At 36.9% G+C, this 111,323-nt stretch overlaps 19 protein-coding genes across 19 annotated transcripts; 8 read left to right on the forward strand and 11 right to left on the reverse strand.

Moving 5' to 3' along the window:
- Positions 1 to 1,243: 1,243 nt before the first annotated feature.
- On the reverse strand, positions 1,244 to 10,183 carry MONOS_15761 (uncharacterized protein; the record flags this gene model as incomplete). The annotated part of the gene is made up of 2 exons (XM_067868656.1): positions 1,244 to 10,098; positions 10,159 to 10,183. 2 exons carry the CDS (start codon positions 10,181 to 10,183, stop codon positions 1,244 to 1,246), a joined length of 8,880 nt encoding a protein of 2,959 aa, XP_067733043.1.
- Positions 10,184 to 10,901: 718 nt separating this feature from the next.
- MONOS_15762 (uncharacterized protein) lies at positions 10,902 to 11,902 on the reverse strand (the record flags this gene model as incomplete). The annotated part of the gene is made up of 1 exon (XM_067868657.1): positions 10,902 to 11,902. The coding sequence occupies one exon, from the start codon at positions 11,900 to 11,902 to the stop codon at positions 10,916 to 10,918; it is 987 nt and encodes a 328-aa protein (XP_067733044.1). The 3' UTR covers positions 10,902 to 10,915.
- A 9,618-nt stretch (positions 11,903 to 21,520) lies between these two features.
- Positions 21,521 to 22,954, reverse strand: MONOS_15607 (uncharacterized protein; the record flags this gene model as incomplete). The annotated part of the gene is made up of 1 exon (XM_067868495.1): positions 21,521 to 22,954. One exon carries the CDS (start codon positions 22,952 to 22,954, stop codon positions 21,521 to 21,523), a length of 1,434 nt encoding a protein of 477 aa, XP_067733045.1.
- A 4,589-nt stretch (positions 22,955 to 27,543) lies between these two features.
- MONOS_17140 (uncharacterized protein) lies at positions 27,544 to 28,642 on the forward strand. The gene is made up of 2 exons (XM_067870032.1): positions 27,544 to 27,643; positions 28,142 to 28,642. Exons 1-2 carry the CDS (start codon positions 27,641 to 27,643, stop codon positions 28,382 to 28,384), a joined length of 246 nt encoding a protein of 81 aa, XP_067733046.1. The 5' UTR covers positions 27,544 to 27,640; the 3' UTR covers positions 28,385 to 28,642.
- Positions 28,643 to 29,442: 800 nt separating this feature from the next.
- Positions 29,443 to 31,231, forward strand: MONOS_15606 (uncharacterized protein; the record flags this gene model as incomplete). The annotated part of the gene is made up of 1 exon (XM_067868494.1): positions 29,443 to 31,231. One exon carries the CDS (start codon positions 29,443 to 29,445, stop codon positions 30,631 to 30,633), a length of 1,191 nt encoding a protein of 396 aa, XP_067733047.1. The 3' UTR covers positions 30,634 to 31,231.
- Positions 31,232 to 31,492: 261 nt separating this feature from the next.
- MONOS_15605 (uncharacterized protein) lies at positions 31,493 to 33,852 on the forward strand. Its single transcript, XM_067868493.1, has 2 exons — positions 31,493 to 31,568; positions 31,657 to 33,852. Exon 2 carries the CDS (start codon positions 31,895 to 31,897, stop codon positions 33,743 to 33,745), a length of 1,851 nt encoding a protein of 616 aa, XP_067733048.1. The 5' UTR covers positions 31,493 to 31,568; positions 31,657 to 31,894; the 3' UTR covers positions 33,746 to 33,852.
- A 7,444-nt stretch (positions 33,853 to 41,296) lies between these two features.
- On the reverse strand, positions 41,297 to 42,386 carry MONOS_17141 (uncharacterized protein). Its single transcript, XM_067870033.1, has 2 exons — positions 42,287 to 42,386; positions 41,297 to 41,791 (listed from the first exon to the last, which is right to left on the reverse strand). The coding sequence occupies exons 1-2, from the start codon at positions 42,287 to 42,289 to the stop codon at positions 41,549 to 41,551; spliced, it is 246 nt and encodes an 81-aa protein (XP_067733049.1). The 5' UTR covers positions 42,290 to 42,386; the 3' UTR covers positions 41,297 to 41,548.
- Positions 42,387 to 50,938: 8,552 nt separating this feature from the next.
- On the reverse strand, positions 50,939 to 52,399 carry MONOS_16489 (uncharacterized protein; the record flags this gene model as incomplete). The annotated part of the gene is made up of 1 exon (XM_067869397.1): positions 50,939 to 52,399. The coding sequence occupies one exon, from the start codon at positions 52,397 to 52,399 to the stop codon at positions 50,939 to 50,941; it is 1,461 nt and encodes a 486-aa protein (XP_067733050.1).
- A 1,371-nt stretch (positions 52,400 to 53,770) lies between these two features.
- MONOS_17142 (uncharacterized protein) lies at positions 53,771 to 54,196 on the reverse strand (the record flags this gene model as incomplete). Its single annotated transcript, XM_067870034.1, has 2 exons — positions 53,771 to 54,013; positions 54,095 to 54,196. The coding sequence occupies 2 exons, from the start codon at positions 54,194 to 54,196 to the stop codon at positions 53,771 to 53,773; spliced, it is 345 nt and encodes a 114-aa protein (XP_067733051.1).
- Positions 54,197 to 56,723: 2,527 nt separating this feature from the next.
- Positions 56,724 to 58,058, forward strand: MONOS_16173 (uncharacterized protein; the record flags this gene model as incomplete). The annotated part of the gene is made up of 1 exon (XM_067869088.1): positions 56,724 to 58,058. One exon carries the CDS (start codon positions 56,724 to 56,726, stop codon positions 58,056 to 58,058), a length of 1,335 nt encoding a protein of 444 aa, XP_067733052.1.
- A 7,378-nt stretch (positions 58,059 to 65,436) lies between these two features.
- MONOS_16107 (uncharacterized protein) lies at positions 65,437 to 67,104 on the reverse strand (the record flags this gene model as incomplete). Its single annotated transcript, XM_067869019.1, has 1 exon — positions 65,437 to 67,104. The coding sequence occupies one exon, from the start codon at positions 67,102 to 67,104 to the stop codon at positions 65,437 to 65,439; it is 1,668 nt and encodes a 555-aa protein (XP_067733053.1).
- An 843-nt stretch (positions 67,105 to 67,947) lies between these two features.
- MONOS_16106 (uncharacterized protein) lies at positions 67,948 to 69,543 on the reverse strand (the record flags this gene model as incomplete). Its single annotated transcript, XM_067869018.1, has 1 exon — positions 67,948 to 69,543. The coding sequence occupies one exon, from the start codon at positions 69,541 to 69,543 to the stop codon at positions 67,948 to 67,950; it is 1,596 nt and encodes a 531-aa protein (XP_067733054.1).
- Positions 69,544 to 73,007: 3,464 nt separating this feature from the next.
- Positions 73,008 to 75,197, forward strand: MONOS_15136 (uncharacterized protein; the record flags this gene model as incomplete). The annotated part of the gene is made up of 1 exon (XM_067867992.1): positions 73,008 to 75,197. The coding sequence occupies one exon, from the start codon at positions 73,008 to 73,010 to the stop codon at positions 75,195 to 75,197; it is 2,190 nt and encodes a 729-aa protein (XP_067733055.1).
- A 2,749-nt stretch (positions 75,198 to 77,946) lies between these two features.
- On the reverse strand, positions 77,947 to 78,615 carry MONOS_17143 (uncharacterized protein; the record flags this gene model as incomplete). The annotated part of the gene is made up of 1 exon (XM_067870035.1): positions 77,947 to 78,615. The coding sequence occupies one exon, from the start codon at positions 78,613 to 78,615 to the stop codon at positions 77,947 to 77,949; it is 669 nt and encodes a 222-aa protein (XP_067733056.1).
- A 3,824-nt stretch (positions 78,616 to 82,439) lies between these two features.
- On the forward strand, positions 82,440 to 82,972 carry MONOS_17144 (uncharacterized protein; the record flags this gene model as incomplete). The annotated part of the gene is made up of 3 exons (XM_067870036.1): positions 82,440 to 82,502; positions 82,587 to 82,763; positions 82,853 to 82,972. 3 exons carry the CDS (start codon positions 82,440 to 82,442, stop codon positions 82,970 to 82,972), a joined length of 360 nt encoding a protein of 119 aa, XP_067733057.1.
- Positions 82,973 to 86,083: 3,111 nt separating this feature from the next.
- MONOS_16745 (uncharacterized protein) lies at positions 86,084 to 88,108 on the forward strand (the record flags this gene model as incomplete). The annotated part of the gene is made up of 1 exon (XM_067869619.1): positions 86,084 to 88,108. The coding sequence occupies exon 1, from the start codon at positions 86,327 to 86,329 to the stop codon at positions 88,106 to 88,108; it is 1,782 nt and encodes a 593-aa protein (XP_067733058.1). The 5' UTR covers positions 86,084 to 86,326.
- Positions 88,109 to 91,193: 3,085 nt separating this feature from the next.
- On the reverse strand, positions 91,194 to 100,560 carry MONOS_14214fu14215 (uncharacterized protein; the record flags this gene model as incomplete). The annotated part of the gene is made up of 2 exons (XM_067866999.1): positions 91,194 to 98,192; positions 100,504 to 100,560. 2 exons carry the CDS (start codon positions 100,558 to 100,560, stop codon positions 91,194 to 91,196), a joined length of 7,056 nt encoding a protein of 2,351 aa, XP_067733059.1.
- An 87-nt stretch (positions 100,561 to 100,647) lies between these two features.
- MONOS_14213 (Homotypic fusion and vacuole protein sorting (HOPS) complex component Vps41D) lies at positions 100,648 to 107,578 on the forward strand (the record flags this gene model as incomplete). Its single annotated transcript, XM_067866998.1, has 1 exon — positions 100,648 to 107,578. One exon carries the CDS (start codon positions 100,648 to 100,650, stop codon positions 106,771 to 106,773), a length of 6,126 nt encoding a protein of 2,041 aa, XP_067733060.1. The 3' UTR covers positions 106,774 to 107,578.
- Positions 107,579 to 108,095: 517 nt separating this feature from the next.
- MONOS_17145 (uncharacterized protein) lies at positions 108,096 to 108,900 on the reverse strand (the record flags this gene model as incomplete). Its single annotated transcript, XM_067870037.1, has 3 exons — positions 108,096 to 108,285; positions 108,380 to 108,467; positions 108,723 to 108,900. 3 exons carry the CDS (start codon positions 108,898 to 108,900, stop codon positions 108,096 to 108,098), a joined length of 456 nt encoding a protein of 151 aa, XP_067733061.1.
- Between the last annotated feature and the right edge of the window lie 2,423 nt (positions 108,901 to 111,323).

A 111,323-nucleotide genomic window follows, 5' to 3' on the forward strand; every position in this document is an offset into this window, starting at 1 on the left:
CTTATAAATCAGAGCATTCCATTGATTACAATATAATAAAAAAAAGTCAGGGGGAAAAAAAATGATAAGCTCCATTTCAGAAATATCGAAAATAGAATAAATATTCACAGAAACAATTCTTTCTTGGATTTTCAAACAATTTGTTTGTTTATTGAAATTTTTGAGTGCGTGTTAATCGAAATATAATGGAAAAAATTCACAAAAATAAATTATTGATTCTGTTGACTCATTCTCTAAAAAAGAAAAAGAATAAAAATAAAATAAAAAATAAAAAAAAAAAAATAAAACCAAGGAGTTGAAAAGGACCGAATTTGCGAAGTGAAAGAAACCAATAAATAAACAAACAAATAAAAAAGAAAGCATTTGTCTTTCTGTATTATAGAATCATATGTTGAATAAATCAAATGGAAGGTTTCAGTTGGCTGGTGAAATGCTAAAAATTATTCAGTTAGGAACCCTCTCCCTCCCCCTCTTCTATTTTTTCCCCCTCCACAAATACCTGGCCTTTTTTGTCATCTCAGAAACAAACAGTTTCAATTGTGATTAAAATGTTTCTTGTTCCAACCAGACAAATCAAATGCACCAGATCGCCAATAATCCGAAATCTTGAAAAGAAACTTGATGCTCCAATAATAACTTTCGAAAAGGCTCGTTTTCAAAAAATATTGCCCAACTGGATCACCATTCATAATGTCAATGCAGCTGACCCTTTCTTCGTTCAAACTTTTCGATGATCCAAAATTTCATGTTTTGACAATCAAATAGAGAAGCGGTTGCCAGAAATAGCTCTGTCATTCATTTACACACTTGAAGATGGCGGGAGGGAAAAATAGATGGATAAAGAGAGAGAAAGAAAGAGAGAGAGAGAGATCAGGTTTGCTCCTTTGAGGATGTCTTGCCGAAGGACAAAGAAAAGAAAAGAAAGAAAAAATTCTTGCACCTGAAAATGAGCTGATGGTGCAAACTCAAATCACACTGAAATGATGCTCAAAGCGAATAGTGACTTCCATTCTGCACAGAATGGAAAAACGGGCAATGTCTCACACATGCAGGCAAATGAGTGCTGAACATTTCTCTTGGCTGTCTGACAAAATTCGTTTTTGAATGACTTTTCCGAATATGTGCGACTATTTCGCTCACTTGCCAGAAATCTTCCAAAAATGTATCAGCTGTAAACCAGAGCCTCGTTGTTGAATGCAAAAGAAATAGATCCTCAATTATTGTTCAATTATTCTCGCACTTTTTATGCAACTTCATCCCTCATAATTTCTTTCATCCGTTTTTTCACCTCTCCCAGCGTGGGCCTTCCCCTCGCATCATCCATCCACATCCTCTCCATCACCTCAATCAGCTCCTCTCCCTCAATCCCTTCCGTCAGCGGACGCACCCCATCCCTCATCATCTCCTGCGCTTCCTCTGCATCACACTCGCTCAACGGCTCTTCCCCTGTTGTCATTTCATGGAGAATCAGTCCAAGTGTGAAAACAACTGCTTTTCCAATTCCCTCATCTCCCACTTCCTCTTCATCATCTTCATTTTCGCTGTTAAGTTCAGGCGCCTTCCATCGCTTCATTTCTTCCTTCTGCTTTTCATCCTCCAATTCTTCATTCAATAGGTATATTTCATTTTCGTTCCCTTCTTCAACAAAGATTGTATATGGACACAATTGTTTCCCCATCATTTCCACCCTTTCGTCTTTAACTGATATCAAATGCTCAAATACCTCTGCAACTGCCATCACCACTTCCTTCCCATCAACAACATCCATTGCTCTTGTTCCCAGTGTGAAATCCCCTTCAACAGAATGAATCATCGAGTATAATGTTTTGATGTTCTTTTTCTCTTTCTCTCGAAATGGCTTCTTTGCTGATATCACATTGAGTGAATGAGATTTTGGTGCCCCAGCAGCAGAATCATTCTCGGAAAATGGCAATGAAGATTCCAAATCTGGAAGATCGTTTTCATTCAGTATTTCATCATTGTTCATTGACGGAGGCTCTGGAAGATCTTCTTCATCGTTGTCAATGAGAAGCGGAATTTGGCTTGTCATCCCTTCCAGCAATGTCGATGGCATTTCACTCATCTCAAAGCTTCTTCCATTGTTTTCCCTTCTTCTCCTCTCCATCTTCTGCATTATCTGCTCATTTTCCAAAATTTCTTTCTCAACTTTCTTTTCCACTTCTCTTAGTTTCCTTCGCAAAAGCACAACAACCACAACAAATAAACCAACAAAAATTAAAAGAGCAGCAATGCACCCAATAAAGGCAAATAAACTCCATTCAATCCCGCTCACTCCTTTACAATCTTTGCAGCCTCCTTCTGAAATTCTATCATCTCCAGTTGAAGGAGAAACAGTTTTATTTATCACAACCAATTTATTAGAGGATAATGAATTCCCTTTCCCAAACAGAATGCTCATGCTCACTTCTGTTTTCTTTCCCATCACTTCCACCTGCTCTGACGTGATAACCGAATGAATTTCGTTTTCTGAAACACACTCATTTTCTTCTATCTTTTGTGTTTGGATCAGTTCAACGTCCCCGTCTTTCATGCTTATCTTCAGCGACAAGTTGCACGGAAGAAGCAGCTTCCCCCGGATGCTCAAGTCCATGCCCCCACTCGCCTGTGTTGTGTTCTTCACTTCTTCCAGAACTGGGATGAAAAATGATGATGTTCTTTCACTCGCTATCCCTCCCAATTGACATCCTTCGTCCAAAATCCAAAGCGATGAGTTATCTTTCAGTCCGTCTCCACCTTTCACACTTGCAACATTCAGCTCGCTGTTCCCTGTGCAGATCACATTCCTTCGCGCTGACGGATATCCCTCAACAGATGGATTGTTGTTCTCAAACTTGCTGTTTTCTATCATCAAGCTGCCTCCACTCACCCACAGCCCTCCTTCTTTGCTCTTCATAACTGTTGTTTCCTTCATCTCCACATTGCTGTTTTCAATGTCAATCAACGAGCCGCTCCATTCGCATAATTTCTCTCCTCTTCCTTGTTCTTCATTCACTGTCTCTGCTTCTTTCTCCTCTTTTTCTCCATCAAACACACATATCTCAACCTTCACTTCCTTGGATCGCCTTATCTGCATCATGCTTCCCTTCTCCACCGAATTCGCGCTTTTTTCAAACGAGCAGTTCAGCACACTCACCTCCTGTTCTGCGTCTTCCATCGCAACAACACATCTTTCTGATGCTACACTCACATTCTCTATCCTCATGATCTTCATCACCACCTTCGCTTTTCCTCCAACACTCACAACATCTCCCTCACTTTTGATATTTGAAATGCTCGTTTCAAGCAGCGTCACATTCGATTCTCTGTTGAATAATAATATTGACCCTGTTGAGTGCAAATCTCTAAATGCTGAATCAAATATCCTCAGCTCTCCGCTTTCCACGCTCACAACCGAACTGCTCAGCTTCATGTCTTCTGCTGTTGCTGATGAGTAGAACTCGCATTTTTGGATCTCCATTGACCCGTTCTTCACTTTCATGATGTAGCTGTGAGAAGCCTCAAACGTATCTTCAAACTCGAATGAGCACCTCTCCACAGCGCTTTCATTTATAAACTCCATGATGCAATCCTTCTCTGCCGATTTCTCAATCTTAGATTTCAGCTTCACAATCGCCTGTGTCTTTTTGTATGAGTTCACATTCAGATCTCCAATCACACATTCCTTTGTCACAGTCCCTTCTCCGTCAATCAGAATCGCATTCATCACTCCTTGCTCAATGTGGTCAATCGCTTCGTTGATGCTGCTGCATGGGTTGCCCTGAGCTCCGCATCGTCTGCCATCATCCCCCGACCCATTCAAAAACACTTGAAGACCTTTGAAGAATGTGATCAGCGGAATAACATCCATGTCAGTTTTCCCCTCCGAATCACTCCCGCAGATGGAGTTGTTTGTGCCCAATGATTCCTGGTTGTAGTTCAGCGAGAACAGTGTTTCGTTGATCTGGTGCCCAATTGAATGGCATTTGATGAATATGTCTTTCCCCACAAATGCGTCGTTCAGCCTGAACAAGATATTCACAATCTTGAAATTCAGTGATGGAATCTGACTTTCATCATCAATGTTAACATTTCGTGGGTCTGCTCCATCGATATACAGCCCTCCACCGCGCCCTGATCCCGTCGAGCATCTGCATGTCGAAAATGAGCTGCCATTCACCTTCAAAACCGATTCTTCACTCATTAGCACCAATTTCATTCCTCCTCCTTCTGTGTTCGAATCGCTCCTGCACGTGGACATTGTGCAGTCTTCGATCGTGCATTTCATCGCATAATCAAACGATCCCAATTCAATCGCACTTGCTCTGCTTCCTTCGTTTATGATGTTTTCAAACGAACAGTACACAACTTTCAACACAGGCTTGTTGCCATTCAAACGAGTGTTTTCATTTCCATTCATCTGGTTTTCCTCTTCTATCATCGAAGTCAGGCTATTTTCTTTCAAAGTCGCTGATGAAATGTTCACATTCTGGATCGTCACCTGGCTCGCAGTTTGGCTGAATGCAATGAATCCTTTCAATTCGTTGATCTTATTCAAAGTGCAGCTCTGAACTGCTGCGCTCCCTCCGTTCACTTTTATCAGGCAACACTCAAAACTTTCAACATTCCCGCCAGCTGACCCAAATGAGCAGTCCGTAACTGACAAGACTGAATTCGTTCCTGATGATTCAATGAATACTGCATGATTGGTGGTTGTGCTGGGTTTGGTGAACGAGACATTCACAAACGACAGACTCACATTCGATGATATCATTGAATCTTTCAGATCATTCCCATCTTCATCAGATATTGTCACAGCTGTCCCTTTCTTTGTTCCTTTTATCACAACTGCTGGAGCCTCTGAATCTGGCAAAGTTGGCAACGAAGACAAGAATGATATCGAATGGCTCAGCAACCCTGAATCCCCAATGCTGATCTGGGATTCGCCTTTTCCAAGTGTCGAATATCTCAGTGATATCAGGTGATTGATCGATGAACACGGTGCTTCAGAAAAGCCACACCCACTGAAGTCTCCTCCTTTTTCATTCGATACAAACCCATCTTTGCTCCAGTTCCTCCACAAATACACAACCAATGGAATCACATATCCCTCATCTGTGCTTGCTCTCTCCCATCCACACAGCTCATCCAATGACTTCTCATCACTTGCACTCAACCCCCATTTCAGTTGTTCGTTTGACATAACATCGTCCAGCTCATTTCCCGATATGAACACTTTCTTCCCTTTCCAAGCATTGCACCTGCTGAATGTCACTCCTTCCATCTGAAATGATCCCATTGTATCTGCCAATTCAACAAACATCCCTCCTCCCATTCCTCTTCCTTTCTGCAAGTTGTCTTCTGCTGGCACCTGGCATCCTGTGAATGTTGCGCTTTTGATCTCCAAACTTCCTCCGTTCTCAGCTGAAATCATCATCCCTCCTCCTCTCATCCCACCTCCACCTGTGCATGTTGTTGAAATGCTGCAGTTATCCACAACTGCGCTTCCTCCTTCTTTTATCGCAGCACTGATGCAACCTCTTCCTTCTACGCTCCCACCTTCCACCGTCACTCCACTCACTCTGCTGTTCTTTATCTCCAGCTTCTCTCCATTGCTTATTGTTATTGGTGATTTGCCGTTCATCGTCAGTGTCGTTACACTTTCCATCATCAATCCATCCACAATCAGTTCTCCTCCCGCAACATTCAACACGTTGTATCCTATCTTTCCACCCGTAAATGCTCCACTTTCAAATGACACTGAACAGCTCGCCAGACGCAGTGTTGATGATGAATGGATGAGTGCTCTTCTTCTCGAACTCAACTGTCCTTTCACAACAAATGAAATACTGCTTATAGTCAGAGAATTCGAACATCCGACAAACCAATCTTGTGTGCTTGATCCTTCTTCAACCACATTCACTTTCACCCTTGTTATCTCTTCTCCTGCTGTCACTTTCCCCGAAACACTCACATCGAATGAAGGCCCGATGACTTCATCCTTTATTGATGATTCAGAAGAAACCTCAACTCTTTGGAAGCCTTTCGGAACTCGAGTGCTCATGCAATAATTGATTGTTTCACACCCAAACTTCTCAAATCCACAGTAGCTGTGATCCAATGCCCTCTCTCCGCTCCCATCGACAGTCAGCTTCGATTCGATGGTGAACAAATACACAAACAACGGAATCACTTTCTCTCCATTCCCATCCTCGCTCCCGCACAACTTCAGCACATCTGTTGGTATTTCGCTTGAATCAAAAAACTTAAATGTTGTTGCATCTATTTTTGAGTCCAACAGCACACCACTCCCACAGCTCACAAACACGTCTTTCCCATATTTTGCTTTGTTAAAAAATGAAGATGAAAATTTAACTTCTGATGCAATTTCCAACTTGCTCTTCGTGCTCAGCATCTCCAGCTGCAATCCTCCCCCTGTCCCTTCATTTGCTTCAAGCTTATTCGCCTCGCATCCATCGATTTTCGTCGATCCATTCACAACAACACTTCCTTCTCCCGTCACACTCACACACAACCCTCCTCCTCTTCCTTCTTTTCCGTCTTTTCCATGGCATTTGCAATTTTTAACTGTGCACGTGTCTATTTCAACTCTTCCATTTAGCCCAGCCCCTCTGTCCACACCAACTGTTCCAACAACCCATCCTCCGTTCCCATATTTCTTTTCCACGCTTGAGACTTTGCATTCTGAAAAGCGCACAAAGTTCACGCCCCCGACAAACTGAACCAACGAGCTGCTTTCAAACACCAATGTCCGATCAATCAACAATTTTTCCAATATCATATCTCCTCCAATCGCCTTGACAAAGACATATCCAATTGAGTGATCCCCATCGTCATTCGATGAACAGACAACTGAGCATTCTGAGAGCGTAAGGAGCGTGGAATTTGCTAAAATCAGCGATGGAGCACCTGACAGAACCGTCGGAATGCTGAAATCGATGCTGCTGATGGAACATTCGCTCTGCACATCAATCAAATATTGAAGTCCAGTAGTTTCTGGATCAACAACCTTCACACTCTTTTCATTTCCGGTGCAAAAGATCTCCCATTTGTAAGCATCGCTCATCGACACTACTTCTGCCAGCTCCAATCCTGAATCAAGCTCGATTTTTTTATTCACACCTGCATATCGCAACTGAGCAGCGTGGGTGATGGTGGCACACGGATAATAAGCAAATCCGCAGAATTGCGAGTCATATCCTCCCAATTGGTTCTTTGCCTTCCCCACATGTGCAGCAGCCGGAAATGTGTCCAGAAACACATTCAGTGGGAATTTCTTCATATCTTCATCACTCCGATCGAATCCCTCCAGCTCGTCGAATGCCGATGTGTTTCGCGGAACATTAAACTTTGAAGAGGAGATGCCCCATTTCACACAATTGCTCCCATTCACAAACAGAAATTTCCCCCCCAATGTTGCTGTACAGCCTGAAAAGTCAACAGCCATCATCGAGATATCGAAGGCAGAACTTTCCCCGATATTTTCCAGATACAGCATCATCCCTCCTCCATATTTGTTACACTTGCATCTGTTCAATTTTGTTTCCTCGTTTGCCGCGGCTGTTGAACTCCCCACCCGCAACTTGCTTGAAGATGATTCCAACTCGACCTTGATCCCACCACCACTTCCACCCTTGCACTCGCATTCTTCGATTGTCACATTCTTGACCACAAACGTTTCTCCTGCCTTCACACTCTTTGCCACAACCACCCCATCTCCTTCAGTCAACTTCACATTCGTCACCTTCACATTTGCCAGCACGCTGTCTCCTGATGCTGTGGCTGTCAGATACAGTGCAGATGACGACAATGACGACAATGAAGAAGAAGAAGGAGAAGAGAGATTCGGCTCAGAGAACAATGATTTTGAGACATTCATATTTATGATCTCCACATCGGTCATCAACAGCTGCGACAGCGGCACCACAAACACTGACGACGACATCACATAGTTTCCTGAAGAAACACTCGTGGTGATCACAACATCCTCCAATGAGAGTGACCCACCCCCATCAGACACCGCAACCACGCTCGGCGAAGAAGGATTTGCATTTGAGTTGCAATCAACCTTCATGTGCAATAAACCAAGGTTTCCTGTCGTCACACTGAACAGCGTTCCTACCGATGAAAGGGCTCCTGTTCCAATCGAACATTTCTCTTTGTCTTTCCCAATGACAGAAATCTTCTTTGTCCCAATCTCAATCGTTGTTGTCTCGCTCGTGTGACTCCCTTCCAGCAGCGTGACTGACAGACTCACTTGAATCACGCTCCGAATGACTGCAACACCAATGGTTCTGCATGCGCTTGACTCATCCAATCCACACAGATCATCTTCACCACCACCACTCACTGCCACAAATCGATTGAGAATCCCTCTTTTCAGCCATTCCTTCTTTTCCGTGTGCTGGACTGACCACACGTTTGCATTCGAGAAGTTGTATGCATAGCACACTCTTTTGTCATCTGTGTTTGTGGTGTAGCATTCATAGAAAGGATTATTAGAAGATAAAAAGACGCTGTAGTGATCATGATACATTACATCATGGCCGTAAGATGGGTTGTTAGAGCATTTGCACTCGTGGAAGAAAAGGAAATAACAATAGATTCCATCATCAGGTGCGGTTTGTCTGTATGGATACAATCTCATTCCTCCACCATATGCAGTTGCAGAGCAAGAAATAAACTGAATGCTCCTCATTTTGAATTGTTCAGGTGCACTTCTACAAAACATACCTCCGCCATAATTGTTCGTAAGTGAACATGAAGTGAAACTGCAGTCAAACACACACGCACTCTCCCCTCCTCCATTTTCTTCTCCAATGCATCCTGTTCCTGAAACCTGAAAATTATTAAGATGAAGACCTCCTCCATCGTGGTGTGCCTGACAATTCTGGAATTCACATCCGCTGATCCGAACACAAATTGTAATTGTTAAAATGCACATCCCTCCTCCAATCCATGTTCGAGCAGTGCATGAGTCGAATGTGTTATTTGTGATATCAACCGATTTGATGTTGTAGCAATGAATGCCTCCTCCCGAATAATACGCTTCACATCCACTGAACGAACAGTGCTTAATTGAAATTATAGCATTTGATTGACTGTACATGCAGATTGCACCACCACTTGACACTCCGTCTTCCCATTTATTTTCTGTTCCAGTCGTCCTCGATCCGTTCCACTCGCACAAAATAAATGAGTTTGCTCCATTATCCGTTGTATTTTGTCTCTCTGGGTGTTTCTTATTAGTTTCAGTTCCAGTGTATTCGACATTTCTTGTTCGACAACACCCAATGAATGATGTGTTCGAAACAGATAAGGAAGCCAAGGGGCTGTTCAGAGAAGGAACAATCCCGCCATCATATGCATCACAAACAGACGAAAAGGAGCAACTATTCATCAAACAAGTGGTTTGGGTTAACATTGTGGTTGAAGGTGAACATGCCTCATTTGCTGTTGAGATGTTGAAAAAAGTGAGTCTGGAGAGGGATACAAGGGGTATAGAAGGCGATGAAAGGAATGGGGCTGATGAGACACAAAAAGAAGTGAAGTGTGATTCACTCACCGAAATACTCCCTTCAATATCTTCTCCATATCCATCTCCTTCTCTTCCTCTTCCTCTTCCTCTTCCTCCCCCACCTTCTTTCTCACTCCCCGTCTGCCCCATCCTCCCCTCTCCTCCAAACAGTCTCCCACACACATTTCCTCCCCTTCCAACCCCTCTCAGCGTGATGTTCCAAAACACCCCTCTGCACCCGCCCAGCTCAAACACCCCCGCCTCCTTGCTTCTCCCCATCTCCACACCACATCCCTTCACCACAACCACACTCCCCCTCATTCCACACACCTTACTCCCACACTTGCCTCCCATCAGCTCAATCTCCTTCAACTCAATTGATGAATTAATCAACTTCATCTTTCCGATGATTTGGCTTTGCTCACTTATTCGTCCATAATCTTTGAAAGAAAAAAGAGAATTTGAATTTCTGTATTTGATTTGTTTGATGTGCTTCACTTCATCCAGATTCTCATTATTCTCTCCGTTTTTGAGCAATTCTTCATTGCCAAATGAACATGCATCTGAAAATGATAATTACAGGTTCACATCATAAAAATATTTAAATGGTAGAAATTGCATACTTTCTTTCGATGCGTACTCATTCATATCACTGTTTTTATCATTGAAAACAACATTCGAACCAGGCGAATGATCGACTGTCGCAAATTGGCTGCAATGATATAAATTAATAATGTAAATAAATGCACATATTGATGCAATCAAATAGCTCATGCAAAGTGTGAAATGCACAATCAAAAAATAGAATAATAAAATAATGGAAGCGATGAATAATTTTATTTTCTTTTCCACAAATTTGATGTTAATCTCTTTTAACTCTACTAATTTATTTCTTTGTATGTTTTATTTTTATTTTATTTTAAAGATCTGAATCATTCATTTAAAAAATATATTTAAGAAAAAAGTTTCTTAAAACTTCTAAAAATGAATATTAAACATTAAAAAGATAGACGAATTGAGTGAATTTGAAAAAAAATAAAAACAAAATGAGCCAATTCATATCTCAAGTGCCATTAAGAAAGAAATATCAAAGAATCCATTCATGCTTCTCATTCCAATCATCATCAATGTTGTTTGATATTCATTAAATATTGAAATTTATTCTTTTTCCCTTTCTTTTTTTTCCCCTTTTCTCTCAATCTGTTTTGCCAATCTTCTTCACTCCACTCTCATCTCTCCTCTTCCATTCGCCTTTCTTCCCTCAAATTTCTTTCTGGCTGATATTCCTCTTCCTCCTCTTCTGTCTCATTCACTCACCATTCTCTTTCTCTTACTTTCTTTTTTCTTTTCTTTTCTTTCTCCTCCTTTTTCATTGAATTTTCAATCAATTTCTTTTAGTTTCTCTTCTTCTTCTTCTTCTCCTTCTTTTACAATTTTCTCTCCTCTCTCTTTTTCTCTTTCTCTTTCTCTTTCTCTTTCTTTTCTAAATATTTCTTCTTCTTCTTCCTCTTCTTCTCTCTTATTGAACACAGACAACAGAGGAGGAAGAGAGAAAGGCGAAGTCACATCCAACAAGATCAATGATTTGTGCTTGAAACCAGCTGAAATGAGAGAAAGAGGAGGAAACGAAGAAGAAGATGATGAAGAAGATGAAGAAGAGGAAGAAAGAGAAGGAGAAGAAGAAGAAAGAGAAGGAGAAAATGATGAAAGAGAAGAAGTTAATGAAGAAGAAGAAGAAAGAGAAGAAGAAGATGATGAATTTATTGAAGAAGAAGAAGAAGAAGAAATTATTGAAGAACTAATATTATTTGGAGATTTTGAAGAGGGAGAAGAAGAAATTTTCGAATTTGAAGAAAGAGACAAAGCAAAAGGAGATATATGCATCCAAAACAGAGAAGCAGGAAGAGAATAATGTGAAGAAAGATTTATTTCTGATAGTTTTTCAACAGAAAATGAAGAAGAAGAAGAAGAAAAAGAAAAAGGAGAAGAAGAAAGATCAGAAGAAGAAGATGAAAGAGAAAGAGAAGAAGAATTTAATGAAGAGGAAGAAGAAGATGATGATGATAATGAAGAAAGAGAAAGAGAAGAAGATGAAGAAGAATTAGAAGAAAATGACGATGAATCAGAAGAAGAAGAAGAAAAAGAAAAAGGAGAAGCAGAAGAAAGATCAGAAGAAGAAGAAGAAGAAGACGAAAATGCAGAAGGTATTGAAGAAAGAGGAGAAGAAATTGAAGAAAATGAGAAAGAAGTTGAAGAAAATGAAGAAGATGTTGAAGAAGAAGGTGAAGTGGAAGAAGAAGAGGAAGAAGAAAAAAGTGTTGTGCGCAAAATATGTCTATTGGAGAAATTGAAGCTTTCGAATTGCATTTCTCCGAATGAGAATGTTCTAATGGGCTTATTTTGGAACTCATGTGAAGAAGAAGAAGATGATGATGATGGGCTGAAGAATAAAACAGCAAGGGAAAGGGGAAGAAGAAGAAGAAAGAGGAGGAGGAGGAGGAGGAGGAAAAGAAGAAAGAGAAGGAAGAGGAGAAGAAAAAGAAGAAAGAGAAGGAAGAGGAGAAAGGGAAGAAAAAGAAGAAGAGGAAGAAGTAATATTTGGTTGTTGTTCAATTTGTGTATCTATTTTGTTGTTTGATTGAGAAATTGTTTCCTTCGGAGAAATAGAAGAAGAATCCGGAGAAATACAAAGAGAAGAAGAGGAAGAAGAAGGTAAAAAAGAAGGTGAAGAGGAAGGTGAAAATGAAGGAAAAGAAGAAAAAGGAGGAGGAGAAGGAGGAGGAGGAGGAGGAGGAGGAGGAGGAGGAGGAGGAGAAGGAGTTGAAGAAGAAGGAATAAACGATGATGACGAACAAATCGGATAAGTTGATAGAAGGTTGAAAAATGTGAAGGAAAATGATAACAAATAAAAACAGAGAGTTTCGATGAAATTTCTATTTTTCATTTTTTTCTTCTTCTTCCTCTTTTAATTTTGCGTGTTCTTCTTCTTGCAAACAAAAACCCTCCAAATATTTTTTTCGCATTCATCTCAACCATCTTCCACATACACACACACACACACACACACACACACACACACACACACACACAACCCCATCGATGGTGCTGTCCTCCCCAACCTCAACAGCCCATCCACCTCTCTCTCTCTATCTCTCTCTCTGCCTTCAATGCCTCTTTTCTTCACCAAACACGCTCTTCACCAAATGCTGCTGTAAAATATAACGGATCCTAAACCCAAAGAGCGAAACCTGTAAGATTGTTTGATTTTGATGATAACAGCCACAAATTTGAGTGGTGCGAATGGAATGATTCAAATGGTGAATCATTGCCAGGAGGTGCTCTGAAAGTCAACTGCACAAACGCAAATCTCGACATCATTTCTTGTTCATTCATCAATTGCTCATGTAATTGGGATGGCGGAGCAACACGTTGCGATTACCTGTTGAAAATTGAAGCCACAAAATCGAAATTTCACAAGCTGTTCTTCATTACACGGAGGAGCAATTTGTGTAGATGAACAGCAATCATCTTCCGTTTGTTCATTTTCTGATAACAAAGCAGAAAATTGTTCATTCACAGGTAATGGATACAGTGGCGGGGCATTATCCTGTGATAGTTTGTTGAAAATCAACATGACAAAATCGAAATTTCACAAGTTGTTCGGCTGCTCATGGAGGAGCGGTCACTTCATGGCATCCACAATCAAATGCCGTTTGGACATTCCAAGATAACAGAGTGGAAAGTTGTTCAATCACAAACTGGTGCGGAACTGGTTGGTTTTTTGCTATTGGCACCTTATCTTCAAACGGTCAATTTTTGTTTTCTGAATGAAAGTGTATTTCAAATTCTGGTGGAGATTCTGCTGGTGCTCTAGCATTCAATGATCCTCCAAGCAACAAATCAAATCAATTTTTGGTCAATGATTTCCATTTTATAAACAAAAAAGTTGAAAATCCAACTACATATGGAGGTGCTGCGCTTTGCTGTGCAAGAACATATGATTGGATTAATGAAGAAAAATTCATCACTTTCTGTTTCTTCGATGGCAACACTGCCAAAAACGGAAGAGGAAACGATGTGTTCTTCAGTGGCAATGCAATCACCCAATCTCCGTTTGAGAATTGTGGATCAACAACCCCAACACAAAGAGTGTGGAATAAAAATAAAGCTGAAAACGCTGGTAAAAAATGACCGAGTCTAGCTTTTCTTTCCAAATTCTCCAAATACAATGCATTTCTTGTTTCCGTCTCTAATTTTTGCTTTCTTTATCATCGCCTCTCATCTCGTTCCTTCTTTTCTCTCTTTTTTGCCATAACTTTTGATTTCTCCTGTAATTCAACGTTTTGTCTTCTTTGTTGTTCCGCTTTTCAATTTTTCCCGCTTCTCAAGCATCCTCCTTTTCTTATCCAAATAATCTCTTTTGTGCTGTTCAACCTTCCTTCTCTTCTCAAATTTAATTTCCAACTCATATTTGAAATTCATTCATCTTCTTCCTTTCATTCAAAAAATATCTTACATTATCTCTATTCTATTTCCTTTCCAGTTCTCCTCTCAAAACACGCTCTTCATTCTCTTTCTCTTTCTCTTTCTCCTCTTCTTTCATTCTTCTTCTTCTCATTTTAATTTATATAATTTCCTTCATCTGCAAATTTTCTTCTTACTCTTTATTTCTCTCTTAATCTCTGATGATGAAACAGATCATGAAGAAATTCATTCTGTTGAAGTGAATGAAAAAGAAAAAGAAGAAAAAGAAGAAGAAGAAGAAGAAGAAGAAGAAGAAGAAGAAGAAGAATTAAATGATAAAGAAGAAAAATTAACAGAAGAAGAAGGAGGAGGAGAAAGAGAAGAAGAAGCTGTGTGAAATGTTGTTGATATATTTGAAGAAGAAGAAGAAGAAGAAGATGGTAATGATGAATGGATTGAATGAGATTATTAATTGTTGAAAATTGAGAAGATGAGAGACAATGAATATCAACGGAGAAATTCATTGAAACTCTTTTCTTCAGGATTTTGTCTTCTGGCAAATAATATCCTTTGAATTCATAACAATTTCAATTTGATTCTTCCTCTCTCTCCAACAAAAAATATGAAATATTGAGCGATCCCTTTTTCATTCCATCTCTTCTTCTTTCACTTCCCCTTTTTTCACAAAAAAATCTTCTTTCCTCAAAAATAATCTTTGCCAAAGCCCAACTCCAGGCATCTTCGAAATTTCTTGAATTTCATCTGTCTGTCCTATTTTTCCTTCAGTGGTTTTCTCTTTCTTCTTCAAAGCCATCCAATCCTTCGCTCCTTCAACATCCTGAATGAAAAATTAATAATCACTTCAAAAAAATAACAACAAACCTTCAGAACCTGTGTTCAAGCCAATGTCCATATTTTATCCTATTGGCAACTGTTTTCTTCAATTCAATTTCATTATTCCTTCCTTTTTTCAAATATTTCAGCCTGATTCTCCATTTATTTTTTTCCAATAGTCGTATTTCCCTCGAATGTTTCGATTTCTGCACCTTCTGATAAATGTGAGATTCGTGTTGTTTGTTCATTAAATTATTCATATTTCTTCGCTTTGGAAAGGATACAGATGGAAATATCTTCACAACAAATAGAACAACAAAAAGTACATGCACAATGTCTTTTGTGTCATTAATAAAACTGTTGAATTTCGCCGGTTAATCAATCTCCAAAAATCATGTGGTAAAATTTCAAAACCGATGCATTACCATCATTGTCTGGCTCTTCCACAAGAATTAATATTCCAAGTTCAATAGGTAATGTTCATTCACGGATTTCTCAATCGGTGCATGAATATTTTCGATTCTTGAATGATAAATGATCAAAAAATCCATAACATACAATTTTATTGATCGGTTTAATTGGAATTTTGTAGAACTTTGACAAAATCTTTTTCTTTTACTGTATGATGTCTATGCAAATATATTGAAACTTTTTTGAGCTTTTTTTGTTTTTCATGCATTTCTTCTGACAAAATAATTGCTTGTCAAATATGAACATTCAAACGCCATTTTTTTGAATTCAATACTATTTTTTTAAGATGCAGAGAAAAATCATTTACAGCAAATTTGATGGTTTGCAGATATTGTTGAACTTGAATTCTTGTTTATAAAAAATTTTTTATATGAAATTTAGAATTATTATCTGAACTTGAGAAATGCAATGAAGAAGAACAGAAAAAGAAAATCGAAGAGATGAATGAAATAATTGATAGAATGGAGAAAGAAGAATTTATATTTGTTTTTTCAGAAAAACTGTTCAACAAAATCAACAAAATGATTGAAATAAAGAAACTATCAATAGAAAATGCAATTTTGTTGCTAAAGATAGCATTGATGAAGCAATTTCCTATGAGCTTCGTTTTGGGAGTGGCATTCCAAAAGAATTGGAAGATTTGATTGAAAAAACAAAAAAAATTCAAAAAATTGAAAAAATTGAGAATCAGAAACAAAAAGGAAAAAAATGAAGAATCGAAACAGAAGAAGAAGAGCTTCTGTTTGCAAGATGGTTTGATTCAATGAATTGAATTTCATTTTCGGAGGAATATGAAATTGAACAATGTGTTGGAGTTATTAGCAGATTTGCAAGGCTGTTTCGAGAAGCAAATGAAAATTTCAGAGAAATTTATTATCAGTGTATAAATCTATTAGGAAAAATAGCAGGAAAATATTATGTGACGTTTGATAGAATACTGAAAGGGAAGGCATTTGAAACTGTTTTTGAGGACATTCAGCAACCAACATTTGAAAATAGAGTCGCATTTGATTGCTTGCATTTTTTTAGATTTTTTGCATGGTGAATGAAAAGAAAGGATAAAAACGAAGGGAAAATGAATAGTGTCAGCTTTTTAATGGGACTTTTTTTTTTATTGGCACTTTTTTTATTTTCGACAACAAAAAGCTGAAAAGTGTAAAGTGACTTTCAGCATTTGGATAACCGATTTTAACAAAGTTTATTCAATTTATTACCGGTTTGTTTTTTAATTTTTGTTTATTATTTAACGAGATATTACGTTTTTTTGATAAATTTGAATTGGTTTTTCCCACTCAACCAAGCATTTCCAGAAAATGAAAAACACTGTTTTCAAAAGCACTAACTTTTATCTAACTGTTTTTTAATTCTTTTTTTTGGCAAACAATTTTTTCTTGATTTTTTCACATTTCAAATTTTCATCAACATGCTAACATAAAACTGATTATTTCTTTATTAATATAATGAAATGAAAAAAATAAAAATATGATATGAAAAACAAACACTTTCATACAGATATCGCACAAAATACCGGACATCGCACAAAATACCGGACAAGATCGATATCTCAATAACTGCAAGAGGAAGAATTCTGACAATTTTCCTCAAAATATATCTCTTCAATACAAACTCAATTGATAAATGTGACTTTCTAAACAGCTTCATTTGTGCTCAGAAAAATTAATTATTCAAATCTTGAGAAACTCAAAATCCAGTTTCTCCGAAATTTCTTCAAAATAATTTTTATGAGCACAAATGAAGCTGTTTAGAAAGTCACATTTATCAATTGAGTTTGTATTGAAGAGATATATTTTGAGGAAAATTGTCAGAATTCTTCCTCTTGCAGTTATTGAGATATCGATCTTGTCCGGTATTTTGTGCGATGTCCGGTATTTTGTGCGATATCTGTATGAAAGTGTTTGTTTTTCATATCATATTTTTATTTTTTTCATTTCATTATATTAATAAAGAAATAATCAGTTTTATGTTAGCATGTTGATGAAAATTTGAAATGTGAAAAAATCAAGAAAAAAGTGTTTGTGAAAAAAAGATTTTAAAGATTAATAGTTCGAAGCAAATGCTATATAAAACATGTCCCCAATTTCTTGAGCGATTCCCAGCTGGCTAGAAAAAGTCCTTTGAAATTAAACAAAAAACGAAATCTCTCGATGTGTTATAAGTTAAAATATAAAAACAAACTGCAAATAAATAGAACAAAACTTGTTAAAAAGGATTTTTCAAATGCTGAAAACTACTTCTCATTTCTCAGAATTTTGCAAGCAAAAACAAAAAAAGTTCCAATTACGGAAAAAGTCCCATTAAAAAGCTGACCCTAAAACTAATTGGTCGGAGAATGACCGCTTCGAAATGGAAAAACCAAAAAGAACAGAATTGAAAAGAAAAATAATTGAAAAAATGGAAGAAGAAGGATACGAAGATATCGTTCCAAGCTTTCATGAACTTATTGATTTTTTGAACGGAGATTTCCATCCTTTTTTTGTCGTTGGATATTTCAGATTATTTTGTTTATGTTTTGTGAAATGAAACTCTTTGAATATTTTTTGAACTCAAAAATGATTTCTTTCTTTCTTTCTTTCTTCATTTCACATTTCAACAAACAATTATGTTATTTTGAAAATGATTATTTATCAAAACTTCGAAATGGAGCAAAACAATTTTAAAAAAAGGAAAAAGAAGAACAAAATCACACAAAAAAGGATAAACATTTTTGAATCAAAAAATAATCAACAGGCAATTTCAATCAGATTTTCCAAATATTTAGAGAAGAAGAAGAAATAAAGTTGCTGTTGAAGATGGCCTCATATTCCAAAAAATGCTGCAATCAAATAGAACCAATGAAGGCAGGGGAAGGATGTTCATCATTGATTGAATGGCAAATGACAGTCTCGTTGTCTTTTCATATCGTTTCTTTGGTAGAGTTTCTCCACTGAGGCTGAAATAGGTGGTTGAGCAATGAATGTGGTGAAGAAACATGTAGAATTTCTTTGTAGAAGGACAATAATATGCTTGGAAGAAAATCATGTTCTGAGGCTCCAACAACGCTTCTTTGGAGAGAACGGAGAATTATTCAAAAGGATCAGTGAAAAATCATCAAGACTCAATCTGCAAAAAGGCTTGCGAAAAGCTTCATCAGCTCAATCCATGATACGAATTGTTGCATTTTGCTCATTTTTGGAGACAAACAAATCGCTCTGTTCAAGTCAATGGAGAAATTGTGACAAGCAACCAAAAAATCGTCATCGGCTCAAGTCGGCAAAGGCATTGAAGAGAAAATATCCGATATATGCGAGGCCGTGTAACAATGCTCCGAGTATTCTCACTCCACGTGGTTTGTGAGAGATTCGGTTCCGCATTGTTTTGTAAAAAAAAAATAATAAATTCAAATTCAGCATCGGTTGTCGTCCAAAAAAAATAGTGCATGAATTCCATGTGGCAGGATTCATGTTTGGCAACATGCAACCGGTATTTCGAGCAATCGCACTCAATCTTGAATGTTCATGAAAACATCTCGTTTCTTGTCGTTTCCCCTCCTTTCACACAAAATACAAATTGGAAAGATTCCGTGAAGCTGCTCATGCGCCAGACTCTGTTGGCGGACGCCCAGTAACTGCGAGTGTCTTTTTGTGGAACAACTGCGGAAACAATGAGAATGAGGAAAGTTGGTGATTTAGATGCAAAACTGTTCATTGTTCGTGCCAAAAAAGACATGTCATTTTCGGTAATGAAGCACCTGGCGAGCCTCTCCATTCTGCTCGCGATGTCACATCGTTGCTCAAGAAGTATTCGGTGTTTCTGGAGAAAAAAAATAAGTTTTGTTCTCACCAAATCACATTCCAACTTATATTTCGATCAATAAATTCGAAAAAAATGATTCATTCCACTTGAGTTGAACAAAAAAATAAAGATAATAAATTATTTTTTTTTGTGATTGTTGTTGATTGTTGTTTGGTTGCAAAAAGCGAGATTTGAATTGGTTTCTTTTGGGGAAAAAAATATGTTTGAAAAATACGAAATATTTATCATTTCAAGGAATTTGGACAAGAAAACAGTGCATCCACGAACAATGATATCAAAAACTCTTTGTCTGACTATTTTGTTGATTTGAACAAAAAAAATCATATTTTTCATTTTTTGATTTGAAAGTATAACAGTGATTCAGAAAATAAAACATTCTTCAAAAAGAAGAATAAAATGATTTGAATTAAAAAGGCAAAATCTATTTGATTTGAATGATTCATTGAACCGAGAACATATTTCCTGATAAAAATCCATTAGAAATTGAAATTTTGTACTCCGCCGAGTTCAGTCGAATTATCTCTTCAAGGTTGAAGCACTTTTTCATTTCAGTCAATGATATGGAGAATGAATGTCTGCCATAAATGGGGGAAAAGTGTGAAACTTCAATCGATTGCAATAAAAAAATACGAATTGTGAATGAATTTTTTGTTTTCAATAAAAATACACTTAAAATAAAAATTGTTTGAAAAACACATATTTCTTGTTTCCAAACAATATTTTATCACAGTTCATGTATTTAATAACAAACATGAAAAAGAAATTTATTCATAATTTCCAGCCAGAATGTTGAATTTATTTGGAGAAAAGAAGTTATGATGAATTGTGCAGAAAATGTTTGAAAAACGAAAATTTTCCTGTATTCGGATATTTGTTTTGCACCTGAACTGATGACTGGAAATATTGGTGATTTCAACAAAAATGATTGTTTCACAGAAAATGAAGATTTCCTTTGAAGGACTCAACACACATTCACCCATTTGTTATTCAAAAGAAAAAGTCAAACCAAACAGATTAATTCTTTTCATAATTTGGAGTGTGGGTGATTCTTTTTGATTTCATATTTTTCCTATCAAAATTTTCGAATTAACAATTTGTCGCAAACACTTAGAAATCTATCATATGTTTATATTGAAATCTTCAATGTGCTTCTCTATCTTTCTGTGATCACATGCATTTGGAAGATAATAATTTGAAAACATATTACGCTTTTTTGAAAATTCTTTTGCAAATAACTGCGAATCAGAAAATTACACATACTCCAAAAAATGTCATGATTTTAAAAATAATCATCCATATTCTCATTTGAATGCTTTCCTCAATTTCATCGTTTATGTTTTAATTGAACCCTTGTGTTTCAGTTGAGCATTCGAAAAGCAGTGAAAAAAAGCAAAAACACTCAATACATAAAAATAATCTCAAACAAATCACAGAAAACATTTTCAACTCAATGAAAGATTCAGCCAGGTTTTTTGGGTGATTATTTTTGAAATCATGATTCTCATCCTGGATTGTCATTCAACAAAAATAACTCAATTCGAATGAATCCTCATCATTTCTTTTTGCTGAATGTTTTTATTAAAAGTTATTCTATTATGGACATAACTCAATAGATGATTTGAAAAAAAAAAAGAAAAAAAACGTTGGAAATATTTATTTTTCAAAAACAAAGTGATGAAATCTCATGAAGTCTGTAACAATAATTTTTATTCTGAAAATGTTTCAATATTTCATTCTGTAGTTTTATCTTTTGTTATTTTTTTTCGTCCTTCTTTGAATTTACGTGTTTAAAAAATTTAAGAAACAAGAAACAAGTTTATAACTTTATTTTTTCCCATTGAAAACAGGAATAATTCATTGAAATATCTCTTCTTTGATAAAAAAAGGAATGAAAGATCACATTTGAAAATTCAATAAAACAAAAGAATAAAAAGAATAAAAAGGATAATGATTTAAACAAAAATACAAGAAATGAGATTATTCTGTTGAAGATGAACAAGATTATTTGACAAAGAATTCCAATCACATGCCTATGTGTAATATTCACAAGATGATGAACATTTCATGAAAAAGAATAACTTGGGATATTTCTTTTTCAACAATCTTCTCTCTTTTCTTGAACTCAAAAAAAAGACATTGAAGAGGTTTTTCTTCTTTCCTTCCTTTTTCATTTATTCTTAAAAATAACAAATATTTGAATTTTTGAAAAATTATTTCTTTTTTCTATCAAACAGAAAAATCCATAAAAATTATAATGAAATGAAAACAATATGCATCTGAAAACAAAACTCCAAATATTTAAATAAAAGAAATGTGCAAATCAAATCTTTTTTGTAATAAATATGTGTATTTTTTATTTAATATTTTACTCCATTTCTCATTTGACTAATTTGCTTCTAAACTCTATGAAAATATTACACTTCCATCAGATACCACAACCACATTCGGCGAAGGACTTAAATTTGAGTTGCAATCAATTTTCATGTGCAATAAACCAAGGTGACCTGTTGAAACACTGAATAGCGTTCCTACCGATGAAAGTGCTCCTGTTCCAATTGAACTCTTATCTTTGCCTCTCCCAATGACTGAAATCTTCTTCTCTCCAATATCAACTGTTGTTGTCTCGCTTGTGTGATTCCCTTCCATCAGCGTGACTGATGAGCTCAGCTCTTCCAAGCCCGTCTCCACTGCATGTCCCACCGTCTGGCATGGAGCCGATTCGCCCATTCCACACAGCCCACTCGAGTCGCTTCCATTTACCCCCACAAACAGAACCTTTGTCCAACCCTTCAGCCACACCTTTTTTGATGTTTGGTTATATGACCAAGCTTTTGCACTTGCATAATTGTATGCATAGCACACTCTCTGGTCATCTGTGTTTGTTGTGTAACACTCTTTGAACGGATTTCCTGTGCTCAAAAAAACATTGTTATAATCTGCAAATTCTAAATCATGCCCATATGGATTGGATGCATCCCTGCATTTGCATTCATGAAAGAAAAGGAAAAAACAATAAATCTTATCATCTGGTGCATTTTGTCTATCTGGATTAAAATGAAACCCTCCTCCATATCTCATTGCAGAGCATGAGATAAATTGAACGCTCCTCATTTTGAACTGGGGAACAATATTGAAACAGCACATGCCCCCACCGCAATCACCAGAAATTGTACAAGAAGAAAAGCTACAGTCAAACACACACGCGCTCTCTCCACCTCCATTCTCATCTCTAACACATCCTGTTCCTGAAACCTGAAAATTATCCAATCTCAACCCCCCTCCTTCTCTGTTTGCTTTACAATTCTGGAAGTCACATCTGCTGATCCGAACACATGTTGAAATTCCATATGCATACATTCCTCCTCCATATTGATTTTGTGCTGTACAGGCATTGAACACATTATTTTCGATACGCACAGATTTGATTGTATGACACATAATCCCACCGCCTCTACAATATGCATAACAGTCGTTGAACGCGCAATGAGAAACTGTTAGTTCTCCATTTCCCTTGTTGTACATGTAAATAGCTCCTCCACTTGACACTCCATCAGTATACGAGTCACTTTCTCCTGTTGTCCTCGATCCGTTCCATTCACACCAAGTGAATGTGTTTGCTCCATTGAATGTTTCATTCTGTCTGTCTGGTTTCAATGGAATCTCTGTTGTTCCTTCACATTTAACATTTCTTGTCCGATAACATCCCACAAACGAGGTGTTCGAGACAGTCAAAGAGGCAAAGGGGTTGTTGAGGGAAGGGACAATCCCGCCATCATATGCATCGCAGACCGATGAAAATGAGCAACTGTTCATAAAACATGTGATTTGTGTTGACATTGTGGTTGAAGGTGAGCATGCATCATTTGCTATTGAGATGTTGAAAAATATTAGTTTGAAGAAGGATATAAGGGGAATGGAAGGTGAAGAAAGGAATGGGGCAGAAGATGAGATGAGAGATTTGCATATTGAAACGCTTCCTTCTCTTTTAATTTTTTTATCATGCACCTGTTTTGCATCTCCGCGCCATGTAACAGAATATTTCCAAAAGTCAGATCCTTTCACTATCTCTTCTGCTGCCTCTGAAAACCATGTTGTTAAAAATGGAAAAGCATCTTTTTTCTTCAACTCCGCTGAACGGAAACAACATTCCAACATTCTTCCTCCTCTATTTCTTTGATAATCTCTTTTTCTCCCATTTCCATCTTCTGCCTTCTTTCCATATTCCATTCGCATTCATTGCTATCAAAGACTTCTGAAAAGACTCTAGCATCAACAGAAAAATAGAAGAGAATAAATGAAAAGGATATTATTGAAATATCAAAAACAAAATAACTTCAACAAATTAAAAAAAAAATACAATAAAATACAATAAAATACAATGTGGCAATAATTAGAATCTTTTCATAATTAACAATCTTCACACACCTCTTCATCTTTCGCTTTTCAAGATATTGTTCCTTTCTGTGAACGCACCCGCTGCCACATCTCCATCTTCCATCATTCAATCAACAACATTGCTTCTCTTTTGCTCCAAAAATTGCTGCTTATTTCCAATCTCAGCTTCGCTTGCACTCCAACAACTCACACAAAAAAAATCTTAAAAAAAATTGACGAGTATGATGAAGAAAGCGAAGAAGACGAAGAAGACGAAAATTGTTGAATAAAGGGAAAACAGCTCCTGTTCCAATCGAACTCTCCGTCCTCCCTTTCCCAATGACCGAAATCTCCTTTGTCCCAATCGCAATCGTTGTTGCCTCGCTTTTGTGATTCCCTTCCATCAGTGTGATTGTCAAGCTTATCTGCACCTCACACATCTCAAGCGCCTTCTTCACCGTTTTGCACGGATTTGACTCATTTGACCCGCATAGCTCATTCAGGTCATTCCCATTCACAGAAACATAGATCGTCTTGTCTTTCAGCCAATCCTTTTTCATTGTTTGATCATATGTCCAAACACTTGCATTCGAGTAGTTGTATGCAAAGCAGATCCTCTTATCATCTGCATTCGTTGTGTAACATTCATAGAATGGATTTCCTGAATCCAAATACAGATTGTATGTATCTGCAAATTCAGCATCATGCCCACGTGGATTGGCTGCATCTCTGCAACTGCATTCATGAAAAAATAAGAAGAAGCAATATAATTTATTATCAGGTGCTGTTGCTCGATTTGGATGCAAACATAATCCCCCTCCCTCTTGCCGTGCTGAACATGAAATAAATTGGACGCTCCTCATTTTGAATTGTGTGGCAGGAATATTAACACAATACATGCCTCCACCAACAGTATTTGTGACTGAGCATGAAGTGAAACTGCAGTCAAACACACACGCACTCTCCCCTTCTCCACTTTCTGTTGGAATGCATCCTGTTTCTGAAACCTGAAAATCATCCAGTCTCAAACCTCCTCCCCAGCCATTTGCAGAACATTTTTGAAATTCACATCCGCTGATCTGAACACATGATGAAATCGAATAAGCATGAATTCCGCCACCTGTATTTGCTTGTGCTGTGCAGCTGCTGAATGTGCTGTTCTCACACACAATTGTCTTGATCGCATGGCAAAATACACCTCCCCCATATGCGTCGGAATAGCAGTTGTTGAACTTGCAAAATAAAATAGATAACATTCCTTCTCCCAAATTGAACATGCATATCGCTCCCCCGCTCGATGTGCCATCTGCCCATGAATCGCCTTTTCCCGCTGTTTTCGACTCATCCCATTCGCACCAAGAGAATGTATTCGGTCCATTCTCTGTTATATTCTGTCTTCCTGGTTGTTTCTTATTTCCTGAAGTTCCAATATATTCAACATTCCTTGTCCGACAACATCCCACAAACGAGGTGTTTGAGACAGTCAGAGAAACCAAGGGGTTGTTGAGGGAATGAACAATCCCGCCATCATATGCATTGCAAACCGATGAAAATGAGCAACTATTCATCAAACAAGTGGTTTGTGTTGACGTAGAGGTTGAAGGTGAGCATGCATCATTTGCTGTTGAGATGTTGAAAAATGATAATTTGGAGAGGGATATTAGGGGTATAGAAGGTGATGAAAGAAATGCTGTTGAAGATGAGATAAGAGATTCGCATGTCGAAACACTTCCATCTTCGCCTCCTTCTCTTTCCCTTGCCTCTTGGTGAAATTTCACAAAATACCTCAATATGGCCGTATCCCTTTTCCCATCTCTTTTGCCCCTTCTTCATCGTCTGCTTTCCCCATATCCCTTTTTCTTCTGTTGCAATCTTCTGCTTGTTTTCAAAAATCCTTTTTCTTTCATCGATTTTGAATGTTCGCGCAAAAGCTCCTGCTATCATTTAAAAAATATATTTAATAAAACAAAAAAATTCAATATAAAATTAGAAATTAAACACAAAAGAAAAATATCAAAAATATGAAAAAACTAAAAATATATAAAATGAATTATGAAAAATCAGTATCATATTCTTTTCTCAATCTTTCGCTTCAACATCCGCTTTTGTGTCTTTTTCTTTTCGAATTTTTGTCAAATTTCTCCTTCAACCATTTCTTCAATTTCTCACATTCTCTCTTTTATCGCTTCCCCTCCTTCTTTTCAAAATACCTTTTCCATTTCGCAAATCCCATCTTTTCCATTCATTTCATATATTTTCTTTGATTAATTCCTCCGCACGCCCTAAAATTGTTTCAACTGTGTTTCCAAAAGTGCTCAAAAAGCCATCTTTTCTCAACCCTTGCGCTTTTATCCAATGAAGATATTCTTCCAAAAAGATCCTAAGCAATATTAAAGAAAATATATTGTAAAATTTTTGAAAAAATGTTATTTCTTTTATATGAAAAAAACATATATTCATGCCTTTAACAATCTCCATTCTTCACTGTTTCTGTCTTTCTGTCTTTCTTCTTTCTTCTTTCTCCTTCTCCAGATTATTTTTCCTTTCTGCAAAAGCACCCATTTCCCCCATCTCATTCTTCCGTCATTCAATCAACAGCTTTGCTTCTCTTCTGCTCCTCCAAAAATTCATCCCATTTCCGTCCTCCTGTTCTGCTTCCACTCAAATTGCTCCTTCAACTTGTGTTTTCAAAAATAGGCGAGGACGACTGAGAAGAGGAAGAAGTTGAGAAGAATAATGAGACGATGATGGCCAAGAAGGGCAAATCGAAGGAAAAAATGAAATTGTCAAATTAAGAGGGGTAGATAATGGCGAAGATGGCGAAGAAGAATGATAGAAGAAGAAGAAGAGGAATAAGGCGAAGAAGGCGAAGAAGGCTTGGAGGAAAATGAAGAAGAATATTAGGAAGAAGAAGAGGAAGACAAATATGATAATGGATAAGTAGGATAAAATTATATTAAATTTTAATTGTTGAGGAGATGCATTTGAAAATAATGACGAAGAAGAATTCGATGAAGGAAATGAAGGGGATGAAGATGAAGATGGAGATGGAGATGAAGAAGAAGATGATGACAGCAATGATGGCAATGACAAAGAAGAAGATGATAAAGATGGTGAATGCGATGTTATTGTCAAGTTTGAATACTATATATTTTCTGTCAGAAGATATTCTCAGCATCACAGTCTCGTTCTCTGCTCTTGTGAATAACGTTTCAATGATAGAAGGCTGAAGACAAAGGTCAAATGACTCAAAGTCCATTTTGCCTGTAATCCACTCCAAGCTTCTTGTATAACGCCAAACTTTCTGATTTTCTCGTATATTTGGTTCAAAAGCCAAGTAATCAAATCCAGTTCCATCGCTCCCCCCGGTCCATAAAAGCAATGTCTTGCCCTTCTTATTCCAAGAAATGCGCCTTGTTCTGCTCCAACTGCCTCCAATATCCTGTTTCAGTTATTTGCCCCAATCTCCCCAACAAAATTTTTCTGAAAATATCCCCGCCATCTTCAAAAAGGTTCCCTATTCGGGCAAATCTTTCAGATTTCCTTTATAGCTTTGAACATTTTCCAATACCGTTGATTTCTGCTCCATTAAAATTCATTTTTCATCAAATTTCTATCCAGAGCATGTTGAGTCCATAATAAGAAGCATAAACATTCGTAACAAAACACATCTAGGCTCTAGTAATATATTTGTAAGATAACATTTGGCTCCCTTCCTCTCTGTCTTGCTCTGCATGGAATAAATTGTCCATTTTTTATAAATCGTCTGAATCACGACTTTGGAGAGGTTACGGATGGAAATATCTTCACAACATATAGAACAATATAAAATACATACATTGAAAATTCTTCATTTCCATCGAAAATATTGTTGCTCCACAGCATTCCATCAATAAATATGAACAATTTCATCTTCCATCAAGCGGATATTCTTTGTAATACCCAACCCTTTCACTAAAAATATTTCACTTAGTCAACCTGTCTTTGTTTTAGCTTCTGAATCTGACCCCGTTGGCAGTTTCTGAGCATTTGGCATTTCTTGATCATGTTCCATAACGAATTAGAGCCACAAAAGAAAAGAAAGTCCTACTCGATGTGCCGTGGCTGAACGGGCATATGAAGACAATGCGATTGTAAAAGGATGGATTTATGGTGTGGAGTGATGGGGTTGAGTTTTTGGAGGAGACAAGGTTTTGAGAGGGAAAGGAGCGATAAAAGAATGTTTTTTGTGGAAAAGAGGTGTTTTTGGGAGGTTTAAGAGGCAAAATGGATGCGTGGGAGATGGATAGGGATGGAGTTTGGGAGGGGTTATTTTTTCGATTTTTGTGAGTTGGAAGGTGTGGAAGTTGCGTTTATTATTTGAAAAATGGAATTTGTTGTGTTGAAGGTGGGGCGAGGAGGGAATAGAGGGGGAAAAGATGGGTGGAGTGAATGGAATATATTTTTTGGAGGTGAGGATTTGAGATGGAGAAGAAATGGGGAGGAGATGTGATTTTTTTCAAATGCAGGGAGAGAGAAGAGGGCTCATATGAGGCGGAGCAAGAGGGAGAGTATTTGCGAGTGAGTGTTTGATAAGAAGGAAAAGTGGGGTTGAAGAAGAAAAAAAAAAGAAAGAATATTTTTTTATCATTTTTTATTTTTTATTGAAAGGACCGTTTGGACGCTCCTCTCATTTGCGGGGCAAGTGTTGGAGGCGGAGGCAGAGGAAGACAGGAAGAAGGAACATCAGCGCTGGCGCTTTGCATTGGAGGTGTGGAGGCAGAGGAAGATGAGGAGCTGATTATGGGAGGTGTTTTGCAATGGAAAGAGACAGAAAAAGGATGGAGATATTTATATTTTTTTGGTTGGAAGAAGGGGAATGGGAGCTGGGGGGACAGGGATTGTGATATTTAGTGGGATAGTATTGCTGTTGTTTTGAGGGGAAATGGAGAGAAGAAGAAGAAGATTTGGGAAAGAGATGGGAAAGGATTCTTCAGATGGAATCTTCTTCATTGCTTGCATTTTTATGGAATGGAGTTTGTGGAGGTAATTCGAGAGGAAGCAGAACAGAGGATTGAGCTTTTGTTAATATTTAGGAGAAGTGGAAAAGAAACGTAGCCGGGATAAATGAATTTTGCTGACAGAAAGGAACGATATTTTGGGGAAAAAAAAGGAAATGAAGAAGAAAGGACGAATTAGAAAAAGTGTGTGAAGAAAATTCATTATAAAATAGTTTGTTATTATTTGTTTTGTTTTGTTTTTTAAAAATATCTTTCACATTTTTTTTTTACAAATTTGTATATTTTCTTAAATAAAAATTTCATGATATTTTTTATTTGATACATATTTTTATTCAGAATATTGAGTGAATTGCCGAAAGATGCGCGGAAAGCCATCATATGTTGCCTGAGGGATGTCGATGGAGCGCAGACTGTTTATTCTTTTAATCCTTGCTTGAAGAATGAGCAGAAGATGGGAAGAAGAGATATTCTATATTTTTTTTTGGTTGAGGGCTGGATGGAGGAAGAAGGGAAGAGAAGAATGGTGAAAGTGAGGTTGAATGGGCAATGGAAGAGAGTGTGAAAACAACATATTATTTTTTTTTTTGGAATTGGATTTGAAAAGCGAAGGCGTGGTGTGGTGTGGTGCTTGGAGTGGATGATGTTGGGGTGAGAGTTAATTGGAGAGAGGCAAACAGGGGATGAGGGGAGTGAAGGGAAATGAAGATTTGTGGAGGTATTTTATTCTTGTTTGTTCATTTTCTTCATGTTCCATTTTTTATTTTTATTTGTATTTTTTTTGATTTGATTGATGTGTGATGCGATCAGGTGTTGCCAGAAGCGCTGGGGGAGCATGAAACATGGGATGTGGAAACACTGCTTTTTTTTCTGGGCATTCCTGGAAGAAATTGGGAGAAAACAGCAGCAGAAGAGTGTTTGGCAGAATGAGCCAGGCGGAAAAAACTGAAGAGAATGGGAAAAGATATTTTTGTGGAATTTTTTATTTACAAAAATTTTTTTTGGAAGCAGCAGCAGATGAGGCAGGAAAATGGATACAGCTGCATTGGGATATTTTACGATATGGCACAAAGGATCATGTGGCAAATAAGTGAAGGGAAAGGAAGAACTTCTGTGAATGAATTTCATTTCTCTTCTTTTTGCCAATTTTTCTCATCACCTTCTATTCCCCTTATATCCCTCTCCAAATTATCATTTTTCAACATCTCAACAGCAAATGATGCATGTTCACCTCAATCCGCTACGTCAACTCAAACCTCATGTTTGATGAGCAGCTGTTCATTCTCATCAGTTTGCGATGCATATGATGGCGGGATTGTTCCTTCTCTGAACAACCCCTTGGCTTCCTTAACAGCCTCAAACACCTCATTTATTGGGTGTTGTCGAACAAGGAATGTTGTATGTGAAGGAAATGCAGATGGAAAGTTGACTCCAGGGAGACAAAATACAACGGATAATGGAGCAAACTCATTCATTTGGTGCGAATGGAGCGGATCGAAGACGACAGGAGAAAGTGACTCGTGGGCTGATGGAGTGTCAAGCGGAGGGGCAATCTGCATGTACAATCAGTCATCTGCCACTGTTTCAGTTTCGCATTGTGTGTTTTGTGAGTGCGTTGCGCATTGGTGCGGTGGAGGTATTAATTGCTACAACATTAAATCAGTTGAGATTGTGAATAACACATTTGATTCATGTAATGCGCAAAATCGATATGGAGGGGGGATGTTCATTTATTTGATTTCATCGTGTGTTCGGATCAGCGGATGTGAATTCCAGAATTGCAAAGCAAATAGCTATGGAGGAGGACTTTATCTAAATGATTTCAAGGTTTCAGTACAAGGATGCATTGAAGCAGAAAGTGGAGGAGGGGAGAGTGCGTGTGTGTTTGACTGCATTTTCACTTCATGCTCGGTCACAAGCACTGACGGAGGGGGCATGCGTTGTGTTAATATTCCTGCCACACAATTCAAAATGAGGAGCGTCCAATTTATTTCATGCTCAGCAGCGGCGTATGGCGGAGGGTTGGAGCTGTATCCAAATCGAGCAACAGCGCCAAATGATGGATTTTATTGTTTCTTCTTATTTTTCATGAATGCAAATGCAGAACAACCTCCAATCCATATGGGCATGATGCCTATTTTGTAGATGCATATAATTTGTATTTATCATCAATTAACCCGTTCTATGAATGCTACACGACAAATACAGATGATAAGAGAGTGTGCTATGCGTATAATCCATCAGGGACCTGGATATATGACCAAACATCAAAAAGGGATTGGCTGAAGGACAAGACGATCTATGTGTCAGCGAATGGAAATGATAATTTTGAGTTGTGTGGGGCAAATACAACATTTCCGTGTCAGACAGTGAAGAAGGCGTTTGAGATGTGTGAGATACAGATTAGCTTGACAATAACGCTGATGAACGGGAATCACACAAGCGAGGTGACAACAATTGAGATTGGGACAAAGAAGATTTCAGTTATTGGAATGGGCAAAGAGAAGAAGAAAATCTGATTGGAGGTGGATTTGTGTTGTTCATCCTTCTTCATCTTCTTCATCTTCTTCATCTTCTTCATCTTCTTCATCTTCTTCATCTTCGCATTTTTTGTTATCTTTGTTTTTTTCTTTTTCTCTTCCTATTTTTTTTATTAACGAGACACATCTTCATCGAATTCTTCGCCTTTGACTTCTTCTTTGCCATATTCTATTTCATTATCATCTAATTCTTCTTCGCTTTTAAAAAGAAATCCATTGATTCTTTTCGTCATCTTTCTCTTTCTCTTTGCCATCATTAGCCTCTTATTTTTTTTTTTGTTTTGTTTTATTCAGGTTTTCGTTCCCCTTCTTTTTCATCTTCTTTTTCATCTAATTCAGAGATTTGGGATTTTGGAGTTCTTGGAGAAGAAGGAAATGTGAGGATTGGAAAGAGAAAATGTTTCAGGAGAAAAGGAAAGGAATGAGATTGACAATGAGATTGGAATCAAAGGCGAAGAAGATGGATGAGGTGGAAGAAAGAATCAATATTAGAAGAAGAAGAAGAAAGAAAAAGTCAGTGAAGAGGAGCGAATGAAAAAGGCATGAGTTTTTATTTATCATAATAATAGCATCTTATCTTGTAATTTCTTTTCTTTCTTTTTTTTGTATATATATATTTATTTAAAAGAGATTAGGATTTTAGAAAAGGAGGGGAAGCGACAGAAGAAAGAGCGAAAAGCTGATGAGATGACAAAAGAGGGAGTCTGAAAAGAATTTGAGAAAAAGAAGGTATGAATTAGAAAACAGATTGAAAAGGAATGAATGGCGAGGAAATGGAGGAAAAAGGAATTTGAAGAGAGAATGTTTTGAGGAGCATTTGAAGAAGAGTGAGAAAAGGGGAAGAAGATGAAAAGTTTGTTGTGGGGATGGGGAGGGACAATGAGGCAGGGGCATTTGATGTGAGTGGGAGCATTGGGGTGTTGACAAACATCACATTGAAAGGGTGGAGAAGAGGGGGAGAGATATACTCGGGAAGGCTGTTTGGAGGGAAGGGATATGGAGGGGAGAAGGGTGGAGGTGAAGAAAAAGAAGAAGGAGGAAGAGAAAGAGAAAGAGATGGAGATGGAGAAGGCATTGAAGGGAGTATTTCGGTGAGCGAATCACACTTCTCTTCTTTTTGTGTCTCATCAGCCCCATTCCTCTCATCCCCTTCAATACCCCTTGTATCCCTCTCCAAATTATCATTTTTCAACATCTCAACAGCAAATGATGCATGCTCACCTCCAACCACTGCGTCAGCCCAAACCTCGTGTTTGATGAGCAGTTGCTCATTCACTTCTGTTTGTGATGCATATGATGGAGGGATTGTCCCTTCCCTCAACAATCCCTTGGCTTCCTTATCTGTTTCAAATACATCATTCGTTGGATGTTGCAGGACAAGAAATGTTAAATGTGAAGGAAATGCAGGTCATACGCTGACTCCAGACAGACAGAACGAAACAGAAAATGGAGCAAATTCATTCACTTGGTGCGAATGGAGTGGATCGAGGACAACAGGAGAAGCTGATTCCACCACAGACGGGATATCGAGTGGAGGGGCCATTTTCATGTACAACAAGGGAAATGGAGAACTTTCAGTTTCGAATTGTCTGTTTAATAATTGCTTTGCATACAGCCGTGGAGGTGGAATTATGTGCTTGACAGTTATGTCTGTGCGTATCGAAAATAATGTGTTCAATGCGTGTACAGCACAAAATCAATATGGAGGAGGAATGTATGCTCATACCATTTCATCATGTGCCCGAATCAGCGGTTGTGAATTCCAGAATTGTAAAGCAGTTAATTACGGAGGAGGACTTCTTCTTGAAAATTTTCAGGTTTCAGAAACAGGATGTATTGAAACAGAAAGTGGAGGAGGGGAGAGTGCATGCGTGTTTGACTGCAGTTTCACTTCATGTTCACTTACAAGCACAGGCGGCGGAGGCATGTTTTGTAAAACTGTTCCCAATCAATTTAAAATGAGGAGCATTCAGTTTATTTCATGTTCAGCAACTGCATATGGAGGAGGGCTTCATTTGGAGCCAGCAAAACAAGCTGTTTCGGATGAAACGGTTTATTGTTATTTCCTCTTCTTCCACGGATGCAAATGTTCAGCCAATCCCCCACTTGGCCACGATATGGTATATCTGGATTATTACAATGTCTTTTTGAATTCAGACAATCCATTTTATGAATGCTACACCACAAACACAGACGAGAAGAGAGTGTGTTATGGACATGATTATTCGAGTTCAACGGGTTGGACATTTCAGCACACAGAAAAGAAGGATTGGCTGAAGAGAGGGATTCTCAATCGATTTGTGGCTGTGAGTGGAGGAAACGCAGAAGAGTTGTGCGGAGTGAATGAATCATATGCATGCAGAACCATTGGTGTTGCAGTTGAAAAGAGCGTGATTCAAGTGAGTCTGTCAGTCACACTGATGGGCGGGGATCACACAAGCGAGACAACAACAGTTGAGATTGGGACAAAGAAGATTTCGGTCATTGGGAAAGGGAGGACGGAGAGTTTGATCGGAACAGGAGCACTTTTATCAACAAGAGAGCTATTCAGCGTGTCAACAGGTCATCTTGGAATGAGCCACTTGAAGGTTGACTGCAACTCAAATTCAAGTCCTTCTTCACAGAGTGTGGTTGTTGTATCTGATGGGAATGGGTCACTCTCGTCGGAGGAAGTTATTATGTATTTATTATCATTTTTTATTTTTTTTCATGTTTGATAATGAAAATAAAGCAAAAAATAAATGTGGTGGTTTTTATTAGTCAGGACATTTTTTTAGTAAGCATAGGAAAACAAAAACAAGTTAAAAATGAACAAAACAAATTGTGACAAGTTTTAATATATTTATTTGAATTCGTATTTAAAAAATAATATGCTCTGATTTTATTTTTGTTTTGTTTCGAATAAAGATCTCGAGAGTTTGTGTTTGTTTAATTTTCAAATTATTTATTTATTCATTTTTTTTTTTCATATTTCCCCTTTCCGCTTGTCTTTAACAATTTGTCTCAGTAATGCAAGAAATCGTCTGTTATTGTTATTATTTAAAACATCATTTTTTATTCAATTTGTTTGAACGAAAAGTGTGAAAAGTTCCAATTTCTGATTTATTATTTTCTAAAAAAAAAAAAAAAAGACTGAATGAATGTTAAATATTGACATTAAAGAAGTTCACTAATTTTATCAAAATTCAATGCAAAAAGAAGTTTTGTGAAAAAATCAATAAATGTTTCATTTTGCAAAAGCATGAATATTTTTCGATTTTAATCATGTGGACTTTCTTGGAAGTCACATTGTTCTTATCATTTCATCTGGTCAGTTATTAACAGGTGCCCTCTTTTCATTTATCCAAACATAAATGTTTTTCAAACCAAACATCATTCTTTTTCAAAAACAAAAATTGTGTTTTGAAATCTGAGTTATATTTTAGAATTATTGTGTCTGAGATTATTTCATTTTTTTTATTATGATTTTTATTTTTGATCAAAGACTTGTTCGTGGGATAAGAGCACTTGAGTGTTGAAGGTTATGATATGGGTGATTGTTTTTGAAATCATAACTTTCATACAGGGGTGTGGCCATTGACATTTCATCCTTTGACATGAACATTGCCACTGAAACCAAGTTGATCGAAACATAGAATTTCCGACTTTGGTGAACAATCAAAAGCCAAAAAATGACAATCAACTTCATGTGGATTTCTGCTCACCTTTGTTATCAAACAAACTCGAACAATCAAAATCAATTTTCACTGAGACTTCCTGAATGAAAAACAATAATTTTGAAAAGGATAAAACATCCAAAGAAGTTCAAATTTTGTTTCAATGATCAAAAATTTTGAAGAGAACTCACAAATTATTGATTATGTTTTTTATTCTATTGATTTTTTTTTTTCAATAACAATAGAGCATTCAAAAAAAAATTTTCTTCATCGTTCATCACTCGTATTTTTGAAGCATGTTGAATTAATATTTATTATATGGTTTAATTTATTTCTGTTGAAATCATAAAATAATTTGAAATCAAAAAATTATTTCATCAATAATTTGAAAGTTCTCTTCAAAATTTTTGATCATTGAAACAAAATTTGAACTTCTTTGGATGTTTTATCCTTTTCAAAATTATTGTTTTTCATTCAGGAAGTCTCAGTGAAAATTGATTTTGATTGTTCGAGTTTGTTTGATAACAAAGGTGAGCAGAAATCCACATGAAGTTGATTGTCATTTTTTGGCTTTTGATTGTTCACCGAAGATGGAAATTCTATGTTTCGATCAACTTGGTTTCAGTGGCAATGTTCATGTCAAAGGATGAAATGTCAATGGCCACACCCCTGTATGAAAGTTATGATTTCAAAAACAATCACCCATATCATAACCTTCAACACTCAAGTGCTCTTATCCCACGAACAAGTCTTTGATCAAAAATAAAAATCATAATAAAAAAAATGAAATAATCTCAGACACAATAATTCTAAAATATAACTCAGATTTCAAAACACAATTTTTGTTTTTGAAAAAGAATGATGTTTGGTTTGAAAAACATTTATGTTTGGATAAATGAAAAGAGGGCACCTGTTAATAACTGACCAGATGAAATGATAAGAACAATGTGACTTCCAAGAAAGTCCACATGATTAAAATCGAAAAATATTCATGCTTTTGCAAAATGAAACATTTATTGATTTTTTCACAAAACTTCTTTTTGCATTGAATTTTGATAAAATTAGTGAACTTCTTTAATGTCAATATTTAACATTCATTCAGTCTTTTTTTTTTTTCTTTTTTAGAAAATAATAAATCAGAAATTGGAACTTTTCACACTTTTCGTTCAAACAAATTGAATAAAAAATGATGTTTTAAATAATAACAATAACAGACGATTTCTTGCATTACTGAGACAAATTGTTAAAGACAAGCGGAAAGGGGAAATATGAAAAAAAAAAATGAATAAATAAATAATTTGAAAATTAAACAAACACAAACTCTCGAGATCTTTATTCGAAACAAAACAAAAATAAAATCAGAGCATATTATTTTTTAAATACGAATTCAAATAAATATATTAAAACTTGTCACAATTTGTTTTGTTCATTTTTAACTTGTTTTTGTTTTCCTATGCTTACTAAAAAAATGTCCTGACTAATAAAAACCACCACATTTATTTTTTGCTTTATTTTCATTATCAAACATGAAAAAAAATAAAAAATGATAATAAATACATAATAACTTCCTCCGACGAGAGTGACCCATTCCCATCAGATACAACAACCACACTCTGTGAAGAAGGACTTGAATTTGAGTTGCAGTCAACCTTCAAGTGGCTCATTCCAAGATGACCTGTTGACACGCTGAATAGCTCTCTTGTTGATAAAAGTGCTCCTGTTCCGATCAAACTCTCCGTCCTCCCTTTCCCAATGACCGAAATCTTCTTTGTCCCAATCTCAACTGTTGTTGTCTCGCTTGTGTGATCCCCGCCCATCAGTGTGACTGACAGACTCACTTGAATCACGCTCTTTTCAACTGCAACACCAATGGTTCTGCATGCATATGATTCATTCACTCCGCACAACTCTTCTGCGTTTCCTCCACTCACAGCCACAAATCGATTGAGAATCCCTCTCTTCAGCCAATCCTTCTTTTCTGTGTGCTGAAATGTCCAACCCGTTGAACTCGAATAATCATGTCCATAACACACTCTCTTCTCGTCTGTGTTTGTGGTGTAGCATTCATAAAATGGATTGTCTGAATTCAAAAAGACATTGTAATAATCCAGATATACCATATCGTGGCCAAGTGGGGGATTGGCTGAACATTTGCATCCGTGGAAGAAGAGGAAATAACAATAAACCGTTTCATCCGAAACAGCTTGTTTTGCTGGCTCCAAATGAAGCCCTCCTCCACATGCAGTTGCTGAACATGAAATAAACTGAATGCTCCTCATTTTAAATTGATTGGGAACAGTTTTACAAAACATGCCTCCGCCGCCTGTGCTTGTAAGTGAACATGAAGTGAAACTGCAGTCAAACACGCATGCACTCTCCCCTCCTCCACTTTCTGTTTCAATACATCCTGTTTCTGAAACCTGAAAATTTTCAAGAAGAAGTCCTCCTCCGTAATTAACTGCTTTACAATTCTGGAATTCACAACCGCTGATTCGGGCACATGATGAAATGGTATGAGCATACATTCCTCCTCCATATTGATTTTGTGCTGTACACGCATTGAACACATTATTTTCGATACGCACAGACATAACTGTCAAGCACATAATTCCACCTCCACGGCTGTATGCAAAGCAATTATTAAACAGACAATTCGAAACTGAAAGTTCTCCATTTCCCTTGTTGTACATGAAAATGGCCCCTCCACTCGATATCCCGTCTGTGGTGGAATCAGCTTCTCCTGTTGTCCTCGATCCACTCCATTCGCACCAAGTGAATGAATTTGCTCCATTTTCTGTTTCGTTCTGTCTGTCTGGAGTCAGCGTATGACCTGCATTTCCTTCACATTTAACATTTCTTGTCCTGCAACATCCAACGAATGATGTATTTGAAACAGATAAGGAAGCCAAGGGATTGTTGAGGGAAGGGACAATCCCTCCATCATATGCATCACAAACAGAAGTGAATGAGCAACTGCTCATCAAACACGAGGTTTGGGCTGACGCAGTGGTTGGAGGTGAGCATGCATCATTTGCTGTTGAGATGTTGAAAAATGATAATTTGGAGAGGGATACAAGGGGTATTGAAGGGGATGAGAGGAATGGGGCTGATGAGACACAAAAAGAAGAGAAGTGTGATTCGCTCACCGAAATACTCCCTTCAATGCCTTCTCCATCTCCATCTCTTTCTCTTTCTCTTCCTCCTTCTTCTTTTTCTTCACCTCCACCCTTCTCCCCTCCATATCCCTTCCCTCCAAACAGCCTTCCCGAGTATATCTCTCCCCCTCTTCTCCACCCTTTCAATGTGATGTTTGTCAACACCCCAATGCTCCCACTCACATCAAATGCCCCTGCCTCATTGTCCCTCCCCATCCCCACAACAAACTTTTCATCTTCTTCCCCTTTTCTCACTCTTCTTCAAATGCTCCTCAAAACATTCTCTCTTCAAATTCCTTTTTCCTCCATTTCCTCGCCATTCATTCCTTTTCAATCTGTTTTCTAATTCATACCTTCTTTTTCTCAAATTCTTTTCAGACTCCCTCTTTTGTCATCTCATCAGCTTTTCGCTCTTTCTTCTGTCGCTTCCCCTCCTTTTCTAAAAATCCTAATCTCTTTTAAATAAATATATATATACAAAAAAAAGAAAGAAAAGAAATTACAAGATAAGATGCTATTATTATGATAAATAAAAACTCATGCCTTTTTCATTCGCTCCTCTTCACTGACTTTTTCTTTCTTCTTCTTCTTCTAATATTGATTCTTTCTTCCACCTCATCCATCTTCTTCGCCTTTGATTCCAATCTCATTGTCAATCTCATTCCTTTCCTTTTCTCCTGAAACATTTTCTCTTTCCAATCCTCACATTTCCTTCTTCTCCAAGAACTCCAAAATCCCAAATCTCTGAATTAGATGAAAAAGAAGATGAAAAAGAAGGGGAACGAAAACCTGAATAAAACAAAACAAAAAAAAAAATAAAAGGCTAATGATGGCAAAGAGAAAGAGAAAGATGACGAAAAGAATCAATGGATTTCTTTTTAAAAGCGAAGAAGAATTAGATGATAATGAAATAGAATATGGCAAAGAAGAAGTCAAAGGCGAAGAATTCGATGAAGATGTGTCTCGTTAATAAAAAAAATAGGAAGAGAAAAAGAAAAAAACAAAGATAACAAAAAATGCGAAGATGAAGAAGATGAAGAAGATGAAGAAGATGAAGAAGGATGAACAACACAAATCCACCTCCAATCAGATTTTCTTCTTCTCTTTGCCCATTCCAATAACTGAAATCTTCTTTGTCCCAATCTCAATTGTTGTCACCTCGCTTGTGTGATTCCCGTTCATCAGCGTTATTGTCAAGCTAATCTGTATCTCACACATCTCAAACGCCTTCTTCACTGTCTGACACGGAAATGTTGTATTTGCCCCACACAACTCAAAATTATCATTTCCATTCGCTGACACATAGATCGTCTTGTCCTTCAGCCAATCCCTTTTTGATGTTTGGTCATATATCCAGGTCCCTGATGGATTATACGCATAGCACACTCTCTTATCATCTGTATTTGTCGTGTAGCATTCATAGAACGGGTTAATTGATGATAAATACAAATTATATGCATCTACAAAATAGGCATCATGCCCATATGGATTGGAGGTTGTTCTGCATTTGCATTCATGAAAAAATAAGAAGAAACAATAAAATCCATCATTTGGCGCTGTTGCTCGATTTGGATACAGCTCCAACCCTCCGCCATACGCCGCTGCTGAGCATGAAATAAATTGGACGCTCCTCATTTTGAATTGTGTGGCAGGAATATTAACACAACGCATGCCCCCTCCGTCAGTGCTTGTGACCGAGCATGAAGTGAAAATGCAGTCAAACACACACGCACTCTCCCCTCCTCCACTTTCTGCTTCAATGCATCCTTGTACTGAAACCTTGAAATCATTTAGATAAAGTCCTCCTCCATAGCTATTTGCTTTGCAATTCTGGAATTCACATCCGCTGATCCGAACACACGATGAAATCAAATAAATGAACATCCCCCCTCCATATCGATTTTGCGCATTACATGAATCAAATGTGTTATTCACAATCTCAACTGATTTAATGTTGTAGCAATTAATACCTCCACCGCACCAATGCGCAACGCACTCACAAAACACACAATGCGAAACTGAAACAGTGGCAGATGACTGATTGTACATGCAGATTGCCCCTCCGCTTGACACTCCATCAGCCCACGAGTCACTTTCTCCTGTCGTCTTCGATCCGCTCCATTCGCACCAAATGAATGAGTTTGCTCCATTATCCGTTGTATTTTGTCTCCCTGGAGTCAACTTTCCATCTGCATTTCCTTCACATACAACATTCCTTGTTCGACAACACCCAATAAATGAGGTGTTTGAGGCTGTTAAGGAAGCCAAGGGGTTGTTCAGAGAAGGAACAATCCCGCCATCATATGCATCGCAAACTGATGAGAATGAACAGCTGCTCATCAAACATGAGGTTTGAGTTGACGTAGCGGATTGAGGTGAACATGCATCATTTGCTGTTGAGATGTTGAAAAATGATAATTTGGAGAGGGATATAAGGGGAATAGAAGGTGATGAGAAAAATTGGCAAAAGAAGAGAAATGAAATTCATTCACAGAAGTTCTTCCTTTCCCTTCACTTATTTGCCACATGATCCTTTGTGCCATATCGTAAAATATCCCAATGCAGCTGTATCCATTTTCCTGCCTCATCTGCTGCTGCTTCCAAAAAAAATTTTTGTAAATAAAAAATTCCACAAAAATATCTTTTCCCATTCTCTTCAGTTTTTTCCGCCTGGCTCATTCTGCCAAACACTCTTCTGCTGCTGTTTTCTCCCAATTTCTTCCAGGAATGCCCAGAAAAAAAAGCAGTGTTTCCACATCCCATGTTTCATGCTCCCCCAGCGCTTCTGGCAACACCTGATCGCATCACACATCAATCAAATCAAAAAAAATACAAATAAAAATAAAAAATGGAACATGAAGAAAATGAACAAACAAGAATAAAATACCTCCACAAATCTTCATTTCCCTTCACTCCCCTCATCCCCTGTTTGCCTCTCTCCAATTAACTCTCACCCCAACATCATCCACTCCAAGCACCACACCACACCACGCCTTCGCTTTTCAAATCCAATTCCAAAAAAAAAAATAATATGTTGTTTTCACACTCTCTTCCATTGCCCATTCAACCTCACTTTCACCATTCTTCTCTTCCCTTCTTCCTCCATCCAGCCCTCAACCAAAAAAAAATATAGAATATCTCTTCTTCCCATCTTCTGCTCATTCTTCAAGCAAGGATTAAAAGAATAAACAGTCTGCGCTCCATCGACATCCCTCAGGCAACATATGATGGCTTTCCGCGCATCTTTCGGCAATTCACTCAATATTCTGAATAAAAATATGTATCAAATAAAAAATATCATGAAATTTTTATTTAAGAAAATATACAAATTTGTAAAAAAAAAATGTGAAAGATATTTTTAAAAAACAAAACAAAACAAATAATAACAAACTATTTTATAATGAATTTTCTTCACACACTTTTTCTAATTCGTCCTTTCTTCTTCATTTCCTTTTTTTTCCCCAAAATATCGTTCCTTTCTGTCAGCAAAATTCATTTATCCCGGCTACGTTTCTTTTCCACTTCTCCTAAATATTAACAAAAGCTCAATCCTCTGTTCTGCTTCCTCTCGAATTACCTCCACAAACTCCATTCCATAAAAATGCAAGCAATGAAGAAGATTCCATCTGAAGAATCCTTTCCCATCTCTTTCCCAAATCTTCTTCTTCTTCTCTCCATTTCCCCTCAAAACAACAGCAATACTATCCCACTAAATATCACAATCCCTGTCCCCCCAGCTCCCATTCCCCTTCTTCCAACCAAAAAAATATAAATATCTCCATCCTTTTTCTGTCTCTTTCCATTGCAAAACACCTCCCATAATCAGCTCCTCATCTTCCTCTGCCTCCACACCTCCAATGCAAAGCGCCAGCGCTGATGTTCCTTCTTCCTGTCTTCCTCCGCACCCACCTCCATCACTTGCCCTGCAATCGCCTGGCGCGGCCAAACGGTCCTTTCAATAAAAAATAAAAAAAGATAAAAAAATATCTCTTTCTTTTTTTTTCTTCAACCCCACTTCTCTTTCTTATCAAACATACATCAGCAAAAATTCTCCCTCTTGCTCCGCCTCATATGAGCCCTCTTCTCTCTCCCTGCATTTGAAAAAAATCACATCTCCTCCCCATTTCTTCTCCATCTCAAATCCTCACCTCCAAAAAATATATTCCATTCACTCCACCCATCTTTTCCCCCTCTATTCCCTCCTCGCCCCACCTTCAACACAACAAATTCCATTTTTCAAATAATAAACGCAACTTCCACACCTTCCAACTCACAAAAATCGAAAAAATAACCCCTCCCAAACTCCATCCCTATCCATCTCCCACGCATCCATTTTGCCTCTTAAACCTCCCAAAAACACCTCTTTTCCACAAAAAACATTCTTTTATCGCTCCTTTCCCTCTCAAAACCTTGTCTCCTCCAAAAACTCAACCCCATCACTCCACACCATAAATCCATCCTTTTACAATCGCATTGTCTTCATATGCCCGTTCAGCCACGGCACATCGAGTAGGACTTTCTTTTCTTTTGTGGCTCTAATTCGTTATGGAACATGATCAAGAAATGCCAAATGCTCAGAAACTGCCAACGGGGTCAGATTCAGAAGCTAAAACAAAGACAGGTTGACTAAGTGAAATATTTTTAGTGAAAGGGTTGGGTATTACAAAGAATATCCGCTTGATGGAAGATGAAATTGTTCATATTTATTGATGGAATGCTGTGGAGCAACAATATTTTCGATGGAAATGAAGAATTTTCAATGTATGTATTTTATATTGTTCTATATGTTGTGAAGATATTTCCATCCGTAACCTCTCCAAAGTCGTGATTCAGACGATTTATAAAAAATGGACAATTTATTCCATGCAGAGCAAGACAGAGAGGAAGGGAGCCAAATGTTATCTTACAAATATATTACTAGAGCCTAGATGTGTTTTGTTACGAATGTTTATGCTTCTTATTATGGACTCAACATGCTCTGGATAGAAATTTGATGAAAAATGAATTTTAATGGAGCAGAAATCAACGGTATTGGAAAATGTTCAAAGCTATAAAGGAAATCTGAAAGATTTGCCCGAATAGGGAACCTTTTTGAAGATGGCGGGGATATTTTCAGAAAAATTTTGTTGGGGAGATTGGGGCAAATAACTGAAACAGGATATTGGAGGCAGTTGGAGCAGAACAAGGCGCATTTCTTGGAATAAGAAGGGCAAGACATTGCTTTTATGGACCGGGGGGAGCGATGGAACTGGATTTGATTACTTGGCTTTTGAACCAAATATACGAGAAAATCAGAAAGTTTGGCGTTATACAAGAAGCTTGGAGTGGATTACAGGCAAAATGGACTTTGAGTCATTTGACCTTTGTCTTCAGCCTTCTATCATTGAAACGTTATTCACAAGAGCAGAGAACGAGACTGTGATGCTGAGAATATCTTCTGACAGAAAATATATAGTATTCAAACTTGACAATAACATCGCATTCACCATCTTTATCATCTTCTTCTTTGTCATTGCCATCATTGCTGTCATCATCTTCTTCTTCATCTCCATCTCCATCTTCATCTTCATCCCCTTCATTTCCTTCATCGAATTCTTCTTCGTCATTATTTTCAAATGCATCTCCTCAACAATTAAAATTTAATATAATTTTATCCTACTTATCCATTATCATATTTGTCTTCCTCTTCTTCTTCCTAATATTCTTCTTCATTTTCCTCCAAGCCTTCTTCGCCTTCTTCGCCTTATTCCTCTTCTTCTTCTTCTATCATTCTTCTTCGCCATCTTCGCCATTATCTACCCCTCTTAATTTGACAATTTCATTTTTTCCTTCGATTTGCCCTTCTTGGCCATCATCGTCTCATTATTCTTCTCAACTTCTTCCTCTTCTCAGTCGTCCTCGCCTATTTTTGAAAACACAAGTTGAAGGAGCAATTTGAGTGGAAGCAGAACAGGAGGACGGAAATGGGATGAATTTTTGGAGGAGCAGAAGAGAAGCAAAGCTGTTGATTGAATGACGGAAGAATGAGATGGGGGAAATGGGTGCTTTTGCAGAAAGGAAAAATAATCTGGAGAAGGAGAAAGAAGAAAGAAGAAAGACAGAAAGACAGAAACAGTGAAGAATGGAGATTGTTAAAGGCATGAATATATGTTTTTTTCATATAAAAGAAATAACATTTTTTCAAAAATTTTACAATATATTTTCTTTAATATTGCTTAGGATCTTTTTGGAAGAATATCTTCATTGGATAAAAGCGCAAGGGTTGAGAAAAGATGGCTTTTTGAGCACTTTTGGAAACACAGTTGAAACAATTTTAGGGCGTGCGGAGGAATTAATCAAAGAAAATATATGAAATGAATGGAAAAGATGGGATTTGCGAAATGGAAAAGGTATTTTGAAAAGAAGGAGGGGAAGCGATAAAAGAGAGAATGTGAGAAATTGAAGAAATGGTTGAAGGAGAAATTTGACAAAAATTCGAAAAGAAAAAAGACACAAAAGCGGATGTTGAAGCGAAAGATTGAGAAAAGAATATGATACTGATTTTTCATAATTCATTTTATATATTTTTAGTTTTTTCATATTTTTGATATTTTTCTTTTGTGTTTAATTTCTAATTTTATATTGAATTTTTTGTTTTATTAAATATATTTTTTAAATGATAGCAGGAGCTTTTGCGCGAACATTCAAAATCGATGAAAGAAAAAGGATTTTTGAAAACAAGCAGAAGATTGCAACAGAAGAAAAAGGGATATGGGGAAAGCAGACGATGAAGAAGGGGCAAAAGAGATGGGAAAAGGGATACGGCCATATTGAGGTATTTTGTGAAATTTCACCAAGAGGCAAGGGAAAGAGAAGGAGGCGAAGATGGAAGTGTTTCGACATGCGAATCTCTTATCTCATCTTCAACAGCATTTCTTTCATCACCTTCTATACCCCTAATATCCCTCTCCAAATTATCATTTTTCAACATCTCAACAGCAAATGATGCATGCTCACCTTCAACCTCTACGTCAACACAAACCACTTGTTTGATGAATAGTTGCTCATTTTCATCGGTTTGCAATGCATATGATGGCGGGATTGTTCATTCCCTCAACAACCCCTTGGTTTCTCTGACTGTCTCAAACACCTCGTTTGTGGGATGTTGTCGGACAAGGAATGTTGAATATATTGGAACTTCAGGAAATAAGAAACAACCAGGAAGACAGAATATAACAGAGAATGGAACGAATACATTCACTTGGTGCGAATGGGATGGGTCGAAAACAGCGGGAAAAGGCGATTCATGGGATGATGGTATATCGAGCGGGGGAGCGATATGCATGTTCAATTTAGGAGAAGGAGTATTGTCTATTTTGTTTTGCAAGTTCAACAACTGCTATTCCGACGCATATGGGGGAGGTGTATTTTGCCATGCGATCAAGACAATTGTGTGTGAGAACAGCACATTCAGCAGCTGCACAGCACAAGCAAATACAGGTGGCGGAATTCATGCTTATTCGATTTCATCATGTGTTCAGATCAGCGGATGTGAATTTCAAAAATGTTCTGCAAATGGCTGGGGAGGAGGTTTGAGACTGGATGATTTTCAGGTTTCAGAAACAGGATGCATTCCAACAGAAAGCGGAGAAGGGGAGAGTGCGTGTGTGTTTGACTGCAGTTTCACTTCATGCTCAGTCACAAATTCATATGGTGGAGGCATGTATTGCACTAACATTCCAGCTGCATTCAAGATCAAGAATATTAGATTTCTTTTTTGCTCTGCTGTTTCATATGGCGGAGGGTTGCGATTATATACAGATAAAACAACAATGCCAATTGATTTGCATTATTGTTATTTTCTTTTTTTCCACGAATGCAAATGCTCAGCCAATCCTCCACGCGGACATGATATTGCATATGCAGATTATTACAACTTCTTCTTGAACTCAGGAAATCCATTCTTTGAATGTTACACCACAAATACGGATGAAAAGAGAATTTGCTATGCATTCAACTATTCGAATGCAAACACCTGGTATTTTCAGCACACAGAAAAGTGGGATTGGCTGAAGGATAAGACGATATACGTTTCAGTGAAAGGGAATGATTCATCTCCACTTTGTGGTGCAAATGAAACATTTCCTTGTCTGGCAGTGAAGAAGGCGCTTGAGATGTGTGAAATACAGATTAGTTTGACAATCACACTGCTGGAAGGGAATCACAAAAGCGAGACAGCAACAATTGATATTGGATCAAAGAAGATTTCGGTCATTGGGAAAGGGAGGACGGAGAGTTTGATCGGAACAGGAGCACTTTTATCAACAAGAGAGCTATTCAGCGTGTCAACAGGTCATCTTGGAATGAGCCACTTGAAGGTTGACTGCAACTCAAATTCAAGTCCTTCTTCACAGAGTGTGGTTGTTGTATCTGATGGGAATGGGTCACTCTCGTCGGAGGAAGTTATTATGTATTTATTATCATTTTTTATTTTTTTTCATGTTTGATAATGAAAATAAAGCAAAAAATAAATGTGGTGGTTTTTATTAGTCAGGACATTTTTTTAGTAAGCATAGGAAAACAAAAACAAGTTAAAAATGAACAAAACAAATTGTGACAAGTTTTAATATATTTATTTGAATTCGTATTTAAAAAATAATATGCTCTGATTTTATTTTTGTTTTGTTTCGAATAAAGATCTCGAGAGTTTGTGTTTGTTTAATTTTCAAATTATTTATTTATTCATTTTTTTTTTTCATATTTCCCCTTTCCGCTTGTCTTTAACAATTTGTCTCAGTAATGCAAGAAATCGTCTGTTATTGTTATTATTTAAAACATCATTTTTTATTCAATTTGTTTGAACGAAAAGTGTGAAAAGTTCCAATTTCTGATTTATTATTTTCTAAAAAAGAAAAAAAAAAAAAGACTGAATGAATGTTAAATATTGACATTAAAGAAGTTCACTAATTTTATCAAAATTCAATGCAAAAAGAAGTTTTGTGAAAAAATCAATAAATATTTCATTTTGCAAAAGCACGAATATTTTTCGATTTTAATCATGTGGACTTTCTTGAAAGTCACATTGTTCTTATCATCTCATCTGTTCAGTTATTAACAGGTGCCCCCTTTTCTTTTATCCAAACATAAATGTTTTTCAAACCAAACATCATTCTTTTACAAAAATAAAAATTGTATTTAGAAATCCAAGTTATATTTTTTTGAATTATTGTGTCTGAGATTATTTCATTTTTTTTATTATGATTTTTATTTTTGATCAAAGACTTGTTCGTGGGATAAGAGCACTTGAGTGTTGAAGGTTATGATATGGGTGATTGTTTTTGAAATCATAACTTTCATACAGGGGTGTGGCCATTGACATTTCATCCTTTGACATGAACATTGCCACTGAAACCAAGTTGATCGAAACATAGAATTTCCGACTTTGGTGAACAATCAAAAGCCAAAAAATGACAATCAACTTCATGTGGATTTCTGCTCACCTTTGTTATCAAACAAACTCGAACAATCAAAATCAATTTTCACTGAGACTTCCTGAATGAAAAACAATAATTTTGAAAAGGATAAAACATCCAAAGAAGTTCAAATTTTGTTTCAATGATCAAAAATTTTGAAGAGAACTCACAAATTATTGATTATGTTTTTTATTCTATTGATTTTTTTTTTTCAATAACAATAGAGCATTCAAAAAAAAATTTTCTTCATCGTTCATCACTCGTATTTTTGAAGCATGTTGAATTAATATTTATTATATGGTTTAATTTATTTCTGTTGAAATCATAAAATAATTTGAAATCAAAAAATTATTTCATCAATAATTTGTGAGTTCTCTTCAAAATTTTTGATCATTGAAACAAAATTTGAACTTCTTTGGATGTTTTATCCTTTTCAAAATTATTGTTTTTCATTCAGGAAGTCTCAGTGAAAATTGATTTTGATTGTTCGAGTTTGTTTGATAACAAAGGTGAGCAGAAATCCACATGAAGTTGATTGTCATTTTTTGGCTTTTGATTGTTCACCAAAGTCGGAAATTCTATGTTTCGATCAACTTGGTTTCAGTGGCAATGTTCATGTCAAAGGATGAAATGTCAATGGCCACACCCCTGTATGAAAGTTATGATTTCAAAAACAATCACCCATATCATAACCTTCAACACTCAAGTGCTCTTATCCCACGAACAAGTCTTTGATCAAAAATAAAAATCATAATAAAAAAAATGAAATAATCTCAGACACAATAATTCTAAAATATAACTCAGATTTCAAAACACAATTTTTGTTTTTGAAAAAGAATGATGTTTGGTTTGAAAAACATTTATGTTTGGATAAATGAAAAGAGGGCACCTGTTAATAACTGACCAGATGAAATGATAAGAACAATGTGACTTCCAAGAAAGTCCACATGATTAAAATCGAAAAATATTCATGCTTTTGCAAAATGAAACATTTATTGATTTTTTCACAAAACTTCTTTTTGCATTGAATTTTGATAAAATTAGTGAACTTCTTTAATGTCAATATTTAACATTCATTCAGTCTTTTTTTTTTTTCTTTTTTAGAAAATAATAAATCAGAAATTGGAACTTTTCACACTTTTCGTTCAAACAAATTGAATAAAAAATGATGTTTTAAATAATAACAATAACAGACGATTTCTTGCATTACTGAGACAAATTGTTAAAGACAAGCGGAAAGGGGAAATATGAAAAAAAAAAATGAATAAATAAATAATTTGAAAATTAAACAAACACAAACTCTCGAGATCTTTATTCGAAACAAAACAAAATTAAAATCAGAAAGAATTTTAAAAGAATGAACTCAAAAAATATATTAAAACTTGTCACAATTTGTTTTGTTCATTTTTGACCCGTATTTGTTTTCCTATGATTATTTAAAAAAATGTCCTGACTAATAAAAGCCACCACATTTATTTTTTGCTTTATTTTCATTATCAAACATGAAAAAAAAAATGATAATAAACACATAATAACTTCCTCCGACGAGAGTGACCCATTCCCATCAGACACCACAACCACACTCGGCGAAGAAGGATTTGCATTTGAGTTGCAATCAACTTTCATGTGCAATAAACCAAGTTGGCCTGCTGTCACACTGAACAGCGTTCCTACAGATGAAAGTGCTCCTGTTCCAATCGCGCTCTTCTCTTTGCACGTCCCAATGACCGAAATCTTCTTCTCTCCAATATCAACTGTTGTTGTCTCGCTTGTGTGATTCCCTTCCATCAGTGTGACTGACAGACTCACTTGAATCACGCTCTTTTCAACTGCAACACCAATGGTTCTGCATGCACTTGACTCATCCAATCCACACAACTCTTCTTCACCACCACCACTCACAGCTACAAATCGATTGAGAATCCCTCTCTTCAGCCAATCCTTCTTTTCTGTGTGATAGTACGACCAACTACTTCCCGTATAATCATATCCATAACACACTCTCTTGTCATCTGTATTTGTTGTGTAGCATTCATAGAAAGGATTGTTTGAAGACTTAAAAACATTATATAGATCAAAATACATCACATCATGCCCATATGGAGTGGCTGCAGAGCATTTGCATTCATGGAAAAATATGAAGAAACAATAAATTTTATCATTTGGTGCTGTTGCTCGATTTGGATGCAAACACAATCCTCCCCCAGTTGACGTTGCTGAACATGAAATAAACTGAACACTCCTCATTTTGAATTGTGTGATTGGAATGTTAGCACAACACATACCCCCACCTCCATTGTTTGTTATCGAGCATGAAGTGAAACTGCAGTCAAACACACACGCACTTTTCCCTCCTCCATTTTCTGTCTCAATGCATCCTGACCCTGAAACCTGAAAATTATCAAGATTAAGCCCTCCTCCATAGCCAATTGCTTTACAATTTTGAAATTCACATCCGCTGATCCGAACACATGTTGAAATCGTTACAACGTATAACCCTCCTCCAACATTATTTTGAACCGAGCACGAATTAAACAAATTATTTTCGATATACACAGATTTGATTGTATGACACATGATTCCGCCTCCACGACTGAATGCAAAGCAATTATTAAACCGACAATGTGAAACAGAAAGTTCTCCAGAATTGAGATTATACATGCAGATGGCCCCTCCGCTTGATACTCCATCAGTCCACGAGTCACTTTCTCCTGTTGTCCTCGATCCGTTCCATTCACACCAAGTGAATGTGTTTGCTCCATTGAATGTTTCATTCTGTCTGTCTGGTTTCAATGGAATCTCTGTTGTTCCTTCACATTTAACATTTCTTGTCCGATAACATCCCACAAACGAGGTGTTTGAGGCAGTTAAAGAAGCCAAGGGATTGTTGAGGGAAGGGACAATCCCGCCATCATATGCATTGCAAACCGATGAAAATGAGCAACTATTCATCAAACTTGATGCGTGGAATGAGGAAGTGGTTGAAGGTGAGCATTCATCATTTGCTGTTGAAATGTTGAAAAATATCAGATGCGAGAAGGATATAAAAGGGATGGAAGGTGAAGAAAGGAATGGGGCAGAAGATGAGATGAGAGATTTGCATATTGAAACGCTTCCTTCTCTTTTAATTTTTTTATCATGCACCTGTTTTGCATCTCCGCGCCATGTAACAGAATATTTCCAAAAGTCAGATCCTTTCACTATCTCTTCTGCTGCCTCTGAAAACCATGTTGTTAAAAATGGAAAAGCATCTTTTTTCTTCAACTCCGCTGAACGGAAACAACATTCCAACATTCTTCCTCCTCTATTTCTTTGATAATCTCTTTTTCTCCCATTTCCATCTTCTGCCTTCTTTCCATATTCCATTCGCATTCATTGCTATCAAAGACTTCTGAAAAGACTCTAGCATCAACAGAAAAATAGAAGAGAATAAATGAAAAGGATATTATTGAAATATCAAAAACAAAATAACTTCAACAAATTAAAAAAAAATACAATAAAATACAATAAAATACAATAAAATACAATAAAATACAATGTGGCAATAATTAGAATCCTTTTTATAATTAACAATCTTCACACACCTCTTCATCTTTCGCTTTTCAAAATATTGTTCCTTTCTGCCTGCAAAATCCATCTGCTCTGTCTCAGCTGCCAATGTCACAGACAATAGCATTGCTTCTCTTCTGCTCCAAAAATTGCTGCTTAATTCCAATCTCAGCTTCGCTTGCACTCCAACAACTCATACAAAAAATTCTTAAAAAAAATTGACGAGTATGATGAAGAAAGCGAAGAAGACGAAGAAGACGAAAATTGTTGAATAAAGGGAAAACAGCTTCTGTTCCAATCGAACTCTCCGTCCTCCCTTTCCCAATGACAGAAATCTCCTTTGTCCCAATCTCAATCGTTGTTGCCTCGCTCGTGTGATTCCCTTCCATCAGCGTGACTGATGAGCTCAGCTCTTCCAAGCCCGTCTCCACTGCGTGTCCCACCGTCTGGCATGGAGCCGACTCGCCCATTCCACACAGCCCACTCGAGTCGCTTCCATTTACCCCCACAAACAGAACCTTTGTCCAACCCTTCAGCCACTTCTTCTTTTCTGTGTGCTGATATGACCAGCTGCTCCCAGTATAATCATATGCATAACACATTCTCTTCTCATCTGTATTCGTTGTGTAACATTCTTTGAACGGACAATCTGAGTTCAAATAGAGGCTGTAATAATCTTCATAGTACAGGTCAGCTCCATACGACGGATCAGAATCACTCGAGCAACTGCAGTTGTGAAAGAGAAGGAAAAAGCAATACAGTTTGTCACTTGGCAACACATCTCGCCACGGAGCAAAACACAATCCCCCTCCCTTGATCAATGCAGAGCACGAAAAAAACCGAATGCTCCTCATTTTAAATTTTGTCTCAGGCACATTTTTGCAAAACATGCCTCCACCAAGTGAATTTGTTATGGAACATGAAGTGAAACTGCAGTCAAACACACACGCACTTTCCCCTCCTCCTTTTTCTTCTCCAATGCATCCTGACCCTGAAACCTGAAAATTTTCGAGAAAAAGTCCTCCTCCTTGAATACTTGCTTTGCAATTCTGGAATTCACATCCGCTGATCCGAACACATGTTGAAATCGAATATACATACAACCCTCCTCCATAGAAATTTTGAGCTGTGCATGTATTGAATATATTGTCTTCAGCAATAAATGTTTTGATTTGCCGGCATATTACTCCCCCACCTCCATAATGCGCATAACAGTTGTTGAACGTGCAATGCCGAATAGAAATTGAGGCAGATGCCAAATTGTTCATGTTGATTGCTCCGCCATTCGAAGTACGATCAGTATGATCGTCAACTTCTCCTGTTGTTTTCGATCCATTCCACTCACACCAAGTGAACGTATTCGCTATATTTTCTGTAATGCTTTGTCTCTCTGGGTGTTTCTTATTGTCTTCGGTTCCGGTACATTCAACATTTCTTGTCCGACAGCATCCAAAAAACGATGTATTTGAGGCTGTTAAGGAAGCCAAGGGGTTGTTCAGAGAAGGAACAATCCCGCCATCATATGCATCGCAAACTGATGAGAATGAACAGCTGCTCATCAAACATGAGGTTTGAGTTGACGTAGCGGATTGAGGTGAACATGCATCATTTGCTGTTGAGATGTTGAAAAATGATAATTTGGAGAGGGATACAAGGGAAATAGAAGGTGAAGCGAAATATTGGCAAAAAGATGAGAAATTAAATTCATTCACAGAAGTTCTTCCTTTTCCTTCTCTTCCCCACGCATCTTGGCAAAGCGTCGCAAAATATCATTATGTGGCTGTATCCCTTTTTCTGCCTCTTCTGCTGCTGCTTCCGAAAAGATTTTTGTTAAAAAAAAATCCCACAAAAATTTCTTCCCCATTCTCTTCAGTTTTTTCCGCCTGGCTCATTCTGCCAAACACTCTTCTGGATGCTGAATTCTCCCAATTTCTTCCAGGAATGTTCATGAAAAAAAAGCAGTGTTTCCATATCCCATGTTTCATGCTCCCCCAGCGTTTCTCATAACACCTGATCGCATCACACATCAATCAAATTAAAATATGCAAAAGTATATAAAATAAAAAATGGAACATGAAGAAAATGAACAAACAAGAATAAAATACCTCCACAAATCTTCATTTCTCTTCGCTCCCCTCGTCCCCTGTTTGCCTCTCTCCAAATAACTCTCACCCCAACATCATCCACTCCAAGCACCACACCACACCACGCCTTCGCCTTTCATGTCCAATTCCAAATAAAGAAAAAATAATATGTTGTTTTCACACTCTCTTCCATTGCCCATTCAACCTCACTTTCACCATTCTTCTCTTCCCTTCTTCCTCCATCCAGCCCTCAACCAAAAAAAAATATAGAATATCTCTTCTTCCCATCTTCTGCTCATTCTTCAAGCAAGGATTAAAAGAATAAACAGTCTGCGCTCCATCGACATCCCTCAGGCAACATATGATGGCTTTCCGCGCATCTTTCGGCAATTCACTCAATATTCTGAATAAAAATATGTATCAAATAAAAAATATCATGAAATTTTTATTTAAGAAAATATACAAATTTGTAAAAAAAAAATGTGAAAGATATTTTTAAAAAACAAAACAAAACAAATAATAACAAACTATTTTATAATGAATTTTCTTCACACACTTTTTCTAATTCGTCCTTTCTTCTTCATTTCCTTTTTTTTCCCCAAAATATCGTTCCTTTCTGTCAGCAAAATTCATTTATCCCGGCTACGTTTCTTTTCCACTTCTCCTAAATATTAACAAAAGCTCAATCCTCTGTTCTGCTTCCTCTCGAATTACCTCCACAAACTCCATTCCATAAAAATGCAAGCAATGAAGAAGATTCCATCTGAAGAATCCTTTCCCATCTCTTTCCCAAATCTTCTTCTTCTTCTCTCCATTTCCCCTCAAAACAACAGCAATACTATCCCACTAAATATCACAATCCCTGTCCCCCCAGCTCCCATTCCCCTTCTTCCAACCAAAAAAATATAAATATCTCCATCCTTTTTCTGTCTCTTTCCATTGCAAAACACCTCCCATAATCAGCTCCTCATCTTCCTCTGCCTCCACACCTCCAATGCAAAGCGCCAGCGCTGATGTTCCTTCTTCCTGTCTTCCTCCGCACCCACCTCCATCACTTGCCCTGCAATCGCCTGGCGCGGCCAAACGGTCCTTTCAATAAAAAATAAAAAAAGATAAAAAAAATATCTCTTTCTTTTTTTTCTTCAACCCCACTTCTCTTTCTTATCAAACATACATCAGCAAAAATTCTCCCTCTTGCTCCGCCTCATATGAGCCCTCTTCTCTCTCCCTGCATTTGAAAAAAATCACATCTCCTCCCCATTTCTTCTCCATCTCAAATCCTCACCTCCAAAAAATATATTCCATTCACTCCACCCATCTTTTCCCCCTCTATTCCCTCCTCGCCCCACCTTCAACACAACAAATTCCATTTTTCAAATAATAAACGCAACTTCCACACCTTCCAACTCACAAAAATCGAAAAAATAACCCCTCCCAAACTCCATCCCTATCCATCTCCCACGCATCCATTTTGCCTCTTAAACCTCCCAAAAACACCTCTTTTCCACAAAAAACATTCTTTTATCGCTCCTTTCCCTCTCAAAACCTTGTCTCCTCCAAAAACTCAACCCCATCACTCCACACCATAAATCCATCCTTTTACAATCGCATTGTCTTCATATGCCCGTTCAGCCACGGCACATCGAGTAGGACTTTCTTTTCTTTTGTGGCTCTAATTCGTTATGGAACATGATCAAGAAATGCCAAATGCTCAGAAACTGCCAACGGGGTCAGATTCAGAAGCTAAAACAAAGACAGGTTGACTAAGTGAAATATTTTTAGTGAAAGGGTTGGGTATTACAAAGAATATCCGCTTGATGGAAGATGAAATTGTTCATATTTATTGATGGAATGCTGTGGAGCAACAATATTTTCGATGGAAATGAAGAATTTTCAATGTATGTATTTTATATTGTTCTATATGTTGTGAAGATATTTCCATCCGTAACCTCTCCAAAGTCGTGATTCAGACGATTTATAAAAAATGGACAATTTATTCCATGCAGAGCAAGACAGAGAGGAAGGGAGCCAAATGTTATCTTACAAATATATTACTAGAGCCTAGATGTGTTTTGTTACGAATGTTTATGCTTCTTATTATGGACTCAACATGCACTGGATAGAAATTTGATGAAAAATGAATTTTAATGGAGCAGAAATCAACGGGGTTGGAAGATATCCAAGGCTAAAAGGAAGAATGATCAATACATATGAATAGAAAGTGTTTTTTTTAAAGGAGGAAGAGGACATTTTCAAAAAAAAATTTTGTTGGAAAGATTGGAGCAAATGACTGAAACAGGAGATTGAAGGCGCTGGAGCAGGACAGGGAGCATTTCTTGGAATAAGAAGGGCAAGACATTGCTTTTATGGACCGGGGGGAGGGATGGAACTGCTTTTCTTTGCTTGGCTTTTGAACCAAATATACGAGAAATACAGACAGTTTGGCGTGATACAGGCAGCTGGAGGCAAATGATAGGCAAAATGGATTTGAGTCATTTGACCTTTGTCTTCAGCCTTCTATCGTTGAAGGGTTATCCATTGAAGCAGAGAGCGAGGCAGTGATGCTGAAGATATCTTCTGACAGAAGATACATAGTATTCAAACTTGACAATAACATCGCATTCACCATCTTTATCATCTTCATCATCTTCATTTCTATCATCGCCTTCATCACCTTCATCATCATATTCTTCTTCACCAAATCATTTTAATGGATTTTTATTATTTGTGTGTTATTTGAGTGGAATCAGCGCCAAGAATTGGAAAAAAGCAAATTTTTTGAAGCAGAACAGAATCGATTTCATTGATGTTGAGATTGGCAGCGGAGACAGAAAAGGCGAGTTTTGTTGGCAGAAAAGAACAATAATTTGAGAGGCTTTTGAAGAAGAAGAAAGTGTGTGAAGATTGGCAATAAATATTTTTAGAGTGTGTTTTGTATTATTTTTTTTCTCTATTTTTTCACATATTTTATTTTATTTTATTTTATTTTATTTTATTTTTTGAGGGATTAAGATTTATGGAAGGACATTTTCAGGCAATGAATGAACATGGGGAAAAGAGCACATTGGATGCTTTTGAGAAATCAGGCAATGACAAAAAATTTGAGAATATCGAAGAATGAGCCAGGGGTATTAAATGAAATGAATGGAAGAGGAGGGATTTGAAGATTTATGTTGAATTTTGAAAAAGAAGGAGGGGAAGCAACAGAAAAGAATAATTGGAAAATTGAAGAAATGGCTGAAGAAGAAATCTGACAAAAATTCGAGAAGAATATGAAGAAGAAGAAGAAAAGGAAGAAGATTGCAAAAAGAAAATGGTACTGGTTTGTGATATTTTTAATATCAATTTTATGTATTTTTTATATTTTTTCTTTATTTTTTTATATAATTCGTTTTATTTTTTTTATTTTTTTTTAATTGTTAAATCATAACAGGGACTTTTGCGCGAACATTCAAAATCGATGAAAGAAAAAGGATTTTTGAAAACAAGCAGAAGATTGCAACAGAAGAAAAAGGGATATGGGGAAAGCAGACGATGAAGAAGGGGCAAAAGAGATGGGAAAAGGGATACGGCCATATTGAGGTATTTTGTGAAATTTCACCAAGAGGCAAGGGAAAGAGAAGGAGGCGAAGATGGAAGTGTTTCGACATGCGAATCTCTTATCTCATCTTCAACAGCATTTCTTTCATCACCTTCTATACCCCTAATATCCCTCTCCAAATTATCATTTTTCAACATCTCAACAGCAAATGATGCATGCTCACCTTCAACCTCTACGTCAACACAAACCACTTGTTTGATGAATAGTTGCTCATTTTCATCGGTTTGCAATGCATATGATGGCGGGATTGTCCCTTCCCTCAACAATCCCTTGGCTTCTTTAACTGCCTCAAACACCTCGTTTGTGGGATGTTATCGGACAAGAAATGTTAAATGTGAAGGAACAACAGAGATTCCATTGAAACCAGACAGACAGAATGAAACATTCAATGGAGCAAACACATTCACTTGGTGTGAATGGAACGGATCGAGGACGACCGGAACAGAAAATACATGGGAAGACATTGCTTCAAATGGAGGGGCTATTTGCATGCACAGTCAATCAAACGCATCAGTTTCTATTAAGCACTGCTCATTCAATGATTGCAATGCTTATTGGGATGGAGGGGGAGTTATGTGTGCAAAAATCAAATCTGTTGAAATTGAAAACAACTCATTCAGCTCATGCTTGGTTCAAAACAATGCCGGAGGAGGATTGTATGTGAATACCATTTCAACATGTGTTCGGATCAGCGGATGTGAATTCCAGAATTGCAAAGCAATTGGCTATGGAGGAGGGCTTCATCTCGAAAATTTTCAGGTTTCTGGAATAGGATGTGTTGGAAATGAAAGTGGAGAAGGGGAGAGTGCGTGTGTGTTTGACTGCTGTTTCACTTCATGCTCAGTTACAAATTCGCAAGGTGGGGGTATGCGTTGCGTTATTGTTCCCAATCAGTTCAAAATGAGGAGCATTCAGTTTATTTCATGCAATGCATCGTCATATGGAGGAGGGATGAGTGTGGACCCACGTATGACAACAGCACCAAAAGATGAGCATTATTTTTATTTCTTATTCTTCCATGAATGCAAATGCAGAACAACCTCCAATCCATATGGGCATGATGTGATGTATTATGATTATTATAATGCCATTTCGACTTCAGACAATCCATTTCATGAATGTTACACAACAAACACAGATGATCAGAGAGTGTGTTATGGATATAATTACTCGAATGCAGGTGCCTGGAAATATGATCAGACATCAAAAAAGGATTGGTTGAAAGACAAGACGATTTTTGTTTCGGTGAATGGAAATGATAATTTTGAGTTGTGCGGGGCAAATGAATCAAATCCGTGTCTGACAGTGAAGAAGGCGTTTGAGATGTGTGAGGTGCAGATTAGCTTGGCAATCACACTGATGGAAGGGGATCACACAAGCGAGATAGCAACTATTGAGATTGGAACAAAAAAGATTTCAGTAATTGGGAGAGGCAAAGATAAGAGTTCGATTGGAACAAAAACGAATTTAAACCGTTCATTCTCCTCCTCTCCATCTGGTTGCTATTTCTTCTTCCTTCAAATTTTCCTCTAAAAATTGTTCACTGCCAATTCGGTTCATTTCATAGCAATTTTAAATCTACAAGAATCTTATTTTCAATATCCCTTCTCTTGTTATTTTTTCCGATCAGATATTTGAGATAACGAAGAAGGAGGAGCAGAAAGACAGAATCAGAGATTTGTTGTTCTTGCTAATTGTGAAGGATATGCTTAATATTCATTTATCCTTTTCAACTTTTTCATCAATAATTTTTTTTTTGTACAAAAAAAGCTTCTTATCCCTCTTTTTATTCCTCATTTTCTTCTTCATCCTCATCTCAATTTGTTATTCTTTCCTTTCCTTTTCTTTCATTTTATTTCCTTGTGTTATCTTTTTTTTCTTATGTTTCATCAACTTCAACTGAATAACAATGATGTTTTTTTTAACTTTTTCTTTATTGGATGAAAATTGATTGGAACAACACGTGTCGATTGAATGACATATTGTGTGAAAAAAAACAAAAAATCAAAACAAAGGAGAAAACAAAAGAAAATAATGTTGAATGCCATGGAGAAACTGGATTGTCCATTTTTAAGGAAAGCTTTTCAGCTCCAAATGGCTATTCGATGCAGCGGCTGGCTAAACACATGAATGTCTGTGCCAATAAAATTCAATCTGTTGATCAAATAATGTTGGTGAACACAAAGAACAAAAATCTGTTTGACAAAAATGAAAAAAGAAGAAAAATAATTCGAAAATAATAAAAGAAAAAAAGAATAAAAAGAATAAGAATATTTAAATACCATCGAAATTGATGAAGCAAATGATGATATCCTCGTCCTCAGAAGATTAATTTGTCATTCTTTCGCAAATGCTTCTTGCACATCAGCACCAACACCAACAGACAGCACAACAGCGGAGTCTCATCTCCTCCAATTGGCCACTTCGCAAAATGATATATTTCTTTCTCTCTCTCTCTTTCAAGCTCATGTCAAGCATTGTCGGGTTATGCAGCATGCATAACAGATGGCAGAAGTCACGAATGTTATTGTTGAATGCAATCCAAACAAGAATAATCTCAAAACTTCTGTATCTTTTGAAAAAGGATAAAACGGCTTCTCTCTCTTTGCGGTATTCCTGTTCAAAACCAATCTGTATTCATTCAAAGAACATCTTAAAAGAAAAATGAACAAAACAAAAAAAGTCAAACCATTCTTTTGGTCTTGAAATATTTTCCCATCTCCAAGGGATTGGTAATTATCTGTCAAACTGGTTTTCTTGTTCTTAGAATCCATTGTGAAGCTGGTCGTGATATCTGATGAAAACACATATTCTCCAAATTAACTCCTTTTCAAAACCCAATTCAACGACAAGTCTTTGCTGATAGCATACCAGCATGCTTAGTGCAAAATGCAAATGAGATTGTTGTTGAGGCCTGCTGAGTGTTTCGCTCAACTCGTTTCCTCCATTGTCCAACCCCCAATTCCCTATCCTTTTCCACAAAACCAACCTTCCCCCCAAAAACCATGTTAAACAAATCCTGCTCAAATGATATGCCAAGTACACTGCACTTCCCTGAAATGACATAGCGGTTCAATTCAATCTTTCTAGCATTTTAATCGCTTTTTTTGTATCTTGCTTTATTCATTTTTCATTCAAAATATAGCATTTGACGATATGTCACACATTTTGCAATTTTTCATCATGTTCAAATTTCATGCAACTTCCCACACTTATTCACTTTTCGCAAGCAATCGATGCAAACAGCCACTCTCTCCTCCATCTGCAAGAAAAGTACCTGTTCTTCTGCAATGCTATAACTCGCATGGTTGCATCCGTGGAAGTTAACCTAAGCAGCTCAAACAAACTTTTATCTCAACATATCATCAATCAAAAATCTTCACTTATAAAATTATGGGTTGTGAACCCTTATTAATTGTTCGATTTGGAGATCTGTTTTTCTTCTTTATGATTTGCTTGTTTTGAAGCAAAAATCATGATGGCAAAAGAGGTTTGGAATCCTGTTTTATTAGATATTTGACGGTGTTTTTAATTCTTTTGATTCAACTGCGCTACAAATATTTCGAAAAAGAACGTTGATTAATCGCTTTGAAATCATTTAACCATTGCACAGCCTTTTTCAACAAAACATGTATTCCTTGGTATGTCAATATTTTGAGAAAACGATTGCTCGGATGATTAATTGTTTTATTTTCCAATTTTTCAGAAAAACTGCTGCAATTGGAAAAATGCACTGACGCTGAGCAGAAACAGAAAATCGAAGAAATGAGCAATACATTTGAAGAAATGGAGGAAGAAGAGGATGAAAATGTTTTCAGCAAAGAACTGTTCGATGAAATTCACAAGATGATTGAAGAAAAGAAACTGACTTTGGAGAATGCCATTATATTGTTGAAATACGTTGGATGTTGGAAAGAAATGAAAAGAATATGGAATCTGCACTTTGATGAATCTGCATTGAACAGAAGATTTGAGAAGATGATTATTAATGAAGAACAAAAAAAGAGGGAAAAGTCGAAAAGCATCTTTACGTTCTTTGCGAATGCTACGCTTCTTTGAGCTTCTTTTTCCCTCAAAATTAATTTCAGTCTGTGTGCCTTGCCTTCTGAAAGTTGCATTGAGGAAAGAAGAGAACAGGGAAATGCAAAAAGAAGTGGAAATGGATTTGTTGGCGTTGAGGAACATTAAACAATGGGACGTGTGTTTTTTTATATATTGATTGTTTTTTTTTTTTCTTATCTTTTATTAGGAAGTGAGAAATGAACTTTTCTTGGATGAAATCAAAGAGATTGTCAAACATCATCAGGAACATCACAATCTGACACAACTTGCCTATCAATCAGCTTGGCAATTTTTAATGAACCGATTTTTCAAAGACGAAGACTTGGAAATAGTTATTGTGAGTGAACTACATTTTGTGAGAGAAGCAAAAAGAGAAGTGGAAGATCTATCAAAGTGTGATGACTGGAAGACAAAAGAAAATAAAGAAGGAGAGAAAAGAAGAGGAAAAGTGAAAGAAGAAGAAGAAGAAGAAGAAGAAGTGAATGAAGCAAATGAAGTGAATGAAGTGAATGAAGCATCTGTTATTAGGAGATGGCTCGATGTGAATTCTTGTTTCTTGTCCTGGTGCAAATTGGGGAGTGAGGAATAAGTTGAGCTAATAGGCAGCATTGTTCACATGTTTCGAGCATCAAGGGATAATTCCGAAGAAATTCCCAAGCAATGCATTTACCCACTTTCAGAAGCAGCAGATAACAGAGCTGTCAAAGTTGATGAGTTGTTGAAAGGAAAGGCAAGTGACGCTGTTTTGGAGGAGGTTCATTGGCCAACGCTGAATGACGGAATAACAAATGGATGCTTGAGGTTTATCATGAATATTTCGAGGCGATTGAAAGAAGAAGAAGATGACGAAAACGAAGAAACAGAACGAAAAAAATTGAAAAGGAAAGTGTTTGAAAAGCTGGAGGAGGAAGGATACGAAGATATCATTCCAAGCTTTCATGAACTTATTGATTTTCTGAACGGAGATTTCCATCCTTTTTTGTCGTTGGATATTTCAGATTATTTTGTTTATGTTTTATGAAATGAAACTCTTTGAATATTTTTTGACCTCAAAAATGATTTCTTTCTTTCTTTCTTTCTTCATTTCACATTTCAACAAACAATTATGTTATTTTGAAAATGATTATTTATCAAAACTTCGAAATGGAGCAAAACAATTTTAAAAAAAGGAAAAAGAAGAACAAATTCACAAATAGAAGGATAAACATTTTTGAATCAAAAAATAATCAACATTCAATTTCAATCAGATTTTCCAAATATTTAGAGAAGAAGAAGAAATAAAGTTGCTGTTGAAGATGGCCTCATATTCCAAAAAATGCTGCAATCAAATAGAACCAATGAAGGCAGGGGAAGGATATTTATCATTGATTGAATGGAAAATAAAAGTCTCTTTGTCTTTTCATATCGTTTCTTTGGTTGAGTTTCTAAACTGCAGATGAAATAGGTGGTTGAGCAATAAATATATCGGAGAAATATGCAGAATTTCTTTGGAGGAGGACAATAATGTCCTTGGAAGAAAATCATGCTCTGAGGCTCCAACAACGCTTCTTTGGAGGGAACGGAGAATAACTCAAAAGGATCAGTGAAAAATCATCAAGACTCAATCTGCAAAAATGCTTGCGAAAAGCTTCATCAGCTCAATCCATGATACGAATTGTTGCATTTTGCTCATTTTTGGAGACAAACAAATCGCTCTGTTCAAGTCAATGGAGAAATTGTGACAAGCAACCAAAAAATCGTCATCGGCTCAAGTCGGCAAAGGCATTGAAGAGAAAATATCCGATATATGCGAGGCCGTGTAACAATGCTCCGAGTATTCTCACTCCACGTGGTTTGTGAGAGATTCGGTTCCGCATTGTTTTGTAAAAAAAAAATAATAAATTCAAATTCAGCATCGGTTGTCGTCCAAAAAAAATAGTGCATGAATTCCATGTGGCAGGATTCATGTTTGGCAACATGCAACCGGTATTTCGAGCAATCGCACTCAATCTTGAATGTTCATGAAAACATCTCGTTTCTTGTCGTTTCCCCTCCTTTCACACAAAATACAAATTGGAAAGATTCCGTGAAGCTGCTCATGCGCCAGACTCTGTTGGCGGACGCCCAGTAACTGCGAGTGTCTTTTTGTGGAACAACTGCGGAAACAATGAGAATGAGGAAAGTTGGTGATTTAGATGCAAAACTGTTCATTGTTCGTGCCAAAAAAGACATGTCATTTTCGGTAATGAAGCACCTGGCGAGCCTCTCCATTCTGCTCGCGATGTCACATCGTTGCTCAAGAAGTATTCGGTGTTTCTGGAGAAAAAAAATAAGTTTTGTTCTCACCAAATCACATTCCAACTTATATTTCGATCAATAAATTCGAAAAAAATGATTCATTCCACTTGAGTTGAACAAAAAAATAAAGATAATAAATTATTTTTTTTTTTGTGATTGTTGTTGATTGTTGTTTGGTTGCAAAAAGCGAGATTTGTTTGGTTTCTTTTTTGTAAATTAAAAAATTTTTGTGAAATACTAAAAATATATCATTTCTTTTCATTTGGACAAGATAACAGTGCATCCGCAAACGATGGTATCAAAAACACTTTGTCTGACCATTTTGTTGATTTGAACAAAAAATTTATATTTTTCTTTTATTATTAATAAGAATAACAGTGATTCAGAAAATAAAACATTCTTCAACAAGAACAAAAAATTTAATAAACTGAATTTTAATTTTGAAAAAATGAAATATTTGATTTGAATGATTTATTGAACTGAGAACATATTTCCTGATAAAAATCCATTAGAAATTGAAATTTTGTACTCCGCCGAGTTCAGTCGAATTGTCTTTTCCAAGTTGAAACATATTTTCATTTCAGTCAATGAGATGGAGAATGAATGACAGAAAGAAATATGAGATAAAGGATGGAACTTCAATCACTTTTTATGAAAAATATGCACTTTGAATGAATTTATAGTTTTCAATAAAATACACTTAAAATAAAAATTGTTTGAAAAACACATATTTCTTGTTTCCAAACAATATTTTATCACAGTTCTTGTATTTCATAACAAACATGAAAAAGAAATTCATTCATGATTTCCAGACAGAATATTGAATTTATTTGGAGAAAAGAACTTTTGATGTATTATGCAAAAAATAAGCTTGAAAATCAATATTTTTCTGAATTAGGATATTTGTTTTGCACATGAATTAATGATTGAAAATATTGGTGATTTCAACAAAAATGATTATTTAATAGAAAATAAAGATTTCTTTTGATAAAATAAAAATACATTTCCCATTGATTTCAAAAAAGAAAAATTCATTCCAAACAGTTTTGTTTTTTTCTTTATTTGGAGGATGAGTGATTCTTTTTGATTTCATATTTTTCCTATCAAAATTTTGGTATCAACATTTTGTCGCAAACATTGAGAAATCTATCATATGTTTATATTGAAATCTTCAATGTGCTTCTCTGTCTTTCAATGACAATGTGTGTTTGGAAAACAATAATTTGAAAACATGTGACACTTTTGTTAAAATTCTTTTGCAAATAACTGCGAATCAGAAAATTACACATACTCCAAAAAATGTCATGATTTTAAAAATAATCATCCATATTCTCATTTGAATGTTTTCCTCTATTTAATCGTTTATGTTTTGATTGAACCCTTGTGTTTCAGTTGAGTGTTCGAAAAGCAGTGAAAAAAAGCAAAAACACTCAATACATAAAAATAATCTCAAACAAATCACAGAAAACATTTTCAACTCAATGAAAGATTCAGCCAGATTTTTTGGGTGATTATTTTTGAAATCACAATTCTCATCCAAGATTGTTATTCAACAAAAACAGCTTCATTCAAATGAATCCGCATCATTTCTATTTTTTGATTGTTTTTAGAAAAAGTTATTCAGTCATGAGCACAATTCAATTGATGTTTGAAAAAAAGAAAAGAAAAAGAAAACTCGTAATATGCGAATATTTTTTTTTAAACAAAACAATAATGCGTCACAAAGTCTGAAATAATAATTCAAATTCTGATAACATTGAAAATTTTCGTTCTGTCTTTAAATTCATTCGTTATTTTTTTCATCCTTCTTTGAATTCACATGTTGAAAAAATATAAGAAACAAGAATCAATCCGATTCATTTATTTTTTCCCATTGAAAATAGAAATAATGTTTTCAAATATCTCTTCTTTGATAAAAAAAGGAATGAAAGAAAACATATGAAAATTCTGAAAAACAAAAAAACAAAGAGAATATTAAAGATAACGATTTAAACAAAAATTCAAGAAATGAGATTATTCTGTTGAAGATGAACAAGATTATTTGACAAAGAATTCCAATCACATGCCTATGTGTAATATTCACAAGATGATGAACATTTCATGAAAAAGAATAACTAGGAATATTTCTTTTTCAACAATCTTTTCTCTTTTCTTGAACTCAAAAAAAAGACATTGAAGAGGTTTTTCTTCTTTTCTTCTTTTTCATTTATTCTTAAAAATAATAAATATTTGAATTTTTGAAAAATTATTTCTTTTTTCTATCAAACAGAAAAATCCATAAAAATTATAATGAAATGAAAACAATATGCATCTGAAAACAAAACTCCAAATATTTAAATAAAAGAAATGTGCAAATCAAATCTTTTTTGTAATAAATACGTATATTTCTTATTTAATATATTACTCCATTTCTCATTTGCCCAACTCGCTTCTTGACACAAGTGAGATTGATCCGCTTCAATAAGACACCACAACCACATTCGGCGAAGGATTTGCACTTGAGTTGCAGTCAACCTCCATGTGCAATAAACCAAGTTGGCCTGTTGTCACACTGAACAGCACTCCTGTTGATTTAAAATGCTCCTGTTCCAATCGAACTCTCCGTCCTCCCTTTCCCAATGACAAAAATCTTCTTTTCTCCAATATCGATTGTTGCTGTCTCGCTGATGTGATTCCCTTCCATCAGCATGACTGATGAGCTCAGCTCTTCCAAGCCCGTCTCCACTGCGTGTCCTACCGTCTTGCAAGGTGCCGACTCGCCCATTCCACACATCCCACTCGAGTCCTTACCATTCACCCCCACAAACAGAACCTTCGACCATTCGTTCAGCCACACCTTTTTTGATGTTTGGTTATATGACCAAGCTTTTGCACTTGCATAATTGTATGCATAGCACACTCTCTGGTCATCTGTGTTTGTTGTGTAACATTCTTTGAACGGATTTCCTGTGCTCAAAAAAACATTGTTATAATCTGCAAATTCTAAATCATGCCCATATGGATTGGATGCATCCCTGCATTTGCATTCATGAAAGAAAAGGAAAAAACAATAAATCTTATCATCTGGTGCATTTTGTCTATCTGGATTAAAATGAAACCCTCCTCCATATCTCATTGCAGAGCATGAGATAAATTGAACGCTCCTCATTTTGAACTGGGGAACAATATTGAAACAGCACATGCCCCCACCGCAATCACCAGAAATTGTACAAGAAGAAAAGCTACAGTCAAACACACACGCACTTTTCCCTCCTCCATTTTCTGTCTCAATGCATTCTTGCCCCGAAACATTAAAATTATCAAGATAAAGTCCTCCTCCAGCATTATTTGCTTTACAATTCTGGAATTCACATCCACTGGTCCGAGCACACGTCGAAATCAAATAAACGAATACCCCTCCTCCATATCGATTTTGCGCATTACATGAATTGAACGTGTTATTCACAATTTCAACCGATTTAATATTATAGCAATGAACGCCTCCGCCACACCAATGCGCGACACATTCATTGAATGCACAATGCGAAACTGAAACAGTGGCCAACGATTGACCACACATGAATATCGCTCCCCCGCTCGATATACCATCATCCCATGAATCGCCTTTTCCCGCTGTTTTCGACCCATCCCATTCGCACCAAGTGAATGTATTCGTTCCATTGAATGTTTCATTTTGTCTCTCTGGGTGTTTCTTATTACCTGAAGTTCCAATATATTCAACATTTCTTGTTCTGCAACACCCGATGAATGATGTATTTGAGGCTGTCAAGGAAGCCAAGGGGTTGTTGAGGGAATGAATAATCCCGCCATCATATGCATCGCAAACAGAAGAAAATGAGCAGCTGTTCATAAAACAAGAGGTTTGGGTTGACATTGTGGTTGAAGGCGAGCATGTCGAAGTTGCTGTTGAAATGTTGAAAAATGATAATTTGGAGAGGGATACAAGGGGTATTGAAGGGGATGAGAGGAATGGGGCTGATGAGACGCAAAAAGAAGAGAAGTGTGATTCGCTCACCGAAATACTCCCTTCAATGCCTTCTCCTTCTCTTCCTCTTCCCATTTCTCCTCCTTCTCCTCCTTTTTCTTCACCTCCACCCTTCTCCCCTCCATATCCCTTCCCTCCAAACAGCCTGCCTGAATAGATCTCTCCCCCTCTTCCCCACCCCTTCAATGTGATATTTGTCAACACCCCAATGCTCCCACTCACATCAAATGCCTCTGCCTCATCTTCCCTCCCCATCCCCACAACAAACTTTTCATCCCCTTCCCTTTTTCCCACTCTTCTGCAAATGCTCCTCAAAACATTCTATCTTCAAATTCTTTTTTCCTCCATTTCCTCGCCATTCATTCCTTTTCAATCTGTTTTCTTAGTAATACCTTTTTTTTCTCAAATTCTTGCCAGACTCCTTCTTTTGTCATCTCATCAGCTTTTCGCTCTTTCTTCTGTCGCTTCCCCTCCTTTTCTAAAATCCTATTCTCTTTTAAATAAATATATATATACAAAAAAAAGAAAGAAAAGAAATTACAAGATAAGATGCTATTATTATGATAAATAAAAACTCATGCCTTTTTCATTCGCTCCTCTTCACTGGCTTTTTCTTTCTTCTTCTTCTTCTAATATTGATTCTTTCTTCCACTTCATCCATCTTCTTCGCCTTTGATTCCAATCTCATTGTCAATCTCATTCCTTTCCTTTTCTCCTGATATATTTTCTCTTTCCAATCCTCACATTTCCTTCTTCTCCAAGAACTCCAAAATCCCAAATCTCTGAATAAGATTTCGAAGGAGAGGAAAAAGAAAGGGAACGAAAACCTGAATAAAACAAAACAAAAAAAAAAAAATATGAGGCTAATGATGGCAAAGAGAAAGAGGAAAAGGATGAAAAAAATCAATGGATTTCTTTTTAAAAGCGAAGAAGAATTAGATGATAATGAAATAGAATATGGCAAAGAAGTCAATGAAAATGTGTCTTGCTAATAAAAAGAATAGGAAGAGAAAAAGAAAAAAACAAAGACAACAAAGAATGCGAAGATGAAGAAGATGAAGAAGATGAGAAGGATGAACAACACAAATCCACCTCCAATCAGATTTTCTTCTTCTCTTTGCCCATTCCAATAACTGAAATCTTCTTTGTCCCAATCTCAATCGTTGTTGTCTCGCTTGTGTGATTCCCTTCCATCAGCGTGATTGCCAAGCTAATTTGTATCTTACACATCTCGAATGCCTTCTTCACCGTCAGACACGGATATGTTTCATTCATCCCACACAACTCAATATTATCATCTCCACCAACAGAAACATATATCGTTTTGTCCTTCAGCCAATCCCACTTTTCTGTGTGCTTGTGGATCCAATTAGTACCATCATAGTATTCATAAAATAATCTCCTATCATCAGCATTTGTAGCATAGCACTCGAAAAACGGATTTCCAGAATCCAAAAAATGTTTGTAATAATCTGCATATGCAATATCATGTCCGCGTGGAGGATTGGCTGAGCATTTGCATTCGTGGAAAAAAAGAAAATAACAATAATGCAAATCAATTGGCATTGTTGTTTTATCTGTATATAATCGCAACCCTCCGCCATATGAAACAGCAGAGCAAAAAAGAAATCTAATATTCTTGATCTTGAATGCAGCTGGAATGTTAGTGCAATACATGCCTCCACCATATGAATTTGTGACTGAGCATGAAGTGAAACTGCAGTCAAACACACACGCACTCTCCCCTTCTCCACTTTCTGTTGGAATGCATCCTGTTTCTGAAACCTGAAAATCATCCAGTCTCAAACCTCCTCCCCAGCCATTTGCAGAACATTTTTGAAATTCACATCCGCTGATCTGAACACATGATGAAATCGAATAAGCATGAATTCCGCCACCTGTATTTGCTTGTGCTGTGCAGCTGCTGAATGTGCTGTTCTCACACACAATTGTCTTGATCGCATGGCAAAATACACCTCCCCCATATGCGTCGGAATAGCAGTTGTTGAACTTGCAAAACAAAATAGACAATACTCCTTCTCCTAAATTGAACATGCATATCGCTCCCCCGCTCGATATACCATCATCCCATGAATCGCCTTTTCCCGCTGTTTTCGACCCATCCCATTCGCACCAAGTGAATGTATTCGTTCCATTGAATGTTTCATTTTGTCTCTCTGGGTGTTTCTTATTACCTGAAGTTCCAATATATTCAACATTTCTTGTTCTGCAACACCCAATGAATGATGTATTTGAGGCTGTCAAGGAAGCCAAGGGATTGTTGAGGGAAGGGACAATCCCGCCATCATATGCATCACAAACTGATGAAAAGGAGCAGCTGTATATCATACATGTGGTTTGGGTTGACATTGTGGTTGGAGGTGAACATGCATCATTTGCTGTTGAGATGTTGAAAAATGTGAGTTGTGAGAAGGAAACAAAGAGCATTGAGGATGATGAAAAAAATGATGTTGAAGATGAGAAATGCGATTCTCTCACAGAAGTTCTTCCTTTTTCCTTTTCCCATTTGCAATGTGCTTGTCTTGAATGCACGCACAATGAAGCAGCATTCTCGGAAAAGTCCAAGTCTCTTTTCCAATCTCTTCTACGGCTTCTGACTTGCATGCTGAACTCATATCCATTTTCGGTTGTTGTTAACTTCTGTCTTTTTTTCCATATTCCATTCACATCCATTCCTTTTGAATGTTCGCGCAAAAGTCTCTGTTATCTTTTTGAATAAAATATATTTAATAATGCAAAAATTATAATAATGCAAAAAACGTAATAAATAAAAAAAATTAAGAAATTAAAAAAAAAATTCCAAAAAATAATTGATATTAAAAATATGAAAAGCCCCGTACCATTTTCTTTTCACCATCTTCCACTTCTTCTTCTCGACTTTTTGCCAAATTTCTTCTTCTGCTATATCATCATTTTTCCATTCCCTCCTTTAACTTTTATTAAGATTCATCGTATATGCCTTCCAAAACCTTCAAAAAAATATATCTTCTTCTCTTTTCCTTGATATTTCATCCGGCTCATTCCTCGATGCTCCCCTTCATTTATTATCTCCAGATTTCTTTATATGCATCCAATATCCCCTCAAATCATATTCCTTGTTCGTTCATTGCCATTGAGCAGTCCTGTGAAAAAACCTAATTTCATAATAAAAAATAAAAACATTTGATAAAAAATATTAATAAAAAAATGCAAACCTACATCTTTCGCAATGACCGCCTTTCGCTGACTTTTTTCTTTCTTCTTCTTCTTCTTTTTAAAATATTAACAAAAGCTCAATCTTCTGTTCCGCTTCCACTCAAATAACCTCCACAAACTCCATTCTATAAAAATACAAGCAATGAAGAAGATTCCATCTGAAGAATCTCTTCCCATCTCTTGCCAAAATCTTCTTCTTCTTCTCTCCATTTCCCCCCAAAACAACAGCAATACCATCCCACCAAATATCACAATCCCTGTCTCCCCAGCTCCCATTCCCCTTCTTCCAACCAATAAAAATAAATATCTCCATTTCTTTGTATGTCTCTGGCGCAAAACATCTTCTCGTGGTCAGCCCCTCACCTCGCTCCATCTCTGTCGCGAATCCATCCCCACACCTCCAATGCAAAGCGCCAGCGCTGATGTTCCTTCTTCCCGTCTTCCTCCGCCTCCACCTCCAACACTTGTCCTGCAAATGAGAGGCGCGGCCAAACGGTCCTTTCAATAAAAAATTAAAAAAGATTAAAAAAATATCTCTCACTTTTTTTCCCCCTTCAACCCCGCTTCCCTCTCTAATTATACACTCACTCACAAATGCTCTCCCTCTTGTTCCGCCTCATATGCCTCCTTCTCTCTGCATTTGAAATAAAAGCATCTTCCCCCCATATCTCTCCATTTCCTGTCCTCCCCTCCAGTGAATATATTCCATTCACCCCACTCATCTTCTGCCCTTCTTGTTTTCCCTCTTATCCCACCTCCTCCACATCGAATTCCTTTTCTCCAACAATAAACACGGCCTAAACACCTTCCCAATGATAAAAATCTCAAAAACTACCCCTCCCAACCTCATCCCAATCCATCCTCCGCACATCCGTTTTGCATCTGAAATATCACCAAAACCACCTCTTTCTCCCCCCAAAAAAACATTCTTTTATCGTTCCATTCCCTCTCTAAACCCTGCCTCCTTCAAGTACTCAACTCCATCACCCCATTCCATAAATCCATTCTTTTACAATCGCATTGTCTTCATATGCCCATTCAGCCACGACACATCGAGTTGTGCCCCTTTTCTTTTGTGGCTCTAATTCGTTATGGAACATGATCAAGAAATGCTTAATGCTCAGAAACTGCCAACGGAGTGAGATTCCGAAGCTAAAACAAGCACAGGTTGACTAAGTGAAATATTTCCAGTGAAAATGTGGGGTATTACAAAAGAATATTTATTCGATGGAAGATGAAATTATTCATTTTGATTGATGAATGGCTGTGAAGCAACAATATTTTCGATGGAAAAGAAGAATTTTCGATGTATGCAATTTTTATTGCTCTATTGATTGTGAAGATGTTATCATCCGTATCCTCTCCAAAGTCGTGATTCAGACAACTTATAAAAAATGGACAATCTATTCTTTGCAGAGCAGAACAGCGAGGAAGGGAGCCAAATGATACCTTACAAATATATTAGAGCCTGAATGTATTTTGTTACAAATATTTATGTGACTTATTTTGGACTCAACATGCGCGATGGATAGAAATGCGATGAAAAATGAATTTTAATGGAGCAGAAATGAACGGGGTTGGAAGACATTCAAAGCTAAAAGGAAGAATAACAAAATTCAATGAAAAGTGAGCGTTTTTTAATGAGGGTGGGATATTTTCAGAAAATTTTTGTTGGGGAGATTGGGGCAAATAACTGAAACAGGAGATTGAAATTGGTTGGGACAGAACAAGGCGCATTTCTTGGGGTGGGAATGGCAAGACATTGCTTTTACGCGCTGGGGGGAGCGATGGAACTGGATTTGATTACTTGGCTTTTGAACCAAATATACGAGAAAATCAGAAAGTTTGGCGTTATACAAGAAGCTTGGAGTGGATTACAGGCAAAATGGACTTTGAGTCATTTGACCTTTGTCTTCAGCCTTCTATCATTGAAACGTTATTCACAAGAGCAGAGAACGAGGTTGCGATGCTGAGAATATCTTCTGACAGAAGATACATAGTATTCAAACTTGACAATAACATCGCGTTCACCATCTTCATCATCTTCATCTCTGTCATTGCCATCATCGCTGTCATCATCATCCTCATCTTCATTAAAAATTTTATTGAAGGATTTTTATTATCTATGTGTTATTTGAGTGGGATCTGTGCCAAGAATTGGAAATAAGCAAGTTTTTGGAAGCAGAACAGAATCACTTTCATTGATGTTGAGATTGGCAGCAGAAGCAAAAAAGGCGAATTTTGCTGGCAGAAAAGAACAACATTTTGAGAGGCTCAAGAAGAAGAAGAAAGTGTGTGAAGATTGGCAATAAATATATTTTTAGAGTTTGCTTTGTATTATTTTTTTTTCTCAAATTTTTCACATATTTATTTTTTTTATTTTTTTGAGGGATTAAGATTTATGGAAGGACATTTTCAGGCAATGAATGAACATGGGGGAAAGAGCATATTGGATGCTTTTGAGAAATCAGGCAATAACAAAAATTTGAGAATATCGAAGAATGAGCTGGAGGAAATCAATGAAATGAATGGAAGAGGAGACCTTTGAAGATTTGTGCGGCGATTTGAAAAAGAAGAAGGGGAAGCGACGGAAAAGAGTAATCGGAAAATTGAGGAAATGGCTGAAGAAGAAATGTGACAGGAAGTCAAGATGGAAATGAAGATGAAGAAAAGGAAGAAGATTGCAAAAAGAAAAAGGTACTGGTTTGTGATATTTTTAATATCAATTTTATGTATTTTTTATATTTTTTCTTTATATTTTTAATTGATAATAGGGACTTTTGCATGAATATTCAAAAGCGATGAATGCGAATGGAATATGGAAAGAAGGAAGAAAACGGAAACAGAAGGAAAAAAAAGAGATGTGTGGAAGCCATGATGATCAGAAGGGGAAGAAGAAGCAGAAAAAATGATACAATCATATTGAGATATTTTGCAGCGTTATGCTAAAGGCGTTGAGAAGAGAAGGTTGCGTTGAAGAAAGAATTTCAGTGAATGAATCGCGTTTCTCATCTTCTTCCCCATTCTTCTTTTCACCTTCCATTCCCTTTATATCCCTCTTTCATTTGACATTTTTCAATATTTCAACAGCATCTTCAGATTGCCCATCTCCAACAATTACGTCAACCCAAACATCAAGTTTTATGAATAGTTGCTCATTCTTGTCTGTTAATGATGCATATGATGGCGGAATTGTTCCCTCCCTTAATAACCACTTGGCTTTCTTGACTGCCTCAAACACATCGTTTGTCAGATGTTGTCGGACAAGGAATGTTGTTTGCGAAGGAACTGCAGAGGTACCATTGAAACCAGACAGACAGAATGAAACATTCAATGGAGCTAATTCATTCACTTGGTGTGAATGGAATGGATCGAGAACAACAGGAAAAGGCGAGGTATATTCCGATGGCACTTCGAACGGTGGTGCGATATTCATGTGTGGTCAATCGTTGGCCGCTGTTTCAGTTTCGCATTGTGCATTCAATGAATGTGTCGCGCATTGGTGCGGTGGAGGTATTAGTTGCTATAATATTAAATCGGTTGAGATTGTGAATAACACGTTCAATTCATGTAATGCGCAAAATCGATATGGAGGAGGGGTATTCGTTTATTTGATTTCGACGTGTGCTCGGACCAGTGGATGTGAATTCCAGAATTGTAAAGCAAATAATGCTGGAGGAGGACTTTATCTTGATAATTTTAATGTTTCGGGGCAAGAATGCATTGAGACAGAAAATGGAGGAGGGAAAAGTGCGTGTGTGTTTGACTGCAGTTTCACTTCATGCTCGATAACAAACAATGGAGGTGGGGGTATGTGTTGTGCTAACATTCCAATCACACAATTCAAAATGAGGAGCATTCGGTTTATTTCATGTTCAGCATTAAGAGAAGGCGGAGGATTGGAGTTATATCCATACAGACAAGCATCACAAAATGATGTGATTTATTGTTATTTCCTGTTCTTTCACGAATGCAAATGCTCTGCAGCCACTCCATATGGTCATGATATGGTATATTATGATCGATATAATGTTTTTAAGTCTTCAAACAATCCTTTCTATGAATGCTACACAACAAATACAGATGACAAGAGAGTGTGTTATGGATATGATTATACGGGAAGTAGTTGGTCGTACTATCACACAGAAAAAAAGGATTGGTTGAAGGACAAGACAGTATACGTGTCAGAGAGCGGGAATGATGAACATGTGCTGTGCGGGTCAAATGAATCAAATCCGTGTCTGACGGTGAAGAAGGCGTTTGAGATGTGCGAGGTGCAGATTAGCTTGACAATCACGCTGCTGGACGGGAATCACACAAGCGAGGCAACAACAGTTGATATTGGAGAAAAGAAGATTTCAGTTATTGGGAAAGGCAAAGATAAGAGTTCGATTGGAACAGGAGCCCTTTCATCAACTGGAGCGCTGTTCAGTGTGACAACAGGCCAACTTGGTTTATTGCACATGAAGGTTGATTGCAACTCAAATGCAAATCCTTCTTCGCCGAGTGTAGTTGCGGTGTCTGATGGAGGTGGGTCACTCTCGTTGGAGGATGTTGTGATCACCACGAGTAAAACAGGAGACTATGTGATGTCGTCGTCAGTGTTTGTGGTGCCGCTGTCGCAGCTGTCGATGGTTGATGTGGAGATCATAAATATGAATGTCTCAAAATCATTGTTCTCTGAGCCGGATCTCTCTTCTCCTTCTTCTTCTTCTTCATTGTTGTCATTGTCGTCAACTGCACTGTATCTGACAGCCACAGCATCAGGAGATAGCGTGCTGGCGAATGTGAAGGTGACGAATGTGAAGTTGACTGAAGGAGATGGGGTGGTTGTGGCAAAGAGTGTGAAGGCAGGAGAGACGTTCGGGATGATGAGCACGAGAACAGAAGGGGAGCAGAGTGGTTGTATATTTGGGAAGGGCGATTCTGAGATGAATTTTTGGTCGCATGTGAAATTGGAGGGAGGAATAAAAAATCATAGGTGCGTTGCGAATTTGTTTCTGTTTTGCTGCAACCCGTGCAACCCACATAAAATAAGCACCATCACTGCTGCAAAACTCGAAATCTCCTGTTTTATCGAGGAGAAGAAAATCGGGTTTATTTGTGAAAAGGAAAGGAAGAAAGGTGAGTAATTTGATGGAACATCAACGATTTATTTTTTCTTTGAAAAAAAAGAGTATTTATGTTAATTCATAAATTTCGATGTTTTGCAGAAACAAAAAGTGGACAAGTTTCTTTGTTGAATCCTTCTTTTTTTTTTTCAATGAAAAAATTCATATGATTTTTATTTTTTCATTCATTAGCCAACTGCTTTTGAATGATTTTTTAGACTACAATAGTTATTAAAAATATATATCGATCTTTTCTTTTTCATTCTTTTTTTTTCAAATGTGATTTTCACAACAACATTTTTTTATAACAAAATGAAAAAATCAAATAGTTCCCTTGTTTGAAAGGATATATGAAATTTCGGAACAAACTGTTGAAGAACTTCAAAAATGATATGTTGATGAACAAACAAACAAATGGATAAATGAATGGATGAAAAACATCAAACAAGAGTATTTTCACAGCAACTGATGAATGAAAAAGGAAAACGATAACTTTTTTTTGTATTTTTGTCAAGTAATATCAAACTCTTCTGATTTGTCAATCATTCATTTTCATTTTGACAGGGGAAAATAAAAATGAAAACAATTATTCATTGAGAAATCAGATGAATTAGAAAATGGGCTTTATCATGATTCAAATGAGAAACATTTATCAAAATGAAAAATATGAATCAAAAAATGATCAAATCTTTTTTATTAGAAATGATTATTTTTCATTGACGTTTAACTCTATATCCTTTTTTATATCAACCACAAGGCACTCAATGGCTTTCAAAATCATGATTTCAAAATTAATCACCCATATTAATTCTTTTGAATTGAATGTTTCTTTTTAGTTTGTTTAGCTGTCTATTATTTCAGAACTAATATATCTTTCCCAAAACTTTGATGAGACGATAATTATACAATCACTTTATGTTCATTTCTCTTTTATGATTTTTGAAATCACATTTTAACTTCAAAATAAGTTTTAATGCACCAATTTATCAAACATATTTGGAACAATGAAAAATTACCAACAAATTGTGATTTGCATTTCTGTCAAATTTGACAAATCGATTGTCCTCATTCAAGGAAAATCCCAAATGTCATTGAATATGGAGATTTTTTACATGTGCGATTTTTCAAAAAAAGTGAAACATTTTTATTTGATATTTTTATTCTATTTTAATAATTTAAGAGATGCTCAAATTAATTATTCTAACTTTTTATTGCGTGAAATTAAATATAAATATATATATAGTTAGTGTTAATAATGGTGGATACTTTCAATAACTGTGGACAGTTGCATTATCTCAACAATCGTTGACAGTTGCTTTTTGACAATTAACCCAATTATTCCCTCATTGAATATGAACTTATATATCTTTCAAAAATGAATCTTTCTTAATTCCTGGGAGCAAGTTGTAACATTACAGTACGTCTCATAAGTTCATATTCAATGAGGGAATAATTGTGTTAATTGTCAAAAAGCAACTGTCAACGATTGTTGAGATAATGCAACTGTCCACAGTTATTGAAAGTATCCACCATTATTAACACTAACTATATATATATTTATATTTAATTTCACGCAATAAAAAGTTAGAATAATTAATTTGAGCATCTCTTAAATTATTAAAATAGAATAAAAATATCAAATAAAAATGTTTCACTTTTTTTGAAAAATCGCACATGTAAAAAATCTCCATATTCAATGACATTTGGGATTTTCCTTGAATGAGGACAATCGATTTGTCAAATTTGACAGAAATGCAAATCACAATTTGTTGGTAATTTTTCATTGTTCCAAATATGTTTGATAAATTGGTGCATTAAAACTTATTTTGAAGTTAAAATGTGATTTCAAAAATCATAAAAGAGAAATGAACATAAAGTGATTGTATAATTATCGTCTCATCAAAGTTTTGGGAAAGATATATTAGTTCTGAAATAATAGACAGCTAAACAAACTAAAAAGAAACATTCAATTCAAAAGAATTAATATGGGTGATTAATTTTGAAATCATGATTTTGAAAGCCATTGAGTGCCTTGTGGTTGATATAAAAAAGGATATAGAGTTAAACGTCAATGAAAAATAATCATTTCTAATAAAAAAAGATTTGATCATTTTTTGATTCATATTTTTCATTTTGATAAATGTTTCTCATTTGAATCATGATAAAGCCCATTTTCTAATTCATCTGATTTCTCAATGAATAATTGTTTTCATTTTTATTTTCCCCTGTCAAAATGAAAATGAATGATTGACAAATCAGAAGAGTTTGATATTACTTGACAAAAATACAAAAAAAAGTTATCGTTTTCCTTTTTCATTCATCAGTTGCTGTGAAAATACTCTTGTTTGATGTTTTTCATCCATTCATTTATCCATTTGTTTGTTTGTTCATCAACATATCATTTTTGAAGTTCTTCAACAGTTTGTTCCGAAATTTCATATATCCTTTCAAACAAGGGAACTATTTGATTTTTTCATTTTGTTATAAAAAAATGTTGTTGTGAAAATCACATTTGAAAAAAAAAAAGAATGAAAAAGAAAAGATCGATATATATTTTTAATAACTATTGTAGTCTAAAAAATCATTCAAAAGCAGTTGGCTAATGAATGAAAAAATAAAAATCATATGAATTTTTTCATTGAAAAAAAAAAAGAAGGATTCAACAAAGAAACTTGTCCACTTTTTGTTTCTGCAAAACATCGAAATTTATGAATTAACATAAATACTCTTTTTTTTCAAAGAAAAAATAAATCGTTGATGTTCCATCAAATTACTCACCTTTCTTCCTTTCCTTTTCACAAATAAACCCGATTTTCTTCTCCTCGATAAAACAGGAGATTTCGAGTTTTGCAGCAGTGATGGTGCTTATTTTATGTGGGTTGCACGGGTTGCAGCAAAACAGAAACAAATTCGCAACGCACCTATGATTTTTTATTCCTCCCTCCAATTTCACATGCGACCAAAAATTCATCTCAGAATCGCCCTTCCCAAATATACAACCACTCTGCTCCCCTTCTGTTCTCGTGCTCATCATCCCGAACGTCTCTCCTGCCTTCACACTCTTTGCCACAACCACCCCATCTCCTTCAGTCAACTTCACATTCGTCACCTTCACATTCGCCAGCACGCTATCTCCTGATGCTGTGGCTGTCAGATACAGTGCAGTTGACGACAATGACAACAATGAAGAAGAAGAAGAAGGAGAAGAGAGATCCGGCTCAGAGAACAATGATTTTGAGACATTCATATTTATGATCTCCACATCAACCATCGACAGCTGCGACAGCGGCACCACAAACACTGACGACGACATCACATAGTCTCCTGTTTTACTCGTGGTGATCACAACATCCTCCAACGAGAGTGACCCACCTCCATCAGACACCGCAACTACACTCGGCGAAGAAGGATTTGCATTTGAGTTGCAATCAACCTTCATGTGCAATAAACCAAGTTGGCCTGTTGTCACACTGAACAGCGCTCCAGTTGATGAAAGGGCTCCTGTTCCAATCGAACTCTTATCTTTGCCTTTCCCAATAACTGAAATCTTCTTTTCTCCAATATCAACTGTTGTTGCCTCGCTTGTGTGATTCCCGTCCAGCAGCGTGATTGTCAAGCTAATCTGCACCTCGCACATCTCAAACGCCTTCTTCACCGTCAGACACGGATTTGATTCATTTGACCCGCACAGCACATGTTCATCATTCCCGCTCTCTGACACGTATACTGTCTTGTCCTTCAACCAATCCTTTTTTTCTGTGTGATAGTACGACCAACTACTTCCCGTATAATCATATCCATAACACACTCTCTTGTCATCTGTATTTGTTGTGTAGCATTCATAGAAAGGATTGTTTGAAGACTTAAAAACATTATATCGATCATAATATACCATATCATGACCATATGGAGTGGCTGCAGAGCATTTGCATTCGTGAAAGAACAGGAAATAACAATAAATCACATCATTTTGTGATGCTTGTCTGTATGGATATAACTCCAATCCTCCGCCTTCTCTTAATGCTGAACATGAAATAAACCGAATGCTCCTCATTTTGAATTGTGTGATTGGAATGTTAGCACAACACATACCCCCACCTCCATTGTTTGTTATCGAGCATGAAGTGAAACTGCAGTCAAACACACACGCACTTTTCCCTCCTCCATTTTCTGTCTCAATGCATTCTTGCCCCGAAACATTAAAATTATCAAGATAAAGTCCTCCTCCAGCATTATTTGCTTTACAATTCTGGAATTCACATCCACTGGTCCGAGCACACGTCGAAATCAAATAAACGAATACCCCTCCTCCATATCGATTTTGCGCATTACATGAATTGAACGTGTTATTCACAATCTCAACCGATTTAATATTATAGCAACTAATACCTCCACCGCACCAATGCGCGACACATTCATTGAATGCACAATGCGAAACTGAAACAGCGGCCAACGATTGACCACACATGAATATCGCACCACCGTTCGAAGTGCCATCGGAATATACCTCGCCTTTTCCTGTTGTTCTCGATCCATTCCATTCACACCAAGTGAATGAATTAGCTCCATTGAATGTTTCATTCTGTCTGTCTGGTTTCAATGGTACCTCTGCAGTTCCTTCGCAAACAACATTCCTTGTCCGACAACATCTGACAAACGATGTGTTTGAGGCAGTCAAGAAAGCCAAGTGGTTATTAAGGGAGGGAACAATTCCGCCATCATATGCATCATTAACAGACAAGAATGAGCAACTATTCATAAAACTTGATGTTTGGGTTGACGTAATTGTTGGAGATGGGCAATCTGAAGATGCTGTTGAAATATTGAAAAATGTCAAATGAAAGAGGGATATAAAGGGAATGGAAGGTGAAAAGAAGAATGGGGAAGAAGATGAGAAACGCGATTCATTCACTGAAATTCTTTCTTCAACGCAACCTTCTCTTCTCAACGCCTTTAGCATAACGCTGCAAAATATCTCAATATGATTGTATCATTTTTTCTGCTTCTTCTTCCCCTTCTGATCATCATGGCTTCCACACATCTCTTTTTTTCCTTCTGTTTCCGTTTTCTTCCTTCTTTCCATATTCCATTCGCATTCATCGCTTTTGAATATTCATGCAAAAGTCCCTATTATCAATTAAAAATATAAAGAAAAAATATAAAAAATACATAAAATTGATATTAAAAATATCACAAACCAGTACCTTTTTCTTTTTGCAATCTTCTTCCTTTTCTTCATCTTCATTTCCATCTTGACTTCCTGTCACATTTCTTCTTCAGCCATTTCCTCAATTTTCCGATTACTCTTTTCCGTCGCTTCCCCTTCTTCTTTTTCAAATCGCCGCACAAATCTTCAAAGGTCTCCTCTTCCATTCATTTCATTGATTTCCTCCAGCTCATTCTTCGATATTCTCAAATTTTTGTTATTGCCTGATTTCTCAAAAGCATCCAATATGCTCTTTCCCCCATGTTCATTCATTGCCTGAAAATGTCCTTCCATAAATCTTAATCCCTCAAAAAAATAAAAAAAATAAATATGTGAAAAATTTGAGAAAAAAAAATAATACAAAACACACTCTAAAAATATATTTATCGCCAATCTTCACACACTTTCTTCTTCTTCTTCGAGTGCCTCTCAAAATATTGTTCTTTTCTGCCAACAAAACTCGCCTTTTCTGTCTCCGCTGCCAATCTCAACATCAATGAAAGTGATTCTGTTCTGCTTCCAAAAACTTGCTTATTTCCAATTCTCGGCACTGATTCCGCTCGAATAACACACAAACAATAAAAATCCTTCAATAAAATTTTTAATGAAGATGAGGATGATGATGACAGCGATGATGGCAATGACAGAGATGAAGATGATGAAGATGGTGAACGCGATGTTATTGTCAAGTTTGAATACTATGTATCTTCTGTCAGAAGATATTCTCAGCATCGCAACCTCGTTCTCTGCTCTTGTGAATAACGTTTCAATGATAGAAGGCTGAAGACAAAGGTCAAATGACTCAAAGTCCATTTTGCCTGTAATCCACTCCAAGCTTCTTGTATAACGCCAAACTTTCTGATTTTCTCGTATATTTGGTTCAAAAGCCAAGTAATCAAATCCAGTTCCATCGCTCCCCCCAGCGCGTAAAAGCAATGTCTTGCCATTCCCACCCCAAGAAATGCGCCTTGTTCTGTCCCAACCAATTTCAATCTCCTGTTTCAGTTATTTGCCCCAATCTCCCCAACAAAAATTTTCTGAAAATATCCCACCCTCATTAAAAAACGCTCACTTTTCATTGAATTTTGTTATTCTTCCTTTTAGCTTTGAATGTCTTCCAACCCCGTTCATTTCTGCTCCATTAAAATTCATTTTTCATCGCATTTCTATCCATCGCGCATGTTGAGTCCAAAATAAGTCACATAAATATTTGTAACAAAATACATTCAGGCTCTAATATATTTGTAAGGTATCATTTGGCTCCCTTCCTCGCTGTTCTGCTCTGCAAAGAATAGATTGTCCATTTTTTATAAGTTGTCTGAATCACGACTTTGGAGAGGATACGGATGATAACATCTTCACAATCAATAGAGCAATAAAAATTGCATACATCGAAAATTCTTCTTTTCCATCGAAAATATTGTTGCTTCACAGCCATTCATCAATCAAAATGAATAATTTCATCTTCCATCGAATAAATATTCTTTTGTAATACCCCACATTTTCACTGGAAATATTTCACTTAGTCAACCTGTGCTTGTTTTAGCTTCGGAATCTCACTCCGTTGGCAGTTTCTGAGCATTTGGCATTTCTTGATCATGTTCCATAACGAATTAGAGCCACAAAAGAAAAGGGGCACAACTCGATGTGTCGTGGCTGAATGGGCATATGAAGACAATGCGATTGTAAAAGAATGGATTTATGGTGTGGGGCGATGGAGTTGAGTACTTGAAGGAGGCAGGGTTTAGAGAGGGAATGGAACGATAAAAGAATGTTTTTTTGGGGGGAGAAAGAGGTGGTTTTGGTGATATTTCAGATGCAAAACGGATGTGCGGGAGATGGATTTGGATGGGATTTTGAGGGGTTGTTTTTTCGATTTTTGTGAGTTGGAAGGAGTGGAGGTCGTGTTAATTATTTGAGAAAAGGAATTTGATGTGGAGGAGGTGGGATAAGAGGGGAAAACAAGAAGGGCGGAAGATGAGTGGCGTTAATGAAATATATTTATTGGAGGGGAAGAGAGAGATGGAGAAGAAATGGAAAAGGGATTATTTTTTTTTATGTATCGAGAGAAGGAGAAGGCATATGGGGCAGGGCAAGAGGGAGAGTATTTGCGAGTGAGTGTTTGATAAGAAGGAAAAGTGGGGTTGAAGAAGAAAAAAAAAAGAAAGAATATTTTTTTATCATTTTTTATTTTTTATTGAAAGGACCGTTTGGACGCTCCTCTCATTTGCGGGGCAAGTGTTGGAGGCGGAGGCAGAGGAAGACGGGAAGAAGGAACATCAGCGCTGGTGCTTTGCATTGGAGGTGTGGAGGCAGAGGAAGATGAAGGGCTGACAATGAGAGGGTGTCTTGCAATGGAAAGAGACAGAAAAAGGATGGAGGTATTTATTTTTTGATTAGAGAAGGATGATGGGAAAAGGTGTTACAAGGAGTGAAAAAGAAAGGAATTTTGCAATTGTTTATGGAAGAGATGGAGGATATGTGGTGGAGGGGCGTTGTTGTTGTTTTGGAGGAAACGGAGAGAAGAAGAAGGCGATACAGCGGAAAGGGATGGGAAGGGATTCTTCAGATGGAATCTTCTTCATTGTAAGTTTTTTATGGAATGGAGTTTGCGGAGTTGTTCCTCTGAAAGCAGGGCAAGGATTGGAAATAAATTATTTTTTGGAGCAGAAAGGAAGCGAAGACGGGGCTGACGGGCTTTGTTGCTGAAAAGAACGATATTTTAAGAAAAAAAGGAAATGAAGAAGAAAGGATGAATTAGAAAAAGTGTGTGAAGAAAATTCATTATGAAACAGTTTGTTATTATTTGTTTTGTTTATTTTAAAAAAAAAATATCTTTCACATTTTTTTTTACAAATTTGTATATTTTCTTAAATAAAAATTTCATGATATTTTTTATTTGATACATATTTTTATTCAGAATATTGAGTGAATTGCCGAAAGATGCGCGGAAAGCCATCATATGTTGCCTGAGGGATGTCGATGGAGCGCAGACTGTTTATTCTTTTAATCCTTGCTTGAAGAATGAGCAGAAGATGGGAAGAAGAGATATTCTATATTTTTTTTTGGTTGAGGGCTGGATGGAGGAAGAAGGGAAGAGAAGAATGGTGAAAGTGAGGTTGAATGGGCAATGGAAGAGAGTGTGAAAACAACATATTATTTTTTCTTTATTTGGAATTGGACATGAAAGGCGAAGGCGTGGTGTGGTGTGGTGCTTGGAGTGGATGATGTTGGGGTGAGAGTTATTTGGAGAGAGGCAAACAGGGGACGAGGGGAGCGAAGAGAAATGAAGATTTGTGGAGGTATTTTATTCTTGTTTGTTCATTTTCTTCATGTTTCATTTTTTATTTTTATTTGTATTTGTATTTTTTTTGATTTGATTGATGTGTGATGCGATCAGGTGTTGCCAGAAGCGCTGGGGGAGCATGAAACATGGGACATGGAAACACTACTTTTTTTTTGGGCATTCCTGGAAGAAATTGGGAGAAAACAGCAGCAGAAGATATTTGGCAGAATGAGCCAGGCAGAAAAAATGGAGCGAACGGGAAAAGGAATTTTTGTGGGATTTTTTATTTACAAAAATCTTTTCGGAAGCAGCAGCAGAAGAGGCAGAAAAGAGGAACTCAAGCTCAATGGGATATTTTTTGACATGGCACAAAGGATCATGTGGCAAATAAGTGAAGGGAAAGGAAGAACTTCTGTGAATGAATTTCATTTCTCTTCTTTTTGCCAATTTTTCTCATCACCTTCTATTCCCCTTATATCCCTCTCCAAATTATCATTTTTCAACATCTCAACAGCAACTTCGACATGCTCGCCTTCAACCACAATGTCAACCCAAACCTCTTGTTTTATGAACAGCTGCTCATTTTCTTCTGTTTGCGATGCATATGATGGCGGGATTATTCATTCCCTCAACAACCCCTTGGCTTCCTTGACAGCCTCAAATACATCATTCATCGGGTGTTGCAGAACAAGAAATGTTGAATATATTGGAACTTCAGGTAATAAGAAACACCCAGAGAGACAAAATGAAACATTCAATGGAACGAATACATTCACTTGGTGCGAATGGGATGGGTCGAAAACAGCGGGAAAAGGCGATTCATGGGATGATGGTATATCGAGCGGGGGAGCGATATGCATGTTCAATTTAGGAGAAGGAGTATTGTCTATTTTGTTTTGCAAGTTCAACAACTGCTATTCCGACGCATATGGGGGAGGTGTATTTTGCCATGCAATCAAGACAATTGTGTGTGAGAACAGCACATTCAGCAGCTGCACAGCACAAGCAAATACAGGTGGCGGAATTCATGCTTATATAATTTCAACGTGTGCTCGGATCAGCGGATGTGAATTCCAGAATTGTAAAGCAAATAATGGTGGAGGAGGTTTGAGATTAGAAAATTTTCAGGTTTCAGGAACAGGATGCATTGGAACAGAAAGTGGAGGAGGGGAGAGCGCGTGTGTGTTTGACTGCAGTTTCACTTCGTGTTCAGTGACAAATTCATATGGTGGAGGCATGTATTGCACTAACATTCCAGCTGCATTCAAGATCAAGAATATTAGATTTCTTTTTTGCTCTGCTGTTTCATATGGCGGAGGGTTGCGATTATATACAGATAAAACAACAATGCCAATTGATTTGCATTATTGTTATTTTCTTTTTTTCCACGAATGCAAATGCTCAGCCAATCCTCCACGCGGACATGATATTGCATATGCAGATTATTACAAACATTTTTTGGATTCTGGAAATCCGTTTTTCGAGTGCTATGCTACAAATGCTGATGATAGGAGATTATTTTATGAATACTATGATGGTACTAATTGGATCCACAAGCACACAGAAAAGTGGGATTGGCTGAAGGACAAAACGATATATGTTTCTGTTGGTGGAGATGATAATATTGAGTTGTGTGGGATGAATGAAACATATCCGTGTCTGACGGTGAAGAAGGCATTCGAGATGTGTAAGATACAAATTAGCTTGGCAATCACGCTGATGGAAGGGAATCACACAAGCGAGACAACAACGATTGAGATTGGGACAAAGAAGATTTCAGTTATTGGAATGGGCAAAGAGAAGAAGAAAATCTGATTGGAGGTGGATTTGTGTTGTTCATCCTTCTCATCTTCTTCATCTTCTTCATCTTCGCATTCTTTGTTGTCTTTGTTTTTTTCTTTTTCTCTTCCTATTCTTTTTATTAGCAAGACACATTTTCATTGACTTCTTTGCCATATTCTATTTCATTATCATCTAATTCTTCTTCGCTTTTAAAAAGAAATCCATTGATTTTTTTCATCCTTTTCCTCTTTCTCTTTGCCATCATTAGCCTCATATTTTTTTTTTTTTGTTTTGTTTTATTCAGGTTTTCGTTCCCTTTCTTTTTCCTCTCCTTCGAAATCTTATTCAGAGATTTGGGATTTTGGAGTTCTTGGAGAAGAAGGAAATGTGAGGATTGGAAAGAGAAAATATATCAGGAGAAAAGGAAAGGAATGAGATTGACAATGAGATTGGAATCAAAGGCGAAGAAGATGGATGAAGTGGAAGAAAGAATCAATATTAGAAGAAGAAGAAGAAAGAAAAAGCCAGTGAAGAGGAGCGAATGAAAAAGGCATGAGTTTTTATTTATCATAATAATAGCATCTTATCTTGTAATTTCTTTTCTTTCTTTTTTTTGTATATATATATTTATTTAAAAGAGAATAGGATTTTAGAAAAGGAGGGGAAGCGACAGAAGAAAGAGCGAAAAGCTGATGAGATGACAAAAGAAGGAGTCTGGCAAGAATTTGAGAAAAAAAAGGTATTACTAAGAAAACAGATTGAAAAGGAATGAATGGCGAGGAAATGGAGGAAAAAAGAATTTGAAGATAGAATGTTTTGAGGAGCATTTGCAGAAGAGTGGGAAAAAGGGAAGGGGATGAAAAGTTTGTTGTGGGGATGGGGAGGGAAGATGAGGCAGAGGCATTTGATGTGAGTGGGAGCATTGGGGTGTTGACAAATATCACATTGAAGGGGTGGGGAAGAGGGGGAGAGATCTATTCAGGCAGGCTGTTTGGAGGGAAGGGATATGGAGGGGAGAAGGGTGGAGGTGAAGAAAAAGGAGGAGAAGGAGGAGAAATGGGAAGAGGAAGAGAAGGAGAAGGCATTGAAGGGAGTATTTCGGTGAGCGAATCACACTTCTCTTCTTTTTGCGTCTCATCAGCCCCATTCCTCTCATCCCCTTCAATACCCCTTGTATCCCTCTCCAAATTATCATTTTTCAACATTTCAACAGCAACTTCGACATGCTCGCCTTCAACCACAATGTCAACCCAAACCTCTTGTTTTATGAACAGCTGCTCATTTTCTTCTGTTTGTGATGCATATGATGGCGGGATTGTTCATTCCCTCAACAATCCCTATGCCTCTCTGACTGCCTCAAACACCTCATTTGTTGGGTGTTGCAGGACAAGAAATGTTGTATGTGAAGGAAATGCAGATGGAAAGTTGACTCCAGGGAGACAAAATACAACGGATAATGGAGCAAACTCATTCACTTGGTGTGAATGGAGCGGATCGAAGACGACAGGAGAAAGTGACTCTTATACTGATGGAATATCAAGTGGAGGGGCCATCTGCATGTACAATCTCAATTATGGAGAACTTTCTGTTTCGAATTGTCTGTTTAATAACTGTTTTGCATTCAGTCGCGGAGGTGGGATTATGTGCAATACAATAAAGTCTGTTCATATAGAAAATAATGTGTTCAATGCCTGTACAGCACAAAATCAATATGGAGGAGGGTTATACGTTGTAATGATTTCAACATGTGTTCGGATCAGCGGATGTGAATTCCAGGATTGCAAAGCAAGAGAACGTGGAGGAGGACTTCTTCTTGAAAATTTTCAGGTTTCAGAAACAGGATGCATTCCAACAGAAAATGAGGGAGGGGAGAGTGCGTGTGTGTTTGACTGCTGCTTCACTTCATGCTCATTGACAAGCAATGGAGGTGGAGGCATGCGTTGTGTGACTGTTCCAAGTCAGTTCAAAATGAGGAGCATTCAATTTATTTCATGTACAGCAAATGGATATGGTGGAGGGTTGGAATTGTATCCAAATCGAGCAACAGCGCCAAATGATAAATTTTATTGTTATTTTTTGTTCTTCCATGAATGCAAATGCAGAACAACCTCCAATCCATATGGGCATGATGTGATGTATTATGATTATTATAATGCCATTTCGACTTCAGATAATCCATTTCATGAATGTTACACAACAAACACAGATGACAAGAGAGTATGTTATGGATATAATTACTCGAATGCAGGTGCCTGGACATTTCAGTACACCGAAAAGAAGGAATGGTTGAAAGATAAGACGATTTATGTTTCTGTGAATGGAAATGATAATTTTGAGTTGTGCGGGGCAAATGAATCAAATCCGTGTCTGACAGTGAAGAAGGCGTTTGAGATGTGTAAGATACAGATAAGCTTGTCAGTCACGCTGATGGAAGGGAATCACACAAGCGAGATAGCAACGATTGAGATTGGGACAAAGAAGATTTCGGTTATTAGGATGGGCAAAGAGAAGAACCAAATTGGGTTGGAGGTGGATTTGTATTGTTCATCCTTTCTTCATATTTCTTTTCACTTCTTTTTTATTTTTTATAAATTCAAGCTGAATAACAGAATTTTATTGTTGGAAACACAGAAAATTATTTTAAATGGGTATTTTTGAAAACATCATAATTTTTTTTAATGATGGAATTAACATTTGATATTCAGTTTGCTAAAAAAATCATTTTTCAAATGAAATTATGAAAATAATAATTGATTTTTTTTTCGAAATCTGTGAGTTCATAATTTTGAGATATTCTATTTGAATGATAAAACTATATCAAAAATTATATATATATATTTATTTATTTGGCCTCAAATTAATTTTTTTTCTTTTTCATTCAACTCTTTTAACAATGAAAATATAAAAGTCCAAAGATTTGATTTCAAAAATTGTTGTTAAATTTTTTGAGTATTTTTTTTTTTTATTTATTTTTATTTTTTATTTTTTTATTTTTATTTTTTTATTTATTTATTTTTTATTTGGTTAACAATAACTTTTTTTCAGTAAAAAATGAAAAATGAGATCGTTATTGAAATGATGAGTTATTTTGTGAGGATGTTTTGAGAATACAGTTTTTTTAACAAATAATAATAATTACAGAAACAAAATATTCGATGAGCTGATTTGAAAATAACATCATGCAATTATATTCGAAATATGACATTCAAATTAATTTGGAAATGTTTTTATTTCATAGAAATTTTTGCAAAATTCAATTTCACAATTGGGATTACATTTTTTGCTTTATGAATTTTGTTCCATTCTTAATATTCGGACCAATTAATCATTTTTTTTATTATTCTGTATATTTTTGACATGGAAATGAAAGACTGACAATGAAAAAGTTAAAGAAAAAGTCTGGAATAAATCGTTGTTTTTTTCACAAAAGCTGGAATTTTGTCCCAATTTTCATCAAAAAACATTTATTAGAATTATTCAAATTTCAAAAAGAAAAACACATATTCCGTTTTTTTTCTTTGCAGCAGGTTTTTTTTTTTTTTTAATGGCTGATCCTTTTTGAAATCAAACTTTCGTTCGAGTTTTGATCAGAAATTTAATCTCAATGGGATTTTAGAATAAAATTAGTTTTAACAATTAAAACGTCATGAACAAAATGTATTAACAGTTAAAGTTCAATTTTTCAAAATCCCTTTTAGAAAAATTTTTTGATCAAAACTCGAACGAAAGTTTGATTTCAAAAAGGATCAGTCAAACTTCATTGAAATTACACTTTTTCATCAGATTTCTGTTCTCACTCGCTAAACTTCACCAGAATGGAAACAACAGCTTTTTTGAGTTTCAAATTTTTTTTAGTGAAGTTTTGTGAGTTTGAACGGAAATATGGGTGATTATTTTAAAAATCATATATTTTTTCGGGGTGTTGAATTTTCAAAGATTGAAAGTTTTTCGAAAGAAATTTTTATTTCAAAAGAAAAGAAGCATAAAAATTGTTTTCATTAACAAATGTCATGCTGAAACAAAAGATAAAAATGTTTTGAATAAGCCTTTTCACTTTTCTGTGTTCTTTTATTATTATTCAAGAGATATTCTTGAACCGAAATTTTTGAAAGAAAAATTTTGATATCAAAAATAATCACCCATATAAATATTTTAGACAATTTTGTATTATTTTTTTAAAAACAAACAAAAAGAAAAGTTTCAAAAAAAAAGTTTCCCTCGAAAACAAACATTTCATGCTATCTCAATCAAATATTGTTATAGATGATCATTAAAATTCCGATGTGATTATCTCCAATTTTTTGCAGTATATCCGCTTATCACAAATAATCAAAAATTGTTGTTATGTCCATGAAAGTCACATTTTAACACTTAACTTTTCTTATTTGATCTCATGTGTTGTGTTGGCAAACTGTCCCTATACGTAAAACGAGTTGATGGGAAACCTCAATCTCTATAACTTTAATAATAAAAAAATCAAAATAAAATATTTCACATAAATTAAAAACTCAAAAGAAGAATCAAAGAGAAAAAAATGATTCACATTATTTTGTTTCGATAAGTTCAAATATGGGTCAAAATTCGAGCATTTTTGTATTTAAAAAAAAAAAAAAAAAAAAAAAAAAAAAAAAAAAAAAAAAAAAAATAGAGGTGAACAAAATTCTTGAAGCAAAAAATATGGTGCCATATTTCTTTCCTTTATTTTTTTTCTCACAAAATTCAAACTTATCAACAATTCTTTTCATTCTCAATTCAAAATATTACTGCAAGAATTAAATCAATTTTTCGCATAAATTCAGAATCACCAATTTAAAAAGCTTTTAGTTTTTATCCATCCATTCTTCCCTTCGCTACCATTCCTTTTCCAATTGAGAATCAATAATATTTATTTTTCTCAATAAAACCTCCTCCTCTCCTCATTGCAATCTCTTCATCTTTATTAAATACAAAGGAAAAAAAAAAATAATTATAAAAAAAGGAAATGATCAAAATCAAAAATCAAAAAAAAAATTTTTTTTCACAAATTTCAAACAAAAACACCAATAACACAAAACAACAATAAAAATAACAATTTTTATTTCCAATTTCAATAACAATAAAAACAAATCAAAACAAAGCAAAATCCCTCTTCTTCGTCCTCTCTCTTCACCCACCTCTCCTCCCTCTCCTCCCTCTTCTCCTCTTCTCCTCTTCTCCTCTTCTCCTCTTCTCCTCTTCTCCTCTTCTCCTCTTCTCCTCTTCTCCTCTTCTCCTCTCTTGCCTCTTCCCTTCCTTCTTTTAAACATAAAGAAAAAGAAAATCACTTTTTCTGACCCCTCTTCTGCATCATCAAGAACAAACAGAATATATAAAAAAAAAGGAAAAGGGAAAAAAATAAAAATAAAAAAAAGAACGAAAAAAAAAAAAAAAAAGAGGAATAACACTGTCAACTGGGTGTGACTGCCTCCCGCCCCACTAAAAAATTGCCTCGCACTCGTCACTCTATTTGTCTGTCTGTATGTCTGTCTGTCTGTCTATCTATCTATCTGCCTTGTCTTATCTTGTCTTGTCTTGTCTCTAATTGTGTCTGTGTGTCTGTGTGTCTGTCTGTCTGTCTATCTTGTCTTGTCTTTTCTGTCTGTCTGTCTGTCTAATCTTCTCTTCCCCTCTCTTTTCTTTCTCCTTCTCCCTCTCCCTCTCCCTCTCCTTCTTCTCAATTAATTCGTTCTTCTTCTTCTTCTTCTTCTTCTCTTCTTACTCCTCCTCATTCCCCCGCCTCTGTCCACAGCGACTGGCTTGTTGCCGACCTCCTCAGCGTCACCAGCGCCTTCGGATCAAGCTCATCTTTCTTCTTCAGCAGCTTCGACAGCTTTTCCACTCTTTCATTGTCCCACTTCTTATGCAGCATTAGCATATCTTGTTTTCTCTTGTTCCGGATCTCTTCCATTGTGGCGTCTTTTAGAGCGAAGGAGGCTGTGGAGGAAGAGGAGGTGAGCGTGCGGTGGGTGGTGCGGGGGCGTGAGGGAGAATGAGAAGAAGAAGAAGAAGGGAAACGAGAGGGAGAAGGAGAAGGGGAAGAAGAAGAAGAAGAAGAAGAAGAAGAGGAAGAAGAATTCACATTTACGCTTGAACTTGAACTAAACCCACTTTCTTTTTCTCCTCCTTCTTTTCCTCCTCCCTTCTCCTCTGCACTTTCTGTTGGCATATCCACTTCTTCTTCTTTACTCTGACTCTGACTAGAAATTTGTGTTATATTCGAATTTTGACTCGAAATCTGATTAGAAATCTGATTTTCAACAGAATTTTTACTTGAAATTTGACTTTGAGTCAAATTTTGACCAGAAATTTGACTAGAACTTTGACTTTGAACAGAATTTTGACTCAAATTTTGAACTTGATTAGAACTTTGACTAGAATTCTGGCTCTGCGCCATCACAGCGACTGGCTGATGAGGAGCAAAGAAAGAGGAAGACAATTCAGAAAAGGAGACCTCCTGTTGCGGATTCAAACCTGCGCTTCGCTCTCTGCCTCTTCTGGACGAGCGGGGCGAGGGACCGACTGTGCTATTGGTGTGCAGATAAGAGGCGGTGGAGGAGTGGAAAAGATGAGAGCGATGGGAATAAGAAGAAGAAGAACGGGGTGAAGAAAGAGAAGAAGAAGAAGAGGAGGAGGAAGAGGAGGAAGAGGAAGAAGAAGAAGAAGGAGAACGAGAAGAAGAGGAACGAGTTGGAGAAGAAGAAGAAGGGAGGAGAGAAGGAAGAGGAGGAACAAGAGAAGAAGAAGAAGAAGAAGAAGAAGAAGTTTGTTGATTTAAACCTTTCGCATCTTTTCCCTCTTTTCCTTCTTTTTGCAATGAAACTTGATCATTTTTGGAGAATTTGAGGGAAGAAGAAGGAGAAGAATTTCGAGAGGAATTTCGAGAGGAGGAGGAAGAAGAGGAGGAGGAAGAAGAAGAAGGAAAAGAAGGAAAAGAAGAGGAAAAGGAAGAAGAAGAAGAAGATGAAGAAGAAGGATACAGCAACGAATTGTTCTTCTCCTTTTTGCTGTTTCTCCCTTTTATTTGATAAAACTGGCTTTCCATTTTTCTTCTTCTTTCTCTTTCTCTTTCTCTTTCTTTGCTTCTTCTTCTTCTTTCTTCGATGTCTAATGAACGGGAAGTCAACGAGCCAGAAATGTCTTCTGAATAATCACGCAAGAGGAACGAAGAAGAAGAAGAAGAAGAAGGAGAAGAAGAAGAAGAATTAAATGAAGAAGAACGAGAAGAAGAGGAAGAAGAAGAGGAAGAAGAAGAAGAATGAGAACGAGAAGGAGAAGAAGAAGGAGAAAGAGAAAGAGAAGAAGAAAGAGAAGAAGAAGAAGAAGAAGAAATAGAATGAGAAGGAGGAGGGAAAGAAGAAGTTAAAGGATCAGTTCTGTGTCTTATCAGTTTCTTGGATTCAAAAGAAGAAGAAGAAGAAGAATTAATAGAAGGAGAAAGAGAAAGAGAAGGAGAAAGAGAAGAAGAGGAAGAAGAAGAAGAGGAAGAAGAAGAATTTAATGAAGAAGAAGAAGGAGGTAGAGGCAAAGGAACATGACTTCTGGGTGAATTTTGAGATTTTCCATATGAAATTCTTTGGTTGTTTAAGCGAGAAAGACGAGAAGGAGAAGGAGAGGGAGAAGAAGAAGAGGAGGAGGAAGAAGAGGAAGACAAAGAAGATAAAGAAGATAACGAAGAAAGAGGAGGAATTTTGATTCTGTTTGAAGAAGGAGAAGGAGAAAGAGAAGAAGAAGAAGAAGAAGAAGAAGAAGAAGAAGAAGAATTAGAAGAAGACAAATGTTTTCTTTTATGCTCTTTCATAAGAATTTCTTGATATCTTGTAAGAGAAGGAGAATGAGAAGGAGAGGAGGAGGAGGAAGAGGAGGAAGAAGAAGAATTAGAACGAGAAGGAGAAGAAGAGGAAGATAAAGAAGAGGAAGAAAGAGAAGAGGAAGAGGAAGAAGAAGAAGAATTTAACAACTTAATATTTTTATTTGATTGATAAGCTTTATTTCTTTGAAGTGCTTTTTGAGAATAAGAAGAAGAAGAAGAAGAAGAAGAAGAAGAACTTGAAGAAGAAGAAAGAGAAAAAGAAGGAGAAGGAGAAAGAGAAGAAGAAGAAGATAATGATGATGATGTGTTAACCAATGAAATGGTAGCAAAAGGATGAGAAGAAGAAGAAGAAGATGTGGAAGAAAGAGAAGAAGAAGAAGAAGAAGAAGAGGAAGAAGAACAAAAAGGAGAAAGAGAAGAAGAAGAAGAAGAAGAAATATGATTTTGTTTCGAATTTCTGTATTTTTCTTGAAGCGAAGCATAGGAAGGTTGTTTTGAGGAGGAGGAAGAAGAAGAAGAAGAAGAAGAAGAAGAAGAAGGAGAAGAAGAAATTGAAGAAAAAGGGTGAGGATGAGGAGGTGTATTAATAGAAGAAGAAGAAGAAGAAGAAGAATTTGAAGAAGGAGAAAGAGGAGAAGAAGAATTAGAAGAGGAGGATGAAGAAGAAGAATTAAATGGAGAAGAAGAAGAAGAAAGAGAAGAAGAAGAAGAAGAAGAATTAGAAAGAGAAGATTGAGCTAAGAGACGCAAATTGTGAATGCCAGCATATGAATGAATGGCTGGGTGAGAAATGTTCATTGGAGAAGAAGAAGAAGAAGAAGGGGAAGAAGAAGGAGAAGGAGAAGAGGAGGAGGAGGAAGAGGAGGAAGAGGAAGAGGAGGAAGGAGAAAGAGAAGAAGAATTTGTTTGAGAAGGAGAAAGAGAAGAAGAGGAAGAAGAGGAAGAAGAAGAAATATTAAGAGGAGAAGAAGAAGTTATTTGAGAAGGAGAAGAAGACAAAGACATATGAAGTGAATCTTGATTCGTATTATTGATTGAAGTGATAGAAGAAGAAGAAGAAGAAGAAGAAGAAGAAGAAGAATTTAACGGAGAAAGAGAAGAAGAGGGAGAAAGAGAAAGAGAAGAAGAGGAGGAAGAAGAATTTAATGGAGAAAGAGAAGAAGAAGAGGAAGAAGAAGAAGCAAGATTTTTAGCAGAAGCCATCTGTTGCTTCAACAAATCGATGCGAAGAGGCGAAAATTTGAACGATTCCTTGTTCTCTATGGAATTATATGGAAGATTATTGCTTTTATTATCATTTTTATTTTCTTCTTTGTTTTCTTCTTCTTCTTCTTCTCTTTCTCTTTCTCTTTCTCCTTCTCTTTCTCTTTCTCTTTCTCTTTCTCCTTCTTTTTCTTTATCATTTTGATCTTTTTCTCTATCTTTTTCTCCATCTCCATCTTCTTTCTTCTTCTTCTTCTCTTTCTCTTTCTTTTCTTCTTTCTCTTTCTCTTTCATTGCATTTTCTATCAATTTCTTTTTATTTCTCTTTGTCTTCTTCTTCTGATTGGAAGAAGAAGAAGAAGAAGAAGAAGAAGATGATGATGATGAATTCACAGAAATATTCATTGATTGCTCTATTGGATGAAGAGAAAGAGAAGAAGAAGAAGGAGAAAAAGAAGGAGAAGAAGAAATTAATGAAGAAGAAGAAGAAGAAGGAGAGGAAGAAGAAACAGATGAAGAATTTACAGAAGAAGATGAAATTTGAGAAGGAAAAGAGGAGGAGGAAGAAGAAGAATTTTCATTAAAATCAGAAGAAGAAGAAGAAACAAACGAAGAAGAAACAAACGAAGAAGAAGAAGAAGGAGGAGGAGGAGAAAGAAGAGGAGGAGGGGTGGGAGAGATAGAGAGGGAGATATCAGAAGCCAATGTTTGACTCCGATTTCTATTGGGAATATCAAAAGAAAGAGAAGAAGAAGAAGAAGAAGAAGAAGAAAGAGAAGAAGAATTTAAAGGAGAAAGAGAAGAAGAAGAAGAATTTAATGATAAAGAAGAAGGAGGAGGAGGAGAAAGAGAAAGAGAAGAAGAAGAGGAGGAAGAGGAAGAAGAAGAAGGAGAAGAGGAAGAATTTGAAGAAGAAGAAGAAGAAAGAGAAGACAAAGTGGAAGAAAACAAATCATTATCAGAAGAGAAAGAAAGAGATGAAAGAGAAGAAGAAGAAGAAGGTGATGAAGAAGAAGAAGAATTAATAGAAGAAATGGAAGAAAGAGAAGAAGAAGAAGAAGAAGCAGGGGGAAGAGGAAGAGGAAGGGGAAGAGAAGAAGATAATGAAGAAGGTGAAGAAGGAGAAGGAGAAAGAAAAAGAGAAGAAGAAGAAGAAGAAGAAGGAGAAGAACTGAAATGGTGGTGATTTTGACATGGATGAGGTGGAGTTGAAAGAAGATTATCATTTTGAAGAGGAAGAGGAAGAGGAAGAGGAAGAGGAAGATGTTGATGATGAGGAGAAGAAGAAGGAGAAGAAGAAGGAGAAGAAGAAGGAGAAGAAGAAGGAGAAGAGGAAAGAGAAGAAGAATTTGAAATGAATGATGGTGAATTTGACATGGAAGAAGAAGAAGAAGAAGAAGAAGAAGGAGAAGAAGAAGAAGAAGAATTCAATGAAATTCCCCCTTCACCCAACATATTCATTGAATTGGATCTTTTATGCATTTCTTTTCCTTCTTTTCCTTCTCTTCCTTCTCTTTCTCTTCCTCCTTTCTTCTTCTTCTTCTTTGCATTAACATTTGATTTCTTTGTTTGAACTTCTTCTCTTTCTCCTCCTCCTCCTTCTTCTTTTGTCAATTTTACATGTTTCATGTCATTTTGATTTGACATGTCTGTTTTCAACTGAGTTGCGGAATTATCTCCGGAAAAAATGGAACGGCCCCGAACGGGGGAATTTATTTTTGGTGAATTTTTTATTTTTGAATTATTTGAAGAAGAGGAAGAAGAAGAAGAAGAACGAGAAGGAGAAAGAGAGGAAGAAGAAGAGGAAGAAGAACGAGAAGGAGAAATTGAAATGTTCAAGTTATTTGGAGAACAAGCTTCAGTGAAGATTGGAAGATTATGCAGAAGTTGACCTTGTTGAGAAGAAGAAGAAGAAGAAGAAGAAGAATAAAAAGAAGAAGAATTTGAAAAACATATTTCTTTTTCTTCTCTTTCTTCTTCTTCTCTTTCTCTTCCTCTTCTTTCTTCTTCTTCTCTTTCTCTTCCTCTTCCTCCTCTTCCCCCCTTTCCCTTTCCTTTTCTCTTTCTCTTTCCTTCTCTAATAATCCTTCTCGCTAATTCATTCATCATCTTCTTCAGTATCAGTTTCTCTTTCATTTCCTGAAGAAGAACCGAATCTCTGTCTATTTCATATAGTTTGAGTGCTACTTCTGCTGGAATAAGAGAAGGATCTAATGGTGATGATGAAAGAGAAGAAGAAGAAGAAGAAGAAGAAGAAAGAGAAGAAGAATTAAATGAAGAAGAATTTTGAGGAGAAAGAGAAGAAGAAGGAAAAGAAGAAGTAGGAAAAGAAGAAGAGGAAGAAGGAAGAGGGGAAGAAAAAGGAGAAAGAGAAGAATTCAGAGAAGAAGAAAGAAGATGAGATGTTGATTTAACTGAATTTTGAGAAATGTCTGTGATTTCCATATGATTTTCATTATTTTCTTTCTTCTTATTCTTCTTCTCATTAACATCATCATTTTCTTCTTCTTCTCTTTCTTCTTTCTGTTTTTCTTCTTCTTCTTTCTCTTTCTCTTCTTCTTCTTCTCTTTCTCCCTCTTCTTCTTCTTCTTCTTCCTTCTCTTTCTTTTTCTCTATTTTATTCTTCTCCACCACATAATTGATCGAAGCAATAAGTTCATTGCGATATTTCTTGTTTTCCTCAATAAGTTCATCTATTTGAGAGAGAGAAAGAGAAGAAGAAGAAGAAGAAGAAGAAGAAGAAGAAGAAGAAATAAACGAAGAAGAAGAATTAAATGAAGAAGAAGAAGAATTTAATGGAGAAGGAAGAGGAGAAGAGGAAACAAATGAAGAAGAAGGAGAAGAAAAATTTATTTGAGAAGGAAAAGGAGAAGAAGAAGAAGATGGAGAAGAGGAAAACAATTGAGACGAATTCAATGGAGAAGAAGAAGAAGAAGAAGAAGAAGAAGAAGAAGAAGAAGAAGAAGAAGAAGAAGAAAGAGAAGAAGAAGATGAAGAAAGAGAAGAAGAAGAAGAATTAAATGAAGAATAATCATTAATTGGTGTCGATAAAATATCACGAGAAGAAGGAGAAAGAGAAGAAGAAGAATAAGAATTTAATGGAGAAGAAGGAAAAGGAGAAAGAGAAGAAGAATTAAATGAAGAAGGAGGAGGAGGAGAAGAAGAAGAGGAAGACGCAGAAGAAGAAGAAGAAGAATGAACAACTTTAGAAAGAAGAGAAGAAAACAAAATATTATTATTATTATTATTATTAAATAGATGATGATGATGATGAGGAGGAGGAGGAAGAGGAGAAGAAGAAGAAGAAGAAGGAGGAGGAGGAGGAGGGGTATAAAATTGATTAAATGAAGAATTAGACTGAGAAAGAGAAGAAGAAGAAGAAGAAGAAGAAAGAGAAAGAGAAGAAGAAGAATTAATTTCTTCTTTCCTTTCCTTTTCTTTTCCTTTAACATCTTCTTCTTTCTCTTTCAAAATTTCTTCTTCTTCTTCTTCTTCTCTTTCTCTTTCTCCCTTTTTCTCTTTCTCTTTCTCCTCTTCTTTCTCTTTCTCCTTCTTCTTCATTGAAATATCAATTTTTGGTGTGTTTATCACTGAAACTAATGTGTCTACTAATATTCGATCTATTTCTTCTTCTTCTCTTTCTTCTTCTTCTTCTTCTTCTTCTTTTATTTCTTCTTCTCTTTCTCTTTCTTCTTTCTCTTCCTCTTCTTCCTCCTCCTCTTCCTCTTCTTCCTCTTCTTCTTCAATTGATTGTAAATTATTTATTTTTATTCCTCCTCTAAAAAGAGAAGAAGAAGAAAGAGAAGAAGAAGAAGAAGAATCATTTTCTCTGTATAATTTCTTCTTCTTCTTTGTCATTTTCTTCTTCTTCCTCTTCTCCTTCTCTTCATGTTCCTTCTCTTTCTTCTTCTCTTCTTCTTCTCTTCCTCTTTCTCCTTCTCTTTCTCTTCTTTCTCCTTCCCTTCTTTCTCTTTCTCTTTCTCTTTCTCCCTCTCCCTCTCCCTCTCCCTCTCCTTCTTCCCCTTCTTCTTCTCCTTCCTCTTCTGTCTTCACCAACAGCCTCACTGTGTCTTCATCAGCTTCTATTCCATCCACCTCCTTCGCCAATATCTTCAACAAAACCCCTTCTTCTTCCCCAAAAAAGAAAGAAGATGGCAGCTTTAACCCGAAGTACCTCACCATCGCATTTATCTGCATTTTGCTTAAGCTCACTTCCCTTTTTAATTCTTCTATGATTTCTTTGTAATGCGAAACATGCTGCGAAATCGTTATTTTGTTGATTTTAACCTCCGTTTTTTGGATATTTTTCGCTCTGGCTGCATATTTCAGTGTGTTTTGGACTTCTTCATAGCACAAAGCAGATGAAGAAACGGTCGCAATCATTACAGTTTTCGTGTTTCCGCCCAAGGAATCTTTCAAAAGACGTGTTAATTTGCTGTCTCGATAGGGTATGAATGAAGTAGAAGAAGAAGAAGAGGAAGAGGAGGAGGAGGAAGAAGAAGGATAAGCAGAAGAAGGACGAGAAAGAGAAGAAGAAGAAGAAGAAAATGATGATGATGAAGAAGCAGGCGATGTCATAGGCCTTCCTCCTCCTCTTTGTCCTCTTTCTCCTCCTCCTCTTCCCGTTCCTAACCCTCCTCTTCTTCCTTCTCCTTCTCCTTCTCTTTCATTCTTCTTCTTCTTCTTCTTCTTCTCGTTCTGCAAGCTCTGTGCCGCCAACGCATTTATGCAGTTCCCCAGCGCCAACAGCGACTTGTTAATGTTTGCCCCTTCCAACATCCGCATCCCTTTGTTCGTAGTGCCCTCGGCTCTTTCGGAACCCGCTAAATCAATCATGTTCAGCTTCCCCATCAAAACATCTTCAATCACATCCCGTTTCTTCAACCTTGACTGGACCCTTATCGTCAGCACAGCGTGCGAACGAGAAGAAACCACATTTCTGTCTGTCGAAGCCATCTTCCTTCGCATATTCCCTTCTTTGATAATCCTGTGGATTTGCTCGACGTTTTCCACTTCAACTTCTGTTACGCCGCTGATAAACACACCTCCATTCGGATCTTCGCGAATATCCAAGGAAGGCGATTGCTGGCTCCACATTTGACTGAGATGCGAGGGGGAGAAGGGGAGAGAAGAAGAAGAAGGAGAGGAGGAAGAGGAGGAAGAAGAGGAGGAGGAGGAGGAAGAAGAAGAAACAAAAAATTCATCAGCAGGGATAACAACAGGCTGAAGAGGGGTATGAACATTCCGTGTGGGGACAAAGCTATGAGGAGAACGCTTTGCAAAGGGATCATTGAAGAAAGATGAAGGATCATTGGAAGACTTGCCAAGCTGATAGGAATTTGAGTCTGGAACACGTGATGTTGAGGCAGAGCGCAAAGATAATGGGGCAGAAGAAGGCCTTCGAAGAAGATCTTTCACTTGCTCGTTGTATATTTCGATGAAGCTCACGGACACGATATACGACCTGTTGGACACATCTTCGTTTATGTGCTCAAATATTTGCTCAGATGCATATGTATACAGTCCCTTAACATCCTTCGCAATCCCTGAAAGCAAAGAACCCATCATCGTGTAGGTTTTTCCAGAACCAGTCATTCCGTAACAAAAACATGTTGCATTGTACCCTTCCAATGTTCGTTTTACAAGTGGAGCAGTTGTTACCCGATAGACCTGATGAATTTTATATTAAATAGAAAAATAATGTCCCAAAAAAAATCGAAAATTTTGTGAAATTTTAATTAAAATTTTTGAATAAAAAAATTTAATGAATATAGAAAATAAAATAACAAACATCAATATTCGTTGCATTTTCATCAAAAGCAGCATCAAAGGCATATGATTTTTCATGTCTCACACGCTCAACTTTTGAATCTGCTCCTTCGTTTGGGTCAAGTAAAAAAACAACATTATCCTGAATTCGTAGAATTGTCGGGTTTCTGAATTTCGCCTGTGCTTTTATTTCTTTTTCAAACAAAGGACGACTCCTGACGACAACTCCAATGGAACCATCTATTTCTAGAACTTTTTTCTCTTCTTCCGCATAGCCTTGTTTGGAATCAGTTGATTCTTGTTGATCCATCGGAAGAATGACGCAGAATGACTGCGTAAAGTTCAACAGATTTACCCGTAACTTCTATTTTTATAAACCTTAATTAAATAATTTCTGATGCAAAATCTTCCAGAAAATGAAACTGAAGAAGATGCTGAGGAAATTGAACCGTTGTTAAAATATAATTTTTATCCATTATCATTTTTCGTTGATCCGCGTTCGCGGGCTACATGCATTTACTTCAATCAAGGATTGACTGTTATAGGATCTTCTGATGGCTTTGTTTATTGGATAAATCGACAAAATGTCAAGATAAGACAAGCAAGAGTGAGCACAGATCCTATTAATGATGTTACAATATCAGATGATTTGCATGTTGGAGTTGCAACGCAAGATGGACAAGTGATTGTTCTGCATCACACAGAAGATAATGCAATCATAAAGCATCAATTTCAACGTCCAATGATAGCCGTTGCGCTTCATCCAAATTTTAAATCTAAGAAAGAGCTTTTTTGCGGTGGAATGGAACAGAAGCTTCTTCTCGTTTCAAAAGGTTTATTTAAAACAAGCGTTAAAGAAATTGCAAGCATGGAAGGAGAAATTATGAATATTAAATGGAATGGAAGATACATTGCATGGGCTAATTCTACAGGTGTTCGAGTTTATGATTATGAGAAACAAGGCGTCATTGCAAAACTTGGAATGTTCAGACCTGAGCAAAAAATGTGGACCAAAATATATCCTTTCAGTTTGAGCTGGTATGGTTCAGATACACTGCTAATTGCGTGCGCAAACAGAATCGTCGTGTACCGAGTGTTTGAAAACCCAGACGAGCACCAACGATTAGCCACTGTACTTCACCAAATTGATCAACTTGATTTTATTGTGTGTGGGATCACACCACTTGTTAATAACAGCGTTGCCATTTTGTGTCTCTTTGAGCCCGAAACGCCTCAAACGCCCTTCGATCCCCCCGAATTGCGAGTCGTTCAGTTAGATCAGCTGCCTCAAGGAGCAGTTACATTAGACCAGTTATTGGCAGCGGAAAAGGCGTGTGATCAATTAGCATTGGAAGGGACACAGAATTTTGGACCGAGGGATTATAAGCTGGTGAATGGGGTGGTTATGATGATGATGAATGCAAATACGACGATGAATACGAATGTGAATGAAAGAGAAAATAGAGGAGAAAATAGAGGAGAAACGGGAGGAGGAGGAGAAAGAAGTGGAGGAGGAGGAGGAGGAGGAGGAGGAGAAAGAGGTAATAATAATAATAATTCGAATGTTAATTCATTTCAGTCTTCTTCTTCTTCTTCTTCTTCTTCTAATTCTAATTCTTCTTCTTTAAACAATTCATTGTCTTCATCTTCTTCTTCTTCTTCTTCTCCATTTCAATCTAATTCTTCCTCTTCCTCTTCCTCTTATTCTTCTTCTTCACCTCAATCATCATCTTCTCCTTCCCCTCTTCCTTCTTCTCTTTCTTCTTCTTCTTCTTCTTCTTCTCCCTCCTCCTCTTCTCCCCCTTCTTCTTCTCCTCCTTCTCCTCTCCCCATCATGACCCTCTTCATCCTCTCACCGCACATGCGCCTCTCTGCCCAGCAGATCAACACAGACGACCACCTCCTCTGGCTCATTTCCCGCAGAAGATTCAAAGAAGCGCTAAAAGAAGCAACTTTAGCCAATGAAAAGTACCCTGGTCTGTTGAAAAATGTGAACATTGAAGAAATTATAGCGGCTTATCTGCAGTTTGCAATGCAGACGAAGCAGTTTGATGTTGCTATTCATTTAGCCACGGCACACAAACATCATTTTTACATTCGGAGAAATATCCCATTATTTCAGTCCCTCATCCGGCATCTTATCTCCGCGGAGAAACTCGAGGCCCTCGGAGAAATACCGCTGGACGAGCCGAGGTTGAGCAAGGAAACATACGCAGCCGTGTTAAATTACTATTTCTCGCATTCTCCAGTCAGATTTGACAAGGAAGTGACAAGAATTCCGACTGAATATTTTGATGTTTCGCTTGTGGTGAGGCAGATAACAGCAGGAGAAGAGCTTAAAAGGGAAGTGGAGGATGTGGTGAGGGAAGGGCAGAGGTTGGTGGGGTTGATAGAGAGAGAAAAAGAGAAGGAGAAAGAGAAAGAAAGGGAGAAAGAGAAAGAGAAAGAAAGCGAAATGAATAAAATGATTAATAATAATAATAATAATAAATATACTTCTTCTTCTTCTTCTTCTTCTTCTTATCCATACCAATATCAATATCAATCAAATTCATCATCATCATCATCCTCTTCTCTTTCTTCTTCTTCTCTTTCTTCTTCTTCTCTTTCTTCTTCTTCTTCTTCTCCTTCTTCTCTTTCTCCTTCTTCTCTTTCTCCTTCTTCTCTTTCTCCTTCTTCTCTTTCTCACCAGTTAATTTCCCTCTTTCTCCGCCTTCGCTCCACAAACATAGGAAATGATGAAAAGCACACGATTTTTGGCCGAAGTGTCAGCAAATTTGGAAGAATCCTGGCAAAAACAAAGGATTTCATTGAAATCCAGCTGAAAAAGATGGACGAGCTGATGAAAGGGAGGCTGGAGGAGATGCAAGAGAAAGAAGAAGAGGAGAAGGAAGAGAAAGAGAAAGAGAAGGAGGTTGATGATGAGAAAGAGAAAGATACAGATAATTCTAAAAATTCACTTCAAAATAATACTTCTTCTTCTTCTTCCTCTTCTTCTAATTTAAATTCTTTTTCTCCTTCTTCTTCCTCTCCTTCTTCTCCTTCTTCCTCTTCTTCTTCTTCTTCTTCTCTTTCTTCTTCTTCTTCTTCCTCTTCTTCTTCTTCTCCTTCTTCCTCTTCTCCTTCTCCTTCTCCTTCTTCTTCTTCTTCTTCTTCTTTTTCTTCTTCCTCTTCTTCTTCTTCTCCCTGTGTCTTCTGTGGCGACTTGAGCGAGTCTGAGTTCCATTTCATTCGAGATCAGATAGCCAAAGGCGCTTATGGTGGCATACCTTTCTCTAATTCTTCTTCTTCTTCTTCTTCTTCTCTTTCTTCTTCTTCTTCTTCTTCTTCTTCTTCTATTTTTAATTCTTCTTCCTTTTCTAATATTTCATCATCATCATCTTCTTCTTCTTCTCTTTCTTCTTCTTCTTCTTCTTTTAATAATTCTTCTAATATTTCATCAAATTCCTCTTCTTCTTTTTCTTCTTCTTCTTCTCTTCCTTATTCTTTTTCTCTTCCTCATTCATTTCTCAAGAAATATTCCCCTTTTGCACTCAAACGCAAACAAAACCAATTTTTGTCCGGTTTTTCATCTTCTTCTCTTCTTTCTGCATTTTTTGAGGCTTCGAAAGGGAAAAAGAAGAATTCGAAGAAAAAATTAACTTCTTCTTCTTCTTCTTCTCTTTATTCTTCTTCTAATTCATCATCATCTTCTTCTCAACAATATACAATAGAATCTTCATCAACAAAACGAAATGGAAAAGATGAAGAAGAGAAAGAGAAAGAGAATGAGAAAGAGAATGAGAAAGAAGATGAAGAAGAAGAAAATGAAGATTATTTCTTGAACTTAGATGATGATGATGATGAAGATGAAGATTATAATGATGAAGAAAGTGAAGAAAAAGAAAGAAGAAGAAAACAAGAAGATGAAGAAGAAGAAGAAGAAGAATCCGATTTTAATTCATCTTCATCTTTTTCTTCTTCCTCTTCTTCCTCTTCTTCCTCTTCCTCTTTCTTCACTGAATGCTTCCTCTGGACAATGACAGAGCTCCAGCGCAGAGAATACCAAGCTGCACGCGAAATCGTCCTCTTAATCGGCTCTGAAGCAAATCGCCTTCAAATTCAACTGGAAAAATGTATTTTGGCAATGAACCATTTCAAAGAACTTGTTGCTCTGTGTGTGAATCAGCCGAGGAATGAGAAGGAGAAGGAGGAGGAGGAGAGGGAGGTGTGGAGGGTGTTGGAGAAGAGGAGGAGAAGAAGAAGAGAAGGAGAAAAAGAAGGAAGGGAAGAAAGAGAAAGAGAAGAACAACCAATGCCATTGAATAATACAATTGAAGAAGGAGAGAAAGGAAAGAAAGAAAAAGAAGGAGAAAGAGAAGGAGAAGAAGGAGAAAACAATGAAGCCATCAAAAGCATAGCAGATGCACTTGAGGTGTTTGAGTCCAAGCCGTGGCTGTTTGTGGAGATGATGGGGTGTTTGTCGTTGGTGATGGAAGGCTTCATGCGATCTGTGCAGAACACACGCCTGTTCCTCCACAAGACGCTGGGCGAGCACAAAGAGATGTTTCTGGTGAAGCTGGAGAAGAAAGACAAAGACGTCTTTGCATTTGCGATGGAGCACATGGAAGAAGTGAAGGCAGTTGTGCTGGAGAAGAAGGTGATGGATCAGCTGTGGGAGATGTCGGAAGAGAAGACGCTGCATCTGCTGGTGGATTCGACTTCCACCACATTCAACTTTGGAAGTGGTGGTGGTGGAGGAGGTGGAGGAGGAGGGAATAACTTGAATTCTTCTTCTCATTCTAATTCTTCTAATTCTTCTCAATTGTCATCTGATAGCGATATATCTTCTCCTTCTCTTTCTCCTTCTCCTTTATCATCACCATCACCTTCTTCTTCTCCTTCCCCCTTATCATCTTCTTCTTCCTCTTCTTCCTCTTCCTCTTCTTCTCGCTCCATCCCCTTCTTCACCACCTCCGTTGCCTTTGAAGTGAACGATGTCTATGCCTCCCTGATGCCCCAGCACCCCGAAAGAGCCATCAAATACCTCGACCGTGTTCTCCTTTCTGACTCTTCCCGTGTGCGTGCATACGGCGACATCATGGCGTTGCTTTATGCCGAGTACAAACCGTCTGGCTTGCTTCCCTTTCTGCAGCAGGCGTCAAACTACAGTGTGACAAAAGCACTGCGCTTGTGTGAGGAGAGGAAGTTTGCAGTGGGCTTTGCTCTTGTTGAGGCGAAGATGGGGCTGTTTATGCGGGCGATGGACACGCTGGTGCTGAGTGTGCATGATGTTGGGCAGGCAGTGGAGCTGTGCGAGGAGGAAGGGAGAGGGATGGGAGAGGACGAAGAAGGAGAAGGAGGAGGAGTTGGAATTGGAGGAATTGGAGGAATTGGAGGAGGGATAGGAGAAAGAGATGGAGGAGAAGGAGGAGGAAAAGGGAAAGGGCAAGGGCAAGGAATAAGCCATCTTGTGCGCTTGGGGCTGGAAACGCAGAGTGTGCTGGGGATGACGCGGATGCAGGCAGATGCGCCGTTGATGACACAGATCATTGCATGTGCTGGGGCAAAGATGAAGCCGCAGGTGCTGATGCAGCTTCTGCCTGCGGGGAAAGTGATTGTTGGGGTGAAGCCAGCGCTGATTGGGATGCTGAACGAGAGGAGGATGAGGCATTCGGTGCTGCGGATGGCGGCAGCAGCAGGGAAAGTGGACAGCGTGGAGCTGATGAAGAGGATGGTGTGGGTGAGGAAGAAGGCGATACATGTTGGAGGGGATGGAGTGAGGAGAGAAGGAGGAAGAGAAATGGGAGGAAGGGAAGGAGGAAGAGATGAGAGGGAGAGAGAAAGAGAAGGGAAATGGGGGGAGGAGAAGGAATGGTGTTGTGCGTATTGTGGAGAGATAGTGTATGGATTGAGTGGAGCAGGCATTGGAGGAGGAGGAGGAGGGGGAGGAGGAGGGAGAAGGGGAGGAGAAAGAGGATTAAAAGAGCAATGCAGATATCTGAGGAAATACAAGGAAAGTGTGATATATGGGAGCGAAGGAGGGGAGGAAGGAGGGAGTGGAGGAGCAGGAGAAAGAGAAGGAAGAGGCGGAGAGGAAGGATATGTGGTGTTTGTGGAGCATTTTGAGGATGGGGCAATGTTTGAGAGTGGGAAGCCGAATCCATTTGTGAAGAGTTCAGTACAAGATGAAGGGAGATTATCATCTTCTTCATCAAATACTTCATTAAATTCTTCTTCTTCTCTTTCTTCTTCTTCTTCCTCCTCCTCCTCCTGTGTGTGTAGAGGCCTTCCGAAGGTGGTGGCGGACAAGCTGTACTGGTTTGCGTGTGGGCACATGTACCACGAGTCGTGTCTGATGGGGGCGATGGAGGAGTGCAGACACTATGCGCTGGACGAAGACCTCTCAAACAGCCTCCAATCATCATCTCCATCTTCTCTTTCTTCTTCTTCTTCTTCATGTGTGTTGATTTCGCGCAAGACGGTGCGAGTGAACGGGAAGAGCATGCAGATGCCTGTTGTCTGCTTGAAATGCAGAGGGTGAATGGGAAGAGGAGGAGGAGGAGGAAGAGGAAGAGGAATGGGAAGAAAATGAATGGGTAGAGGAAGAGGAAGGCAGAAAAGGAGAAGAAGGTGTTTTGTTTGCTTTGTGTTGGGATTTTATTATGTGAATTATTATTTTTTTAATTTTTTATTTATTATTTATTATTTATTATTTTTCAATTTTTTATTTTTTATTTTTTCTGCCGAACAGAAAATGCAGAATATATGTGCAAATGCAAAGACAAAAAATGAAAGAAAGAGAAAGAAAGAGAAAGAGAAAGAGAAAGAGAAAGAGAAAGAGAGAAAGAAAGAGAAAGAAAGAGAAAGAAAGAAAAAAAATAGAAAATAGAAAAATAGAAAAGGAAATGAGAGAGAGAGCGGTCATTGGAATTATTTGTGCATTGAAAAGTGATTGCTTTGCAGTTGCATTTTGATAGCTCATGTTTTTTTTATTTTTTCCTTCTTCTTGATATTTTCAACGACATTTTTATTTGAAATTTTATTCCCGTTTTTCTTTCCTATCTTCTCTTTCTTCTTCTCTCAAAAATTTTTAATATGTTTTGAGTTTCATTTATTTATTTTATGTAAACAATTATTGGGGAAAAAAAATAATGGAAATGCAAAAAGATGAACGATAATTTTTAAAATTTATTTTTCAAGATGTCACGAGCCTCTTGTAATTCTTAATTCCCTTTAAGCATTTTTTGCGATATTTTTCCTTCTGTGTCTTCTTTGCACGTCTCTTTATTGCCTCGATATCCTTGTGTTCATTGAATTTTTCGAAATATGGAAGTTGTCGATTCATGGACTTTTGTTCAGTTTTTGGGCTTCGTGCACGCAATGTTGGCGCTTCATTATAAAGTGTATTCGCATTAACTGCGAAGTGAAGAAAATTATATCGTATATGTCCGTTGGTTTTCTTCCGACTCACAATCGATTTTGTTTGCTTCTATCGAATACATGTTTATTTATTTATTATTACATTTAGCTGTCTTTGTTGCGTTGTTTGTTTCCTGGGGGAATAAGACTTCAATAAATTAAATTTGAGGCAAGATGCGAGCCCTTATTGGGTCTGCCATTGCAAAGAGCCAAAAATAATCTCATTCTTTGCATCCTCTCCTTACGAAATCATCAGCAGCTGGTTGCGCGGTTGCGTGATCTGCTTTGTGTGTGGCAACAAACATACCAACTCGTAAACCAAAGAGTTAAAAGTCAAGAAAGAAGTTCCAGTGAGCGAGTGCCTTTTAACGGATAATTATGAAAATAACGGAATTAAAAAGAAAGAAAGAAAAGAAAGAAAGAATCACTTTCCTTCTCAGGCACCTATTGTGGATGTGTATAGGAATTGCGCTTCGGGATATATTCGGCCGATCTGCCCTCTGCACGCAGGGGCACTAGCGATGCCGAGTGTGGCATGAGCATTTCGGCTGCTACGCCTATCGCAAGTTTCTTCTTCGCTGTGTCTGCTTCAGTTCCTTCACATTCGCTGTGTTTTATGCCCTTCCATTTGTGACTTTCAGTTGTGTGCCGGAAATAGCAATGTGTGCAGAATCAAAGAAAATGGCAGGCAATAGATTTCATTGGCGCTATTGAAAGACTTGACAGACTTGACGGACTTGACGGACTTGACGAACTTGATTGACTTGATGGCTCTGAGAGGCGAGTGCTGCTGGAACATCTTGCCAAGCATTGTTGCTATTTTGGGGTTATTGTGCTTGACCAAACGAAGAAATGCCAACTATCGTTGGTGAAACTGCTTTCTGAGAAGAAAAGGAAGAAGAGTCGAAAACAGTGCAGGAGGAGGCGATGAAGACAATGAAGTCGACGAAGAAGATGAAGAAGACGAAGTCAATGAAAATGACAATGACGACAATGAAGAAGAAGAAGGAGAAGAGAGATCCGGCTCAGAGAACAATGATTTTGAGACATTCATATCTGTTATCTCCACACCAACCATCGATAGCTGCGACAGCGGCACCACAAACACTGACGACGACATTACATATTCTCCTGAAGAAACACTCGTGGTGATCACAACATCCTCCAACGAGAGTGACCCGCCCCCATCAGACACCACAACCACGCTCGGCGAAGAAGGATTTGCATTTGAGTTGCAATCAACCTTCATGTGCAATAAACCAAGGTGACCTGTCGAAACACTGAACAGCGCTTCTGCTGCTGAAAGTGCCCCTGTTCCAATCAAACTCTTATCTTTGCCTCTCCCAATGACTGAAATCTTCTTTGTCTCAATATTAATAGTTGTTGTCTCGCTTGTGTGATTCCCTTCCATCAGCGTGACTGACAGGCTCACCTGGATCACGCTCTTATCAACTGCAACACCAATGGTTCGGCATGCACTTGACTCATCCAGTCCACATAACTCTTCTTCACCACCTCCACTCACTGCCACAAATCGATTGAGAATCCCTCTCTTCAGCCAATTCCACTTTTCTGTATGCTGAAAATACCAGGTGTTTGCATTCGAGTAGTTGTATGCATAGCACATTCTCTGTTCATCAGTGTTTGTGGTATAACATTCAAAGAACGGATTTCCTGAATTCAAATAGACATTGTAATAATCAACGTATTCAACATCATGCCCGTATGGAATTGAAGTTGTTCTGCACTTGCATTCATGAAAGAACAAAAAATAACAATAAATTTGATCATCTGGCATTTCTGTTTTTTCTGGTCTGAAATACAATCCTCCTCCATATGCAGTTGCTGAACATGAAATAAACTGAATGCTCCTCATTTTGAATGCAGCAGGAACGTATTGACAAAGCATGCCTCCACCATAATAATTTGTAACCGAACATGAAGTGAAGCGGCAGTCAAACACACACGCACTCTCCCCTTCTCCATTTTCTGTTTGAATGCATCCTTCTGAAACCTGAAAATTTTCAAGAAGAAGTCCTCCTCCACCATTATTTGCTTTACAATTCTGGAATTCGCATCCACTGATTCGAACACACGTTGAAATCGTATAAATTAGTATTCCACCCCCACGATGGCCTTGTGCGGTGCAGGCATTAAATTTGTTGTTCACAATCTCAACAGATTTAATGTTGTAGCAATTTATACCTCCACCGCACCAATGCGCGACACATTCATTGAATGCACAATGCGAAACTGAAACAGTGGCGGATGACTGATTGTACATGCAGATGGCCCCTCCGCTTGACACTCCATCAGTCCACGAGTCACTTTCTCCTGTTGTCCTCGATCCACTCCATTCGCACCAAGTGAATGTATTCTGTCCATTATCCGTTGTGTTTTGTCTGTCTGGTTTCAATGGTACCTCTGCAGTTCCAGTGCATTCAACGTTTCTTGTCCGACAACACCCAATGAATGAAGTGTTTGAGGCTGTCAGAGAGGCCAAGGGATTGTTGATGGAGGGGACAATCCCGCCATCATATGCATCACAAACAGACGAAAAGGAGCAACTATTCATCAAACATGATGTTTGGGTTGACATTGTGGTTGAAGGTGAGCATGCCTCATTTGCTGTTGAGATGTTGAAAAATATTAGTTTGAAGAAGGATATAAGGGGAATGGAAGGTGAAGAAAAGAATGGGGTTGATGAGACACAAAAAGAAGAGAAGTGTGATTCGCTCACTGAAATACTCCCTTCAATGCCTTCCCCATATCCATCTCCTTCTCTTCCTTCGCCTCTGCTCATCTTCCCTCCATATCCCTTCGCTCCAAACAGCCTGCCTGAGAAAATCTCTCCTCCTTTTCAATAAACTCCCTATTGTGCTCTAGTCAATCTTCATCTACTTTCTATTTCACTTCTTTATTTCGCATTCCATGCTCTCTCTTTTATTCTCTGCCAGTTTTTAAACAATGTTGCTGTATACGTTTATTTCAACAGAAAGATGTTAATTTTAATAATTGCTTTGCATTCTCGTAAAAATTTTCAATTGTTTAAAAAACTTTATTAGCAAAAACACGACAATATTTCATTTAAAACAAAAAAATTCTTCACTTCCTCCTTTTGTTGATTTATTTTATTAAAAAAATGATTATTTTTTGAATTGTTTGTGGTAAATTATTATTATAAAAAACTCTTGCATGTAAATCTCATCTTTTTTAATGCTTTTTTAAAACCATATTAAAATTGTGTGACGTAAAAAATAATATCTAAATTTTGTGTCCACATCTGCTCCATTTGTCTTGATTAACTATTTTTTTCTTATATGAGTGATTCTTTTTGATATTAAACATTTTTAATGAAATAATATGGGGGAAAATATAGGCTTTCAAGCTTTTTTTGCACAAAGCATCAATAAATTGATTCACTCATAACTTTATCAATCATTTTCAGATTTCGAAATAAATTGGTTTTTCTTTTCAGTAAATAGCCATCAAAGTCGTTATAATAAAAAGTTTTGTGACATTCCATGAATGTCAAAAAATGAACCCATTATTATAGAATTTTTTGAACACAAAACGCTTATCAAAAGTGCATAATTTTTCTTTGAAAATGCCTGAAATCAAATATTTTGTCCCACATCGATTTGAAAATTTGTTAGAAATTCAAAGATACAA

Source organism: Monocercomonoides exilis, assembly GCF_001643675.1.
Source record: "Monocercomonoides exilis strain PA203 chromosome Unknown scaffold8-1962414, whole genome shotgun sequence".
Lineage (NCBI taxonomy): Eukaryota > Preaxostyla > Oxymonadida > Polymastigidae > Monocercomonoides > Monocercomonoides exilis.

What these genes read in the sequence shown, in the direction of transcription:
- MONOS_15605 (XM_067868493.1), top strand. Translation starts at nt 31,895, where the DNA reads ATGGGGAGGGACAATGAGGCAGGGGCATTTGATGTGAGTGGGAGCATT.